General features: G+C 41.5%; 3 protein-coding genes and 1 long non-coding RNA gene across 4 annotated transcripts; 3 read left to right on the top strand and 1 right to left on the bottom strand.

Moving 5' to 3' along the window:
- Positions 1–21,984: 21,984 nt before the first annotated feature.
- LOC122189353 (protein ITPRID1-like) lies at positions 21,985–62,478 on the top strand. Its single transcript, XM_042888491.1, has 8 exons — positions 21,985–22,077; positions 26,340–26,424; positions 35,761–35,812; positions 36,588–36,674; positions 37,244–37,446; positions 43,820–44,412; positions 46,556–46,610; positions 62,343–62,478. The coding sequence occupies exons 3-8, from the start codon at positions 35,781–35,783 to the stop codon at positions 62,447–62,449; spliced, it is 1,077 nt and encodes a 358-aa protein (XP_042744425.1). The 5' UTR covers positions 21,985–22,077; positions 26,340–26,424; positions 35,761–35,780; the 3' UTR covers positions 62,450–62,478.
- A 204-nt stretch (positions 62,479–62,682) lies between these two features.
- LOC122189354 lies at positions 62,683–70,697 on the top strand. Its single transcript, XM_042888492.1, has 6 exons — positions 62,683–62,745; positions 62,866–64,326; positions 67,798–67,922; positions 68,568–68,679; positions 68,989–69,333; positions 70,214–70,697. The coding sequence occupies exons 1-6, from the start codon at positions 62,683–62,685 to the stop codon at positions 70,268–70,270; spliced, it is 2,163 nt and encodes a 720-aa protein (XP_042744426.1). The 3' UTR covers positions 70,271–70,697.
- A 15,304-nt stretch (positions 70,698–86,001) lies between these two features.
- On the bottom strand, positions 86,002–99,278 carry LOC122189486. The gene is made up of 3 exons (XR_006181830.1): positions 99,211–99,278; positions 98,947–99,023; positions 86,002–86,286 (listed from the first exon to the last, which is right to left on the bottom strand). It is a non-coding gene; the product is annotated as an uncharacterized LOC122189486 (long non-coding RNA).
- Positions 96,448–117,422, top strand: PPP1R17 (protein phosphatase 1 regulatory subunit 17). The gene is made up of 5 exons (XM_042888706.1): positions 96,448–96,765; positions 103,211–103,320; positions 105,019–105,171; positions 106,372–106,533; positions 113,668–117,422. The coding sequence occupies exons 2-5, from the start codon at positions 103,239–103,241 to the stop codon at positions 113,745–113,747; spliced, it is 477 nt and encodes a 158-aa protein (XP_042744640.1). The 5' UTR covers positions 96,448–96,765; positions 103,211–103,238; the 3' UTR covers positions 113,748–117,422.
- Positions 117,423–121,896: the final 4,474 nt, after the last annotated feature.

Below are 121,896 nucleotides of genomic sequence, written 5' to 3' on the forward strand. Positions count from 1 at the left end.
AAACAGGTGTGTTAGTCACAGATAAGCTCATAGTTTGCTTATTCGGATTGTTTTGTCCAAGTGGTTCTTGCTTCACCTTTACAACACAGATTAAAATGTTTCCAGTGGAGCAGTGTGCATTTAAGTCTGGGCTGAAGACACTGGAGAGTTAGTCCACACTATCTTATACTCCTAGTTTTAGAAAAGTTGAAGGAGAGAATTCCTTTTGGCTTCAGTAGAGCTTAGAGTTAGGATTAACTGAAATATCTTTGTCTAGAACTGAGTTATCAGGACTGAGGGTTCCACTGAACAGCCTGACCTTTGCAAACCTTACCCCTCACCTCTAATGGCACTTTATTGGTCCGCCTCTCCCATTCCAGGGAATAACAATACCTTGTGAACAACAATACATAGCAAATATTAATTTTGAGTGACAAGTGATAGGTAAAAATATTAAATTATTTTGTTAAATGCATTGTATTATTTGTTCTTTACCTGTGGCTTTGACTTGCAACCTACCTGGATCTGCAACTCCTCACTGCCCATTCTCAATCCACTTATGATGGGAAGACAGTGAGATAAAAATGTAAAGACTTTTGTTCCTATTATTTTGGAACAACTGCTCTCCAGTTTTCTGCTGTTTTCTTTTCATGGACCATTAGCAGCTTCCAAAGGCAATATCCTTTCTCTGTCACACTATGCCATGGGGTGCCATTTCAACAACTTCAGACGAGGGCATTAAGTACAATTCTGGATGAGAGTCAGAGCATAACCAAATAAAAATAATAAAGAAGAGCTTGTAAGAGCAATTTGGAATGCTGTCCTGTGCTGAATTCATTTGCAGCTTAGCGGAGAGCCACCAATCACTTGTGATCAGTGCAATACTCCACAGCACCTTATTTAATTGTGAAGTATTTCATACCCTAAGAAACATCAATGTTCATTTGCTTTTCCTTTTTCGGTGATCATCTTAGCTGAATGCTGAGCAGTGAATCAGTGGGAGGGGAAGAAAATTCATGTTTCTAATTCAAGGAGGATAAAAATGGACTTCTTGTTGCTCCTTTCTCTTCTCCCTTGCAATTAATCTGGAATTATGCATTTCTTAGGATAATTTAAACAAAGACCTGGAGGAAGGGAAAAACCTCCATAACCCTTCAGTAAACCTTATTGCGTAAAAAACCAAATTCTGGCAGATGTTGCATATGTGTACAAGCCAAAGCATCCTCCTGGCCAGCAGCAGGACTGGGGCAGAAGCAATTTCCTTTAAGTTACCTCCCAAGGAGATGGAGAAAGGATTACTGTACAGGTCCTTGAAACACCGCATGCTTTGTGGAGGACTCAGCCGACCTGGGTTCATTGAAATAGCCCTTAACGTGGCACTGACTAATTCAGCACTGTTTTCTGCATTTGGTAATTAAACAAATTACTCATTCTTGGTGGGGAAAAACCATAAGGTGTGATGATGGAAGGGCTGCTTGGAGCTAGAATCCAGGCAGACACTGACTCTTCATGCCGCATTCCCTCTCTGAACCTCTTTGTCGGTGATAGATATGCCATTTAGCAGGCAGTGGATGGAAGTGTGATGCAGAGATCTGTGTTGAGCTTGTCAGTTGGAGAGCAGATCAGTCAAGAGACTTAAGCATAGTGCTTGGAGGTAGATGCAGTGGTTGGTGTTTTGGCTGATAGATAACTTTGGGCTAGGTGCTTAACATCTGCGTGTTCTGCTTTCTCCTTCTGCAGAAGAAGGGTAATCTCAATGTTCATGTATTTCAGAGTTCTGTCTGCTGCCAGTCCGTGTAATACCTCAGTACCAGCAAGGAAGTTCTTGGGAAACTGCTAATTTTTGTGAAGTAGAATGAACTAAACAAGGCCAGTTCCCTCAACCTTTCTTCAAAGGAGAAGTGTTCCAGCCCTCTGATCATCTTAGCGGCCCTCCTCTGGACCCATTCCAACAGGTCTTGTACTATGGGTCCCAGGCCTGGACATTCCAGGATAGTACAAATGTGAAGAAAAATTTTTCTCTGCTTGTATCTGTCTCCTTTTTGAATTTATGCTGACTTGCTGCATCTGCAGTATCCATCAATACAGAGATCCATAGCATAACCACATCTTGCATGTTGAGGTATTTATTCCAGTTAATTTTGAACTGGCCATTGCTAGTTGCATCATATGCCCCCTGCTTCTTACACTGGAAGACATGGCAGATAATCACTCCTGATATCACAACAGCATTCATGGCTGTATATTAGGTACACATGCCATCATCCCATGCCACGCTGGAAAAGTCCTAGTCTATTTAGACATTGCTCTTACCAAAAAAAGTCATACAAAATCTACGTCCTCTATTTGTCTATGCTTACCACCACTCCTTTTAACTTTTTAGTTCCTCTGCATTCTTTTAAAGGACGGTGGGACAGGGGCTGTCTAAGACCAGCAAATTCTGGATTTACCAAATGTTATACTTGTGTCTTTGTTTTGTTTCCTGTGACAATTCTGTCACCTGTGGGCTTGCAATGCAAATATTTCAGGTGTGGAAATAATGTTGTTTCTCTGAGGGGGAACATGCGAATCAGTGATATCCTGATGATGTGTGATAGGACAGTCACTTATTGCTGCCGTGATTCTGAGCATAAGCAGAAGGAGCTATTCAGATGAGCACTGTTTCCTCTCCATTCTGCCTTGTTTGTCTCTTTGCCTGCTTTACGATGCCCCACATTTTATTCGTCACCTTTGATTGTTTTCTTCTTATTGTATGTTTGCTAGAAAAGCAAAAAGCCTCTCTAAAACTGCTGGACTGAAAATGAAATATAGGATGGCTGCAGGCTATGTGTTTCTTTGCTGAGAAGCACTGCCATGATAATTGTTTCTACAAAAAGAAACTACTACTCTGGCAAAAAAAAAAAAAAAAAAAAAAAACCAAAGACCTAAACACCCTCTGTTTGCTTGAACCTACCATAAACTATTGTTAGTAATTATAGAAGGCAACCGCACAACAGCTTAATTTGACTTAATTGGCAATTTTTTAAAGCTGCAATACAACAAAAAATAGAAAACGAACTCAGTGCACAGGTTCTGGAGATGTTAAATTTCACTTGAGGAAAAATCTTTAAACCTTTGAGCCGTGTGTTGGTTTGAAATTTACTTCAGTTTGTAGCAAATTTTTCTTCTTTTCTCTTCTTGTGTTGTGATATGGAAGTGTGTAAATATGCAGAAGTGTCTGAAAGAAGCCTAATTTTTGCCATTTGCTCTCAGTGGTCGTTTCCATTCTGTAAGAAATGTTTCACAGTGAAAGATTGTGGAGGGAGATAGCGATCATCTGCCAGTATTGTTGCTTCATTAATAGCCACAGGGTTGGCTCTTAATTTTTTCATTTGCTTTTCTTGTATTTCTCTTTTTTTTTTCTCCAAACTGATTTTAAGAAAATGGTGGTCTACTGGAGGCACCAGTTTGTGTTTTTTTTTTTCTGAGCTATAGATTTATCCATTGTGGATTTAACTTTGAATAGATTAGTAGTCCCTTTTAAGTCAATTGAGCTTTAGTGAGTATTGCAGAAAATTAAGCCATCTGCACACTACCAGTGAGATGATTTAATTACCCAATGTTCTGATATGGTAAGAGAACAATTTATATTAAGGCAATGTTTATTTATTTGAATGTGAGCTGAGGATTGTATATTATACTATATAGATATTACAGAAGTTGATGTGGTGACAGAATGAATTGATTTATACCCTAAGTACCTAAAGGCTGAAAGTTTATATATACAGCTCAAATATCAAGTAAGAAACTGCAAAATTTAAGAATTCAGATTTTGCATCCATCACCACATTTCCCACCTTTCCTCTCCCGTATGAAGCATCTAGTCCCAGTGTCTGGGGATTTGTGCTGGCTGTGGGAGTCCCTCAGAGCTCACCTAAGTCCTTCTCCAGGGAAGGTATTGTAGATGGAGTGGGAGTGACTTGGGGCAGCTAGCGACTGGTTCCTAGTAGAAGTTTTCCAATAAATACGGCTTGCTGCAGCTGTAGACAGACATGAAAACAAAGAAGAGAAAAACATCTCACACAATACAGCAACTCAATGCTCTGGAGAATCCACTCCAAACCTTGTCTGTTGGCTCTGCACTTCATTAAAGAAGTTCAGGAAGGATAGGCATGATTTTAAGCCATACTTGAACTTCCTTAGTCATAGAATTGGTGCACAATGAAGGCTTGCTTTGTTTGTCCCATTTTGTCACCATGAGGTAATACTGCTCTCCCAATTTCTGTGATTGTTGCTGGCAGAATCATTGGTTCTCCAGTGTGGCTTTGTCACAATGATGGTTTGACTTGGTGCTTAAAAGTGATTCAGAAGTTGTCAATAGAAACACAGGAATCATCCAATTTAATGAAGAAAAATGAGCCCTATCTACAATATAGCACGTACAAGCTGTCCATAGTGCACATTTCCAATGAAAAATGAGTGTACATGATGCAGCACTCAGGCAACCCTGAAAATAAATTGTCTGTTTCACATGACAATCCTTAAAGACAGAATGTAATTATCTGTCAAAGACACTATCTTAAATACTGCTGTCTTGGTGGTCATCTCACTGTCCTTCCTACCCTGGTCTCAGCATTACAAACAGTGCAAATAGATGATGCTGTCCACAGGGGAAAATAAAATAGCTTAAGTGTAGATCCTTTGGTTTTATTCCTGCAGTAAACTTCCTTTTAACCACAGAGCACATACTTATTGAAAGTATAGCTTGTTTTTTTGTCTTTCCTGTGAACTGTTTGAGCAATTACTAATGACAGAGAGCTGAAAAACTGAAACCCAAATTGTTAAAGAAAGTTGGTACTCTTTGAAGAACTCAGTCTAGATTTAATGATGGTGTTTGGAAAGCCCTGAAAGAATTGTCTGTTGTGTTGACTGTTGCCTGTTGTGTCTGTTATGGGAAGTTCTGACATTGTGTTGAGAGAAGCATTTATCATTATTACTATTATTTCTTGCAAGTCACTTTTACGAATGGAGAAAGGAACCATTAAAATGTGGAACTAACGCTCTCATACTGTCCAGACAGTATTTGTAACATATGGTCCAGAACCTCCACATCATCATGGCTATAAACTTTTCAGTGTTAGCAGTAGCATACTGCATAGCTTTTGCATTGGTTGGAAAAGGGAGGGTTGATATTATGGTGCAGTATGAAGCAACAGGAAAGTTCCAGGAGGGAGAAAAAAAAAAAAAAAACATGACAGGAGCTTCCACACAGTTTAGCTTTTTAGAGTCAATTTTGGCTTCCTATCATTGGGGAGGATTTGCTAGCAACAGAAACAGGACTAGATCTTTTAATTTATTAACACTCCTAACCTGCCTATTTATTACCTGCCAACTGGCAGCAACAAACTGATTTATCTGATGTGCTTACTGAGTGATGGAGAACTATGCAGCCTGATTCATGAGATATAACAACATATCCCCCTTTTAAGTTTACCTAACTACTGAAATTCACTGACAGAGGGGGAGAAATTCATACGATCTTAGCTCAAGCACTGTGAATGGAGAAGGTCCCACTTCATGGGAACGTTTTACAATATTCCTGAAGCAGATGTAGATTTTTTTGTTGTTGTTGTTCAAATGAAAAATGGTTAAAGGCATCCAAGAATAGTGTATGTGTTCCAGAAATTAGATGATAAGGAATTAGATTTGTTGAGATCATGAGGATACTCAGTCAGCCACTGGAAACTGTACTCTACTAAGCACATTCCAACCATACAGTTGGGTCTTTGACCATGGCTTAAAACTGGTCAAGTTTAAGCCACTATATTGGCTTAGAACTGTGAGGAAAAGATTAAACACCTCGGTGAAAATTTCTTTGAGATAGTCCAAACTTTGAGCATTTACCTCAATCCGTGTTAACAGAATTCTAGCTAGTATCCTGAGCTCTTTGGTTTTGTCTAACTGGATGCTTCACAGTGACGAAATGAAGTCATTAATATTTCCACTTCATTCTCACATGCATACAGAAAATTAAAGGATTTTGTGAACTTTTTTCAAGGCTCATGAAAGGCTACATATAGATTTTCTTGAAAGTTATTGTCAGTTATTATGTATGACCTGAGCTGGTTTGATATCAGTAGTTTGATTCCAGTTACCACACAAACAAAACACTGTAAACATAGATCCAGAATTGCCTCATTGTTTCTGAAGATTAATTTACATGCTATTTTGCATAGTTTTATCCTTTTCTTCCCTATTATACCTCGTTTTGAAAAAATTTCTTACTGTCTGTGTCTCCCCTAACCTAAATATTCATTTCTTTTCCCTGTACATTGACATTGCCTCTGGCTAAGACACAAATGCATGAAACAAATGACTGTGTAGGCTGGAGAGAAGAATCTTTTGGCTTTCTTGTTTGGAGATTTTTTTTTTCCCCCAGCCATTTTTTTTATTTAATATGGGAGTTGCAAGCGCATGCTAAGAGAAAAGCAAGACCCCAACTGTAGCAAATATTCAGCTCTCTAATTTCTTACCATGTTTCACTTATGCCTGCTCAGAAAACTGGACAAATTGACCCAGAGTCACATCTGGACTAAATCATTGTTGCTCTGCTATCTTCAGGGGAACTATAGCAATTATAATTGTTGCTCTCTTTGGTAGAACTGACTTACCATAGCTGAGGATGTGACCCCACTTTTTTATGGACAAATTAATTCAAGATGTTCAGAACTGTAGCCTGCCAGTGAGTCAGCACAGTGGGAAGCATCTTGGGCATAGTGTATCTGTGTCTTTTCATTTGTGTTATTGAAACATCTTTTGTTCTCCTCGAGTGACTCTCTCTCTCGAGAGTGATTGTGCATGATATAGAACGTACAACTGTAATCGAGCAAGGCATTATATAGGCAGGAATGCAGTGCAGATAGTGTATATTTTTGACACATCAGTGTGTGATTTTATTCTCATTTCCTGCTACATCACTCTTGTTTAACTACTTCAAGGTACTTCGGGGTATTACTTCAGCCCTTGACTCCAGAAGTTGAAGATTCAAATGCTTCGTTTTGATTTTGACCCTCAAGTTTTGGATTTCTGACTGTACTCTCTGAACTCTTCTGTGTTTTCTTCTTTTCTTTTCTTCAACATAATACCTAGAAATACTAAGCACCCATCTAAATTCTTTTAGACTTAAGAAAAAGTCAATGAATTTATTATGCCTGTTTACTTTTTCCTAACTTCTTTGGCACTGCATAAAGCTTGGCATGATGTGCTTAAAACAATACATCAGAAAGAACTATTAAAATAACAACTTACTAGTGAGTTATGGATCATTATTTGTTATTACCTCACTCAGCATCCTCTAGAAAGTGAACTGCAAGTTATTGTGTGTTATTATACCTCTAAGCCACTGTGAGGAGTTCAGTTCTTAATCAGTTCTTAAAAAAAAAAAAAGCAGGGAGGTAGTCCACTGATAAAAGATTGTGTTCAGTCCAAATACATGCGTGCCACAGATATGCCCACAGTCAGGAAAGCTCTGTAGTTTTCACGTTTCTTTCTGTACCATAGGTTTTATGCCTGGATATCTTACATCTCACAGTAAATTTAAATGTGGTCAATATAAGACAATGAGCATATCTTCAAAAATTTCTTCACATCCAGGTGGGATTTGGAGCTTATTCTTTGAGTTTATTTCACAGCGGGTGCCATCACGACCCAATTGCTTCTGTTTATGTTCCTCCCATATACAGCCTTTCTTCCTCAAAAATTCAGTGCCTTATTTTCATGACTGTGGTCCTGACGTGTTGAGTTCCTTCATGTTAATGTTGGATGGCTACTAATTGTTTTTGTCTGCTGCAGTTATGGAAGATATAGCTCTAGCACTCTAGAATGAACAGGAAATTAACACTCTGACCCTTAATGACAATCCATTTTCAAGAATCCCATATAAATTTTTTTAATGGAATCACTTGAGATGGCTCCAAACAAAAACCTAATAATTTAAAACTCTGCAACACTGAAACAGTTTGTCTAACAAGCCTTCCATTTCTCTTCCACCTATTCCAGTAACACATAGCTTGTAAAAATGCGAGGCCAACTGCATATATTTTTTTTTTCTGATCATTATATTTTTAATTGAGGTTTTCTGAATTTTTTTTTTTTTGCATGAATTTTAGGATATTTGTCCTATACTCAGCAAAAACCCTCTTGTGATTTCATCTCATGGGAGACATGTCAGTATTCTACACTTTGTAGGATCTTCAGAGAGCTCCCAAAGGTTGAGAAAGAATTTTCCAGATGTAAGAATCAACATTGAATATGCAAGTGAGAAAGAAGGGATGTTTTTAGGGAGGTACCAATCAATCTGCAAGGGTGTAACACATATCATTGTTCTCTGAGGGAAGAAATATTATTATTTTCCCCAACTACGAGCATTAGATGCACAACATTTAAGCTGGTGAATACTAACAAGCTGTGATATACATTAAACCCTGGAAGTAGTGCTTTGATGATAGCTTTAACACATGCATTATTTGAGTACTGGCAAGGTGATGACATGATGATGTCGGTCACAGTAAAGGGAGGGTACGTGGTCTTCTCCTCCAGGAAAGGAGGACATTCTAGAAGAGCTTGATTTAAATTCTGGCTCAATCAGAGTCTTTATATGACCATAAGCAGTGCATTTTATGTGGCAGTTACTTCATTTTATTTCCTTTTGTCCATGGTATCTCCTGTTTCACTTGTATTCACTTGTACTATGAACTCTGTAAGAAGGAAGTGCCTTTCTCTACACTGCACGAAGAAGAAACTTTGCAAGCAATCATGTGACGCAACACAGTTTCACCATTTTTAACAGGCTGACTCAATTCAGTGAGTAGCATGATGAACTCTGAAGGGTATGTACTTGTGAAGCTGTGTGTGGTCTGAAATCTTATGCAGAGACAGATTGAAATCCTGATATTTTAATGAAGCTTTAGGTATGAGGAATAATACACTGTCATATTAAATGTCAGTAGTGAGTTATTTTGCCAATTTGCAAGTTCTCATAACACTGTAAACAAAAATTAAAAAGCCCTACCCTTAGAAGACTTTGAAAAAGAATCAAATCACACAGAAAATCCTTGTATTTGAGAATAGTCTAAATAGAAGAGTTGCAATATTATCACAATAATTTCAAAGCAAAAGGATAAAGCTAGGAAGCCAAGTATTTCATAATGAATGCAGCATATAGCTTTTAAACAGGGCTAACATATGGACCACTAATGTGAATGTGAATGCAAATTAGATACTTTTGATTGCTTGAAATAAAGTCAGCAGAATCCAAGCTTCAAAAAGCAAATTGTGTGGATTTAACTACCTGAGTGCCACAGGAAGAATACCGTTCCTACAATATTTCCATATGAAACAAGGTAATGAAGCTAATTAAGCTAATTCTAAGGCAAGCTGCCCTAGATAACTTGAAGATGAATCGTATGTATTCTGGGTTGGTTTTTTTTTTGTTGGTGTTGGTGTTTTGTTTTGTTTGTTTGTTTTTTATTTACCTGAATTTCTTAACCTTGGTTTCTTTAACCTTTTGAACCTACTGTCTGCTAGTTTTGCCACCCAGAAGTACAAGTAGGTTGCTTTTGAGGAAAAGCAGCAAAACTGATGCTGACTGGAACAATTTGTCATTGGGAACTTCTCAGCTCACAAACTAGGAGGCAAATTCAGCATATAGTATGATAGGGCTTCTAATATATTAGAAATATTAGGTAGATGAAGACAAAATCAGAATCATTTGTGGTGAATGACTGTGGGGCTACAGAGCCTGGAGGGTAAGGAGAGAAACTCTGGGCTACAGAGCCTGGAGGGTAAGGAGAGAAACTCTGGCCAGTGGAAGCTCCAGAGGTAACACAGCTTAATGTTCTGCTTGCCAGTGCTGAGCCTATTTTATGGCAAAATCTTGGCCTATACCAGAATAGAGTCAAGAGATGGCCACATTCACTGTACATCCTGATCCCACAGGCTTCTGTCATGCCACCTCTCTCTCCTCCACCGTATGTAGCTAAATTCCAAACTGCTGTTTCCTGCAGTGAAACCAACTGTAAACATCCCTCATAATTCTGGTTGCTTCACACCATGAGACAGCTCATCTACCAGCCCTGGCTTGAGTGTACTAAACACAGCCACTCACTGCTGATACTTCTGCAGCTGTTGGGCACCCATCACATCTGGACATCATCTTGGTCCATCTTTCTCATACTTGGCCTGGCACATGGGCATACTATCTCAAATCTGACTGCACCTACCAGCTTTGGGGCAGTTGCGTGATCCCTCATTGTTGTAACTTGGGGAAAGGTACCATGATCTCAAGCTGAAGTTTAGAGTAAGAGGAAAATGACTAAATGAGCTCATTTACATGTTTGCCAATCACTTGCCAATTTGCAAATATGTGAATTAGCGCATTCTGAAATTTGCATAAATTCACACATGGAGCAGTGCAAGACTTGGCAGTGATGAAACAAAAAAAAAAAAAAAAAAAAAAAAAAAGAAAAAAAATGTATTAATGGCTATGCAAAAAGGAAAGAAAACTGGTTCCAGAATATAAATGTCTTTATGGCTACATGAAGAACAGGAAAATGGCTTTTGTACCTAAGATTGCCTATCAGATTCGGATCGGGTAAAAACAGATGCAGCTTTCTTAATATCAGTGGTACCCTTTCATGTAAGGCCAGAAACTGGACTTCACAATTCAAAAGATTGGCTTGGACTCCTTTTTTATTTGGTGAGCCATAATTAACAGTTGCAAAGACTAGGAGGAAAAATGCTTACCAAAAAAATGTGATGCATGAGGCTGTAGCTAGTGTGTGTGAAGAATGTCCTGCATGTTTCACACCAGATTGCTCCCCCTGTCTGCATGCTTGCACTCTGGAAATGATTTTGATGTTGACTTTTGATAAGTTTAGCCTGAAGCTTCCTGGACTACTGTTGTAACATTCATGATGCTGCATGGGGCTTAGCTAGTAAGCTGCCGGGCTCAGGCTGCAGTGCAGCCTGCAGTTTTGCTCTGGAGGGCTCCGTGAGAGCCAGCAGTGTGTGCCATTTGCAGCTAGAGCTTGCTGTGGCTGCTGACTGTGGCCATTTCTGTCCTGTTTTCAGAAGTTTGTAGGCAGCTTGAATGGAAGGTATATCCTGCCTCTCAGCACAGTGCTTACTGTGAAGCACTTGTTCACATTGACTTACTCAGGTATGTTTTTTCAGGGAAGGCCAAGTAAAGCATAGCACTACTCAATTGTTTGTGCTTTCCCAAGCATTTCTATCTCAAATGAGGCATCTCAGTAGGCGAAATTGGCTGATAATCAGAGAGTACCCATGACTTGGGCAGTGTCAGTCTACACAGTATGTTTTAATTAGCAGAGGTGTAAGCACCAAGGATAGGCAGGGCAAGGAGAGATTTAGGGCATGTGTAACACTTCAAGGGACAGTATCATATTCACACAGTATCACAGAAAAACCAAGGTTGGAAGAGACCTACAAGATCATTCAGTCCAACCATCCACCCATCACCAATAGCTTTCACTAAACCACATCCCTCAATACAAAATCCAGATGATCTTTGAACACCTCAAGGGTCAGTGACTCCACCACCCTCCTGGGCAGCCCATTCCACTGCCTGACCACCCTTTCAGAGAAGTAGTATTTCCTAACGTCCAGCCTGAATCTGAATAATTCCAACAGCACTGGGCTTTTGTCAGTAAATTCCTCTTTACCTGCAAGGGTTGGAATAAACAGTACTGTAAAAGGACCCTGGTAGTGTCAAAAATGAGAGGTGTTCTGATAGTTCCAAGTTCTGTTATTACACAAGTTGCTTCATAAATGGGTCTAACCTCTGTCAATTGTCACCCCCAAAATCTTTTACAAACTCAAAATGCAAGTCTATGTTTGGCAATACATTATCAGTGTGAGAAGACTCAAAAATACCATTTTATAACCAACTTCTTTTTGACTGGAATGAAGGCGGAAAGTTTGGCTGCGGTTTTCTGAACTCATAAAAGCTAGACAGAAAAAGAAGGAAATTCAGTCTTCCTGTTATTTCAAAAATCTGAGTTTAAATTTGGTTTCTTTTTGAAGTTATTTTACTGGAGATTTTTTCTTTTTTCTTTTTCTTTTTCTTTTTTTTTTGCATAAAAAATTACAAATACCTTTTAAGGAAACTGAGGAAAGCAGTCCTTTTAGATGTTGTACACTGAGTGTTAAAAATGCAGCTACGCTGAAATTCAACTTCTTTCTGACATGCTTTGATAGCATAGTTTTCAGAAACCTTGCTGAGGTTTTATTTGGACTACTAGATGCACAATTTTCAAATATTTGTTTCTTTATTTATAGAGGCTACCCTGCTTGGTCTTGTTCATTGAGCTCTACAATGCTATGTACCCATAAAGGACTATTTGTTAGAAATAATACGAGGATATACAGGGAGAAAGGTAATATAAAAATCAGTGCTTTGTAGCACTTCTAAAATATCTGGAGACTCTTGCAGCCTGCGAAGTTTTCCCCGTTCTTCCCTCCTTGATTTAAATGCCATACTTCATGCTGAATACATCCAGACGCAATGGTCACTGAACACCTTATAGACTACAATAATTAATCCACTGATGCTCCCTTTAGCATGGATGACACATTTGGAAATCTGTCCAGGTAGAGACAATTATGTGGAGAGAGAGAAGCATAATCCTTTTGTCCCTGAAGTGGCACAGTATTTGTTTGCCACTGTTCCTGTGTTTCTTCTTATGAGAGTGAACAAGTGTTTCAATTTCTCTCATTTTATTTACTTTCAAGTCATGATTAGATTAGAGAATTCCATTGTTGCCTCCCTCCCTTAAAATCCAGGAAACCAGAGCTGAGCAGATTCGTTTTTTAAAGATCATTTAATTGCCTTAATGAGTTTGCTTGATTTTTCAAATCTCTAGTGAAGTCATAGGCAGAAGTTGAAATGGTTTTATTTGCCTTGGAGACAATATATCTACTTTGCACTAAACAAATGGTTTACATGTGTAAAGCAAAAGCGTGCACATCCTCAGGTGCCTACAGCAATGATGAGGATGCTCCTGTACTGCCAGTAGCACCTGGTGATGTGCAACAAGGGGTGCAGTATCCTGCCAGAGCGACAAAAATATTCATGCAAATATTCATGTTTGGGATGGTCAATTCAGAGCAATTAACCCCTACATAGGTTTTATTTCTGTCCCTTTGAGAAGAGATCCTCCATTCTCTGGAAAGAAAAAGAAGATGAAGGGCCTGGAAAGAACAGCGTGCAAAGTTTTGCCCTGCTCTGGATTCACCTTTTATTTTCTCTGAATCTCTGTTGTGAAACTGATCAGGGAAAATACAGTGCATAAAAATAAAGCTATTAGAGGCTGTGGGATGCTCAGAAACTGTTATAATGGAGGTCATGTGTATAAAATTACCATAGAAATAAGTGCAACTGGCCAAGCGTTATGCAGAGTCTCCATACCCTTCAAATAACTAGGTTAATTTTGGATAATGACTGCTTGTCCAATTTCTGAAGCAAATGGGTACCAATAGGACTTTCTAGACATGCAGATTTCAATACTTCACTGCCTCATTAGGCTTTCTGATTTAAAATAGAGGAGTTTTTTTTTCATTTAGGACTAGGCAATATTCTATCTGCTAGTGATACACATAGCAGACACATAGGAGCTGCTGTGCAATCACTTAAAATGCCAGTCTATAACAATATTGAAAATCCCATATGTAAAATTATCTGTGAGACACAGTGCAGGATTGTTCTTCTGAGATGCAAGATTTCCTCCGTGTAGATATTTCCCTAGCTGAAGTGGGTTACTGGAAAACCAAGCTGGAGATCAACTCAGAGGATCTAAATAAACATCTTCCCAACAAATATTTGGGGGCAGTTATCAAATGCCATTCAGTGCTCAGGCTCCCAGCTGAAGCTGTTCTGTAAAAGATAAAAAGGGCATGAGTGATTAACCAGTCATTTGTTTCTCCAACAGAAACAAATGGCAATGGCTGAGCAGTGTCAGAGGAGTCTTAAAGATGTGTGAGGCCATGCAAGAGTGTCGGACCCCGAGGGCAAAAGCTGACCCAAGGCTGGACATCCTGGAGAGTGTTTTTAGTAGACTCCTGTGGTTGGCTGAGGGTGACGTTTCTATGAGCCCAGTAACATAACAATCAATTATTCAGAAAGCAAAGGAGAAAAGAAAGAGTCGAGTGCTGCGATAGCTGCTTTGTCTTTTTACCTCCCTCCCAGTCTGCTGAATTATTTGGGAGCAGAAAGCAGGAGTGCTGAGGTGACTACCATGCCAGTTTACTGCACACAGGATCACCAGCTGCTAGGTCTGGTGCTAAGGTCTGCCAAACCCCCTTACTGTACGGCTTCTTTAGCACCAGATGTGCAATGCAGGATTTGGAACAATTTCTCTATTTCTTTATTCTGTTTCATCTTGTCTGAGAAATAAAAGGCTGCATTTCAAGCACAATAAACCACTTAAGTATTATTTACAGTAGCTTTATATCTTGGATAAAGGTATTTCACTGTTTTTGATGCTTTAGCCTGCCGTAGTCAGAACACTTTTTAAATAGTGTTTTCTTTTGTATTTCAGCACTGGCCCTTCCTGTCTTGATCACAATTAGAGCAAACAAGGGTAAGAAATAGAAAGAAAGCAATCACACGCAATCTTTTACACTTCCCAAAAGGTCTGTAATCAGAGTTGTTTCAAGTTCTAATGAAAGCTTGAATCATTTCTTATTTAACAGCATTGTTTTCCCTTCCCTGAATTAATTTATCCTAGAGGCAGAATTGTCTTTGTATCTTTCTTGATTGCTTTTTAACCTGCTCACAGAACGTACAGTGCTCTGGTGATGTGCTGTCTTATTGAACAGTTGCCTGTAGTTCAGAGGTCTGCTGAGTTTAACCTCTTTAGTCTCTGGCACAAGTCAGTGCTCACACTCCGCTTGATCTCTGCATGTCCAGGTTGAACTAAGGAATGACAATGGTCCTGATACAAAAAGGCATTCATTTTGGTATTTAAATTCCACATCCAATCATGCAGTGAAGTACTGAACTGAAGCAGGTCACAGAGGAAGCTAGCCAAACTGTTGGAAATGCATTTTGTAACAGAAATGAGCCTAGGAAGTTTTCTGCACAGAAATGCTTGAAAGTTTTACACTTCTGCTTGCAGCACAAACTGCTGTGAGGTTGTGAAGTCATATGGAATGTCTGTGACAAAGGCAAATTTAAACAGGACAAACTGGGGCAAAGCAAGGTAGCTCTATGAATGTTGTTAAATCAGAGGGAATACATAGGAATGTTACAGTGGTGGTTGCTGACAAACATGGTACAATATTGGAGGAAGGTGACCTCTCATTTGTAGTATCATCAGTTTCTTTCTTCCTTGATCTATTCTCCCCAAGTGTTCAGAAACAAGCCTCAGAAGAGCACCATGGAAAAGAATAGCAAATAACTGTGACTTGGCATGTTTTTCAATTGTCCTTAGACGGCTGGATTTTGGCTCTTTTTTTTGGCATGAGGACTACAAACAATTTCAATTCTTAACAAAAGATTAAAGATCCACATGACCCTGGTAGCTGGAGCTTTAGGAAGGACATCATGATATATATTTTATATATTCATATTTGTCGTGTATTCATGGGAGCTGGCAGCTGTGAAATGGATCTGGAGCTGAAAGCATAAGTGAGCCTTCTCTTCCTTTGGACACTTTAGGCTAAAGGAGCTGTAGCTTCCTCCCCCAGGTACCCCACTGGGACAGGGATGCTGTATAGCCTCCTGGCCAGTCGTGCACTACCACAGATTCAGCTCTTTGTGGGATTTTTTTTCCTGAAATGTCCTCCAGCTCTTGTTTTAGAGGGTCAGATTTCTTGACTGTACAGTCAGAAAGAGCAGGGCTTCCTTTGTAATGTGAATTCAAGCAGCCCAGGAAAGATGGAAGCAACGCTTCCATTAAGAAGTGATCTCCGAGCAGTGGAGGGACTTGAAGTCATAATTTCTTGTGTGCCTTGGTGAACATTTACATTTTACAAAAAAACTCACCCTACAGAATTAATTTTCAGCATTGGGAAAATATGGGCAGATTTTTATAGTTCGATAATAATTTATCAGCCTCTCTCCTGCAGTCCTTTGCTGGCTGGCTGCTCTAAAAGCACACAATTAACAAGAGAGCAGTGAACAGAAATATTTTCAAGAGCAGATGGGGTGTACCTTCAAAAACCAGGATTGTCCCACTGAAACTGGGACATCTGGCAAACCTAAAAAAAGCCAAACTAGATGAAATAAAAATTATGAGATGGAGGAGCAGAAAAATATGTCTTTGCATTGATTAGCAAGCAAAGTAATTAATCTCCTTCAACTCCCCTTTCGGTCCTTGGTATAAAACAAGGAGAAAAAGGGATATTATTGCTTTGCCAAGCGTTAATTCCTATATACTGGTTGCTGAGCAAGAAGGGATATTTTACATCCTTTCCTCCCCATTTCTGGATGCCCCAAACATCTCAGCAACAGTCTTCCTACCATTTATAAACAAAGCCTTTTCCTTAAAATCTTTGCCACTGAGTCTAATTCAAGGTTTTCCCATTGTTTTTAAAGGTGCCTTGGATCACACTCAATCTCATTTTGCTGAGTGTGTTACCGTGCAAGTTACCAGGCTATCCACAATCCATCTTGGAACTGATTTTCTACCCTGGGACTGTTTTATAACAAGTTGACATATACTGGCCTTCTCAAAACACTAGATAGATAGAGCAGTTTCATCTTCACTGTTCTCCTCACACATTTCTACTTGCTGTCTGAACTGTGTTGGTCTCAGCGTTCATTTTGGACAACTGCATATTTTAATCAAAGTTTCCTTTCTTCCTATTTTTAATATATTGCAATACAACAGTTTAATGCCTTCTTGGGTTCATATCATAACTGTATCTTACAGAGTTTTATCAATTTTTAACATTTTTTTAAAATATAAATCCAAATATCTAAATATGAACTCTTAACTTCCCTGAAGCTAAAGATGTAAATTGTGCTACCCTTCCTAAAATTCAGATATCAGTATGTATTAGCCCAAAGCCTGAAATTAGTCTGAATGGCACACGTGTTTCTGCTCAGGTATGTACAGCTGGTTTGTCAGAGATACTCCTCAGTTCCAGTCAAGCCAGTGGGCGAATGCATGCAAGGGTGGGATTTGGCCTTCTGGAAAAGGAGCCACGGATGACACTGGTAGACATGAGGAAAAAATGGGAGAAAGCAGATGGCTCCCATTTATCCACTGCATTTTTGCTGAGACTTGAAAGAAGTTTTGCTGTTGCATAGGCAAGTTTTTTCCCAGATAAATACAATTTCTCAGGGAAAGTATTCGGCCATCAGGGTTATCTAAACTGACCAATCCCATATGCACAAGAAATGTGAAATCTGGGGCTTTGTCGATATTTCACAGCACAGACTGAATTTGCTTTCTCAGATTAAGATTGGTTTCTTAAGCTTTCTAATATTCCTTGCACTCCATTTCAGATTATTTGCTTTCACGAGGAACACCTGGGACTATTTTTTTAAAAGATGTTCCCTTGGATAGAAGTACAGCTATTGAGAGCTCTTTTGACTCACTCTAAGGTGAAAATGACCTCTGCTGGTAGAAATCTGCACATCTGTTCAATTAACCAAGTATCATTCAGGCCTTTTCATAAATATGTGTGTTCAAATGCTCTTGCCCTGCTTTTTCAGTCTATTTTATTGCAGTGCTCTTCTAAGAGGAACTGGAATATTTCAGAGATGCTGTGAGTGATCAGATTGTTAGTTGTCTTCAGTGCTAAGAAGATATAGGCCCAGTAAATGTTAGAGCAGATATCAGAAATGCTGAGTTACTAAAGAAAAGACAGAGGGAACCAAAAATATGTACTCCTATATAGAGTATTCTGACCATGTCACCAACCTTGTAGCATTGTCTCCTTTAAGATTATGAATGGATTTATTGTAATGATAAAATTAATTCAAGTAAGTGACAGTAGAATCATTTTACTCTTTTCTGTACAGAAGATGGGTTTGGTTTGATCATCATTCTGCACTTATTAAGACCCTGTCTTTCTAGTCTTTCTATAGGAACCAAAAAACGTGTCACTTCAGTTATATTTGTAAAACATCATTTTTCTACCCACTTGGGATTGTAAAAGGGACTCGTTGAATGAAAAACAATCAGTTTTGCATAGGAAGTGGTATTATTCCATACTCCAGCATGGAGAAAAAGGAAAAAATGACCAAATAGATTTCCTGAATAATGTTAGTTTTGAAAATGTTGCCTAAGGTCATAGTACCATTTTCCAGTCACCAGCTTACCATTCTGCATACCAGTGCTGTCTCAATTGGTTTCATGTATAAGTTTTATTGTTTTATTTTTTAAAACTCCATTCTTTTCTGGTTGCTGAGCAAAGTTTCTAAGTTGGAATACAGTGCCAGAGTGGGAAAATGGGTTGTGAAAGCAATGAAATGTCTTTCTAAGTGTACTTGTTTAAAGACAATCTAGAAAAACAAAAGAAAACAACAACAAAACAAACAACCTTTATATTGAAATTAAAAAGTAAGTAAATGAAAGTTTCACTCTCGTACGAATCTCAGTTCCAACATATTTCACTGGGGAAAAAAGTTCTTCAGATATTTTCCTATCATCTGTCTCCAGGGAATGCGTTGTTCATATGCTCTTTCCCAAAAGATTTCCCAAATTGTCTTCAGTACTCTGACTTGGAGTATCTCATGTGAGAAAAAGGGTTCAAAAAATAAAGGGCAAAAGCCCAGAATGAGCCTTTTGTGTTGTAGACTGCAGGAGAGCTGATATTAGTTCTTTCCCCATCCAGATTTGTTCTTTGTCATATTCCTGGCTAACTTCACAGAGAAGAGTGGAAAAATATACTTTGAGCCCTTCTGCTGTACAAGCTCATAGATGCATAGACACATACATATCTTACATATCTCTCCTTATTCATGACTGCTCTTTTGAAAAATGTTGGGTTTGGTTTTTTTTTTTGCCTTCTGTTCTAGGAATAGCTCCGAGAGAAATAGTTTCACTTCAGTGTCTAAGGTCATCAACCAAACTCTTAGATTTTATTTGTACAGAATGACTGTGGTTTTAGATTTTAGATCTCTGTTGAAGGATCTGAGTTATTTGATGTCTTTAGAAGAGACGAGGAAGGAAAACTATACACAATATTAAAGAAAAGTTGACAGGAAATCTGTGGCTGAAGGAGTCCAGCCTCAAGATAATATTTCAGTTTGTGCTTAAATTCAAGTGCAAGTCTGTCTGTATCAGCAAAACCGATGAATCCTAGAATTAAGGATGCCATCCTTAATTCTAAATACACACTTTGCTGCTTCATATCCTGAACTTTGAAATCAGTTGAAGGAGTACAGGAGTAGTACTGACATGAAAAGGAAAGTTCAGCCATGAGTGTGTTTGCACAAATCCGCTCATTCTACAGAGCACATAACCTCAGATTTGTTGGTGCAATCCCATGTCCTTTGCAGTGGGAGAGATTGAATCCCCTTTGCAATGAATGAATAACTAACTAAGAACCGGCCTTTGGAATAATCCTCTCTTCTGGCTCATATGAAGCTAATGCCATCCATTTGTCCTGGATGGAGTGTCACAACCAAGTACACCTCCCTTCAAGCCCCAGCCAAGGCTTTCTTTGTAAGAAGTGAAAGAATATATATGGAGAAACAAATGTGAACGTGGTGTTGTTTCCCACGGGAAGCAGAACATTTGTTTGAAAATCCAAACAGAAGTTTACTGCTGCTTGGCAAAAATCCTGATTTCACTATCAGAATTTTTTTTACCACTTTTTGCTGACAGAAAGAAGTGTCTTTTGTCAGGACATGACTGTCCTCAAAGTAGTCTGAGATAAAGCAGGAAGAAGGCAAAGGAATTAGACATAGAGCTGGTTAGAACATTTTTTTAATGTTTTCCTCATTAAAAATGTTGGTCTGCCAAAACAAGAACATTTTATAGAAATAGTTCATCTTGATCAACTTGACACGAAGCCCTTTAAGACAGCCTTTCTTCTGGACTAATATAAGATGTCCAATTTGGGCATATTTGGGCATATTATCATGATGTTTTTGTCTTTTTGGTTTCTACAGAGAAAATTGACAAATGCCATTTGACTCATCGGGGTACATACAGAAGATTGTCTTTGAAAACCAGTTTCTGAGTCCTTTGAAAAACCATCACAGAAGGAATTTTTAGTATATTCACTAAATTATTCTCATGGTAATGATAAAATGCTACATCTTCTCTGTGGCAAAAACATTAGGATACAGTGTATGACTTAATTAAAAAGCTCTGGAGGAAAAAAAGTAACACTGGCTTATTGCTATCAGCCTCTTTAATTTGTTCTCTGTTTTGTACAGCGGTGCATGGAATATTCAGAAAATAAAGGTAAAATAGGTGCAGATAAATTACTAATCCAGACTGGCAATAATTTTCCTCTTAAAAAGACTGGGATTTCACTAAGAAGAGTATAATTATTTTGTGAGGGTAAGATTTCTTCCATTTTTGCACTGAATTAATTATACTGTAGCCTCCAAGGTGCTATTTATTTGCATTCCTGCATGGTTTCTAACTCCTCTCCAGGAGCTCTTGCAGAGCGCCAGGTTGGATTATTAGATTTTCCTTTGGTCTTGTTTTTTCTAGTCTTAGTATTGGTTTGATTAACCTACTTGACTGTACTGTCATGATCTGTGTGTTTCATAGATCCCAATCAATATGAACGTTGAACTTCCGCCCTATGTGGAAGGAGAAATTATGAAGACTTTTCTGGTCAAGATTTCTGATTGAACGGCTGTTTGATGGCACCTTTTGACTCACAAGTGCTGCCTTCTGAGTTTGCCGCATGAGTTTACTGACATGTTTCAGCCCTGTTGAGGACTGACTGAAGATAACTCTAGAGAATATACAATATTAATGAATAAAGTGGTATGCGTGCCTCAATACATTGGTATATACGTGTCAGGTTAATAGAATCCTTATTTTACAGGGCCTGCAGTGTAGAGACAAAGTCAGATTATGCTTTCCAAGTATTTAGTGGAAGTCATTGGCTGAGGAAATAAGACCTGCCCATATGGTGGTATGCTCAGTATTCACATCTCTGATGTTCTGGCAGCATGCAAAGTGGCCTTGCACTTTCAAATCTGTCCCAGCTGAAATGGCATAGCCTATAGCAGTTGCATGTTTGGTCACACTGTGCTGCTGAAAGTGGCTTTTCAAGGTTGGATTTGTGGGTCGTCATGCTGTTTGTTTACTTTTATTCAAGTCTGATGAGAGCAGCTTTGTAAGCTTTGGCCGTGTTGTTATTTTCATTAGTTTTCAAGTGCTGAGTTTGTTTTTGCTAGCTTGCCTGTTTGTTTTAAAAGTCTTGTTTGTTCTTGGGATTGATGTTCGAGAGCACCCTGCCATTTCCAAGAGTCGTGATGGCACCAGGAATTTTTATTGCTCTGATGAACCCTATGGCTGCCACCATCCCCTGGCAATTGACTGACAATTCCACAGGGCAGGCTGGCTTCCAGGGATACCAGCACCTTAATGGGAGATGCTGTAGTCTAGCCACACTACAGCAGCTCCACTTTAGATGCTTCAGGGACCTCCTCCCAGGGTATGTCAACCCCACACCGAAAGATTTCCCAGAGGTTTTATGTTTGCATACAGCCCTGTGTGCAGCCATGTTTGCCTGTGGCATTGGCTGGGCAGCAGTGCACACAGCACATCTCTTTGGCCCTAAAATCTGTGCCGTGTCAATGTCCTGCATCATAGCTTTAAGAAAAAAAGCAGCGATGCAAATTTTCCTGAGCATGTCTATTCTTGAAAACACTTATGTGGCACGGAGTAAAGTGTATTTTGAAAAACAGGTTTCTTTTTGGTGTGAGTGGGTGGGGATTATGAAAATATCAGCTCAGGTTACGCAAATGTTTGCCCTCTCTCTATTAGCAATAAGGAAGACTGCAATGGATTGTCAGAGCGGTTGACCTGATATGGGAGAGCTTGCTGCAGAGCCTCACCTAACTGTTTTCTGGCTTCCGAGTGGGTGTTAGAGCGTGCAGTATCCATACTGGCACAGGTAAGCCCTGTTTACTTTCCTTCATTCTTTTTTAAAGCGGTGTTTGTAATGAAAGCTTCCACCAGTTAAGCTCTGCTGGCAAAAGGGTGATGCCAATGGAAGCATTTTTGGAAGACAAAATTCGTTTTCTGTTATTCAACTGTGTGCAAATGCATCTAATAGAGAGGGAGGCATAATTTTGTCTTGCAGTGGACTAGCCCACCTTTGTGGGATGCTGCCATTGCCAGTAGCTGAAGATTGAAGCTTGTGTCATTAAGTAATTAAATATACAACGTTTAATTATATTGGTATCCAAGATATTGAGCCATATAGTTTTACTGGTCTGTATAAAGTCAGAATAAGTTATGGACTTATTGACTACACAGTTTGTTTTCTCAAACATTGAGGTAGGATTAGCAATTGTTTAAATGCCATGCCTGTTTGCATAAAGGACAACAAATCTGGCCTACAACAGCTTACATATATTTAACAGTCCCATGCCTGCCTGTCCATGGCATACTTTTATCAACGCAGGAAAGCAAACACTGGCCCTCAATGTGTCCTGTGTCAGGTCACAGATAGGGAATATCAATGTTCCTAATGGCTAGCAGCATCTGCTGTGAACAAAACCCAAATCAAGTTCTCAGTGTGCAGGTTGGTGGGTTTTTTTTGTTTGTTTGTTTTAGCAGGCTCACATGTGAACCCAAAGTAGCTCTTAGATAAATTAGGAGTAATTTTGAGCAAAGCATGTCCACTTGCATACGAAAGTAAAACCAGTTGAAACTTGTCCTGAAGAGAAAGAGAATATGCTTAAACGTTCATCAGAGCAATTTCTGTGAACATGTGGTGTCTCTAGCCTGAGATGTCCTGCTTGCATCCAAGTGAAGAGATTGGCCTCATCTGATTTCTTTTCTCCTCTGCTGGTGTGTACAAAGTTCTGGCTTCCCACTGAGATCAGGGAGGCAGCTGGTGGACTAACCCAATGCTATCCAAAGCTGTCTCAATATCAAGTGTGGCAGAATTGGGTATGAGTAGCTGCAACCAAGCAGAATCAGTGTCTGTCATGGTAGAATGCTACTAAGACTCTAGTGAAATACATACTCATCGTATCATCAGTACAGGCTTTTTGAACAGTGTTAATCAAATAAGTAAATCTGAGCTCATGTGTAAGAGTGGAGGAAAGATACAAAAAGCTGGTGAGAACCAGATCCTGGCTTGAACTGTATTGTTTTAAATACCAGTGAATGCAAAATGAGTTTGCACTGATGCTGTTTTTTGAAAAGAGCCTAGTAAGAATGACACTGCAATGGCCAGTGCAGTTAGCTAGTGGTATATCCTTTATGGCTTAAAGATCCTAGTTTTATCAAGAAAAAATAAAATAAAATAATAATAAAAGAGAGAAAGAAAGAACACTGTTCTAAATTCAACTCCTACAAATTTAGCCTTGTCCTTAAGAGTCAAGTTATTTCTGGCTATAACAGTGCTGAAAAAAAAAATAGCAGGTCATTTAACTCTTCTGGGATATTTGTCTGCAACTCCCTTGAAACCAGTGAAAATAGAAAGATATCTACAATTTATATATTCCCCATTTCTACATAGAATTTGCAGTCATGCTGATGTGAGGAGGAAGGGAGCATCACTCTTCCCATCCCACCAACATGTGGTGGTTATGCAAGATTAGTGGAATTAAAACAACAACATGGGTTTGTTTTTTCATAAAATAAACTAGGTGAACTGCACACACAGAGAATTATCTATTGATCAGGGGGCTGAGCCCAAACGTATTTTCAGACATTAAAGAAAACAGTGCTTTACAGGCTTACTCACTCTGAGTGCTTATGTCATTCAAGAGATTTGCCATCCAGCCTGCCTTGCAGCATTTTTTGCTAGCCAGTGCATCCAAGCCAAGAAAATTGTTTCATAATCCTTTTTGTTGCAGAGGAAGGAAAGGAGCCTGGAGGGCAAGAAGTTGGGACTAAAAGCAAATGAAATATGACATTTTCAATGAGGCCTACATATGGTCAGGGCTTGCACGTGTTTTATTCCGATGTGACAAGTTGTGCCATGGTTTTCCACATCTTCCCTCTTGCTGGTGCAGGGTGCCTCTGGAAGAGTACTGAGACCAGCCCATGGGGCAGGGCAGTGTGTTCTCCCAGCTCTGCACCAGGTTAGGGAGAGGTTGAGGAGTGGGCAGCATTGGTGAGCTGCAGAATGAGCTGCCACTCCAGGTACTTGCTGCTATTTGAAATCCCACCCTCTTTCCTCTCCCTCCTTGACCTACTTCATGGTCTGGTGCAGAGGGAGGAGGGTTCGGACTTTAATTCCTTGTGGTGTGGTCTGAAAGGTTGAGAAAAAACTGAAGCACATGCATATCAAATCTAATGGTGCTCACAGAGGCACCGTAGGAATGAGGAATTATTTCTGCATTTAAAATTAGCCTCCCCAGCAGCACATTCCCCAGAGGGCAGACTGTGCCTTTGTGGTTAAGGTAGCATTAGGGCTTCTAGGAATGCCTGAAATAATTCTCAGGGTAGGTGAAGATGGTCTGGCAGTGCTTCTGTGTGCCCCTGGAAGCATTCTCAGGGATGCACATTGCTGAGCTATTGTGGTACCTGAGTTTCAGCAGCATGCTGAGGTGTGGCAGCGGAACACCAGGCAGGAGCACCAAAAGCAGGAGCTAATTGTATTGGTGCAAAGCTGTTGTTTAGTGGACCCACTGGTGAACAACTAAAGGCTTGGTGGCCCTAATTAGTCCCCAGCACCCATGCAGAATGATGGCATAAGGCCAGACAGAGATCTGTCCGTACCTTCCATGTCACAGGAAAGCTGCTTGCGTGCTGCTGGTGGCCGTTGGCCACTCTCTGAAGCTGGGGAGTCCAGAAGATTATCCTGAGATGATATAGCTGCCCACGTCTCATCAGAGATATGCTTGGATGTCCTTTCCAGTGCTAACGGAGGAAACAGTGTTTTTGCCAAGCATCTGATCTACTGTTCCAGTTAATCCATGTTAAGATCCTTTGGAGAGAAAACCCTCAATTCATGGATGTGGGCTCATTATTTGGGATCCAGTTGTGTTTTCTTTTACATAGACCAGTGGCAATTTGGCCATTTCTATCCATAAAAACAGGGTCATACTGTTTGTATTCCATGTCAGTTGAAATAAAAATGATGTGTGACTATATATCTGCCAGAGCTTAAAGCAATAAAAAAGAATTACTGACGATCTAGCAATCTAATAGACAAACAATCATCTGCAATTTGTTTTAGGGAAATGAGACAATTTCCCTTTCTGCTATTAACTGTGCTGCACTGGTTCCCACTAGGTCTGTTCAGGGGACTGTTCATCTTGCTCATGTAACTGGATTTTGTATAAAATTAAGGTACTTCATGTAGTACTTCTGCAGAATGAAGAGGACTCTCAGTTAGATCAAAATTGTTGTATAAAAGCCCAGCAGTTGGGTGACCTAACCAGTTTCTATTTCATTCCAGTATTTGCGAAAATCACTTAGTGATTCATCTCTCATTTCCCGTGGGAAAAAGCTGGAAAGCCAACTGATTGCCACACCTATCTGTTAGCTATTTCATGCTAGGTAGCACAAGAAACACCATTCATTCTGTAGGTGTGTGTGATTCTGCTTCATCCTGATCTGAAAAGCAGCATCCCCTACCCTTGTTTTCATGGCATCAAGCACAGGCCCAAAGCTGTGGTTGTTTTCCTTGTGATCACTCACGTGGAAGAACCAGAGACATTCTGTGGTCAGAATATCAAATTCGGTGTCCTTCATCATGCCTGGTTGTTTGCAATGCAAATGGAAGGCTTTGTCTCACATAGTACCATATCCATGGTAACCAAATGAAGACAAGTTTGCATTACTTCCTTAGTAAAGTGCAATCCTTCCCTTGGCACACGTGCCAATGAGGCATAGAGAGTTAAAGGGACAGCAATATATTTCTTGGAAATGGAAGCAATCAAAACAACTTCTGGCTTTTTTTTTTTCCCCTTTATTTCAGTTATCACTGTCCTTGCTCTTCTACCCTTGCTTTCCCATCCTGTCATTTTCTAGAATTCCTGTTGCTAAAAAACTAGACTAGTCCTGATTTCTGCTTTCCCTTTGCCCAGAGGCTAAGCAAACAGTCATCTATCCAAACTGTCAACTTAAACACCGCTTTCTTGGCAATCAGCCTCCCTTTGCCCTTCCTAGTATCTTAAAATAAATAAATAAGTACATAAAGGAGGTGGAAAGCCAAGCCAAGAGCACCAATTTGTGTCCTCGGTTTTTCAGACCTTGGGTTCGTGGCAGAGCAGAGACACAGAAGCACCAGCCTGCAACTATTCCATAATACTAACAGCTGGATCAAGCCATACAGGTTGGAGCTTATCAGTTTTTTTGTTGTTGTTATACCCGTTAAAAAATTTAAAGTCTCTTTTTCCCCTCTTCTGATCTGTCAGATATGTGGGAGAAATACATTTATATTTTATTTGCTGGTTTAAATTCCAGTTAAAAGAGCTTGATGTAAAGGGCTTTGATATTTTCAAAGCCTCACAGACTGTCTCTTTTGACCAGCCAGGAAACATTTTTAGCAAAGGGACCAGATTCAAGCTGAGTGTACTGCAAAATTGTTGCTATTGTTACTGCTTTCACTGTTATTGTTGTTTTGCTGCCTTGCCTGTGACAACCTGTGCACTGATTTTATGTACTTTCCCTTATGTAGCTGGGAGGCTCAAAATACAGCTCGCTCCCTCTTCAGTTCTACATTGTTTTAAGCAGAAATAATTCTGGCTATTGTTATTTAGCATTATCTGTTGTTTTTTGTCTCAATCAAGAGTGAGCTTACATTGTGATTAAAATGCAACATGATGATAAAATCGACATCCAGTGCAGGTATTCACGATGAGCAACACTGATAGTCTCAAACCAGCACCAGCACTTCTACTTTGAAAGGAGCAGAGCAAGTTTAAGTTGTGGCCTCTGAGCAGGAATTTTATCAAAAGCTTCACAGAGACAGAAATGTACCCAAATTTGTATTTACCAACATAGGAGGGGGCTTGAAGTGTTATTACAGCTTTCCCTAGCTGGTGCACTTTCAAAAAAGATTAATTCTCTGGAGTCAATTCATTTAAGGGTATTTTACCTATGAGTTCTCACATGGGTGTTCCAGGGGTACTTTGAATACCAGTGTGTCCTTCCTTGCTTTCAATGCAAATGACAGGCATGTTGAAGAGATAAAACAAATGACTGTCTTCCTGCACCAACTAGGATTTTGCTGCAGTTAATAGCTCACGGGTTAATGGGCAGAGAAAAGGGGACCTCAACTTCATTTAGCTGCCCAAGGTCAGGGCTCAAGTATGACACTGAAAATACTTTTGTCATCTTCATTTATTTCTGAGTAAAACATAGGGAAGACGAGAGCCTTCAGTCTTCAAGCAGTGATTTGTCCCCAAAAATGGCAACTGAAAGTAGTAATACTACAGATCAGAAGTTATCCTGTTCCTGCCTGAGAGCACTGCAACAACCTCATCTCTCTTCTTGTTTACTGAAGCAAAGATGGGCAGATAGATAACATAAGCTTTATTTTTCTTCTTGGTAGAGCTGCCATAAAAAGTATAGCTGAGCCTGATTGCCAAACACATCTATATCATATAAAAGATTGGGACAGTAGTAAAAATGCTCTGTTGTTTGCCTTGCCTTGCCTTGACTTGCCTTGCCCAGCATTGTCTTGCCCTGCCTTGCCTTGAAAGGAAACTGTAAATATTAATTCATATAATCAATAATACACTATTATTGACATCATAATAATAAGACAATAATAAGACACTTCACATCCTAGATGTGGAAAAAACCTTCTTTATTTTTCTGTTCATTTTCAAAAGCTTACTTACTGTTAAGCTGTCAAGCCCAAAAAGCTTGTAAGTATGCTCGAATAATTTTCTGAACAGACATGGAATGTCTTGGACACTTAAAGACATTCTTAACTAAAGTATTTGAGATTTTCTGCTTCCTCTCAATTCATGTCCCTGTAACTACATGTTTAGTTGCCTATTTGTCAATATTAAAGTTAACCATTGGCTCTCTACTCAAGAATTGATGCACCTGCATATGGATCTGTTTGCATTCATAACCATCTAAGAAAGTGGATAAATATTAAAATAGTATGAGTAGTCACTCAGCAAGTGGAAAAGGAAAAAGAAATATTAATAGCACTATCCAGTACATGTCATACAGTGTGAGGAATATGGTGTGAAGCTGATGAAGTTCAAGATCCTGTTTCAGTGAAACAAACACACTTTACCATGGCTGGTGGCAAGGAGAATGGTTCTGTTAAATTCTGGCAACCGAAGTGAGACAAATCTGTCTGGGAACCTGCCATAAACTGTTTATGTGTTTTTCAATTTTTAGAAGCTTTTTATTTCATAGTTCTGTGGTTAAGAGCTGATATAAATTGCTCGCTGATGCAGATTCCTCAGTTTCTACCTTGAAATCTCCTTGTAGAGGAGGGGAAAAAGGGGGGGAAAAAAAAGATTTCCAAGATGTTCTCAGTGTGTTATCAAATGAACAAAACACACAGGACATGGAAACCAGCCAGTCATTCATTCCATCGACAGATTTGCAGAGCTAAATTTGCTTCTGGAGAGCAGTTAGAAATTAAAACACACAGATGATGAGTGGTACTGGCACCCAAACTGTGATCAAGAGGACACTCTTGTCTGAAAAGATGTACCCTATCAGATTAATCATTATGTGTTAATTAATTTGAAATCAAAAGGATGTCTTCTTCTGTCTATGCACAGGAAATTAATGGTGATAACACTAATTAAATGTAATGGAAGTTACCTCTGTACTTCCCACATCTGGGGCCAAACTCTTTATTGTCTCTCATGTTGTGTCATTTACAGTTGAATCCCATTGTAGCATCTTACTCTCGTTGTGTCCTGCTGTAAATGGCTGTGCAAGTCATCAGGCAATGGAGAATCAGGCCAATGGATTACTCAGCTGGGAAATGAACTAATTTCAATTAAACTAGCTCTAAACTTTGACTTCTAGCCCTGGGAAGGTGTGTTGCTGCATCTCCTCTTCTGTGAGGCATACTAACATAAATAAATGGTTCTTCTGCTTCATTATTTCCCCTTTAGTCTACAAAAGCAGTACTGTCTTTTCTGTGCAATCCTTCTGCTGTCCTGGCATTTCCCTGGCAGCCTCTCTGGCAGGTGGGAAGCTCCATTTCCTGTGGAGGAGCCTGAGGTGCCCAAAAGATATTGAGGGAATTTCATTTTTTCCTTCTGCAGGTACTGATTTGGTACGGGGGTACAGGGTATATGATGACTTCTCTGAACCATTTCCTGAGGCAGGGCAAGGCTTCCTCTTAACATAGTTGACTTGGGTGATGGAGAGGCTTGTCTGCATAAGGCTTGTCTGATCCAGGAGAAATAAAAAAATCTTCCTTTGCTCAATTTGAATATTTTTACCTATTTACCTTTGCTCTGAATAACAGCAGCTGTCTCTCTCTGGGGGGAATGATTTGTTATCTTTGACCAAAGATACAGAACAGGACCAGCTGTCATCAGCTGTCAGGGTACAAGATTTCCTGCTCTGTTCTCCCTGTTCTCCTTCCTGAAGCTCAGTTTTTCCTCACTGGTTTAGCTGCAATGCACCAACGGAAAGGAATCTGGGACACTATGAGTGGGATGGACTCTAGACTTTCTCTGCCACAGGGCCAAAGGACTGCTGAGCACAGCTGATGCTGTATATCCCATCCTCTGTTAACCTTCTTTCAATGCTTTATTAAGACTTTTTATTAGTCTTCATTAGCCTCCAGGTCTCCTGAAAAATAACAACAAAAAAATAAATCAGTGATTGTATCAACTCTGTTATGCAATGGCAACTTGCTAATTGCAACTCAGAATCTGTTTCAAAGACTTAAAAGCATCAGGTATACTTAAATTGATTCTTGGTATGATACTAGAGGTTGTGGTTTGCCTTGTTTCTCTTCACTAGAACAAATTGGTGTATTTTGCAAAATTTGATTTATCTCCCCCAGCATTTCATGTTTGTTCTACTGTCCTTACTTGTATTTGGGTTAACGTGCAGCTTGTTAAAGTACATCACACCAGGGATTGTCTCACTAGCTAACTCAAAGCCCTGTGTTTAGACTAGGGCCAGGCTGCTGCTTTGGTCCATGAAGAAAAGCACCTCCAAAGAGCAGCTGCAGTAGGAGGATTGCTGTACAAGTGTCCTACTCTTTGCATTGACTATAAAGGGAACATAAAATATAGGTTTTATAGGTAGAAAACATACTGGTTTACTGGAGATTTTGGACTTCAGTGCACCAGAAATGAGCTTTCAGTGTCACAGCTAGGCAAAGATTGGCAATCTTAAAATAACACTCTTGCTTTGTAGTGTTAACAACAGCAACAAAAACAACAGAGACCCTGCAAACCCATGTAGTCTTTATTCTAAATGTCAAAACTAAATCTCTGAAGACTTGAGTCCAAAGGCCTGATGGATGCTGCAGCCTTTCTGTGTCTTTTGACTGCAAATCAGAATAGCACCACTGAATCCAGGTAGCAATAGTGTGACAAGAATGCCTCCTGGTTTGTCTTTTGTGTGCATGAGCCCTGCTGCTGATCAGCAATTGCCCCTTCCTGTTCTGCCTCTGAGAGCTGGTGATCTCCGTGGCTTCGGTTGAACCTGAAGGGAAAGAAGCCTGTTTGTAGTATTTTCAGAGCAGAGCTGAATACTTCTGAGCCATCTTTACTTACCTTTGGGTTGAAAAACTGAACTGAGCAGCAGGACGCTTGGGACCCATTGCTTGCTCTGCTGCTTCCTGCGTGGCCTTGGGCAAATAAGGTGAATTGCTTGTGCTGCAGTCCCCTGTTCGGTAAAAGGGAGGCAGCGATCCTCCCTCAGCACAAGAGCAGGCTCTCTGCCCCTTTCAAGCTATGGCAGGAACTGCCTCAGGATGCATTCATGCAGAATCAGAATAGCTAGTTTTTCATTTGCAGTGGGACTGGTAGATGTTTCCAAATTATGGATGGCTGGCAGATAATAAAGTCAAGTGAATGATTCCAGATTTTTCTTTGCTTTCCGAATTGGATTGAAAAAAAAATGAAAATTACCAAATGAAATCACTAACCCCTTCTCCCAATATTTTTGATATATTCTGGAGTTACCAAAAAGTTATGCAACTCAGTGAGGTGATTTATTGCTATAAGCTGATCCCGTAATGCTTCATTTGAGTGCTCTCCTTCCATTTTTACACTTAGAAGACTCTACAGAAGAAAATACTCATCTTCAGTTGAATTCTTGTTCTTTGTAATTTTTGCTTGTGCTACTCCTTAATTATTTGCTGCCTCAATTCTCCAATGGGAAATATGATGTCTCCAATATTGACACTTCCTTTAGGAAAGTTGTGACTCCCTGAAAATTCAGAACAAAATATTTTGCTTTGTCTGATTTCAACGAAAGAAAGAGCTTTCTATTTTGTTGAGCTACATCAATACACAAATATTCAGTATTAACTGACATGCCTTGCTTATGATCCACTGTCTCATGAGAACAGTGCCAGGGATAACATTTTCCATCATGTGTCTGGATAGCTTTCTGATTAAACTATCTGGTACATCATGGGAATTTCATGATGCCGCATCCTCTAGTGAGATGTAGCCTACCACACAAGCACAATTTATGGCAGAAACCATGGTTATACACACCTGAGGCAATGAGCTATCACAGAGAGATGCAGTTTAATCTTGAACATAGTCAAACATGCATGTACTTTGTTTCCAAAATTTTGCTATTTCAACTTTTTGTCCCTGAAGGACCAGTATTCTCCATGAACTCTTCAGTGTGATGCCATGCATTCACCGCCAATGCAGCTCAAGTCTGTTTGTTTGGTGGTGAGGAGAAGCTTAAAAAAAAGAATTGTTTGGAGGTGTGGTGAGGTTTGGATTGCAGGATAGGTATTGTAATTAATGATGACCAAGTCACCGTGCAGACAGGGATCAGCTAGGAGGTATAATACAGCTATATTTTATTTGGTGCACTGAAAAGCCTTCTGCGTCCATTCCTCTCACTCCTGCTCCTGGATAAGTTGATTTAATTAGATTCTTAATAAAATTTATGTTCAGAAGTGACAGACTTGACTCATGGAGAATGCTAGAATTTCATGGGGTTTGCCTTAAGCACAAATGCAAGATTTGAATCTCAGCAGAGGCCAACGTCTGTATGTTAGGGAGAAGGTAAGTGGTGTTCAAATAAGTGGTGTTCAGAAGCAGCAGAAAACATGGGCCTATGGCTCTGTTTCTCCCACCAGCCATCCTCATTCAGTTACGTGTGCTCCAAGTGCCCTGTGCAATGCTTACCCATCACACTGCCTCCCAGACCTCATCAGTTCTCAGGAGAGCAGCCATACTTCAGGGGAACTATTTATTTGTTCATTTATTTATTATCTTTTTAAATCATTTTTATCTTAGAGTCTAGCTACAAGTGGAGATAAGCTACAAGACCAAGAGCAGGCAGGTTATGTAAATAACGTCTTTTGTAATTTCTGTCACATATGTCTTAACTACAAGATATCAAACACCACAGGTTTCTGCTTGGAGAAGCTGATTTTCATGGATAAGCTGTCCCTTTTTTCCTTTTTGCACTTGTAATGAGAAGGTTCTCAAATGAGATTTTCAGCAGAAAAGTCTCAGTTTTGCCTTCTCTTCTGGCATGATTTGATTTCCTTCTGCTGGGGGAGTGGAAGTTTCTAGGACAGATTTGCACAGATTTCTGGAAGTTATGACAAGATGCATTCAGGCTTGCCTGACCTGAACTCAGAACTTCTCACTTGTTCTCACCTACTTTCTAGATCTGCTGAATGTAGTGAATTCAGAGCATCTTTTTTTAGGAAAGAGGACATAAGAAAAAATCATCTGATATATTCAAGATGTATTTCTAAAAAATTCCACATTTGTAGTGCATTTTGGAGCCCCAAATATTTTCAGTGCTTCCATATTTGCACTTCTTGTTTATCAGGCTCACAAGTAAGAAATGCAGTTGGATGATATATGGTTTAATCTTTTCTCCTGTTACAATGTTTTATCTTCCCTCAAGTGTCAGAGGCTACATTTAGCTTAGCAAAATATATTATTCATAAGCAAAGATATACTTAGATGTGCAGTAAACAGAGTGCCAATTAGCACCACAGTTGGTTTACAAAGCATTTTCTTGTTTGTTTGTTTGTTTTCATAAGGTTTTCTGACAGATTTCTAAAGGGCATTATTTCCCCCAACGTATCTTCCACTTTAGTAATGAGATTCAGTGTTTCTTGTGACAGGAACAAAATAGTTGCACAGATCAGGAAACGTAAATACCGTTTCCTCTCCATTACTATTGCCATGATCTCTTATACATAGAAAAAACAATCTCTAATATTTAAAAACGTCAAGCTCTCCAATAGGGAACTTGTCATGAGAGTCTTCTCATCAGAGACTCTAATCATGAGCGAGACAACCCATGAAAGTGCAGAGTGGCTAATGGGTTCATGAGCCATTTACTGTCACTTAAGAGGTTGGATGGCTTAGCCTGTCCAACTCCCTATTTGTACATTCTTGACCCACTGCACAAGAGTGTTGTTTAGCTTATTTTAGCCTACAAAATAAATTTATTTCAGGTGCCCCAACCAGTGACTGACTCGTGTAAGAGTTTAACCACAAACAGCTTCTCTGTTACCTGGCATGTGGTAACCTAACAAATTCTTTCCGTATGATCACAACTCTCAACCTTTGTTGTTTCTTTTTTGGTGACCTGTTATTTCTTATGCCTCCTTCATACATCATATTTCTCATCATCACATTATTTACTTAACACCCTGGCCAGTGTTTCACATTGCTAGATTTTCAGTTTGGCAGCACTTGTGTTCATTCATTCCCAAACTACACAAGATATTAAGGAAATCAAAACTGCAGTGAGTTTGTAGTTGTGGGATATAATGTTCTGTTACAGAGAAGTGTGCCTACATGCCACTAGGGAAAAATGTAAGAACACACACTTCTGGATGGTATTTTTGACATTCTTAAGCATTTTAAAGTGAATCTACTGCTTCTTCTGGCACATAAGTTACAAATGGTACGCAACAAGTAGCTGATTCTTCAAACTAAGCTAAACTTACTGCTAGATAGTCTGGTTTATGTTGCCACAGCAAATTACAGGATGTCAGTAACCCTTATGTTCCCATCCTCATGCTGAGTAAGCCAGAAGGAATTTGTGTTAGAATTTACAAGCGGAAAAATAATCCAGTAGAGAATGTGAGAGGATGTTTTCTCTTCTTTATTGACAGAATTTTGTTAAATAGAAAACACAACTTTAAAAACTGGATAAAAATCTTCATCTCGTGCTGTGCAGGAGGACATCGACTGCTGCTCCTAGGCAAATGCTGCTCTAGCTTGAAAAGGATCAAAAAGTTTATTGGTTCAGCACTGAGAGAGAAAAGGATGACTTACAAACACTGTGTGTGTGCATCCTACTTACTTATTCCCAATATAAGTCAGTGAAATGATGAAATGTGCCCTTTGTGGCTCGTAAGTGTAGTGCATGTGGAATCCAGTAGGTGATGTTAAAAGTTTGAAAAATATTTGCCAGAAACTGTTGTAAGTGCCCTGCAGTCATCTTGCTTCTTCCAAACACATTTAGGAACATGATGCAAAATCCATTGAAATCCACAGTACAATAGTCACCAGTTTAAGTTAATTACACCTTAAAAACTGTTATGCACAAAATAATGGAATCAGCATTTGCCGAAATGAAAACGATGTAACTGCTTTTTTTCTATTTTCTGTCCCTCAAAAATCAGGATTGGAAAATATTTTCATTATATTTTCTTTATATGTATCCCCAGTGGAAAGACTTGAGAGTGTCTACCTGTAAAGAACAAGGGCTTAATGTGCCGATAATGGTTAACAAAATGTAAAGGTATCTATTTTCCTCCTATGGATTTTTGTTACATTTATGTATTACTAACTTGTCCTGCGAGTTCAGCTTCCCACACAGGTATTGTTCTGCAACTTTGCAGCTTGTGCTGTTTCCTTATATGAAGGATGCTTTGATAATGATGCCTCCTATTTCATTATGTTGGCCCATGATGCCAGAGGTGGGCAGTGGTAAGGCAGTAGAGGTTGAACCTTTCCAACAGTGTTCTGTTACGTGTTGTTGCCATCTGACAGATGGCAGCAGAGGGGCAGTCTGGCAGAATGGCATCTGACGTGGAAGTGCATGAAAAACTGTCACCCATTTACAATCACTGATGCTTGCTGAATGTGTATGGAGACCAAACAGTCTCCATACCGGATGGGAGAACAGTGAGATGGTGGATGGTGCATTTCAGAAGGGGCAACAGTGATACTGGGTCACCTCTGCTGGTGCAGATGTTTACAAGCATGGCACGCAGGCTCTTGTTCATGGCTGGAGAAAATGCACAGTTAATTGGTGGTGACTATGTTGAAAAAGAGTGTTTTGTAACTCAGAGTTTGCTCTGTAAAATGATATTATGGTGCTCTTTGTATCTGTTGTAGCATCCATGGAAATAAATAGGAGGCTTTTCTGTTGGGGCAACATAGATACAGTACAGCTAGTCTTCTCGTCTTGAATCTAGTTTGACACATTTCTGTTTTGACAGACAGAAATGGTAAGAGAATTAAATATTTTTATGTTTTCTTATTTGCAGTTTCTTTGTCAGTACCAGAAATGGTACAATTGACTGTGCAAAGCTACAGAAGGTAGGTGTCAGACAGTGTAGATATCTAAGGGTTTTTTTCCCCCCTTACTTTCCATTTTGATAAAAGGAGAAATTTTAGTTAAGGTTGTTTTGTTCTTCATTTTTCCCCTCTCAAATTGATAGCAACAGCATTAGTTCAGAAACCTACATATTGCTTGTGGCCTGTTTAAGACTTGAGCTGAGGGTCAACTTGCAATGAGAAAAATGAACATTTGTTACTTATCCTAATAGATACATGTAGGTAAAATTAAGCTTGAGTCTAGCAAAAGTGTGTTATCGTTCCTATTAAGAAAGATTGTTATGCCTTTGCAGTGAGCAGGCTCTAAAAAACAGATATTTCTCTGCAGACTACTGGCTACAAACACAATGAGAAGCTAAGTAAAGCATTGTTCTCAGATGCCACTCCTACTGCTGCAGCTCATTGTCTCTCCAAAACTTTGTTCAGAGCAATTACATCTTTTTAAAGTAGGTGGCTAAAGAAACCGTGCTCCTGAAAGGTTCCCGAAAGATTCACCATCTGTCAAAAGTGAGCCATTCTGCCACCTTTATAATTAGCATTTACTGGTACCTCACACCTACATTCTCACACCTACTGTAACATACTGTTCTTGAGAACAAGCGTATTGCCACGCTCTCATGACGACTCTAAGGCACTGCTATTATGTATCATTATAAACGAAGACAAAATGCAAATGTTTACTCTAGGAAAAAATCATAATGATATCCCAGAGGAGCACACGAGTGAATGCATTTCCTTATTGTTTTTTTCCAACCAGATCCCTGCAAGAATTTTCTGAAAGCCCAGTTATGTCAAGATGCAACAGCCTCAGATGCTCCCGCTCTCACACTGGTGGACCACAGAGGTTAGTCACTTCCATGTGTTTCCGGCTGGGAATGCATGGAATTCACCCATTTAGGGATCAACAAATAGGGTTACAATTTTTTGGAACATGCAGTTCCAAGTTCTAGTTCATTGAAATCATCTTATTTACTTTAAAGTGGTCAAAGTGCCCTCTTTAATAACTGGTGTCTGCTCTCAAATGCATTTACAGTAGAAAAACAAATAAACACAAAAACCTGCCTCAAAGTTCATTGTTCTTTGAATTCCTTGCTTGATAAAAGACTTCAAGATCTTATGGCAGCTGCAGCATCTTACCTGTATCATGTCTTGAACAAAGTGAGCCTGCCATAAACATACAGCTTTTATTAATGTTTCTCTTGCTAAGCTCTCTAGATACTAGAGCACTAGATATCTCTGGAGGAAGAAACCATTGCTAATCTCTTAGCATTGTGTCTGACAATAACCACTTTGTTTAAGTCTCTGCAAGAGTAGAGAACAGAAGAGAATTACTTAACAAAAAAAAAATAAGTATTGCAAGAGAAAAGTGGTACCAAGATAATGGTGTAAATTATCCTGATGTTTCCCCCACAGCATCACTGAATGGCTGTCACTGTGTGAAAAGGATCCAGTGGAGATTCTCCTTGATTTGGGGTTTGGTACAGAGGAACCTGATGTCTGCACTAAAATCCCTCCGAGGTTCCTCAGTGGTTCTTCTGTGGCAAAAGGTATTGACATCCGAGTCTTTTTGGAAGCTCAAAAGCAGCGGATGGACATTGAGCTGCCAAACCTGTATGGTAAGTGGAGAAGGAATTTTAGCCAGGAATTTATTTTACTTCTTTAGAAGAAGTAAAATAAATAGCATGGGGACTGAGCGGGTGGAGAAGAGGCTTATTAGAGAAAGTATAGAAAAAGGGACATGTATTTAGTTGATATCAAGAATTCTCATTCCCTTTTCCCTTTTGTGGGAGCAGGACCCCTTTCACAGGGAAATGTGCAGAGCAGCTGACAAGATCCCAGCCTCCCATCACTAGGGCTGCTAGGGCTCATGCATCAAACCCGCAAATCTCTAGCTATAACCTAACAGTTTGGTTGTTCAAATATGCCCTAATATGGATGAGAATCTTATTTTAAGCGCAATAAGATTGCACCATTTAAAGCAGACAGGCTTGATTTTTATTTGCTGTAGATGGTCCTAGTTCCATTTTGTGTGTTTAGCAGTTAAGAAATGAATACAAGGTCCTCACCCTGAAGTTCTATCAGCATTAAAATAGCATTGTTAATTCTCTGCTATATCGCCCATCTGAAAAGTCCAATTTTGACATCATTTCCCCTCATGTTTGCTGCACAGGATAACCAGATGGCTCTTGAAATCTTCTGTTTATTTAAGATGCTCAAGGAAGCAGGATCTCTCGTGTAGTCCATGCATTCCTGTTTAGAATTACGCTGAAGAAGTGGTATGGATGGAATAAGAATTGAAAAAGAAATGTCAGAGCATCATGGAAAATGTGTTTTTCCCTCTTTCTCTCTCTTTTTATAGCAAGGCCTGTGCACACATTTCAATATTTACAGCAAACTGACACATCAAACAGGTTTCTCAGCTCTCACTCTTTCTCTCTGTAACTCCTGAGAGGGAAAAACAGAGGAAAGAGAGAGAATCTGTGTGAGTAGATGGAGGATAGAGACCTCAAGGAAGAATCATAGAATGGCTTAGATCGGAAAGGACCTTAAAGATCATTTTAGTTCCAGCAGCCTTATCATGGGCAGGCTTGCCACCCACCATCTGAGATTGCCCAGGATCCCATCCAGCCTGGCCTTGAACACCTCTAGGGATGGGGCACCCACAGCCTCTCTGTGCAGCATGTCCTAGGACCTCACCACCCTGTGAGTAAAAAATTTCTTTCTAACATCTAACCCAAATCTCCCCTCTTTTAGTTTAATGCCATTCCCCCTTGTCCTATCACTATCAGACTGTGTTAAAGGTCAGTCTTGCTCCTGTTTATACGCTCCCTTCCAAGTACTGAAAGACCATGATGAAGTCTCCCCAGAGCCTTCTCTCCTCCAAGCTAAACAAGCCCAACTGTAGTACTGCAGATGAGGCCTCACAAGGGCACAATTAGCTCCCTCTCCCTGCTGACCACCTCTCTTTTGATGCAGCCCACGATACATTTGGCCTTCCAGGCTGCAAGTACACACTGCTGCCATCAGGACTCACAAGTCCTCTGTAAGGCAACTCTCCATGAGTTCTTGTCTCAGTCTATACTTGTATCTGGGTTTGCCTTGACTCAGGTGTGACACCTTGCGCTTGGCCTTGTTAAACCTCACTATGTTTTTGTGTGCCCACTTTCTGAGCATGTCTGGGTCCCTCTGGATGGCATCCCTTCCTTCTATTGTGCCAAGAAGGTAGAGAGCTCAGAGTGAATGAGAGGAAGGAGCTTCTAGGGAAGGAGTTTGCACAGCTAATGTAAGCAGTGATAAGCCAAGGTGCGAATTAAGGACCAGACTTTGCAGTAGTCCTTGATGGGAGCACTCTTAGAACAGGTTAATGGCTGCACTGTATGGGAGAGCTGCTGTCAAGTTAGCTAAGGTCTCAATTTCTATTTTGATGGGTGTGATGTCCATCAAAACATATTTTCTTGCTTTTGACAGGTTGGGAGGGGATTTTCACACCATCTGTGTAGGCTTCCTAAGTATGTGCCTGGGCATTTAAGCAAGTGAGGTGACATCCATCCTTCAGAGATTCATACTTCTCTCTTCACGGACTCTACGTGTTTCATTACATGTGGTGATTAACCTCATAACCTCTGCACCAAGTTATAGGCATTTAGCTGAAGCACCATCTCAAGGATCGTAATCACAACAGAGTCTATTTTCATAGTGAATGGAGAGTCAGGCACCTCCCATGGGTCATAATTGAGCCGCAGTTTCAAACACCTATCAGAAGTCAGGCGGTCTATGGGACCACATAGGCAATCTAGCACATGCACCTTCCTATAACTGAGATTCCAAGAGAATATTTACTGCTAAAAGGATGAATCAGTTTTAGTGTGCAAAATTATGAGGGATATCATCAAACAGGCTTTCAAGACATTTGCTTGCAAACTCTGTTTTCTAATCTTGCCATCCTTTCCTTGCCTAAAAATTTTGTAGTGAAGTACAGCAAGAAGGAGAAATGGAAAACTCATGTTTAACAGATTTGGAAAATTGATTACTTCTAGAATCTAGTCTATCTGCCTTCAGCAGTAAGACTGCACCTAAATTTGCAAGCATTTAGTGATCCAGCTCTTCTTTTGGAAGAAAGCTTCCTGAAGATGATAGAGAAAAAGATTCTTCCCTGTAAATTAAGTAGATAGTTCAGGTCTAGAGATGCTCCATGGTGTTTACCTTTCCATGAACCTTGTAGGGTACCCCAGCTGCTTTACTGTCACAGGACCATTTCATATTGAGATAAAAGTACCAAAATGATGCAGACTGCATGCTGCCTTTAGAGACTTCAAGCCCATATTAAGCCACTGTTCGTAAAGACATATAAGATGTGCTGGATGAATTCAGATATTGTCACCTAGTTTGGTTTGTTGTCACTAAATTGCTCTCGTTTGTCTCTATACACCAAAAAAGAAAAGTGTTTAATCTGAATTAGTGAATGACTGAGAAATGCTGTCAGTTTACTTACTCCTGAAATAGCAGAGAAAATTAATTGATTTAGTATGACGTGTTAGTCCAAGAAAGTGGAAGATGAGGAAAAGGATTGTAGGAACTGTATGAGTGAAGGAGGGAAAAAAAAGGAGAGTGAGGTAAGAAAAACCAGTAAACTTCCATACCAGAGTGATCTTTCTCCATTTCCCTATTTCCTTCATTTCCTAATGCAATCCTCTTCTTTCTGTTTGGTTCTTCCCTTACTGTGATGCAGATAGTTTTCTAGAGCTGCTCCATTGCTGATTTGGCTTTTTAAAATACATGTGTGTTGTTACAGAATTGTTTGTTAATTGTCTCCTTGCTTGGTGCTGATGCTTAAGCACTGTCAAGGAGTTTTTAAATGGTCCAGTTCATAAGAATAAGCTGCATTTTCAACAGTGTCATTCATCAGTAGGTTATCTCAGGTCTGAAAGAACTTATCCCCACCATTCACTGATGGTGAAAATTTTACTGTCGTCATTAGAAGAGACATTTTATTACCTAACTGGTGAAATAAAGTCAATTGAGAATCAAGTTAAGTTAAAAAAAAAAAAAAAGAAAAAGATATTTTTGAGTATATTGATCCAGAAACTCTTTGAAAAGCTTTCAAGCTACGGCAGGGGAGATTCAGGCTGGACATGAGGAAGTATTATTTTTCAGAAAGGGTGGTCAGGCACTGGAATGGACTGCACAGGGAGGTGGTGGAATCACCGAGCCTGGGGGTGTTCAAGGAAAGGCTGGATGTTGTGTTGAGGGACATGGTTTAGTGGGAGCTATTGGGAATAGGTGAACGGTTGGACTGGGTGATCTTTTAGGTCTTTTCCAACCTTGGTGATTCTATGATTCTATGAAAACTTCAGGTCTGTGGGCATTCTAGTTCAAAAATGTTTACGTGTTTCAATCTGACAACTAAAATAAAGTAAACCCCACTCATTTTAGTGTAACTTTTCCTTACTGCTGTATCTAAATTTACTCAGGGTTTTCTGTCTTGTTTCTAGGGATTTTTCACCCATTTCATTGAATCTCAGAATGTTTTGGGAGGGACCTTAAAGACCATCCTCTGCCTGATGAAGGCAGAGATGCCACCCACTAGCTCAGACTTTCCAGGGTTCCATCCAACCTGGCCTTGATGGGACGGGGCACCACAGCTTCCCTAGCCAGGGCCTCACCACCATTATAGTGAAGTTAAGCTGGTAAGGAGAGGTGCACATCACAGGTGATAGGTATTAGCCAGTAAAAGCATCCCTAGAGAAGAAATGTAATACAAATTGCTAAATACATTCTCTGAGCTACTGCTTCAGTTCTAGCAACGACAGTATTGCCAAGGCTCAAGAAGAAGCAGCCTAAAGTAGGAAAACACTTTAACATGTGACAAAATGGAAAATGCAGAGATTTCCGTTTATTTTTTTCATGAGAAGAACATCAGTTTCAGGTAAATCTTTTTTTTTTTTTCTTTTTCTGAACATTTTGATTTTTCCAAATTCTGCATTTGCTATGGAAAAAAAAAAAAACAAAAAAAAAAACTGACTGAAAGTTCTCAATGACTATGGAAACATCTGTGTTCCTTCATTCCTCTTTGAGCCTGTTGAAGACTTTGCGGGTCGTTTGTGCAGATAACCATGTTGGCCTGTGTAGTACCAGATTTAGGGAAGGAGTAACAAAACTGTGGATGTTTCCTCCTGAATTCTAAACTGGTAAATCATAGTAAAGTCATCAGAATTTCTATGAAAAGTATAGATTCTGTTGAAGATTCATTGATCTTATTTACAGCAGGGCCATTTGCTGATGCATCTGAACTTTCTAGTGAAAATGATTCTGCAGTTATGTCCTTCAGGATCTCACCTGTGGTACAGATTTAGACTATTTTGAAGCAGGCTTCAGAGACCAGGGAGTTTGTATCAGATTCTTGCCTATTTGAGACAGGCTCCTTGGGGAGCATCCCTAGAAACCAAAGCAACAGCTTCCCTGGAAAGAAAAAGTCCAGAAAACAAGGCTGTCCTTGACATAATTTCTTCATGACATTGCACATGAACAAGATGACTTTTTTGTACCTGTGTCATTTCTTGGTCGTTTGATTTGTAACTTCAGATTTCACAAACTCTTTGATACAGTTCACCAAAGTTAAGCAGTATGTAAAAATGTGAAAACTATTTCAAACTGCAGCAGTTTTGGTTCTGGTTCAAATCAGAATGTCTGGACTGCTCTGCCTCTGTCAGTCAAAGGAAATTAGCAGTTGTAATTTTTAGGGCCTCCTGATGTAGTGGGAGCCAGATAAAATACTGAGGCTGAAACAGCTTTACATGGAGAGCATGTCATAGCACAGTGGATGCACAAAATGATTTACCCCGATGTCCCAAACTTAGGCACGTGGAAAATACCCAACACGTTATCCAACACTCCGTGCTCATAGGTCAAATAACAGCTTTAAGCAAAACCTTTCAACCATGTCTTAAAAAGTGGCAGCAATGGCAACATCTTCCTCTGGATTTAAAAACCAGGTGGTATCTGGGGAATTTTCAAACAGGCTATTCTAAGGAATTGCAGACTGTGATATTGATCCTTGATGCAAAAGGCTGACTCAGATCCGTGGTAAGTACCCCCTTGTTTAATTATTGGTGAAGCAGCATTACCAACAGCCTGCATGCAGTAAATCTGGCTGCTCTCTAACAGAAATGGCAGCCAAGTATGTGAGCGTTTTGCCATCTACTGTCCTCAATGAATCTCTCAAGGAAGGAGAAGTCCTGGTGACATATTCATTGCCTCGGGATGGAGGCAGACACAATACTCAAACAAATGTGTTGAATTTCCTTGTATAAATAACTTGATAGTGTTGCAGAGAAGGAATTCTCCAGGGTCTCTTAGGGAAGACACAGTTCATTTCTTTTTTTATGTTACTCTGTGGAAAAAAATGGCAAAAATTACAAAAGCTTGATGCAATTGTTATTTTTTTTTTTAAAGGTAACCTATATACAATGTCAGCTGTGAGTTTCTGGGAGATAAGTATGTTGTGATGCTCTGAAAATGAGGGCATAGCATGTATGGTCGATTTTTATCGATACGTATTTATCAGTACGTATGCATTTTGCAGCTATCCTGGACAACAGCCAGCAGAAAATGTTTATGATCAGATTTTATAATAACCTGATTCTCATGAATTTTAATTAGTCTTCAGATATGGCATCCAAGTCTGGTCCAGCCAGCTGGAGAACTTCAGGCTGGATTCTGTAACTTTTATTCATGCAGAGCAGCATTCAGATGTACTTGTCCCAGTGAACTCAACACTGTGTGTTTGGCTGACACAAAGAACTGTGCAGCAGTTCTCTTTAGTTCAGACCTATATGTCTGAACAGAAGCAGATTGAAAAATTCAGCCAATTTTTAATCAGATACTTAGTATGTTTCTTAGCAGTGACAAGTTTGAATAATCACTGGTGCCAATTATTTGTTTTGTTTTTGTTTTTATAACCGTGTTGCCCTTCATTATGACAAACTTAAGGACGTTTTCGACAACTGGAAGTACTTGACCACATCACCAGTGCCCTCTCATCTTTGCTGACTGATGTGAACACCCAGCAGACCAAAGCACAGGAAGCTGGTGGGAATGTGACCAGTCATTTGAATGCTGTGAAGAGCAGATCTGTGGTCACACAAGCGAAGAGGAGAAGAATAGGTCAGCTCCTGAGAAGGGCTTCTCAGCAGACAACACTGCTGAACTTGGGCTCGCTGGCACCTGAGGAAGTCAGCATGCCAGGCACAGAAGAACAGCCTCACCTTTGTGTGGATATTGCTGAGAAGGAACCAATCCAGGCAGGATTTTCTGCACATGTTACCTTGCGCTGCCTGTCCCAGGAGCAAACCTGTAGAGACAAAGGTTCCTCAGCTTATCCCCTATCCCAGTGCCCGCCAGCTCTGCCAAGGAAAACCTGTGCTTCATCGTGTTTAGTGACAAAACAGCTCCACCTTTCTTCTCCACGTGAGGCACCTGCCAAAGACGGGCCAAGAAAAGAGCCCCATTTGCTTTTGGCCCAGATGCTCAAAAAATTGGCAGGTCTAAACTGCAGGCCTCCAGATTCATTTGAAATGGAAGAGGTGAGGTGGATTTTTGTATATTGCTTGCTGGCACTTTCTCCCTACCTGTATTTATTATATAGGTTTGGATTGTCTTTTTCAGGATGGAAGCTAGAGTAAATGACTTCAAACACCATGCTGCAGCATTATGGGGAAAAACAGTGGGATTTACTCTTCTCATTGGGGTTTTGATTATTTTGAATTGTCATTGTGTTGGGAGACTGTCAAGGAAGTTGGCACTGAAGTTACTAAGGTAGGATTCATTCAACCAGTATGATAGTGTAAGATGCCAATATGTTTTATGCAGTGCCAGGTTGCTGGAGTTTTTTTTTTTACAGAAGGAAGTTGCAGGAACACTAATACAGATGGTAAGGGTTATTTTTACAGATCCAATCATTAACCAGTTCGTTGGATTGGTGGTTTTTCTTTTTTATTTCTTTCCCCTGTGCTCATGTTCTGGTGTGCTTTTTCGGAAAGTTTCATCACAAAATTATCCTTGGTTTTATAGCAGTGTTTGAAATATTTTATCACTCTGTAAGCTGAGCATCCTAAAAACAGAATAAATCAGAACAGCAGCTTGTTCTCATATCTGCTGTCAGCAAAGTCCATGGTACTCAGCTATCTATGTGTTTTAGCAACAGTGGGTTGTCAGCAGGGTTCAACATGAAGTAGCAGAGACCAGGACACTTGCCAGTCCCCTAATTACATCTAGATTTGTGTCAGCAGCAGTTTTTCTCTCCACACTACTGCAGAAAAAGGACTACAGTGTGATTACCTCCAATCACACAGAGTGGGTCTGACAGGAACGCTCTTGCCATTCTCTCCAGCCATCTTTCATGACTGAGGAGAAGGAAGGAGTCTTACAGTTCTTTTGTAGGAAACATAGAAAGTAGGAGAAACGAGGTAGCTGACAACCCTCTGAAAACATAGGGAACTTGGGAGTGAGGAAGGGAGGGAGGGGAGGAAGGAGCAGAAAATCACTGGAGAAGGTGGCCCAGAAGTTTTTCCAGTTTCAAAAACGTTGGAACAGATGAAGTTAAGGTAGTGGCATTCTTCTTGAAGAAAGAATGTTTATCTTTTCAAATCTTCACAAAGATATTTTTCCATGAAAGGTTTGGTGCAGCCTTTGTATGGGCAGAGCTGACTCAAGAGTCGGTATTTGGGCCTGACTTTCAACCTCAGTGGGAGAGACAGTGTCTTTCAAAGATCTCTGGCACAGCAAATTTATAGTCGCAAAGCAGCCCGTATGTCTTTGCAAAGCACTCAGCATGCTGGACTTGCAGCTCTGTGACTAGAGGTTTACATAGAAAGGAAGATATTGACAGAGTAGTGAATGCACGTAACAGCAAACTCCTCAGTTTGATGTCCTAAGACTATTGTACCATGTTCAATTAGGTGGTGTGTACACTGTTTAACTTCTGGATATTCTCTACCACATCATTACATTAAGGCTGTAAGAGCAGTGCACTGGCTGAAAGGATTAGACACTGTTAGTCTGACAGTGGCCATTAGCATATGTCTGGAAGAGAGAAAAAGAAACAGTTGTGTAGAGAGTGATCCTTCTCTCCCTGGCCTTTGACAAGGAGGGACTTAGAGATCTCTGAAGCTGCAGACTGCATCTAGGATACACCTAGCCTGTATGTGTATGCATTACTTGCATGGAATGGATCCCTCTTCTAGTAAGACTTTCCTTGAAGGAAGATTACGCAGTATCATGTTAAAGTGTTCCTACTGATGCCATGAAAAAGACAAACAGGTTTTCATTCTTAAGAGGAAAAAAATATTCTGACCTTACATCCACTATTTGGCAGGAATTTGCCTCCATATGGCTGTATGTCTTTGGGCTTCTACTAAGTCACAGGTTTTTTTTCAGGGATGTTTCTCTGAGGCTGTTCAAACAAGATTGTTAATGCACTTCCAGGTTGGAATCATTTATCTATTGATAACCTGAGGAACTCTTGGAAGGCTTCACAGACTACTTTATGTCAAGAACAAATGTTTTTAAAAAATAAACAACCCAACAATGAACCAAGCTGAAAGATCTAATGTTTTCACTTTGAAACATCTAGTTTTTGGGGTTTTTTTTTGTTTTGTTTTCCAGCTCCTTTCCTCCCATCCCCACTAATCATTACTATCAATATGAATTTTTCCTCTTCCTTTGCAGATTCAGAGCTTTGAGGATGAAATTCCATGTGGAAATACTCCTGACACCACCTCAAGTGAGTGTTAAGATACTGACATTTTGCCAGATTTTTTTTTAAAGCAGTGTTCCCACGTAGTTTCTTCTAAAGCTTCTCCTAATATGTTTTCCCTCTCTGCTGCCATCACTCCTGGCACTGGATGTGTTATTCTAGATGTAAGTCTAGCATGGCCAAACTAGACTTGATAAATCACAGGCATGTAAAATAGATTCACCTTGTCAGGGAGACACAGCGAGTGCACCCGAAGAAAGTTCCTCACATGCAAAGCCTCGAGGGTCTGGGGCATCCATATACTTTAATCAGACCTCTCTGCACTTACAGGTGACACAAAAGCTTCACTCCAACTCAGGGATTCATTTGTCAGGTCCAAATGACCCCTTACCTGCCAATTCCCAGATCTAGGATCAAACATGAAGTTGGAGGTTGGAGCAGCTCTGCAACCGCTCTATATGCAACTCAACCAGGACTACACAACCGTGACATTCTGGTGGCAGCATGGCCTCTGCTTCATCATCAGTCCCCTACACCACATGCACTGTCATCACGTGAGCAGACAAAGCACTGAATTGTGTTAGAAAATAATTGTTTGAGGAGTGTGTGAAAGGATTAAACACGAAGCTGTTACACCAGATGTTACGCTGCCATTGGAGGCTATCTGAGCTTGGGTCCTGGGAAGCATTTGCTGGCAGGGGTGGTGGTACTGGGGAAGGTGGCTGTTCAGTCTCCAGAATATGGAGTGTTTGGCCTTGTTCTCTAGAAAACTTTGCTAAATTGATGCTCAGAGTAGGACTGACAGGTATTTTTTTCTTTTTTTCTTTTTTTAAAGGGACAGAAATTTTGTATGAAAGAACTATAAGTAGTGTGAATGAAGCAGCAAAGGAAAAAAAGGTGAAAGTTTGATGAGTCCTTGACTTTTGAGGACTAAATTATATCAATTTTGGGGAGCTGGCACACATAATTAAGCCACTCAAATGCATAAATACATATCTTAAAAAAAAACAACTCAGCTATCTATTGGTGCCAATCATTTAATTATGTCACTGATGGGAGCAACAGTTGGATGTACAGGAGTGAAGTCATGAGCCTTTTGAAGGCAGTGGTCAAAGTCCCACTGACTTCAGTTAAGCCAGTGATTTCATCAGTGCGTGTAAGAGTTTTCTTGGTCAATGCAGGAGCTGAATAACTGTAATTGAATACATCACGAATCCTTTGGATCTCGAGGGTTTCTTTTTGTTTTCAAGTTTTGTTTTGGGGGTGGGTTTTTGTGTTTTTTCCTTCTCTGTGTGTGTTTGTATGTATTTTGTAATAGATGCTGTACCTATGGCAGCCAATTCCTCTTGCCACATCTTCTGGTAAGGTTGTATTTTTTCATTCTGTAACTGCTTGTCTCCAATGATATCTGTGGCCTCATGTCATCCTTGAGGCTGTGCAGGCTGTGTAATTTGTCACCTGACTTACATTAAGTCGCTTTGATTTTGCTTTCTGCTGAATGTCTTGATCTTTACAAACAAAGATGAGCCCCATACCAATAGTCTTGCTTGTAGCAGTATTTGTACAAAGAATAGCAATTCCCCAGGACTTGTGCAGTCAAAACCACCATTTGGACAAACGTTCAGTGAGAAATGAACAAAAGAGAATGTGGACATAGCTTGCTGAGAAGATATTTAAAAAGTGATATCGTACTCCAGAAAGTTTTTTTCCTTTCTTTGCCCAGCTATAAATTGTGGCTACACTATTTAATGATAGAGGCATTAGTTAAAGGCGTTTGAAAATTATAGAAGTATACTGATCATGATGTAAGAAAAAAAATCAACTGTATACCCTGAATAATCTTTTAAGACAGGAATAAGCATGTATGAGGGCTGGTCCAGAAATAATGCCTCTTATTTTACTGTATTGGCACATGACACCCATAGTGGATGTTGCTGGAATGGCAGCAGGGGGTGAAACTTCCAACACAATCCCATTACATGTTGTTGCCATGTGACAGATGGCAGCAGAGGGGCAGTATGGCAGAATGGTGCCTGACATGGAAGTGTGGATGAGGCAAAGGTGTGTCATTGAACTCCTCCATTGCAAAAAATTGTCACTCACTGACAGTCATTAATGCTTGCTGAACGTTTACGGGGACCAAACAGTAGATGTGAGCTCAGTGAGGCAGCGTTTCAGCAGTAGTGACAGTGACCATGGGTAATCCTGGCTGATGTACATTGTTACAAGCACAGCATGCAGGCTGTTCATGGCTGAAGGAAATATATATAGTATATAGCTAATGGTGGGGACTGTATTGAAAAAGAACATTCTGTAGCTGAGAATGTGCTCTATCAAATGGTGTTATTGTGCTCTTTGTTATGGCGTCCACGGAAATAAATAGAGGCATTACTTTTGGAGCAACCTGAGCATTTGGTAAAAATTTCATAACAGAGAAAGAGGAAAGTCATCATTTCTTTTTAGTTCTGATATGACTCCTATCCAATTAAGTGATCAGTTTATAATACAATTGAACCGCACTTAAGATTTCTGCCTTCTCAGCAACATGTTTTAGAGTTTAGAGGAGAGGAATCTTTCCTTCTTCCTTTCTCTGCTGTTTTAGAGTTGTTGATGCTTGGCCTAAATTTAAAGTCTCTTTTATGGGCTTTATTCATGTTCTCTGCCTTTTTCCCACTGCTTCTAAATGACGTGCCCCTCCATACCCATGGGATTCTTGTTACTACTTCAATTTGCTTTGTATCATGGAAGCAGTCGAAACTCAGCGATTATGAATGCACTGTCGTTAGCAGTGAATAACACTAGCTCTTACAAGGATTCCTGCTCAATTGGCAGAATTTGTCTCAGACCCATAAGCAGGGACCCTCGAAATAGGAGCTAGTGGGAAACGTGCTCCAGGTTCCATCAGGAGCCTACGCAGGGAAAACCTCATCTCCCAGGGGAACACGCCTGAAATTAGATTTAGACTGCAAATCGTTTGGGATACAGGCTGCCTGTTTTTCAAGGCAGTTCCAGTGCAGTGCCTGATGGCGTTGAGGACCCACTCTCATTTGTTTGCGGGCTCTGTGAGAAGGGGTATGAGAGCAATGATGAATGTGCTGGAGCCTGGCATGACCCTGCTGAAATGGGATCTTACCTGAGCGGAGAAGCATGAGGTGCCCACCGTGAGAAGAAATAGAGATAGATAGGAACAGACTGCTTTGCCTAGATGGAGCATATTAGAGACGGGTGACTTATGGAAGTGCTTGTCCCTGTGGTATTGTCCCTTGGCTCTGTAGCCTGGCCTCAATTTTAGTCCAATTGCTTAATTTTCTACACTCCCCATGAAAGCCAATTCCCTGGCTGCTGTGTGTCTTCTTTATATTTCCCCATAATGTAGATTCTGGCTGTTTAACTGCAGTAGGCTTTATGATAAGGCTTTTTTTCCCTCTCTCTTGGCAGAACGCTGAGACTTAATTTTAAAAGACGCTGAAACCCCCAAACATCCCCAAATGACTTACAGGGAAAGCAGAGTGTTTTCTAGCTCTGTTTTAAAAAATATTACAATCTTTTTTATTAGGCAATTTTATCATTGTTATAAATAAGTAATTGTACTGGGGAGAAGGGATAATCCTTATTTAATTAAATTCATCTATACTCCCAGGTTGGCAGCAACCAGACATATGTGAGACTAATACCCACAGCCTGCCTGTATGCATGTGCAATTAAAAATTCACTCTACAGTAGCACTGGCAGTTTAGTGTTGCTTTTGGCATTTACAAATTCTTTTATTTTGTGACTTTTTTTTTACCATACACATATGCTGGAGCAGATGTTGCTTATTTGTTGTTTATTCAAATCTGTAGGCTCTGGCAGCTAACTCCATTGTTCTGTAATGAAGCTTTATTCACTGTCCTGTATTAGGACCCAGCAAATGCATGACAGGCAGAGTTAGCTCTCAGCAGGAACTACAGTTATTGTCCTTACTTATTGGCTGTTTATATTCTAAAGCTCACAGTTGAGAAAGCTGGCTGGGCAGGGTAAGGGGCTGGGGGTGCTGTGTGCAGAGGAAAATTACTTGACTCCACTCACTGTATCTTTGCCCTGATGAGGTGCAGACTTGCATGTAAACTCATCTGTTGCAGGGATTTCATATTCAGCACTTGAAAAATAGAGCTGTTCTCCCCCTCTGCCCCCTCTTCTGCCTTGTTCCACCCCCACCCCTGCTGCTCCTTCCTTTTTCAATTAGCCTTTGTAAAAGCACTGGGTTTAACTAAAGGATGTTCCAGCGTTGTTCATCCCCTTAACTCAGCACGTGCCTGAAAATTCATTAGCAGCCACATCTATTAGGGAGTCAGTGTTACTTGGGTGCACCTTGTAGACTCCCTTTCTCTCTCTTGCTTCTTCTTTGCTTCCCTCTACCTCAGCGGGGCAGAGACGTACCCGAGAAGCAGGAATTCCTGCATGGCGCTGACCCGGGCATCGAGTGCCAGCAGAAAGGAATTAGCCTGCTGGAAAAGCCCGTGGTAGCCCAGGAGGCAATCAATCAGGAAAGTAACCACCTCCATCTGGCTCCCTGTGACACGGTAGCTCACTACCGAAGCATTTGTGATTCATCTTGTCCCAATGAGTGGTGCCAGGGATCCCGTACACCCATTTTTTGCAGCAGCTGGGAACGTTCTAGCTTCCTTGCATGCTGAGCTAAAGCGTTAGCTCCTGTGACTTATCAAGTGGCAATTCTTTCAATTATCACACCTTCACTCCTCCCACTCACAGGCTTCTCTTATGGTTTGGCACCATGGGAATATTCACAGAATGCAATTGGCATTTCTTTTAATTGACTGAGTGCCAAGAATGTGAATCCTCTTTGTTATCTATTATCCATTGTAATGTCTGCCTGCGACTGAAGTAGCAACCTCTTCAAAAGGGCAGGAGGAAAAGGCACAAATATTTCCTATGCTTCCGAGCGTATAGGATTTTTCTAGGTGCCTTTATTTTCAGTGTAAGGAAGACTTATTTAGTGTTTCTTATTTACTGCACTACCTGCATCACAGTGTTTTCCTTTGCTGACTACACAGGGATTTTTACTTTTAAAAACAGAATGAATAAAAGGGAAATACAAAGATACAGCCAAAGAGGACACTTGCTAAAGTGGCAATCAAAATCTGGAACTCAAAAACGTCCTATAATTACTCTTCTGTTGGTACTGCCTGATATTTATGTTAAGCTTTGCAATTGGTTAATGATCACATACGGTCTCCTGTTATGAGGTCTCCCTTCAGAAAACATGATGAGTAATAGATCCTTAATAAACATCTATATGTTCTTGAGGCAGTTCATTTGAGTTAGCGTTGTGCAAATATCTTCACAGTAAAAAAATCTCCACTCCTTCCAAAAAAAAAAATAAAAATCCAGGAAGACACTAAAAAGAACACTCATGGAGTTCCACTTTCTCTGCAAAAAAAGACAAGTTTTGCTATGTTATGAGTGGAAGTTGCTCTTGGGTGCTTTTCTTTTTGGTCTCATGGCTTGGTAGGATGTGACCCTTTGCACAGCACTGGCATTTCACATATAGAGCAAACAGCACATCTTTGTTGGGGTGTGGGGAGAAGCCTCACTTTGCAAAGCAGCGGTTTTATCTTCTGCAGGTGACCTGGCACAGAGGAGTCATCTGCTATCTCTAGCTGTTTTGTTTTGCTTCCGTTTGTTTTATGATGCTGCAGACTACATTTTCCCCATGTTCTGCCCACAAGCCATTTGAAGGCCTTTTCATTCTTCTTACTTCTCTACATAAGACACCTATAAGTGAAACTGAGAGGAAGCTGTGTCATTTTCATGCAATTTTTAGCCTGAAGAAGCCTTGAGGAAAGTGCCATGGTCCCAGCAATAAGCAAAGACTGCTAGAAAGCAGAGACTGAGAGAAAAAGAACAACACTGAAAAGCAAAGTTGTGAAATGATGGAGACCCAGGAGGTGGTGATGCCACAGCCACCAGGGCACAAAATAGGCGGCAAATAGAGGAAATCTGGCACACTTCTGAGCTGGTCTCTGGAAGGCTGAGCCACCTGCCAGTGGTGTCAAGAGGCTCTGGCTGCAGTCCTCAGGTAGAGACAGCCATCTCAGGGCGTCTGGGGCTTGTTTGATTTTCAGTGAGTACATTCCTAAAAGTCATTGCACATTCGTAACATTTTGCTGTGCGTATGTGTCATATTTTAGGTCCTGCAGACTGATTCATCCTAGTGGGAAAGGATGTGCATACACTGCTTGCTTGAGGCAGATGGCCCAATGAAAGTTACAAAAACCTGTTGCTGGTTTAAATCCTAGGAAATACAGGGAAATACAAAATACCTTAGGTATTCGTGAGGACAGCTACACAGTTTGAGTGGTCAGTTTAGATTTACAGCCATAGCCTTTTAAATAAGAAAACTTCTGAAATGAAATCTAGCTGTGCAAAAGTTGTGTTGAGGTCTTGAAATGAGACCTTTTCTAATATTTTTTCCTCTGCCGTTCCTACCTACACCCTCAACAGAGCACAGCAGGACCAGAGCCTTGCCTGACCATCCATGATGCCGTGCTAATGGCACCTGTTGAAAGACTGGCCATTTGAACCTTAAACCTCGTTCCAAAATTTATCCAACTTCACATCCTAATTCAGTGATTTGTGAGATTTGTGAGAACACATATACCTTCTTCTGATGCTCCCATATTGCTTTGCCATGGCTGTTAAGGGAGAGGGCTGGTTCCTGCCATTGTCAGTGACCCCTTTGAGAAGGGGGCTTTGCTGTTTATCCTGGTCATATTTTATACTGTAGAAAGCTCAGATTTCTTTCCAGATGAAATCTGTGATTCTTATTCCATGGATCTTCTACATACTTGTTGTCTGCTTACCCGTACAGAGAATTTCTCCTTGGAAAATATCACTGACTAAAAGAGGCAGTCTCACTAAGCTTGACATTCTTAGGCCTCCCGAACACAGTTCAGTGGCTATCACCATGGAAATAGAGCTGCTATAATTGATCTCTACAAAGCAACCACCAAAAGCTAGACACGTATTCTGACCTCCTGATTGCTTTGTCTGCTGCTGACCAGGCAGAATTTGCAGGACCCTTGCAAGACCAACGAGGCTTTCCACTCATTTTTCTCAAAGGTTTTAAGTTTTGCCAGAAGCCGTTCTTCCTTTTGTGAAGCCTTTCGGTTGCACAGAGCCCTACGAGGCTCACTGCAATCACTTATTTTTTATTCATTATCTTTGTGCAGCTGCTACTGGGAGAAGTTGTGATGTAACATGATCTACAGTGTAGGCTGATGACATTCAGCTCTAGCTCTCATTTTCATCAGAAGCAGACACAACCATCACCCGTCTCTCCCGACATTTGGCAGCGGCATGAATCTGAATTAATGACAGTTGGCTGAAGCTCAGCTGAAATAAGATGGAAGTGATACTGACTCTCAAGGAAAAGTAGGAGGAGGACCTGGCAAAGTTTGAAGCTGTTTCATCAGCTGAAGGAAGATAAAAGACCATTGTCAAAGTGACTGCAATTTTGGGTTTTGACTAGATTCATCGCTACGCCTAACCTCCCAGTCTGCAGAAACATCATCTTTCACAGATAACTGCCTACAGTGTTCTCTCTTTTCCCGTCAAATTCAGCTCTTAGATTACTCATTTGTAGTTTTCTGTTGGTTTTTTTTTCCATTTGTAGGGCAGTGTGTTCTTGTGTAGGACAAGCAGGAAGCGATCAGAAGCTGTGAGTGGAAGGCAAGGCAGACGCCTTGCTCCAAGCATGGCAGCTTGCAGGGCTGTGCCTGCTGCTCTCAGTGACAACGTGTGAGATTCATGGTGCCATGCTGTATTACCAGACCTGATGGGACCTTTGACCCATCTACTTTAAATACTTTTAAAGGGGTTTCCATGGACCAAATTGTCTGGGCAAAGTTGGAGGTTTCAGAACCGCTGCCACCAAAGCACACACACATCAGTTCTGAGCTCCTCTGGAGAGGCAGAGGATGTTCCACTAATTCAAGGAAGGAAGGTATATCCTTTTCAGTGAGCAGAAGGTAGGGAACGCACTACTTCCCTTGTCTGTGTTCATCTACAATTTAGGCAGGAAGGAAGGGAAATGAACATTAAAAAAAAAAAGTTTTATTTTTCTTTAATGAGCAGCCTAGTAGAATATTATAATCTAATTCAGTTCTTCTACAAAGCTTCTTTCTATAGAACCTGCAACGTGAGAGAGTGGAAAAGGGAGCCAGCCATCCCACCCACCAGCCCCAGGCGCTTCATGATGGAGAATATTCATACCTGCTGTCACAGTGCTGACCGTAGGGCACAGCAGATGTACTGAAGCTAGTTTTAAATCAGTAAATATGTCCACTGGCATTAAAGCCTGCTAGCATGCAGGCCGGATATCAAGGGTCGTCTAGCCACAGCATCAGGGAGCCAAGTTTGCCCTCTCACCGAACTTTACCAGCATGTTTTGCAGCCTGGGCAGAGCTCCATGCTGCTGTGCTCTGCCTGCTGGCTGTGCTGTGCCACGAGCCTGATAGACACAACCATCTATACACTGAATCTTAAGCCAAAAACTTGGCTGAACCTGGTGCAAAACTGCTTTTTCTTCAGGTGTTTTGGGGGAGAGGGATTGAAAATGAATGCACTAATGGTAGATGCTGTGTTGCTGTGTAGCTGTTTATGCCATGGCAGTTTGTACCTTTAATGCTTCCTGACCTCATTCCCTCAGGTGCTCGTGGTTGATATTTGGAGAACATATAGGCCAATATCCTCCCAGGGGAGCTGGGGACCCTGGGCAAGGAACTGGAGCCTGCACAGGAGGATGTGAAGCACCATGTGTGCACTGGGTCACAAGGTGCGAGAGCTCCCCTGGGGCTATGCACATGCCTCCTGCTAATGACGGCCCTGATGTACAGACCCAATGGTTAACAGCATACAGAACTGAAGGCTGCACGTGGAGATGAGGCAAAATATCAGTGGCTTTCACTTGCCAAGTGAGCCCTCTGCTTTACATCTCCCTTGAAGAAGTCCAAGCACCTTGGGCGTAGCGTCATGCATTCCTGTCCCACGTGAGTTCCTTGCAGACAATGGGGGCCACAGGACTTTCCCCTATACCTAAATATATCAGTGTTACCCAAAATGATGGGGAGAATAATACTGCAGATGGGTTGAGAAATGAGGTATCAGGGTTTTGACAAGCATAAGTCAGTTCCTCAGAGAAGTCAGATTCTGTTGACCTTGTAGGCTCCACTGGACACAGACCCATCATTTGTGCTGTCTGTGCAATACTTATGGTTATGGCATGGCACAGGTAATAACATCCAGGGCTCTTTTTATATTTTCACTTTGTCACACTGTCTTGGATCTTTGGCATGGAAACCCCCTTCAATTCATAGGGAGCAAGGGATAGACACATTTCTGAGCTTTGTTTGTTTTTCAATAAAAATAGATGCTTTTGCTGCATCGAATGCATTTTGGGGTGCATTATTTGCTTTCATATAACATGATTATTCTAATAAGATGATTTATCTAGTTACTGGTATAATGTTGCTGAAAAACAAAATCTGCAAAAAGACGTCGCTGAAAGCTCTGTATTTTTGTTGGCCTTTGGAAACAGAATTTGTGGTTTATGTGCTGCTGCCATCTAGTGATTATTCTCCTGAATCAGATCTTAACTCAGTTCACTTGCTCATCCATTCTGCAGTGTGGAAAGTGAATGAGTGTTACAGAAGTTGCACAGGAGTACTGAAAAGGGGACTAACATTTCAGCAGCACTCAGTAAAATGCTTGTTTTCATAGTCAACAGTCAATAATCAGTGCAGTTGCCTATGAGGGAGGCACTTCCAAGAGTAGGGAAAGACAGCATGGTTTTATTGCATACACAGGAACTGGTATGAATAGCAACATTTATTTAACTAAAATGCTGAAAAATGTACAAAATGATTTCTTGTGGTGCAGCAAGGTCCAGTGAGCTTCAGAAAATCTGCTTTGCTGGAAAACGTTAGCAAAAAGAGTTCTTTGGGCCTTTTGAGAAATTCATATTTTCAGTGGAGTTTTATCAGACCTCAGCAGCCATATAATGGAGCATAATACTTAAAATCAGTGGTGCCTCTCCTGTCTGGGTAGCAGGAGAGGGGAGTAAGCTACCGCTGTTCTGTCACAGCAAGACCAGACCATGTGCAACTGTGCCTTGCAGCTGGCATTTCCTCTAGCACACAGTCAGCTCTTACTACAGTGTCCTTTTCTGAGATGCAATAGGGCAGTGCAGGAGGGATATTGTGTCTAAATGGGAAGGATACTACTAGTTACCCAAAACAACCTCATTTCTATTTTGGAAGCACGTTGATGTATCTTCAAAAATACACTTTTGAAACTCTTTTGTGTGTGTGTGTGTTGCAAAGTTCTGGAGAGTCAGAACCATCATATCTCTCATTTGCTCACACTAGAGCTGTAATGCTGAGCAGCTTTGTTGAACAGCTTTAGTATTTGATGTCTGTGTTTGAGAAGCAAAACACAGAACAGCTAGGATGTAAGAAAAGGTCTATTCAGTTCTAGCACTTCTGTGGACACAGTGCAACCTTCATTCAACCTATTTCTTACTGCACTGGTTCTTCCATTCACGCTGTTGTTGATTTCAACTATTGCTGAATCCAAATGTTTTTCAAGCCCCAACCAGTGAGGTATTTATGTGTGCACTAAACTTTGGGCATGGGAACATTACACATAGTCTTAAGCCTGAATCTAGTTTTCTTGCTGAATTTAGCATGAGCATTTAAGCTGTAATAATGCCAGTGCCTTGAGAGTTCTGCGTGAGATTTCAAAGTGCCTTTGCTTATAGTGAAAAAGTCTGACTAAGCCCTTGAGACTTCTTTTTCCTTCACAAAATACCTGACTACCCTGTAGCTCTTCTGTGTTCTTTAGTCCCACGTACAAATAGCTCTAGACGTGCTTAAACACACCAAGGTCCAGCAATATTTAAATGACTACAGGAACTTGAACAGCATGGCTAGGCTGCAGTTGGTCATCCTGCTTTTTCCTATGACAGGAGAAGCCCAAATTTTAATATGTGAATTTAAAATTCAAATTAGTGCAAATGCTCTTTCATTCAAAGTTATTGTGCCTGTAATTCCCTAAGTAATCAAATGAGGTAGAAGACAAATACAGGAGGGCGCCGACCAACATCAATTTGATTCAGTAGACATGCAAAACATATGGATTATTTACAGTCAGTGCAGAAGTTCTCATGGCATCTTTTCACATTGTGAGTATTCTCCTGGATGGAAGCTAAAAAGAGGTTGTGTTGTTTGTAGCCAAGTCCACAGAAAACCAGCTGCAGAGTATTCAGAGGAACCCAGAACTGCACTTCAGCACTTATTTTTTACTAATTAGGGAATATTCTTTTATTAGTGGTAAACCTAGGAGCCCAGGAGCTTCAGAAAGTTCCTGTACTGAAAGCTGCTGAAAATGGAAGCCACTGTATCCGCATGCAAATAAGGAGAGAGAGAGTCTCTTAATGAATTTGGATTGATCAAGTAAAGGGCTGGAAAGCTGTGGGACCTTTGGGATCTGGAAGGGTATATACTTTCTTATGCGATACAAAATGAAGCAGAGACCTGATTAGTAAATTCCTCCAACCTATTTTTATTTAAAATTCAGGCAGAATAGAAATGGGATGCAGGAGCTGAACTATCCCAGTTCAATTAGCACAAAAAGGCGAGGAGCCAAGGTTTTCCTCACCAAGGTCTTTAGGGGCGATTCTCAGGTTTCCGCTTTCCAGCATAGCCAGATGTATTCTCCGCACAAGGCCCAGAGTTGTAATTTTTAGCTCATAGTTGAATACTGGTCTGCGTCTCTACTTCTTCTCCAAACATACTTTATCTTTCCTTTGTGTGATTCGCTGCATGTATTTGCAGAATCTCTGCAGATTTGGGTGTCTCCACACGCTAGGAGAACTGCGTGGAGCTCCATGAATAATGAATATTTTGGTTCAGTGGATGAGCCAAATGATTGAGGAAAAATGTGATTTGGGTAGACTGGAAATGAAAACATGTTTTGCTTAACGTTCAGGTAATTTAACCCATTTTTTTTCTTCTCCCATCAGTTAAAAAATGACGGATTTGTTTCAGAAAAACGAAACAAAAAACCACATTTGAATGTGAAAGCAACATTTATGTAAATTTTGCTGACCCTTCCCTCTTTCTTTTTGGCCAACTTGTATCCTTCCTAAAAGATGCTTTTCCAGTTGCTGGAAGTTCATTTAAAAATAAAGAATTGCTGCTGTGAAATGGTGCTGACAGTGCTTTAGATACTAGCAACAACATACAATCTGGACGTGTTCAGAAGAACTGGTAGTGAGAAGAATTGGTCCTGGGAGATCTAGACCTAGCAGAAGTTCAAGCTGTGGCTATCCTCACCATGCACTACAGCCTGCCAAGAAAACTGTACTGTTACCATTGGCAAACTAGAAGCATTCATGAAGAGGGAAACTCCATTCCTCCACAGGATGGCATTAGGCACGCTCTGAATTTCAGTCTCACTCCCTGTTTGGGACACTGGGTGGAAATGATGTGAGAGATTGGCCAAGCCTTCACCCAGAGTTTCCCCAGTATACAAATGCTGTCTTCCATTATGTAAACATTACTTGAACCTGGTATACAGGCATTAAACCAAGCTGTGTTTAAACAGATCGTAACTGAGCTGCCTCAATTTGTAAAGGACTTTGACTTTGATCTAGTTCTGACCCAGCCCACAGTACTGCTCTGCATTTCTCCTAGGAGTGTGTTGTTCAGCTTGAAGTCCTCATGGGAGTACTTGGACGATTTCTTCCAAGCTTTTCACCTCACCTTACATTGGAGGGCCATATTTTTTCTTACTAAGTCTTGGTTTTAATTCAGACTTCCATGGAAATCACAGAAATTTTGTCTGGCTATCAATAAAGTGTTTCGTCTCAACTGTTAAAAACTCCTTATGTTAATCTGAGTAGCTTTGATATAGCCTAGCACATTGGGTAGGCTCTCACAAGTCAGTGTGGGATGCAATGATTAAATTAGGCATCTGAATGTACTTGGAATAGATCCGCAGCACAGAACCTCAGAGACCTCACTTCAGATGGAAAAAATGGAGAATTTAAGCCTTTACTCTGGGAGTATTCGTTTATTACACATCTATCATGTAGGTAGGTGCAAATCAGGTGCCTAACTCAGATGAATATGAAATCACCTTCATTGATGTGAGTGAACTGTTCTTAAAATGGTTCTCTGTCTACTGTAAATTACTTTCTATTTTGCTTACACAAGAACTGTAGAAACTGGATTAACGCTCAGAAGGGTCATAAGATCCTATAATATAACCACTTTTAAATACACATACAGACTTTCAGAGTAGTATGAACCTTGATGTTTTTTCAATGAGAACTGTAACAGCCAAACACACACGATACATACTTCCAGGGGAAGTCAAAAGAGACACATGGAGATGTTCCTAGTCTAGCTGTAGTGCTGCAAACTTGATCTGCAGACATTTCTTCCAGCCTTATTTTTGTTTTCCATGAAAAATCAGCCCCAAAATCACATACTTTGGTTAGTTCTCTAGCTAGTGCAGGAAACTATAAACGTAGATGTATGATATTGAGTGTATGTTGTTTGCAATATACGAACACAACTGACTGTCCTGCTGAAGCAGATGCTTTGTAGTTATTGTAATGAGTGGGCCAAACCTGGCAGGAGCCACCTGATTTTGACCAGGTCAGATGGTGAATTCTAAAAGCACTACTCTTCCATTTGAGGTTGTTGCTTTTTTTCCTACAAGGAGCATTCCAGCTACCTTCATAACCTGTGTGTCTTGGCATTAAAACAGGTACCTTTAAACACTAAATAAGCAGACAGCATGGTCTTCTGAGTTTGCAGATTTAAAGCTTGAAGGTCACTCATATCCCCTCATGGAGGGTCCTTCCCTCATGAGACATTATTTTGAGCCTCACAGTGGTTGACACTATAGCAGCAAAAGCATTTCTACTTTCAAAATTTTACTAAGCCTTTATTTCTTCATCTTTATGTATGGAAAACTACAGGCCAGACTGACACACTGGAAGCAACAGCTGGCAAAGATGCAAAGGGTAATTGAAACAGCTTTTAAAAAAGTTTAGAGAATACGTAGAGCATTCTCCCTGGAGAATAAGCTGAACCATGATACTGCTCGTGGGAAACTACAAGGATGAGTTTTAAGAACGCCCACAGAAGAGGCATTTTTCAGCAGCTTCATTGCAAATTTTGTAATGTGTGAGAAAGGAACCATGTATTTCTCATCTGAAACAGGAAAAGTGACTGACGTGGGTGATGATGCCAAATGACAATGCAACTAATTCTTTTTAAAAAAGGTAATATGTGGTTTTGGTTTTGCAGTTGCTGTCTACAAATAGATTGCATGATTTTCATCAATTTATGCCCAAGGTATATCTACTTAAGTCCATCGTTTCTTAATGTGTGAAAACATTATTTATAGACATGTTTTTGGGTTTTTCCAATTCACACAGAGGAGAATTAATAACTCATGGCTCAGAACTGCTTGGTGAACTGTCACATTTTCATGGATAAGACCAGAAAACAGAATGTGTTAAGACTCTGTAGCAGTTATCGCAGAATCACAGAATGGCCAGGGTTGGAAGGGACCTCAAGGATCATGAATCTCCAAGCCCCCTGTCAGATGCAGGGCCACCAACCTGCACACTTAATACTAGACCAGGCTGCCCAGAGTCCCATCCAACCTGGCCTTGAACACCTCCAGGGACGGCGCATCCACAACCTCTCTGGGCAGCTGTTCCAGCACCAGTTATGTATGCATGGAAGAAGAGAGGACATGTATGCAGAGTGTCTGCCTCCATCCCACTCTTTTCCTAGCACAATCCCTTAGCTTGCTTCCCATACTCAGGTTCTCTTTTTGTGCCAGGTATCTGAGAATGTGAAGGCACTATGAGCATAAAGGTTATCTGAAAACGTGCATTATCCAAGGGCTGGGAGTTAATCAGGATGTACTGGATAACTCTGGGCTTACTCTCTAGCATTTGCACTTTTGAAGAGGATTGGCTCATACTGATGATACTGGATAGCTAACAGTGTATAATCTAGTTGCAAATGTTGAAGTAAAAACTAATTTAGCCAGATGACATTGGTGCTAGATTACAAATCTTCTCTGGAGCAGATCTAGAATATCTTCCTTCTGCTTTTATGTCTTACCATGCAATCATACATCATTTCTACTTGTTACTATTCTACTTGCTGAATTCCAACCAAAATCAACCACGGTTCCTCAAAGTAAGGATAAACTGATCTGGCGAGACTCAAGGGCAGCACCCTCTTCCTGCAGAATTCACCTGGTTGAAGCCACTCAAATTACACAGGGCTGCATGAAACTTGGCAGGAGCCAGTTCTAACAACCAACTGTCAAAAGACAACATGCTTAGTGAAGGAAAACAAATGGCTGGATTATTTATAGATTACTTACATTGCATATGTTGTGCAAATATATCAAAAATGAAATCTGCAGCTGATGATTAAACTGGAGGATAAGTGAGCATCATCAGCTGTAGCTATCCTGAGCACATGTTGTTATTTGTTCTGGCCATAGTGATATTACAGCTTTCTGGGGAACAGCACCAGGGTCAAGAATGTTTCTAGAAGTGGAAAATACACTTGAAGTGCCCTTGGTTAGCTCTGTGTCTATTTTGGCCAAGTGCTGCTATTTGCTTTCTTTGTAATTTTTCTCATCTTTTGTTTTCCCCAGCAGAGATGATGGTGACAAGAACAAGCAGCTGCCAGTCAGACAGCAGTGGGTTCATGGAGGAGCTGCCAGAATCTTTAGTACTGCAAGTAAGAAATCAACAATATTAGTCAGTGGGTCTATGAAAACTCTGTAACCTTAGCACAAATAACAAAATGTAATAATTAAAAATAAAAATCATGGAGTCGTGAAAGCTTCATGAACACAAATTCATCCTCCTAGAGAACCTCAGAAGGCAAGAAGTATTCTCAGAGTTTTATCCAACTCTTCTACCACACTAATGCATGGTTAGATAAGAAATGAGACAATAGCTTTTGATTATGTGGTTTGCTGGTATTTAAAGATGTGTTTAAAGAGGCTTTACGTGCGGAGATGTCCAGGACAAAATGATGATGGGCAAATGCTTGTGATAGCAAAATTCCAATATTTCAATTCCTCTTTTATATATTTTTTTCTTCTGTATATTTTTCTGCTGTTTTTCTTTTTTTTTCTTTTTTCTTTTTTTTTTTCTTTTTTTCCCCTTCAGAATGTACCTTTGTCAGGAAAGAGGAATATTTTTTCTGATCTCTATAACCAACGAACAGCTCTGTCACACACGACAGAGTTTCCTCTGTTAAATCAAGATTTCCATCAAAATCAAGATGATCGTGTTGGTGAAGTCTTCATCAGAGCTTGTGAAAGCATCGAGACGGTATCTAGACCAACAAAAGCATGCAGAGACCAGGGAGAAGAGATTTCCCTTCTGCTGACTGCGGAAAATGGCAAGCATCAGTCCTGTAATGCTGAGCTGCAGAGTTCTGTCCAAGACAGAGTATGTGGCATGGAAGAGTATAAAACTGAAAGACAGCATCTTGAAAAAGAGGAGTGCACAGAAGAGAATACTCCTTTCGAGGGTGATACTCAAGATGAAGGAGATCTGGTCTCATCAAAATTTCATTGTCAGCTTAATTTCAGTACAGGACATAAAAATATGAATGCAGCCCTCACTGAACTGAGTGATACAAACCCTGAGAGCAAGCTCGGAGGTGATGATGAAAGTGAGAGAGGCCTGATGGAAAACGGCAGTGAAGTCACATGTCACAGAAATGCCCACACCGACTGTACAGAATGTGGTGAAGAACTGTGGTGGGCTGTGGAAGAGTTCGTCAGAAATGGTGCCATGCTTGCAGCAAATGAGGTTACAAACAGGCAGAAGTTTTGTAAAATGGGTGCTGATGTGAAAAAAATAAGATGCTTCTCTAGAAGGGGAGTCCCAGAAACTCTGTGTAAGGGCTGTGCCGCTCCAAGCTGCTCTTCACAAGTGTCTCACAGGCCTCCTCTGTGCCGAGCAGGAGCACCAGGGTTAAGTTCACCCAACGAGCAAGAGATAGGGGGCACAAGGGAAATGTTAGGCACTAACAAACCAGAACTAGGGGACTCTGTCCAAAACTGTGAAATGACTCGTACTCCTCTGACATCTGTTACTGTTCAGATGCCTTCAGGCCTGGAACTTACTTCAAGGGTGAAGTGCACTAGGCAAAATGTTCCTTGCACTGAAAGCCTTGCTAGGGATGACCATGTGGACTCGTCTAAGGTGTCAGCACACTGCTCTGAGGGTGCTAGTCCCATATGGTCAGACCCAGGGGCTTCAGAGGACGGTGTGAAGCAGACCACTGACACCCCCAGCCAAACTGGAGAAAAGAGGAAGACCAGGCAGCTGCCTGTGCTTTGCCCACCCCATCGCCACCTGACAAAATCAGCCTCCCTTGACACCGTGCTCTCTGGAAAATACAAATACAGGCCACACCACTGCAGTGAAACCTGCAGCAGTCCCTGCTGCCACTACTGCTGCTGCCATGGTTGTTGCTGCTGCTGCTTACGGACGTGTCCTGTGGCTGTTTCTCTCCATAGCCCCATGGGTTGCTGCTCAAACCAGGCTGCCAACAAGCTGAAGCTCCTGAGGACACTGACGTTTCTGCAGGAAAACGCAATGCAAAATCTTCCTCTGGTGAGTAGATTTCTTCAAATAATTGTGCACAACGACAGCTGACACGCTCATGTGCCATGAGCACAAGTTGCCTTTCCCTTTCCTCGCCTCTCATGCTTGTTTTTTTAGTGAGACAAATACTGGGAATATAACCTGAGTCAAGGAAGGAAGCATTTCTTTCTAAACAAAAGTGGCAAACACCTGCAGTTTTGTGGGACTGCTTATTTTTGTAATGTTCAGTTCAGTCTCAAAATGGTTGCTGTAAACTGAATGATAATTTACAGTTTAAATGAAGAGCTGAGATAAGATCTGGTTTACAGCATGGGGCTCAGTGAGTTTGAATGATTTCCAGTGAATCAGCTGAGTTACAGTAGCTGAGTAGCTTTCTGGACTGCAGAAAATACAAAGTGAAATCCCCTTTTACTGGGAGCTACCTTAAGTTCTATTGCATAGTGTTTGCTAAATACAAACCGTGCGTACCCAGATACATCCATCAGCCAGACTGTTTTAAATCAAAGTGAATGGCAACTTCTCAGGGCTTCAAGGCATTTCATCATGGGAGAGTAGGAAGCTTCCATGAAATCTAGAATTGTGTTAAGACAACCTTCTGCAATAAAAAATGCAGATTTTTATTTCTTTGGTCCAAATTCCTGTGAGTTCCCAAAAACTGTGAAAGGCTCAGGGTGTGTTGAGGAAGAAGGGAACTGGGAAAGGCTTATGTCCTGAGAAAAATGTGGAAAGGAGCAGCGCACATCCCTGCTAATTTGCAGGAGTTTCTATTTTCACTCTTTTTTTTTACACGTCATAAGGTTATGAGACTTGAACTGTTGTACAAATTGAGGAAGAAAATGTTTACATAAAAGTCTGAAAAAGTGAAACTTTTTTTTTTTTCCTGCAATATCACTGAATGTATACATCTGCAGTGTCCTGTCTTTGAACAGTATAGGGAAAAGCATGCATTTTGTTAGCTACCTTGCTGTTGCCACACGATGGCAGTGAGTCAGTACCTTATGGTGGATGGGGAAGACCTCTCATTGACTACTGTTCTGTCACTCTCCTAGTGGGGGCTAGTGGTGTTTTTTCTTACGTAGTCTAAGTAGTTTAGGGAATGTGGAAAGAACAAACTTGCCCAACATCCATTCTTAGGGATATGGTTCCACATCCCAGTCACCATGCAATAAGCGAGTGAATTTACTGAATATTAGTCACAACACAGATCGCACTTGTGCACGCTTTGTGCTTTGCATTTAAGGTCTTTTACAGGAACAAGCTCTCAGGTTATGTCCCATTTACCATGCAGTCAACACGGAGCAACTGTTAGATAGCAAATTCACACTATTTAAACACAATTTACCCTAACTAGGGTCCAGGTCCAGGAAAAAGTAGTCGCTGCTGTATCCTCGCTGAGCCTGAGGTGTGAATAAATCTGTGTGAGCATGTGCTCTGCAATATACTTCCAGGGTCAGGTCCTGGAAGGCTGTCCATACCTCATCCATAACATTTTACCAAATGTACCCTCATGTACTTCTTGGATCTTTTGCATGGTAATTTGTAGATTTCTGTTAGCCTCAAGGAACCATCTAGAAATTTATCTGTAGCTCACTGACTTCTGCATAGAGAAGTGCAGGACTGAAGCTCTTCCAGGTCATTAGTGTACACTTTTCTGGCGGACAAAAGTCTTTACTCTGCTCAGACTTGAAGAGGAATTTTTGGTTACCATGTGGGCACTGCTTACTCGCACCCCACACACTCCCATCTAGAAAGAGCCAGGTTTTCTGAGGTTAAAATTAAAGATTATGGAGGAGTCTTGAGGATAAGATGAACAGTCATCCAATGCTGAACTTGAAGGTCTTCATGACACATTGACTGCCTCAATGGAGCTTGAGACTGTTGCCCAAACCCGTAGCAGTAAGAGAACCAGCTGCAGTCCACGTGGAGCAGATACTTAGCAGAGCTCACCTTTGCTGCAGCCACAGGGCCAGTCCTGTCAAACCACTGCCAGTCTCTGATTAGCTCTTTCCAGTGCTATCCCACAGCTTTTAAGGCGAGATATTTCATTTACTACTGTGGGAGGTTTTATGCCTGGGTCACACACATCAAGAGCCTGCCTGCCACAGGAGCTGCATTAAAATGGAGACTGAGTTTTCTCAAATGCTCGGAGAGCATCTTTTGACCTCTAACTGAAGCTGGACCCCAGCAGGGATAACTTCCTCATAATTCAGGCCTTTTGGGGACTGGGAGATACATTCAATCTAACAAACGTAAAAAGATCATCAAAAGGTGATTGCATGGATCTCAAGAGATCAAGCATTGCCAAACTTTGCAAACGTGCCTCTTGCTCTCTATCAGTTACAGTGGTCAACACTGGAGAGCAGGTTCCCACACTGTCTTCCTATGGATTACAAGAGACTAAAATCTGCTAAAATGGGAACACCTCACTTCTGCTTACACTCTGACCAGCTTCAGAGTAATAGGGGAGCACATCTTTAGAAGGCAGATGGTACTGTCTCCAAAATAACTTGGATGCTGCTGTCTGCTTTGCTTTTTCGAAAAGGAATAAAAAGCCAAGTAAAGGTCTTTAATGGGGCTAGAAACCTAGATCAATGGATACTGGTAATAGGATTTCTTTTGATATTACTAGTGGGTTGTCCCTATATTACTTCTGTGCTCCAAGGCAGTAATGAGAAAGTCTTTCAGTAGAATTTTTTATATACTATTGTTGTTCATTGTTCTCACCTGCTTTGAGACATTCCTGGTGTTTACATCAGAGATGATTAGTCATAATAAATTCCTTCTCTCAGTCAAGGGAAATGGTCACATATATGGCATTGATTCTCTAACTTATCATGGATGTTTGTTTTTGAATCAGAACAATTGCTCTTTTACCTTATTTGAATGTACACATGTTGCAGTAAATGTCTGCTCTTGGTTAGATAAACCCAGTTCTAGCGTTCTAAGAGGAAACTGGTGAGCAATTATTGGTGTAATGCTTACAATCTGTCAGGAAGACATCTGTCCCTCTTATAGTTCTTATGTATCTTTCCTGTCAGTTTTCTTCTCACTTCCCCTATTTCTCCTTTTTCAAAACTGTTTCTAAATTCCAGTGGACATTAACTTAACCTATCACTTATCCATAGCAACTCATACTGCTGAAAGATAATATATGACAATATAATACCAGAACTGAGCACTGTGTCAGATTTTGATCAAAGTCCATTTCCCCTTCAGTGGCAAAAATGAAATTCCCATTGACTTGAGTAGTACCAAGACTTCTTCCTACAGGATTTAGGAAAGAAGTAGTAACCAGGATGCAGATGGTGCACCCAGAGCAAAGTCTGGGCTTTTGCAGCAGTTGCTCGTAGTCCTTGTTGTGCAGGTATGAAGAGGACACATGCCCTGTGGGCTGTCAGCTTCAAACACACTCAACACCGAGGCGCTCAAAGAAGAGTCATAGAAAAGTCAAGTAAAGTGTCTTCTTGCTTTTCTCCACAGTGTACTGACGAAATAGAGTTGATGAAGATCTCCTGCCAGCACTTCCATGAGAAGCTGGATGAGATTGAACGGCACATGACCGAACAGCAGGCACTGTTTTCCAATTATATGCCAGAAGAAGGAAGGTAAAGGCAGTCCCACACATTTAAACCCAAAGCCAACATCAGCAGCAGTGTGTGTGATGTGTCTGGGCACTTGTGTTACTGTAGATTTGCTGATCAGTGGGGTGCAGCTGTGGGCATCATGCAAGTGGAAGAGAAAATTGCTGTGGTTTTTGCTCAGAAGAAAGTCTAACTTTTTTTCTGCATTGTTCAAGCAGTGCATTTTGAAGAAGATTGTTCCATAGATTTAGGCTGGATATATTTTAACAATAGGAATGCAGGAACTGACTTAATTCAGCTCATATTCAAAGTGATTATTGAGAAGTCATAGAATATCCCAGTGCTCAAGTATTCACAGAGTTAGTAGGGGCTTCCAGTCTTGAGCTGCCTCAAAGTGCAACACTTATGCAGGTCTTTATGCTGGTAATAAATCTTAAGAGATGAAATTGCCTAAACTGAGGCTCTGTAACTGCTCTGTGACTGCAACACATTTAACTTGCAAATGGGATAACTGAAGAATGGAGGGCTGATATTGATTGCTTTGCAAATTATTCTGTGATCATAGGTAGAAACAAAATGGCAACAAAGGGGGATATAGGTGTACTGGTGGAGCTAAGGAAGAAAGTGTGCACCGCTCACTGAAGCGTGCTCTCATTGCTGTCTCTACAGGGAGGAAAGCAGAAACCTGCAACGCCTACATCAAGCCATTCGTCAGGAGATGGCAGAGCTGGAACTCTGTCTGAATGATAGAGCTTACCAAGTTGGGGAGGGCATCCTGATGGTATGCTGCACAAGCTCTGGGTCATGTGGGAGAGCTTCCCTGACAAGCCTGGGTTAAAGGGTCAGAAAACAACAGCCACTGTCAGAGGTCCTTTTGCAGATTTTATAGTGTATTTATCTGTAGGAATAAAATGCCCTCTAGGCCTTTCTCCTCCTTTTTCTGGCAGTATCTCACTTGCCAAATACTGCATGTCTTCTTCGAATCAAGCATCAGAGCAGGCATGCTTCATATACTCTTGTGTATCCTGCTTGATTCCTTTTATTATATTTTTATTACTGCAATATGCTTTTCCTTCTATTTTCTCTGCAGCAGCTGGACCAATTACTGGTAGAACAATCCCATCTGTTTTCTGAGCTCGGACTTTCTGATTGGAAGGGAGAAAGAAATGCCCAGAATAAACAAGCACTTCCAGATGCTGCTGGTGCTAGAAGTGGGTGCTCAGAAGGGGTGCCCCAAAGAGCTGCTAGCAAAAACACCACAGCAGCAGGCCTTGTCTCGGCCCTGAAGCCAGAGGCACCCTTAATGCTGCTTCCTACCAGGACAGTGCCTGAGCCAAATTCATCCACACAGGATCTGCAGGAGCCCTCCATCAGTAAAAAAGAAATGAAAGGACCTCCTCAAGCAAAAACCGAATTTAAGGCCTTTATACACAATGTAAGGAGCTGTTTTAGACTTACCCTCAAGGTTGTAAGTGGAAGGGATCACTGAGCCACAATGCAGATTCCCTACGTGGTGCTTCAGTGCCACAGCTTAGATCATGGTCCTTTCCTGCTCAGCACTGCGTTCATCCCAAGGGCTGGAGTCTGTGCTTTGGGGCACTGCCACCCTGCACAGGCTGAGACCATACCTGCCTTGTTATTTCTCTCTAAGCTGTGGCAAACGCTCCAGAGGGAAGAATATATAAATATGTACATGCAGTATGCCTGGCTTGCTTGAACTCTGAGTGCAGCTGTTTGACTAATTAGTATATTCAACCCTCACCCACCATGTGAAATTAGTTATTTATGGCTTCAATTTGCAGAGCCGATTACCTGGCTTTACAAGGGCAGTAAAGGCAGTGAAATGGAAGGCTTGTTGTTTCTCCGGAGAAATTCCAAGTCAGCATTTCTAAATGATCTGATTACAATCAAAAAAGTTGTTTGCTTGCCTTTCTGTGTATAAAATATTTCTAGATAATCTCTTAGCTGCCTTATACTTTAATAGTCTCTTCCAACTAAGTATGTGGTGCAGTTTTTAAGGGACTCATCATTCTCTTAACTGAAAACTTAGGGTCTAATTCTGCATAACACCATCAGAGCTTTGCATTACAATCTTATACTGTTCTGCTGATTTATGTTGGTATTACTACTGGCAATAACAAGCAGAATCAGATTCCTCCGCAAAAAATTCAAAGAATGGGAACCACAGGCAATAAGGTGCAAGGAGCTGAAGTATCTCATGTCATGTTTTGTCATCTTTTGTACCCATTTCCTTTTTACAGTAATCTTGGTCATTTTCTCAACATAACACTTTTTTCATTTTTTTTTTTCTCCAGTTGAAGAAATCTTTCCAAAATCCTTTAGGTAACGATTCAGCAGAAGGGAAAGACTGACGGATGACAGAGTGATGGATTTTGTTTCTAGTAACTGTGGCCTTTCTCCTTCAATGCGTGATGCATCTCAGAAACAAATGAGCAAAACATTGCTTTGTCGAGAGTTCTGATCACAGTAATTTCATTTGCAATGAGATGATTGGCCAGAAACATAGGCACCTTTATGGAATGTCTCAAAGAGAGGTACTGTGTGTTGTGCTATTCTGTGATTGCAGAACTTACTACATTCCCCTCAGCCATCATCTGGAGTAGGGCAGTTCTTTGCAAAGGAGAGAGAGCTTATTTTTAGAAGAAACTTGTGAAGGTCTCCTCACAGCCAATTACTTTAATAAAATCACTGCCAATCTCCAAGTCCAAACTACCTTGCATATAGTCACAGAATCACAGAATCACAGAATCACAGAATTGTAGGGGTTGGAAGGGACCTCCTGAGATCATCGAGTCCAACCCCCCTGCCAAAGCAGGTTCCCTACACCAGGTAGCACAGGTAGGCATCCAGGCAGGTCTTGAACATCTCCAGAGAAGGAGACTCCCCCACCTCCCTGGGCAGCCTGTTCCAGTGCTCCGTCACCCTCACTGTAAAGAAGTTCTTGCTCATGTTTGTGCGGAACTTCCTATGCTCCAGTTTCTGGCCATTTCCCCTTGTCCTGTCTCCACTCACCACTGAAAAGAGTCCGGCCTCGCCATTCTGCCCCCCACACCTTAGATATTTATAGACCTGGATCAGGTCCCCTCTCAGTCTCCTTTTCTCAAGGCTGAACAGACCCAGTTCACTCAGCCTTTCTTCATAGGGGAGATGCTCCAGGCCCTTCACCATCTTCATGGCCCTCCGCTGGACTCTTTCCAAGAGATCCCTGTCTTTTTTGTACTGGGGAGCCCAGAACTGGACGCAGTGCTCCAGATGAGGTCTTACCAGGGCAGAGTAGAGGGGGAGGATCACCTCCTTTGACCTGCTGGCCACGCTCTTTTTAATGCACCCCAGGATGCCATTGGCCCTCTTGGCCACAAGGGCACACTGCTGGCTCATGGCCAACCTGTCGTCCACCAGGACACCCAGGTCCCTCTCCGCAGAGCTCCCCTCCAGCAGCTCATCCCCCAACCTGTACTGGTGCATGCAATTATTCCTCCCCAGATGCAAGACTCTACACTTGCTTTTGTTAAACCTCATCCGTTTTTTTTTTGCCCAGCTCTCAGCCTGTCCAGGTCTTGCTGAATGGCAACACAGCCTTCAGGCTGTCAGCCAATCCTCCCAACTTCGTATCATCGGCAAACTTGCTGAGGGTGGCCATTATCCCCTCATCAAGGTCATTGATGAAGATGTTGAACAAGACCATAGTCATAGCCCCTTTCTAGCTTTTAACTAGCTATTAAAGTCTAATTTGCCTCTGACTAATTTGATGAGTTTTGTATCTATTCTCAGTACCAAATCAGAAGCATACCTACAGTGTACAAGACCTTAAACACTCATGCTGTCAAAACATTACTGTGGATCATACACTGACTGTCCTGTTCATTTTCATATTTATTTCACATAAATCTAATTAAATAAAATGAGATTAGAAACACAGGATTTACTACACTATAAAACTTGAATCACAATCCTAGTTTAGTTTTCTGGAGAGTGAGCAAAGCCTGGATTCATTTAGGAAAAAAAAAGAAAGAAAAAAGAAAAAAGGAAAAAGAAAATAAAAAGACCTCTCTGATTTGGAGTACAGAAAAGAAATCCAACTAGTTCATTTTCAAAGCAGTTTGTGCTCCTGCTTTCAGTTTAGCGCTTCCCAGACTGTGAGACGCCCTACTGGCTTGTTTATTTAATGCTCTGGAGGGATCTTAGGTGTCATTTAGGCTTTGGTGTTGCAAATCACAGCTCTGCGAAGGTGCAAATAGAAGGAGCATTTGCACATGTTCAAGGAGAAAATTGAGTCAAACATGCTGAGCAGCCTGGAGGCTTCCTGCACCTCCACGTTTCCACAGATGTTCAAGGTAATAAAATGATTGGGGGAGAGAAGTTCATAACACATGAACCAACAAGATCCTCCACAGCCTGCTGGGCCATGAATTTTACTGGTTGAAATCTGCCCCTTTCTTGAAACCCCACATGGGATTTGTACATCGCTTCCATGCTATCAAATGTTTAGGAGTTTTATATGGCAAGATTTGCCACTAATTCCTTTGAAGCTGCTGGGATTTATCCAGATAGGACCAAAATAACCTTCATCTCCACTTATGAACTGTACTTGTAGACGTCGTACTTCAGTTTGTAAAGAAGGGCACGTAAAGAGCACAGAGAAGGATATACAATCATGCCTGTGCCAAAAGGCTCCTGGAAGAAAGGGCAAAGAAGTTTCCTTTCTTCACCAGCACTGGGGCTTTGATTCCTCCCATGAAGCAAGACTTTTTTTGTGTGTTTCGAGGCAGCATGCTAAGTTAAAGCTGTATATGGATGTAATGCTACAGCCACTGCGTGCCTATCTTACAGACATAAGGTATCCATACCACATTATGTGAATAGGTGCTGGTATTGGTAGGTGACAGCTATTCTTCATCACAGGTCCTCTGATGCCATGTGAAATTCACCATCTGTGTTCACAATCAGGACTGAACGTGACTCCTGTTAGCAGAACTTTCCTGTTTGAATAGTTTCTAGATGACTGGCACGTGCAGTCCAGTTCCTCATGTCAATTTAGTTGTAAAACATGCAAGCTGTGGGGGAATAGGGTTCCCCCAAACGCAACACTTTGACATCCATAAATACATTATTTCCTTGGTCAGGCTTGGATTTAAAGGTAGAGAAGCCTTTAAGCATATGTGTTTTTAATAGTTAAGCTGTAATCTCACAGCAATAAAAAATATGCTAAGCAATGGAAAGGGGAAAAGTCTTTTGACTTATCTTAGAGTATAACTTCAAAACCCCTTTGAGCATGTTACAGGGACATCTGGATTGAATTTCTTAATGCTGCTGTTGAAGATGTGGGAAAGAAGAAAACAATAATTTTGGGATCGGGAGAGTATGGAGTATCCTTGGTGAGCAAAACAACCCAGATGCATGCCTGCTTTTCCTTACAGTCACAGTGCTACCAGCCTTTTAAATTCTCCTCTTTCCCCTTAGGGCAGTCATAAGTAAATATGATGGGAATCTTAAAAATAATTCCACAGAATTAATGAAATATTAAAATATCTGATTCAGTAACATTATTGTGCTCACTCGTGAGAACCATAGCTTGCAGGCTTACAAGGCAGCAGGTTTTATCTTGGTGGGGGCTACGCTGCTTGTGAAAAGCATCAGTGCTGAGCAGTTTGCATCTGAAATCTGAAGAAAACTGACCCTGTGACACTGCAGGACTTCTGGGTTAAAAAATAATAATAAAAAATAGTTGGAGAAATTGCAGTAGTAGCAGTATTTGAGCTAAAGACTGCTTTCGTCCCAGTTCTGGTACTCACAACTGCAATGGCTGAACCATTGGCCCTGTTTCAGGGAACTGCTAAGGCTCCACGGTTGTCCAGGCTTCAACGTGCTATGGAAATGGCAAGATGGATAGGGGTGGACACTGCTGTGTTACAGAGGTGCTGCTTCTCCCAGTTCTCCAGCCCTCTTTCAGCATCCCTAGATCGCTGAGATCCTAAAACTGTCATCTCAAATCCTTTTCATTCCATTAAGAGCTTAATGCCTCCTTCACTCTGTTAACAGTTTCTGGAATGCAAGGGCCACATATTGCCTCACCAAAGCACATTATAGGGAAGGGGGAGATTAAAAAAAAATAGTAATAAAGATTCCCTAACAAAGGTAGAAAATCACCCACCCTAGTTCAGTAACAATTCATGTGACTTGAATTTTGCTTCTTATGTCATTGTCTTTTGCCTTCATTGGTTTTCCCTGATGCCCCATAAATCTTCAAACCCTGAAGCTAAAAAAGACTGCACTGTGCACCAGCTTTAATACTGATTTTGCTAGAGAGTATAAAATCTAGAGAGATAATGAGGAAATTCATCTGAGGTGCCCTGCCAAGGGCTCCCATTAGTCGCTTTACCAGGCATCAATTCAATAAACCCTTGAGAGCGACACATGAATAAACATTAGAGCCTCCCTGGTATGTTAATGCATCAGTTGCCTGATTGTCACTGCTGCCAACAGACTCCAGGAAAAGAAGCATCTTGGGAGCTCAGCCCCTTCCAACTTCAAGTTCAAAGTAGGTTTGACACCACCTTAGGAGAAGACAAGGCTCAGGAGAGCAGTGTGATGGCCCAATAAGACGGCACAGCTGCTTTCAGGAGCAGTGACCTCACTTGGATGCAACGTCCAGACCTGTCCAGCCTGGGTCTGCTATCCAATACTGTGTCTGCTGTGTCAGATCCATGCTCGTTCCCATGCAGGAATGGAGTTCGTGTTTGAACAGAAAGTCTCAAATACTGACCCAGCAATAGGAACTGAGCTGCTTAATGCGAATGACTTTCTCTTGCAAGGCTACTAGATAGTCCTCGTCTTATTCCTGGCTATACCATGTGCTCTGTGTGACCAAGGCCTTTTTCTTTACCCAGTGGGGGTCTTTATTCTCTTCTTTCTGTCTCATCTAACAAGGTTTTAAATTTCTCAAGGAGAAGTTATTCCTTCATAACCTGTCCACAAAGAGCTGGGCATAGTGGGGACAAAGTATCAGTTGGGACCTCTGCTTGCTGCTGCAGTAGCTGTATGAGGCTGCCTTTCATTAAGATCCATTGGTATTTAAGAAGCAGCTGTGGTGTCACTTCATAGAACTGTTGACCGTTTTAACTTCCTCTTCTCCAGAAGCAAGGTTTTGATCTTCCTTGTAGAAATGGACACAGACAAAAGCCTGAACAAACTGGCAATTTTCTTATGAAATGGGAAAGCTCAGAATCTGAGATCTCCAGAAATCAAAAGAACATGAAACAACAGTATTCTCACTTCACCAGAGAGGTGCATTTGAATTCATCTGTCTTCATTTCATTCTTCTCCATTGTCTTTTCTTGGGCGCATCATTCACTCAATTAGCACAGATCACAGCCAGTAAGGGACACAGGTGTGTCCCACTGAGGCAACTCAACCTTAATATGGAAAACATTTATTACCATGACAAATAATGCAGAACATTGGCACCATTTCCCTGAAATTATAATTTTCCCATTAAAAAATAAATAAATAAATAAAGCCTGTTAAGAGAGAAGTGCTTGCAGTGGGGAGGTAAGAAGGACAAGAGACAGTCTGGAGCTAAGGAGATGTTTATCTTTTTCCTCCACTTTTTATCCCAAGGGAGCATGAGGGCTCCCTGGGGTCCCACCTTAAGATGCTGACACACTTTTATCCCTTGCCTGCTGCTGGCAAGCTCTGATCCTGTCACCTGCAAAAAGATTTTATAAATGCATACAGGGGTGAAATATTCTCCTCCTTCTGTGCTCTCTGCTTGGCCAGCTGCCTCCAGGAATGACTGTAAGCATTCAGTAGGGATACTTCAATAGAAGCATCTGCTGAGGGCAGCAGCCTGCCTGGGGTCCCAAAATGGAGGAGGGTGAGAGACCTCTTCCAGAGGGATGGTGAAGAAAACTGTGGTGCTCGTCTCGAGATTCCCATACCTCATCCCATTTTGATTTCAATGTACAATTGTTTTGGGAAATCCTTTTATGTCAATTCCCACTCTACAAAAAGAAATAGTAACATACAGCTCTTACAACAAGGAGAGCTTCAATTCCAGTAGACAGCTCAAGTCAAGCTATTGCAGCTGTGAAACAAGGTGTGGGGAAAAAATGTCTGCAGTTAAGTAGTATTGCTGATTCAAGCTTTTAAAGGCTGCCTGGATTTCCCACACGTTCTTCTTGGGTTACTGACACAAAGAAAAAATATGGGGAGAAAGGAATACTTAGAATCACTTAAGAAGGAAAAAAAAAAAAAGAAGAAAAAGAAAAACACTAATTATTTGAAAACTAGGATCTAACAGTGACACTTCTGTAATGTCTTGCATAATGGCTCCAATGCCCTTGATTTTTTTTATCTACTATGAATAGCAATAACAAGGAAATGTTACTCATGGCACCAGGAGAGCTGCTCTAGATCTAGCATTACTCTAATGAGAGCAGAACACATTGAAAGCAGGATAGCTTGGACTCGTCCTATACTTGTCCCATTTAGTAAGTAGAGAAGTGGAAGCAAGGACACTTGAGTCACCCCAAACTAGACCAGGCATGTGCAAGAGATGCTTTTCTCAAGCCTGGTTTTCCTGGCAAGCTAACCTATAGAAGCATGAGTATGTGGAAGTATGTGTGGCTGTGGGGGGAGGGGAGTTTGAGTAAGATGGAGTGAGAAATTTGAAGAAGCCAGTGCCAAAGACATTTCATTCTAGGAAATGATGCAGTAGCCTTGTGGGGTCAGCCAGTTGTATCCAGCTGCTTCCTAACAAGTCCATCTTCAGAGACAGGCACCGCAGAGCAATTGGAACCACAGCTTACGTGCCGCAGCAGGGCTGAGTGCCACCCGGACAAGAGGCAGCTAAGAGGTGCATGTGAGAGTGCAAGGAAATGTAGCTGTGGCTAGGGCAGGGGAATCTGAAAACAAGGGGCAGGCACACAGAGACATGGAGAGTGACAGACAACCAAGTGGAAATAAATGAGAGACCTGAAACGAGACACAGAAGAGTAACATGCTTAAGGGTCTCCAAAACCTTGATGCAGCACCCAGTGGTTAAAAACATAAGAAATGGGCAACAAGACTACTAGACCATCTGCAACAGGAAGCTAATTTTGACAGGGAAAATAGGATTATTTTTTTTTTGTGGGGGGGGGGGGGGGGAAGTGGGGGAGCCTGACTACTTTTTTGCAGCCTGCTCTCCTCTCCTGGCCCCAGCAGCCAGAAATGTTGGATACTGGACATCAGTATATATGTTTCTGCCTATCTCCACTACTATGTTATTGTTATGGAATCACAGGAACGCTTTGAAAAAGATCTCATGACCTCACCTCATCCAACACCCCACTCAAAGGATTATCCTGCCTTTTTCTACATAAATGTCTCATCCTTTTTTCACCTTCCTATCATGAGCTTCCACTGCTTTGTATGAAAGCAAATTCCAAAAATTCACTACTTTTGCTGTGCAAAGTATTTTGTTGTATCTGTTTTGAACTGGTCTTTTACATTTGTTCATTGCCCACTAATGCTGGAGCTGTGGGACTTGGTGCATAAAAAGTCTGCATTCATCTTCTCCACCACTCTCCTGATCCTGTAAACCCTAAGGAGCGTAGCATTTTCCAAATGAAGAGTTCCAGTCTTTTGTCTGCAGGCAGTTCCTCCATCCTCTTAATCATTTCTACCCAAGTCTAGCTGGATTCCAAAAGCAAGGTTTCCAAATTTTCAACTGTGAATGTTTCTTTCCAAAGTTGTTTGAAATCCCAAAGATTGTCTCTTCTGGTTCAATTTACAAAATCAACTTCATTATAACTGCTCATTTTACTCCCACTCTCTGACAGGAAAGAGGTGAGTCTAAAGCTGTTCCCTCTTCTGTCAGAAATATCCTGGGAGAGCCAAGAGTCCTTTTGAATTTTGAGCAGAATTATCATAGACATCTCAAGCCCTTTTCCTTATTCCGAGTCTTTTCTCAAGGTCCAACGCTTGCCAAATCCATGTCTTTATCAATTATAAATATTTCTGTAGTGCCACTGGAATTGTTATGGACAATCTACCTCACTCTTCCTCCTATCTTCATTATAGTCCTGTATCTGTTGTCAACACTATTTATCCATGGATTATTTTTACTTGGATGAAGAGAAAGGTACAGTGAGAAACAGAGAGGATTGGGAAGAAGAGCAGCAAGAGGAATGAAGTCAGTCAGATGAGTGGCTGAAAACAGATCATTGAATCTTAGAATCATAGAATGGCCTGGGTTGAAAAGGACCACAGTGCTCATCCAGTTCCAATCCCTGCTGTGTGCAGGGTTGCGAACCAGCAGCCCAGGCTGCCCAGAGCCACATCCAGCCTGACCTTGAATGCCTGCAGGGATGGGGCATCCACAGCCTCCTTGGGCAACCTGTGCCAGTGCCTCACCACCCTCTGGGTGAAAAACTTCCTCCTCATATCCAACCCAAACCTCCCCTGTCTCAGTTTAAAACCATTCCCCTTGTCCTATCCCCACCCACCCTCACAAACAGCCGTTCCCCCTCCTGTTTATCCGCTCCCTCCAAGCACTGAAGGCCACCATGAGGTCTCCCCGCAGCCTTCTCTTCTCCAAGCTGAACAAGCCCAGTTCCCTCAACCTTTCCTCACACAGAGCTGCTCCAGCCCTCTGCTCATCTCAGTGCCTCCTCTGGCCCCGCTCCCAGAGCTCCACGTCCTTCCTGTGCTGGGGGCCCCAGGCCTGGACGCAGCGCTGCAGATGGGGCCTCACAAGAGCCGAGCAGAGGGGGACGATCACCTCCCTCTCCTGCTGGCCGCCCCTTTTTCATGCAGCCCAGAACACAGCTGGCCTTCCGGGCTGCAGGCGCACACTGCTGCCTCATGGCCAGATTCTCATCCACCAGGACCCCAAGTCCTTCTGCGCAGGGCTGCTCTCAAGCAGATCTTCCCCCAGTCGGTATCAATACCTGGGATTGCCCCAGCCCAACTGCAGCACCCGGTGCTTGGCCTTGTTGAACCTCATTATGCTCTCATGGGCCCACTTCTCCAGCCTGTCCAGGTCCCTCTGGATGGCTTCCCTTCCTTCCAATGTGTCAACTGCACCGCTCAGCTATGTGCTAGGGGCTGTGCTTATGAGCCAAACCAACCATCAGGAGAGTGGTTCAGTCTTTCCTGGGAGTGGGTCCACAAGGAAGACAGATATTTACAGGCAACACTTGCCCTGTGCTGCTACAGGAATGCAGACACATCCATACTGAAGAAATCCCAGGGGTAGATAACAGCAAAGCATCTGGTCAGAGTAAGTTTTCAGATCCTGGCGAAGAGCAGGGGATGGATAAATGATTTTCCCCATGTGCTGTGTGACTATGCAGACACTTTTCTGTTACTATTTTCCCCTTGGTTTATAGTTTTTTTCTTTCTTTATTTTATTCTTCTGCTATGGGACTTCCATTGATTTTATATCATACTGTCATTTAGTCTGCCTTTTTTGTGCTTTGTATTGTAGCCAACCTGACAGGTAAAGCTTTAGAGCTCACAAAGAGAACCCCAGAGAATCTCCATGGCAATATTTAAGGAAGCTAGGAATAGGAAGCTAGCAGTGTGAGATCTCAGCAAAGTCAGTACAAGAGGGATGATGTTAACACAGTTAAGCATGAATTTAGACATGTCACTGCTAATCCCTGGATTAACAGGAGGGAAAGAAATGTGTCAAAATAATAAAGTACCTATTAAAAAGGCTGTAGAGACAGACACTGATCCATCGTTAGCACCAATAGATGACAGAACATCGTCAGCGAAGCGTGAGCCATCATCTGGCAATGTTCTGTTCTGCAGAAACCAGCCGAGTTAGGGACTTCTGTCAGACTCACTGGGGATTTCCAGACATTGTAAAAAAAAGTAAGCAAGGAAAATTTGAAAAGAAAAAAAAAAACAACAACATCCCTACCTTAATTTAAGGTCTTTGGGCGTTTGTTTTTTGCGTGAAATTTCTACACTCTGTCCACAAGGGGAAGTGATAAAACAGCAGTCCACACCTATTAACTGCATAAAATTGCTGTCCCAGTCACTAAAGCCCTTCGGTAGAATACATTAATTACTATCTTCAGATTGCATAAGGAAAGAGGATAAGGCACTCAGGAGGAGACAGGTACCAGCTCTAAGAGTCTAAGTAAGAGAGATTCAGAGGCCATATGAAAGCACGGGGCTTCTCTGCACTAATCCCATGCTTTTGATTTAGCTTATCAATTAATAGCAAATACATGATACTCTGGATAACGTTGCTTCTTAATGTTTGTTGGCAATTATGCTTTCCAGGGGAGGGTCTATAGCTGCTTTTTTAAAATACTCTGGGATGAGCCTGCCAGCCCCTGTAAGAGAGCCATGCTGCAGCACAGCCCAGTAGAAAGCAGAGGGTGGCAAGCCACCTTGGCTCTGCCTGGCGTCCAGTTGGCTTGCCTGGCACCAAGAAGAGCTCAGAAATCATTAAATGAAAAGTAAGATTTAAGGCACTAATTTATTTTTATTGCTTTGTTGGTTTTGAGTCTTGTTATGAGGTCTAGGAACTTAGCTGGATATGCTCTTCTCCTCCTTACTAAGAGAGTAAGCAATGTATAGTATTATTTGTGCTTGGGCATAGAGTACATAATAAAATGAACAAGGATCTTATTCATCCCTCTTTGGTTTGGCTGGTGAAAAATCTGGATATGCTCTGCAGCTGTCTCTTCCCAGCATTTAGTGATAGAGTATCCCTTCTAAGAGGAAAAAAAAAGGTTTTTTCCAACAATCTCCAATGAAGGGTTCTAAAAGTCGTATTTCTTCTCTTTCCACAGCTATCTTTAAATCTTCCCATATAGTTTAAAGGAAGGTTCACACGTCTGCTGGTGTTTTAATGTATAAACTTGCTATCTGATTATTTTTAAAGTGTAGACTCTTAATTATACCATTCCAAGAAAAACATTACAAAGATAAAGATTAATTGCTTATAACGTTTCTTCATATTCGTTACGCTGTAGATAATTTTTATTTTAAGTAAGTGGAAACAGGTGTGTAACAATTGATTAAATTAAATTAAACAAGCAAGTAGGGAATGAAACGCACATGGCTATTTTCAAGGAGAGATATTGTAAACACCAATTAAGCAGCTGGAAATCAATAACCACACAGAACTATTCCCTCTTCCCAATTTTATGACATGGAGGAAGCTCTGATGTTCTCAATCATTGCATTGTTATTTATATCTTGATAGAGTATAAATAAAAGTTGCCCATAACTAGGCCAGGCATGACACGGAAGCAGCAGTTGGCTTTTCTCATCTAGGTCCTTTTGTAAAATGTGGAAGCATGATTTAACACCACTTTCACAGTGCCTGTGGACTGCCAAAAGGGAGAGCAAGTTGTCTGAAGTGAATAATTTTCAGAACGAATTAGCAAAAAATAATCCTGCACTTCTGGCTAAAATTAAATATTTTTACATCGAATAACACCGCAGCACTATGCAAGACTGTTGTAACGTCTGTGTGGATACGAACAAAAAAGGCTCAGGAGAGGGAGGAATAAACTCATGACCTTTCAAACCAAAAGCAGTTTGACTGCTTTTTACTATGACTGCTAGCAGGATTCAGTGCAATTAAGTAAGAAGCTATTTTCCCATCTGTTGTGTGCAGTCCTGTGCATAGCTACGTATATATACAGATCTCCTAGCACCAACATGGGTGCCGGCCCACAGAGCCAACAACAGTCCAAAGATCACACAGGATTCACAGGAGATTCACAGCAGATACCCTGTCTGATAAAGACGACTTCCCAAATTTCTCCATAGGTTAGGAACAGGTTTCAGAAATGCTTCTGTACCCAATAGAGAAATGCCTGTCTGGCTAAGGAGAGGAAATTGGCTCCTCAGAAACTGCAGGCCAGCCCTGCAAAATCTTGCTTTCCCACCACAAGTATGGGAACATCTGTGAAAGGAGAAATAGAAGATAGGCACTCCATTGCTACTCTCCCACTTCATGGAGTCTTTCTTGAGGCTGGAAACTCATGGCGTTTGGTTAAAACGTGCTTCATGTATTTGGTGGATATGAGCTTATGTAATGAAAAAGGTTTGGTTTGTCCTCAAAGCCTGTTTGCTGAAAGATCTGAACAGCCTTTACATCATGTTTTGTACAAATAATTTCCTCTCTATGCTGAACAAAAAGAAGCCCTCTGTGGTGGACTATTGTAAGAGAAACAGCTTTCACCCGCCTATGCCAATTTCCTGATACTAGCAGTTATTGTTCTGGTGTTTCACCACTGATAACCCACCAAAGAATGAGCATTTAATTAAACTACAGGCAAAGGGCCATTTGATAGTTGGGCACTCCATGAATTGGTCTTTATTAACATAATTGAAATACATAACCTTTGAATACTGAGTACACAAACACCCGCGTATATGAAATCAATCCAGTGTTGTTCTTTTCACATAAAACAAGTGTGTTCTCTTCACTATGATTATTACTTTAAAAAAGACATTCTCCAGTGCTTTATATGCCTAAATGTAGGTGAATGTGATTGCCCTCAAAGAAAGAATGATTACCCAGATTGTTCTCATGAGGTCAGAACTCTGCATACGTAATGGAAATCAGCTGATAAAACTGAAAACTTTTTCTGCCTATTGCAGCAGTGCTTCTTATTCTAGCAGCAAGGTACAGCATTTGCCTCTCTGAGATAACAGAGTTTCGTCTCCTGAGATCCAGGCCCCATTGAAGTCACTCTTCTGGTTTCTACATTGTATTGGAAAATTAACTTTATGCCATCTTGGTCCCATTAAGCCAGTGGGAGTTTTTCCTTAGACTACAGCAGAATTAGGATTTTGTGCACTCTGTAATAACTGAACTGGAAATTATAGGAGCACAGTCTTTCTTTTGCCCTGTTAATGAGTTTAGCAACTTGCTTGGAGCAAGCTTCTGTGGATAAGGAATCTGTACAAGTTTTTACACAAATCCTACGTGAAGCAACAAATATGGCTCTAATGAATGAAATGTAATGCACCTATGCTGGGCTCAGTGTTCAGCAGCTTGCTGCCAAACCTTCAGCTGGGTTTATCTCTGTTGATATTATAAGAATGGATAAAATATTAATGACTAACACACCTTTTTGATATTAGAATTACAAATTTGAAATGGAGGCACTGAAACTAAGGGATGATTTAGACTTGGTTTCAGGGGAAGCAGAGCTGCTTCTACAAATACCATCCAGCGTGAGGATTTGGTTCATTTTCTCCTTTTTTAATGTTTCATCCAGTCTCCATTGTATCATCACTATAATGAAAAAGACCATCCCAGACAGCAGACACCATCCTACTCTGACTAGCAGGCAATATTTTGCTTAGCAACAGAAACCAAGCAAGGACTATTATGACTCCTCCACTTTGTTTTGCTTTGTGGGCTGAACTGAGAATCTGAAAGTTGAGAGACAGGGGATGAAGAAAATGTTGTACACCTCATATGTCTGCTGTCACTAGTCACTGTTTGATTGCAGTAGCTGTACCAGAAACATACCCATTATGCTACCAGAAATAGCATTCAACTGCCATGCTACCACTCTGCAACTCCTCTCTAATACTTGCCCTAGATCACTGATTTCTCAGGATCCTCCATGAGCTGCAACATTCCCTTGTTTCCCCTTGTTAGCACTGCTAACACTCTTCAAGAGCTAGGGCCACAAGAAAGACAGCTGTCAGTCAGATGCAAACAAATCCTGGTGCTTAAAGAGAACAGAGTGCTCCTGCTCTGACACCTTCCCTCAGCAACCCAGTACTGAACTGTTTTGTGGGTTCCTTTAAGTAAAGGAAAACTGCTAAGAACAGAGGCAGTCAAATAAGTGCCTGTACATTAATTAGAAGATGTGTTTATGTTCATCAATGGTCAACACAGTATGAGGCTCTTTCTTTAATATCTTTTTTAAGCCTACTTAATTGAGAGTAACTGTTTTCTAAAAAAATTCTCAGAACTAAAAATAATATTCAAAACACATAATATATATGGACTATAGATATATATTCCATAGAAATTAAAAAAAAAAAAAAAAAAGAAAGAAATACAACTGAAAAAATGAACAAGTTACTTTCTTCAAAAGCATACCATGATGAGAAGAAAAGAGAAATTCTAAGCCATCAGGGCTCAGACTAAGCCAGTCAGATGACCAGGTAAGGACTTACATTAGACACTGTTCAAAGATGACATTCAGAATGAATCAGCAAAGAAAAGACATGTAGGAGACTACTTCACTGGACTATCATCATCTGTCTTCTGTAGCCAGAGCTGATGTTAGAATATTAGAAGGACAAATGTCCAATGAAGGGCTACAAAGATGGAAGAGGATCTAGAGGGGAAAACAGTGACTGAGGTCCCTTGGTCTTTTCAGGCTGCAGCAGGGGAGCCTGACGGGGAGTCCACACGGCTTCCCAGGGCAGGCTGAAGGAACTCAGGATATTCTATGATTCTATGGTTATGCTTCCCTTGCTACCTAAGGAGTGTTTTGCTTTGTCCCCTCATCACTACTGTCAGGCACTGGGGTGACTGCACTTGCAGTTAGTCAGGCAGCTGGGTTTTAGTGGAGACCATCTGACCCCTCAGGACACTCTTGACACCATCTTGGTGAGGAGACCCCAAACATGGGATGAAAGGGGGCTGAAAGCTGCACAGGTCTCTGTGCCAGTCCAGATATTCTATCCAGAAAGCAAAAAGGCATAAGTGAGCCATTCCCTGAAAAAGGGTCCTCAAGCACCCTCCACTCTTACTGGCACACCAGTCACAGAGCAACTAACGGGGAGGAAATCTGAAGAGCAGGCAAGGTGAATCCACCTCCAGATAAAAAACAACACATGGAAATGAATCCACGTCCATCAGGGCTGAGGAGACATAACACCATCAACATGCCTGCTAAAAGACAACACCCAACAATACAGTGCCTTGTGTCATATGAGACAACCCACAACCGTAGAGCTGGCAAGGAGTCTCAGGAAATACTGAGGGAAATGCCTTCTGTCAAAGTTAAGAAAATGAAAGAAGAGGAGAGATTTGAGTATTGACTACTGTTGCCTACTGGAAGCATGGAATAAAATGAGGACTGGCTTTTCTCTCATCGGTGTTCAGTGGTGGAAGGATCGGAGATGCCAGGCTCACACTAGAGCAGCAGAAATGCCACCTCCTTAAGGCTACGGGGCAAGAGTGAAGGTCAACAAAAGAAAACTCACATCACCCTGGAAATTCAGCAGCTCTTTATTGACTGCATGTCCTTAGGCTGACTGTGGGTGCAAGCATCCTTTGTCTCCTCCTCGCTACGGCTGGGCAACAGGCTGCCTCCACTTGCAGGAAGCCAGCTGCTGCCAGGAACACTGGCACTCCTGGTGTAACCCTGCCACTCATCAGTACAAATGGATTGGAGGCATGGGATGAAGAAAGGGCTGGAATCTCCACGGGGCGTTTGGCCCAAGTGCCACAAATTCTCTCTGGCAAGCACAATGCAACAGATGAGCCCTTCCCAGGACAGAGTCCTTCAGTTCTCCAGGTCCTTCCTTCTCCTTCAAAACTGGGGCAACTCTCAGGCCATAGGCCCCAACTCCAAAAACTCTCATTTTTGGGTTGCCATGGAACTCTGCTGATGTCACTGCCTTGTGTTCCGAGCCCTCCAACTGCCAAACCAACAGCAAGAGGCAGAGAAGCACCTCTTAAAAATGGATCCTCCTCCCCTTAAAAAGAAGAAGCTCATGGGGAGGAGGTGGAGAGTGGAGCCCATGGAGGTGGATCCATCTCCAGAGGAACAGGAGCCCATGAAGGTGGATCCACCTCCACGTGGGCTCAAGAGACAGTGCCCAGGACTGGACAGCAAGCAAAAATGGTGAGCAATAGCTTGAAAAGGGGTGCCAAACTGGGTTAAGCAATACATTACTTCATTTTGCATTCTGAAGAAAGCTTAGGCAATTTGTTTCTTCACAGAAAGGGAAATGAAATCCCAACAAACTGACTTGCTAGACTCAGCCAGCAGATTGATGGCAGAGGGGAGAATTCAGCTTGCGTTTTTCACTCATCCTCTCTCCCATCAATTATAACAGTTACCCATATCCTCACCCAAATTCTTCCAAGGAATCCCAACTGTCTACTTGCATTAGCACAGCCCCTGCAAAGCACATTGTTTCTACAGCACAAATGGCTCTGCTGTGGATAATGATCATCTCCTTACCAAACAAAACTGCTGCCATTTCAGTACGTAGTAACGATGCCAACTCCTGTACCTGCTACCACTACACCTGTCTTCAAAAGGAGGTCATGGACTGCTTGTGTCACATCGGCAGCATGCATTAGGTTGTGTTTGCTGTAGCCAACCTCCAGAGCTTCCACAAAGGACACCAGGGCAGAAATGGGGAGCTAAGAAAAGAAGCACACAATTAAAAATCAAAGAATCACCTGTGATAGCTAGCATTTGGAGGAGAGGCTCCAAAGAGCAGTCTGTACTGATTGCACTTCCCAAATAAATACCATCTGTAAACACCTTCAACAAGTACTCAAGAGAGAGAGTGAATCAAGCTCACTTCCTCACAATGGCTTTCCCACCCCTCATTACATGATGGATGAAGCACACATGCACTTAAACATACGCAAGTCAGTCCACTGTGAAATGCTGCCCGCAAAACACAAGCAGTGCCACAAGGAACAGAGCGTAGCTGGTGTGCTGTTCCTGGAGGAATATTTCTATTCAGGACACACACGTCTGTCTCATCCTCTCACAACAATCTAGTATACATCACTACTTTACTACTCGTATTCTAGAGGTTTGTAAGGAAATGCCTCATATAGAAAGTCTGAGATACTCTCTGATGAGGAGTACTGTTTATCATACTTTTGGCTTTTACTGCCAAAGCCAGACTTCCCACACTATCAGTTTGCCATGCTTGTTTTTGGCTCCCAGAGTACAACTGTATGCACAACATAAAACCACACTTGGGGCATTTCTAGGGAGCATGCTATGTAGGTGGTGGCAGCTGTACATATATGCTACAAGCAGCAGGGATTCTTCAGTGCTTGGCACAACCTGCTGTACCCTAAACCTCTCTAGTTCTGACGTTAAAGTTGCACAGCTGTTTCCCTCTGGAGTGTGGGACAATGCAGTTCTAATCTGTTCTCATCTTCAACCATTTCTCAGCAGGCGTGACAAGTCCATAAAGAAGTGCAGGAGTCGAAGAAAGTAGGAGTCCTGCCACAGTAAGTGTCAGCAGAGAAAGGGAACATGGAATCTTTGGGTGGGGAGAATGGGAAACATCTCAGGGCAATGCTGCAGTGACCCAAATGTCACTCTGTTCAAAGCTGGAGTACAAGATACACAGAATTTGTATCCTGAAACCTGCAGCTGGCCAAGTTCTCATCTTTTGCTTGCATGCTTGATATTCCTAAGAATCTCAAGAGAATGACACTGTTATTCCCACAGGGTTTCATTCGTAGGATTGGAACCCCACAATTAATGTCCTGCTTTAATGACATTTGGTTCTGGTTGCTGCAGAAAGATTCTCTTCCCCCTTTAGGGGGAACGACAATGACTGCAAAGTCTTCACATATACCTTCAATTACTGCTGAAATCATCACTGAATGGAACAAAGCAGAATAAGAATGAAGTGCAAGCTGAAGTCTTGTAACTACTGAACTTGAAACTACTGATCAGATCACAGCATGTGGGAAGTTCAGAGAAAATGAATTTCAGTGCTTGATTTCCACCAGTATAATTTGGTGCAAACACACCAAAAGACCACTTGTCTATGTTCTGCAAGAATGAATAGAAAAGAATGTGAATCTGATCATCCATTTTACCATCACAGTTCGATTTCTATCACTTTACATCTACAAATGGAGGATGAGAGAGTATAGATTTTATTCACAAAATTCTCCATTTCACTTCACCAGAACAGTGTCTAATTGACACATATGTAGGGTATGACTGACATTTAAGAAGTCACTGTTCAGAAAGCTTCTGCAGCTTGCTTATTCAAGTCACAGTGATTCAGCAATTGGACCAGCAAAATCCTGGTTTGCCTTTGTACCTGAAACACTGGGATGGGCACTAGCATGCTGGCCCATGGTTGTACTTTCATCACCTGCTGCACAGTGAACCAGCATAATAAATATCTTGAGCTACCTTGCTTGACCCAAAGAGATTCTAGTTCCTTCTGATTAGTGCAGCTTCCATTGCCCAAAGACAGTATGACACTCTTTTTTTAATTGCATTTTTAATTATCTGTAATGTTTTTTGTTTTTTTTTTTTAATGAATTGGCTGGGGCATTTAGAAAATTACAGAGCGGGACAAAGTCATAGTAATGCTACATCCAATGCTAACAGTGGTATGAAAAATGACCTTTACTACATGAAATAAATATCTAACTGCAATTGAGAGTTACAGTTAGCTGTAAATGCTATACTAACGCTGCAGGGTGCTCAGTCGAGAAACAGAAAACTTCAATTCCTAGCTCATAAAGCTAAATTGTAACGTATTAAATCTCTTGCAGAAGGCAGAATTCCATCTCAACTCCTATGCATGGCAGCGCAAGCTGACAGCACTCACTATCTAACAACATAATGCACCTTGATCTCCAACGAGGATGCTCCCCAAACACCATGAACCTTTCACTCCTACACGTAGGAACAAAGAGTGAAGGTGCAGAAGGAATTATAGCTAGAAGAACGATATGCAGATCAACTTCACAGCTTCATCTGACACAAGACCAACTCTAAGTCTCTTCTGTCTGCCAGCCAAGAATCCTGATGTGCTTCTTTCAGGGACAAATCCAAAGGACTGTCCCTAAACCACATAGTGAAAATTGACATCAGTAAATTTCCCCCCGTTTTCATTTTGTCTCAGTTAAGGAAGTACAATTTAACTCTTGCATGTACATAACATTTATATAACAACACAATGTATATAATAATAACATAATTTACTTCTATAATTTAAATTTGTAGTTTATATTTAATTTCATATTTTTATATAATGCATACTTATTAATAAGATCGAATACTTTTGGTTCCTATGAAGTTGAAAATAATGTCTCAACTATACTTGAAATAAAATGTACTGTAAAGCAATCTTATCTTGTAGAAGATTTGTGCTTCATTTCCTTTTTCTTGTAGCAATGTGCAGCACTATCTGCTGCAATCTCTTGCAGCAGATAAAAGTTAACAAATTGCAAAACTGCACAGTACACCCAACTTGTTCTTTTGCAGTGAATAGTGGTTAGCCACGTAGATGCAAAGTTTCACAGCAGTTATTTAGATTTCTCTCAGCCACTTCACTGCCTTCTGTTCTGGGCCCCAAACATATAAGGCACCCTGCAGCTGATAAACCAGTTGCAGAGCAGCAAAAGACAGTGGCAGAATCTACAGGAGAGGTGGACCTACCTAGGAAGGACAATGGATCCTCCCCTGCTAAACAAGCCAGAGTTGATGGGAAGGAGATTTGATGAGGAGTCAATGAAAGTGGATGAGGAGAACGTAGAGCCTGGGGAAGTGAATCCACTTCCAGATGAAGAACAAGTGGTGGAAAAGGATCCACCTTCACCAGGGCTCAGGAGGCACAACACCGTTCAGCCTGACTGCAATGATCTGAAAGATTCCCAATGAAGTTAAAATGAGGCAGTTTTCAGCTTCCCAGAATTCATCTTTGAATACCCTCCTATGTGAAATTCTTTTTGCTTCTAGGTTTTATGTGTTGAAAACCTTGTAGTCTTGTTTCAATGAAGCCTAGTTTATTTCTCTTCTAATGCAGTGTTTACTGGGTAACGCAAACCTAAATACTGTCAGGAGTGTTCGCCAGTATCAGCTTAGATTACTTCCTCTCTTTGCCACCACACTGCAAGGCACAGAAACAGCCTGTTTTCACATAGTTCAGTGTTCAGGAAGAAGCTGATTCAGAATTTCACTTACTAGAGCAAGACTTTGGAGATGAAGGTGAAGAATGACAGTTCCAGCATAAGGAACAGTATAACAACTCTAACGCCTCAGAAAAGAAAGGAGACAAACATTTCCCAGAGACAAAGGGCACCTCTCACTCGGCCCTAGTTCTCACCTTCATCCCATGCTATGTAAGACTTGTTCATTTAAGTAAAAATGAACGGCCAGAAGTCATCCACTGCTGCTTTGTTCTACATCTGCCTGGAATATATTTTCCATGCCATCTGCCATTTACTGGATTGTGACATCTGCTTTTCACAGAATCACAGAATCACAGAATTGTAGGGGTTGGAAGGGACCTCCTGAGATCATCGAGTCCAACCCCCTGCCAAAGCAGGTTCCCTACAGCAGGTCGCACAGGTAGGCATCCAGGCAGGTCTTGAACATCTCCAGAGAAGGAGACTCCACCACCTCCCTGGGCAGCCTGTTCCAGTGCTCCGTCACCTCACTGTAAAGAAGTTCTTGCGCATGTTTGTGCGGAACTTCCTATGCTCCAGTTTCTGGCCATTTCCCCTTGTCCTGTCTCCACTCACCACTGAAAAGAGTCCGGCCTCGCCATTCTGCCCCCCACACCTTAGATATTTATAGACCTGCATCAGGTCCCCTCTCAGTCTCCTTTTCTCAAGGCTGAACAGACCCAGTTCACTCAGCCTTTCCTCATAGGGGAGATGCTCCAGGCCCTTCACCATCTTCGTGGCCCTCCGCTGGACTCTTTCCAAGAGATCCCTGTCTGTTTTGTACTGGGGAGCCCAGAACTGGACGCAGTACTCCAGATGAGGTCTTACCAGGGCAGAGCAGAGGGGGAGGATCACCTCCTTTGACCTGCTGGCCACGCTCTTTTTAATGCACCCCAGTAAGCCATTGGCCTTTTTGGCCACAAGGGCACACTGCTGGCTCATGGCCAACCTGTCATCCACCAGGACACCCAGGTCCCTTTCCGCAGAGCTCCCCTCCAGCAGCTCATCCCCCAACCTGTACTGGTGCATGGAATTATTCCTCCCCAGATGCAAGACTCTACACTTGCTTTTGTTAAACCTCATCCGGTTTTTTTCTGCCCAGCTCTCCAGCCTATCCAGGTCTCGCTGAATGGCAACACAGCCTTTTCCCTAAAACTAATCCCTCCTCAAAGCCTCCTTACATAAGGATTGATGAAAACATGTAACAGAGTCTTTAGGAGAGACAAGTCTGAAAAAATGTATTCATCATGTCCTTTTCACCCTTATTTGCTCCTGGTTTCCTCTGCCTGGAGTAGGAAGGATGAATCAATCACAGGCACGTGCCAACAGAAAATGCTAAGGTACCTATCTAAATGTAGAATCTGCACCCTCTACACTCATTAACTTGACATCTGAAAGTGACTCTTCTTTTCCCCAGTGCTGCACCCTGGCAGCCACTGACCCTTGACATAGGAATTTCTTTTGCCACTCTAAGTGGGATTATCATCTTCCAGCGTTTTGAAACAATCCCCCCAGCCTTTGCAGGGGCAGCAAGGATGATGTTCACATTGGCCATCTGTCACAGTAGATACAAATCCCAGACTCTTCTGGGCCGTAGAGACTATAACAGCCTGAAAGGTTTCACTCAGCAGTGCAACAAACACAGATGGTTTCCCTCTTGGACCCGAGACAAATGTTCTGTCTTGGACAAAGCAATGATATTCCTGAAGTGAACCTTCTGTTTAAAACACTTGAGCTATCTAGATGGCAGAGTCCACAATAAGCACAGTGTACCCCTCAAAACAATATGCTTGTGTGAATATTCTTCTTCAACAGGCATGTCCAGCCTGCGGCCTGAGCCCTGCTACAGTAAAATATCAGGGATCAAGAAAATTCATGTGCAAAAGCTTTAAAAATGGATAATTTCATACAAATCTTCATCAAGGCAGTGAATTTCATGAAGTCCAAGGCACTGAATCATCTCCAATTCATGGAGTTCATTAGAAGTATGAATGCAAGTTACAGGGTCATCATTTGCTTTTCTGAAGGAAGGTGGCTAAGACAGGGTAAAACACTAAAAAGTTTATGATTTGCAAAGCGAAATCAAGTTCTTTATGGAATCTAAAGGAAAATTTGTGCCAGAACGTGAAGATTAAAAATGGCTCACAGATCTAGCCTTTTTGGTGGATTTGACAGCTCATTTAAATGAGTCAAACATGCATCTTCAGGGTGAAAATCACCTTTTCTGTGCTATGTTTCAGACAATACCAGCATTTGAAATGAAACTTAAACTATGGCAAGCTCAAATTATGGCAGACAATTTCATGTATTTTGACACAGTGGCTAAACACAGTCCTGGGAACAGTGAAAAATATGCAGCCACACTTTCCATTTTGACGAACGAATTTGAGGATAGGTTTCAAGACTACCAAAAAAATCATCATTTTATTGTATATTTGCAACTCTATTTTCATGCAACATAAACACACTACTTGCAAATTTTCACATGGAAATAGAGTACAGAGATACAATCAGACATCTAACTCAAAACAATTTTGTCACATCTCTTCACCAGACTTTCACAATCCTTCTTTTACCAGAGAAAAACATCCCTCACTTCACAGTCACACCTTATTCATGTCGTCACTTTTCGGTAGTACATACATTTGTGAGCAATTATTGTCAAGGATAAAGCATATTTCATCAAAAGTCTCTGATAAACACCTTGAGAACTCACCAAGAATGGCAACCAGTGCCACTGAAACAGCCTGATGGATTAATTTCAACAAAACAAGGTCAAACATCCCACTGATTTTATGTTTTTGTTTCTCTCTGTTTTTTATGTTTTAATAATAAATAAATAAGCTTTGTTACTTAAATACATTACATTTATTACATACTTTATATGCAGTCCAATTCCTGCTCACTCACTGAGGCCCAGGTAAGCCAACAGTTTGGACAACCATGTTCTAGTTAAAAGGAAATTGTGTTTCTAATCACTTGTCTGAAAAGCTAGGCATATTGAGGGCAGGTGTCAATCTATTGCACTTTTAACCTTCCCATCTGAAAAGGGAAACCACCAAAGGCAAATGCTGTCTGTACAACAAGCAATTTGCTTGACGAAAAAACCAACACTTGGCATTGATCTATTGATCGACCTACTTTGGCAGCAAAGTAGCTTATTTAATCCATGGATGACAACACTGACAAAGTGACCGACTAATTGAATGAGTTCTTACAAGTTACAGTTCCTCAGTTCTCCAAATATAAACTTATTTGGGCATGTATGTACACGCAGGTGAGTTAGCATAGGGTTTCTTTATAGTGCGATACGCTTTCACACAAAAATAAGCAGCAAAGGCTGACGGTGGGCTTGAGCACATCAGGCCAGCGTGAGGTCTGAACTTGCTTATATGGACAGATTACAGCTTGGCTGTAATCACGTGCTAAAACCACGTCCAGCTCGCAGCCCAGCCCACCCTATGGCCACCCTCAGCAACAATCAAACCAGTGGAGCAAAACAATCCCTCTTTTCTCAGTGAAGCCCAAGCAAGCAAAAAAGTTTTACAGTTATGACCTAATGAAACTGTTCTTCATTTCCACCTTCCCTTATCAGCACTTCTTATTTTTACCTGAAAACAGTGCCAGCCAAACCTGAACAGACCTTAACATAAGCAGATGACTATTAACCTCACATGGCCACAACGAAACCTCTCTGTTTATAACTTTGATTACACTCTAGTTTATAATGCCTTTCATGGCCTTCAACAGTAGATGTTGAATATTCTGAGGTGACAGATATGGCCTATTCTGGAAGTGGACAGCCTCATACCAATGCTTCTTCTGCTTACTCTCTCCTCTTTTGAAAGCTAATTTTGCATGAAGCCTTGCATTAGGTTTTGCACTAAGCAGCCTCCTTTGTGCATCTGGCCTTTTTTCCTGACCATATCATTTATTAAAAAAACAGTATATTTTAAAGAGGACTAGTACAGAAATCTTTCATGGGATAACTATTTTAATGATGGTATAGAGACAAGAACAGAAAATGAAAAAACACAGACCTCAGCATGTTAAAGGCCTTACGGAGTACCAGGTTTGTTGGCTTCAGCTTTCCTTTGGCAAAGCTGAGGGATCTACTTGGAGAAATTCCCCTTCCACCTCCACAGTGGGATTTTTGTTTTATGTAATACTTCTAAACAAACAAACCAAAAAATACCCATGCATTATGAATCAAGGTATAAACACAGTCTCGCTCAGCCAGGATTTCCTCAGAAAACAGCCCTCAAAACCTCTCTCAATGTATGTTTCACATATTCCATACGGTCTGGCCCAAGCAGCAGGCTCACTGATGCTGGAATGAGCATCACACACATAAGGAACAGAGCATTGTCTGGTTTCCCATTCTATAACTTCAGTGTTTTAACTGGATCATACTGGACCGGCACGACTGTTTTGGTTTCAGCTGGGACATATTCAAAGTGAGTTAGCTGTGGGCAAAATTACTGATGGGAAAAATCTTGTCTAGCTACCACAGTACTGAAAAACCAGCTGTGCTTGCACTGCAAAACTAACTGAAAACCAACTATGTAACAACAAACATAACATAAAGGAGCACCGTGCATCTTGCAAAGGAACATTCACTTTCTCATGCAGTGCTAAAAGCTTCACTAAACCAACTTCTCCGTATAGAAAAGAAAGATTTTAACTGGAAAAAGTATCCCAGAAAGCTAACTTCTTACTGCTCTTTGGACACTCAGAACTTGGGCCCCTGAACTGTAAAACAAGCCAAAAACAAACAGAAAAGTAACTTCCATAGGTAGGTAATACGTGTATATACGAGCATGCATGTGTTTATATGGCTTCTATTCAACTGTCCCCTCCTTTCTCATCTGTCAAACCTACACTGCCTGTCTTCTAAAGCAGTAGCCTGGAAACTTGTAGACACACTTATCTTTAATTACAAGATGAGTTCCCCAAGTGCTGATGGGAATATTCAAATAGAAGGGAAGGAGGTTAAAGTGCAGACTTGTTACAGGCTCAGACTATTTTCCAGGCTGTGCTTGTGAAATAACTGAGCAGGAAGGATTAAGAGAACTGGATGGGGTCCCAGCCTTCTTACAAGCAGGACAACAACTGTAAACATTTAAAAGATCAGATCTGGGTGTAAATCCTCCATCACACCATTACAGACTGGGATAAATCCTCTGCTATAGTAATACGCTTTGTGGCGTCACATGGAACCTGACAAATGTGTGAGGCAAAAAGGGTTGGAGGTGTGATCCTGCTGAGTGCGATAGGTCTCTTTCCTTGCACTTAAAGCTTTCCTCTAACATTCCCGAAGCAACCTTGGGATCTGGGGACAAGGACAGGAAACGTTTTTCTCATCCTCAGGGAATTTTTGCAGAGCTGTCAATGACTGACTGACTGTTTCAGACAGGAAAAACAAAATGCAAAAGGCATGTTCGAGCTGAGCTTCAAATCACACTGCAGATTTGAGGGATTTTCCTTTGTGTTTCATGAGCCCATTTTTCAGTAGTCTCCTAATTTTGAGGAATTCATGCAAAAATACAGAAATAACTTATATGCCTAAGTAAAAGGCATTTCAATGTGAAAATAAAGAGTTATTTATATAAAACTGACTGCAAGAGGCTAGTCTTTACAATGTTGAAAGCAAAATCAAAGTTAATGGAAAAAACAGTTTTTTAGTTTTGCGTTTCTGTGGTTTGGAAATTGCTTGGGTTCTTTTTTTTTCTTTTTAGTTAGACATTTCAATCTTGCAAAAAATTTCCGACTGTACTTGAACCCATACTTCATTTATCAGAAATGATTTAAGCCTTTATGAGCCTGCTTTTAAAAATGAATCTCTGAGCCACCTAACACACAAATTATACCCTGCAAGGTAACAAATGTGCTCGTCTCTCCCAGACATCAGCAGAAAAAGCGTGCAGTGCTTTCACGTGATGCTTTGAGAGTCTGGTCTGTGCCATATGTCTGAAGCATACAGGACCTGAGGGTGCTGCACAATTTCAGATATGGGAATTAGCACTTTGCCCCTTTGGGCCATCTGTACAATATATTATTTATGAAAGAAACCCCAACTCATTCAAAGCATGCAGTGCATGTTCTGGCAGCTGAACTGCAGTTACTGACTGGGGGAAAAAGTGTGAAGATAACGGGTCTGTGAGCAATCATGGTGCTAAAGGATATTTTAATGAAAGGGGATAGAAAAAGGCATTTTTGTTGCAAATGCATACCAGGAGTGGAGCGGTTCACAATCCCACCACTGAGTGTTTCTCCCAGAGCTTTTCTAACGTCAAGGATGTTTGTATATTTTTCCCTCAGTTGGAATAACAGCTTCATCCAATGCAGTGGGCTAAACAGGGGAGAGTAGTCTCCACTGGCAAACAGCTGGCAGCCGCAGAAGAATCCCTGCCTGGCCCCATAAATGCCCTGCTTGTATAACTAGTTGTGGCCAGATGCACACACAAACACTGCAGTCACCGCTGAACCTCAGTGTGCCCGTCACTTTCCGTGCTCCTGGTTCTGTTCCCAGACACGTGCCCTGCCTGCTTGCTCCACTTTTATCCTCGGCTCTCCCCTGGGTCCCAAACGGCAGCAGCCTCGTTCCCTCCCCTTGCCATTCCCCTTGCGCCTCTCCACACAGTGGCTGCGGCTCGCCTTTTGGCTCCCTTCACTGCACTCTGAATCCTCCACATCCCTCCCCGTGCCCTGAGCGTCTGACCAGAGAGATGCCTTCTCCTTGAGGCGCTGCCGGCACCCCCCACCAAAACCCACCAGGTGCAGAGGAGCGGGGATGCCGAGTCCCAGCCTCCCAGAGGACTCCTGATCCCGACATTGCCATAGCAACCGCTCCCACTGCTCCCTCGATAAGTAGCAGTGCTCGCAGAACCCAGCTCGGGACGTTGGAAGTCCAGACAACCCAACGCTGAATCGCAATCTATCTGCCACCGCTCCGTGAGTACTGCAGCCTCCCTCCTGTCTCTGTCACCTCTTGCTTTGCTCTGTTCTTTTTTTCTTCTCTCTCCTCCAGCAGGGCAAATCTCGTGTCACCCATCCCCATCCCATGGGAAGCTGGCTGGGGATGCTCCCATACAGGGTGATGCCATATTGGGGTTGAAACGTAGGGGATGGATTCTTGGGAAGGGAAAACATGAGAGAAAACAGCTTCAATTAACTTCTATACTGGGGTGGACACTTTGCAAGGAGCTGGTACTGTGACTCCCTATGCCACTGTAAAGCATTGGCATGTGTGAGGGCTGGTTTACACCACAAGGAAATAATTAAGGAAGGTTTTTCATTATTTACTTTCTCAAAAGAGAAAAACTTTGCAGCAAGAACTTATGCAAAAGTAGCTTGTATGTTTTTCAAAGTTTAACCGTTGGGATTGGTTTTCTGCAAGTTTATGGGAGGCAGTGGGAGTCAGTCTTCAGGTTGATTTTGAACTAGCCCCTAGAAGTGCACAAAAACCTGCTTCCAGACAGTATAAGGGATCTCTGCATTCGTGCAATTATTAATAGCAAAGGTTTCAGTAGAAGGATACTCCAGCATCAGGCTTTCAAGCAACAAATTTTTCCTAAGAAGTTTTAAGCATGTTTCAGAAAACAAACATCAAACTAATCTAACAAGAACGTCTGGAGAGAGCAGCCTAGCACTCAAATAACTGAAGGAGAAGTAGCATGAAGCTGTTCTCCGTGCCCAGGAAGACATCGCCTCAATAGGGTAATGTTAAAAATACAGCAAAACTTGTAACAGAAAGTTTGGAGCTCGAGGCAAGAACACCCAGACTTTCTATTTTTAGGGCATCTATTTTCTTTTCCAACAGCAGTAGATGAGTTGCCTTGTCTTGTTTACAAGATGTGCCTGGGAAGTAGTTCTAGAGGACCAGAGAATGGGTGCAGATAGAGAAGCCTGCAGAGAAGCCAAGGCTTTCTGCTGAGCACCAGCTGGAGGAGCCCAACACACACAGGCACAGCGCTGTTCCCTGTGCCCCTTGAGCTGCTTCAAATGAGCTCTGTGACTGGAAAGTGGGTGCAAGATGCCTAGACCCAGATAAGGGTATCTCAGTCTCTCTTTACATACTTGTCAATGATAAGGTGCCTACTGTAGGAGCCTGCAGAGTACACGCAACAGAAGCACAGACAAGTCTTTTTTTCCCTCCTACTTAGGTTTACTGAAAGAACTGGCGAGGGTGTTGGGAGCTTGACCATCCCTCCTTGCTCATGGGTACACTGAAACCAGACTGAGAGGGGCAAAGGAATGAAAAAAAAAAGATTCAAAACCTGCCTGGAGAGCATAAGGGCGTGCAGGAAGGGAAAAGATACTCTGGACTCAGAGGGAAACTCCAATGCCTGAGCAGCTGTTTGGGCAGCATAGCAAAGAACAGATCTCAGAGCATTAATTGCTGCAGTCCAGCTTCTGGCTCGTACCTCACACTGTGAAATAGTCCCACTTGTTCCCATTTCCAACTGTTGGGTGCTAGCAAGGCCAGGCCCATGCAGGGTTGCAGACAAGCATGCATGCTTGCCATCTCACCCCAGGGCCCCCACTGTCTATACTTTTGCTGCTGAGCAGCTTCTTCTAGTAGCACTCTGGCCTCTGAAGCCAACTCAAGCAAGGGCACGGCAAGGGGCTAATTCACCCCAGGCAGCCCAGGAACTCTGTTTCGGCTTTTCACTTCTCTCACAACAAATGCCATTAGAAGAAAAACAAGGAATGAACCACTACTTCCCTCATCCTTCTGACAGGAGTACACAGCCTCACATTTTGGCTCACATTTGGCATACAGGTCTGGCTGCCCCAAGACCTGTACCATGTTGCTCATGGCAGAAATGTGCTCTGGGTCCCGGAAGAGATAGGTACCTCGTGTCATACAGGCTTAGGAACATTATCATCCACATATCAAAACAAATACCAATTAAATTCAGATTAGATTGCCAACTGCCAACTAACAAAAGAATGCCCTTAAGAGTACTTTCATTTAGGTAGTATCCAAGTCAACATGACAAGGGTGTCTTTAATGATGAGGCGTGGCCTGCAAACTAGTGCATGCTTTTTCTTGGAGGTTTTTGCCAGTTGTGGAAACAAACCACTCTTCTGACCAAATAATAAATGAATATTAAAAATCTGCATACTTACAGACAGCAGTAGATGGTCTACTGAAGTCCTCAGAAGCAGAGTTTGTGGAGACTTTACGAAGGGCCAGTTCACAAATTCTAAGGAAAATAATAAAAGGTAATTACTTGTATGCATAGCAAGTGATGTCCTTGATGGTGAAGAGTCCTGATATCTATGGCCAGTGAGCCCCTGTAAACTTAGGTAAGAGCTGCAGGTCAGAAAATTCTCCATTTTATGGGTGATTACAGTCATCTACCGATGATTTCTTTGAGAACAGTATTGTACCTTGAGTTTAGATCCAAATCAACATGTTTATAATTTCCATGCAGCCTGGCATGCACTTCAGGTAACTAGGAGCAGGCAAGCAATGCAGAACAACTTTAGTCTAAGTAAAGCCACTTCTGTACCAAGGTCAGGATCAAATGAGAAAAGTCCAGCTCTTCAGATTTATTCTCACAGCTTTTGTTTACTGTCTTATAAGGGAGACTTTTCTCATGAGATTTCATTTCAAGATGGCTTGAATATCACGTGATCAAAGGACCTCAAGAGATTTAAATTGTTCTGGTAGAACTCTGTTAGTCTGTCTTTGCTGAGTTCTCATTAAGCTCCAGCCTGATCACTTGAGATAAGTTGTTCATACATCAAACCAACTAAACACCAAAATAGTAAAAAAAAAACCAACAACCCTGGTCTCTTTGTCCATCTCTAGGCAAAATATTTATATTTAATGGAATCCTAGAATTAAATGCATTGGTGGACTGTTTGATGAAGCCCCATAATTTAGGGAAAGAAAGGAATCCTATAATTTGCATGTATGTGTGTGTACATATGCTTTAAAACTATGCTAGTGAGTAATAGGAGCTCCTTTGTGTATCCATACCAGGCCACTCTACAAAGACTTCTGAAAGAGCATACTAATTAATAAATTCAGAGTGTTTGCTGTAAGCTACTTAATAACAAAGGTGCAATTTAGGAAGAGAAAATTTCAGACATTTTCCATGTGAATCTTCATCACTTACAAGAGTGCACGTTGGAGTCCTGTTATATGACAGTGACCAGCACGACAAATAATCCACACAAAGCTGAAACAGCTTTCAGTCATATCAACACTTTTCAGCTCGCCTTGTTATTCCTTGCTCTTTTCTCTGTCTGTAAGTTGAGCCCACCCTGTTTATCGCCAAATGCTTTTACAAGGAAAAAAGTTACACAGGAAAAACACAGCACTCTTTCTCAGTCTTTTCAGAAGCATTTAAGGCATCTCTGCCCAGTCGTTTCCCAAAAGTAAGAGGCTAGAGGTGACTCCTTTGAGAGCACAATGCTCTGCAGGGTGGTGTTATAGCCTGGCTGTGCTGTACAGAAGGTAGTCTCATGCTAAGTGACTATTGAATTCTAACTCATATGGAAAAATCTATATCCATTTTAGACAGTGTCTCCTGCTGAGTGTGATTTAGAGCTTCACTGCAAGCATTAAAGCTGCACCAAGGACGAATGTGGCTCATTATGTTGAGACATACAACCGAGTGCAAGAAAAAAAATCACAGTGCTCCATGCAAATGGCAGGCATTACCTACAAAGGTGACTGACTGGAGCACTGTTAGCATGAAGGCTGGTAGGAAAGGAGTTGCACTTAACACACTAAGATCCGAGAATGTGCTTCCATTTGTAAAGGCATACTAATGACTTCATGCAGTCACATGAAACATTACAGGGGAATCTGTTTCTTCAGTGTCTGGAATTGATTTTAGTGGTTTGGGAAAGCACCATTACAATCCTCACATACATCACCTCCTTTTTTTGAATGAAAGGCCTTTGTGTAATGCACAGCAGCAGGAAATGGCATCACCCGACAATTCACACACTGTATGCAACATATATAGACCCAAGACACCAAATCTCACCATGCATTCTGATCCTTCTTTTTGTGTTCTTTTTTAACAATGTGCAGTGTGGAAGCATATTTGTGAGCAAGGCAAAGTTTTCTGTGGGGCAAACTTCAAAACAAAAGGGGTCAGAAGTTGTAAGGCATGTAAAGGCATGTTTTAAAGCACTACAGTTGCTGTAGGCTTGTCATCTGTGAAAATACAAAGACAGATCTAAAAGATTTATTTAAAAACATTATTTTTCTAACTATTAAATTAAGAAAATATTAACAAGGAAGTCTTATACTTACATGTAACAATCCCAGACGAAGTCTCTTTACAAACTTGATTTTCCTGAGGTGAAACAATGAAACAACTTAGAGAAATCAAATCAAAGTTAATTAGATTTTATAAGGTATGGCTAGCCAGTGTAAGTTATTACTAATCTTACAAGTAGATTTTACTATGTATCTCCACATTTTTTCACCCAAGACCTGTTATAAAAAGTCCACAATCTGAAATGTTATCTTTAATTTTACTGAAAACTTTCTAAATAGGACAACCTTCTGGAAAGAACATTACCAGCACAGTCATAATATTTAGCTAACAGCCAGCATAACTTAATCAAATCCCATAACATCAAATGGCACTGAAGAAATAAAGTTTCTCCATCAAATCACAAAGTGCAGTGTGAACTTTCCTATGGCCAGATAATACGTGTTTATGTTTTAAATGAAACGTTGTCTGTTATGTCTTAAGCCTTAGCTACAGATTATTTTTACAGTCAACAAACAGAGCAACCATACCATGCTAAGATGCATTCAAAGATTTCTTTATGAAGTGTCTTCCTAAGTGAAAGCTGTTATTTATTTTTGTTAAAGGCCAACAAAGTTTCCAGGTGGTACAACCCCACAGTACAGACCTGATACAGGACTGGATCAGATCTTCTGTGGTCAAACCCCTCGTCCAGGCTTTATTCAGTGGGGTATTTACGAATGCATCGAATTTTACAAATTTCTGTGAATTTTAAACACTGATGGGTATGGTAGTTAATTCCCTAAGTACATTATGAGTCAATGTTGCTGACATTTATTACTGTAATTTAATATTGCTGCATTTACTTTGAAGTCACTGCAGTTTAGGACATGTTTTTCCATTCCCTGAAGGACTAGCTCATTGCATGGTATGATTGTGACCTTCCATATTTTGTTTGGCAAATATTTATGTTACTAGATTTTGCTTGAGGTTTAATTGTTCTTAATATAGATGGAAGTTTTAGTCATAGAAATGAGGTTAACTGACCTAATGTTCATTTCTTGCTAACAAACAGCTGCAATTTTCAGAGAAGTATTATAGGTAATTTCTGGCCTGCAGCAAGATCAAAATATACTCACACAGTACAGTCTCCTGTTCTCTCATCCTGTCCTCCTCCTTCCTGTTTTTCTTGACTGCATTTTCTTTCACCTTTCGCTGTTATTTATCTTTTCTTCTTCACCTCCATCTACTTTCCTCTGTTTTTTTTCCCCACTTCTTCTACTGTTGACGCAGTCTCCTGCTGATTCTCTGCCTTCACTGTTTTCCTGTTCCCTACAAGGAGGCCAGTGTGATCTTATTCCCCCAAAACAGAGAACAGAGGTTGTGATCAGGAAACTACCACATCTGGTAGCTTCAAAGCATCAAAGCTTCAAACCTTTGGGGAATGCTGGGGATTCTCAGGTAGGAAGTTGGACACCAGGGCCATCTACACTTATACATAAGAGGGGATAAAAAGCCTTGAAGAACAAAATAGCAATCCAAAGAGTTCTACAGACCACGGGCACTTAAGCAACCTTATGACATGGGTCCCCAGTGCTCCTACCAAGGCCACGCGGATGCATTCCTCATGCTGGCTCCACAGCCTGTGGACACTGGCCGTCTTCCAGAGTCAGCTCTCACATCTGGGTCTTTGGGGGTATCTATAACTGGAATTATAAGAATTATCTCTTCAGCATTCATAATTTAAGTTAGATTTCATAGTAAACACCAATTATGACAATTAGTTTACAGTTGAGAACATGACGTAGAACAAAATCAGAAAATATTCTATTTCCTAGCATTTATTTCCTGCATGTGATAGCAGTTTCTGGATGATTAAGGTCAATATTCTTCTGCAGAGCCAACATATTTTCTGTGCTTCTGTGGGTCGCATAACCAATGTAGGTGGAAAAATGGGATATCACACATGTAACAAAGACTGTGAACATAAGCATCTCTTAGCACGCTTGGGCAAAATCAGGTCAGCAGACTGTATGACAGAAAGCAGCTGGAAGACAAGAGCTTCCCTCAGTCTGGCTTGCAAGTGGATACATAACACCAACATGTCTGTTTTATGTCATGCTGCTGCTTTTCTTTCTCCCTTTTTTTTTTTTTTTTTTTTGGTGCTGTAGTTTCAAGGGGGAGAAAAAACCCATTTCAATGATGTCAACAGAATGTGTTCAGCCACTTGATATCCCAGAAGACAGACTGGACAAGCGAGATTCACACTGCAACCATTTAGGTAAGTGTTATTAGATGATGTCACTGCAGAAATTGGAGAGGTGTTTCTACACATCATTAGGCCCTGTCCAGTTGCTGTTTTTCCCCTCCAGCAGTACAACCGAGCCCTCGTGAAACCCGATAGATTACACCTTCTGCTGACATTTCTGATGCCAGATGGAAAGGCAAAGAGTGGTTTTCTTTCTTGCATATAAATATTAGCTGAAGCTCTAGAACAAAGTTAATTAATGAGGAAAAATGAAAAAGCCATTGTTCTTTTCTGTGGTAGAAAAAAATTGAGCACTTTATTCATTTGTACAACAATAAACTGAAGCCATATAACTGGATCTTTCCTGAATGGGCATTCTACATGCTATTTAAGTAACAGATTCTAAATACCTGCCTTTTCTCTAACGGAGTGGGCTAAGTACTTTTTTCTTCTTCATTTTCAATTGTTTCCTCTCTGAACCTATTTTGTATGTTAACTTTTGCACTGACAGTACCAGAGATTTTTTTGCTCCACCATACATCTATGTAGCAGACTTCACACTTGATAGATGTGCATTTTGTATATTCATGATCTTTGCCTCAGTTTCAAGTGCTATTACTTCACTGTAGCCTGGTAAAATCATCACGAAGATTCAGAAGCTCAGAAACCAAAAAACATTTGCTCACTTTTTAGCTTTGCAATAACAATAAGAAAACAATACAATTTCAGGTGTTTGACCAAAAAAAAGTGTTAGGTCAGCAAATTTTATAAACTTTCTTGTTCTGCCCTGCATGGAAGGTATCCTTGTCCTGTCTCTCTGCCACAACACTTCTAGCCAAAGGCACCACTTCTGCAGTTGCTGGCATACTCAACATAATTGCTCCACAACATTTTTTATTTAAGTAAATACAGAACTAGTTCCTGTCTACAGATGGGAAACAAAGGCAGGAGGAGGTTAAATGAGTTCATTAATACCATTCAGTAAGCCTCAGAGGGCTGAAAAAAATGGTCTGTGTCTTCCAGGATGGTTAATCAGGAGATTGTCCACAGGGCTGGGAGAGCTGAAGCCAAGCAAGAAACATCTGAGAAATCAAAGCTTTGGTTTGCATGATGATGCTAATGACAGGCTAGACTTAACTTTTTCAGCTTGCACGAGCACCCAGGAATGCAGATCCTTGCAGAAAAATCACGCCTACTATCTGAGTCACTTAAGACAAGCCTCATTTTAAGAGAAAACCAAAAACCCAGTGTAATGTTATGTAAATCAAAAGTGAATACCGACAGCCCCGTGGCTCCGGAAACAAAGCCAGCTCCTGAAGGAAACAATATGCCGGTTTTGTTCGCTAGTACCTCCGACTGACCTCACACAGGTAAAGCTCTCCCTCACAAAAGCGCCCTCGTCACTGTGGAAGAAACAGCCCCACACTGCGGGCTGAGCGGGAAAACGACGGTGCTGCTTTCCTCAGCCACGCAGCGCGCCGCGGCCCACAGCTTCACCCCCTGCTTTATGCCGGCCACCTACGAGGCAGAAGGCCCGCCAGTCACTCAGTGGTATGTACACGTAGTACGGCACAGAGGCCTCTTGTCTGACTTCCTATTTAGGATTTCTTTCTCCACAGTCATTTCAGTCTTCTTGGATGAAAGCTGTATTATTCAAGCTTTTCTTTTCACCATCTGTTTTATTATTTCCCCTCTGCTTCACTCTTTTTTTTCTTTTTTTTTTTTCTGCAGAAGATCTTTCAGAACAGCTGATTAAGAGCTGTGATCTCAAGAAGAAACCAAGAAAAGGTAAAACTATCCAGCCTTCCCAAAACACTGAACAGGAGCAAAAAAAGCCAAGGAGAAAAGACACACCAGCTATACACACCCCACCACCCCTAACAGGTAAGCGGTACATCTCTTTGAAATCTCACTATGCAAGAGTGGACTGAAGCTGGGCAAAGCTCCACAGACGTACTTACATCGCTGTGGAAGCAGACGGGAACACAGCTTCACGCCACGTGCTCCCAGTAAGGCAGTGAAATGGGGAGGATCCAGCTTGTGCCCTGAAGCTCCTCCTGCCCAGGGAGGACCTGTGGGAGGAAGCTGGAGAGGCACGCGGCCTGCTCTTCCTGGAAAGCACGGAGCGGCTGTGCGTGCAGGGATTCTGGTAAAGGCTCGGTGTTTAGAAAAGCCAGAAACCACCGCAGTGTCAGAGGAACTCCTTGTGTGATGCCCTGTGCTGCTGTACATTGACATACCTCTGCAGGTCAAGAGCTGAATGCCACCAGCCTGGGGAAAGGAAGAGTGTGGAGCAGAGTGGCCCTGAAACCAGGTGGTTTTTCAAGATCAGCAGGGGGAATGAATGATTATCTCATTCCTCTGCTAACAAACACTCCTTGTATGCTCCCTGGGGACTGAGTTGTGCTCTTGTATCAAGTGCACTGACTTCTTCTCATGCTACATACATAGGAGTTAGCCACTAACCATCTGTGTGGTCTCCTGTGTGCCTCCAACAGTTCACACTTACGGAGTGAAAAGCAAGCATTGGGGTGTTTTGGTATTTGTAACTCCTTGCCCCTGGCTCTTCAGCTTTCATGTGTATCTGCCTTTCAGTAATTCTCTCTTACGAAATGGCTCAGATCTGGGAAGCTGCATTTTGTACACCAAGTAGTCACTGTATGAATAATTATAGCATTTCACTAGCTTAAATAGGCAATTTCTGAGTAGCCATATAGCCCATGAGAAGAAGATTAAACATCCATACGATTAAACCGCTTCGATAATACATCTGAGTTTCTGGAAATAGAAGATCCCACTCATCTTCACCACGATTATTGATGGGCTACAGTTTGGCCCATGGCATAGAGCCAGAAACCAGCTAGCCTCAGATCACTGCTGTATATACTCTATAGGATGTAATTGACTTGAGGGAAATGTGCACTGTTGCAAAGCCAGAAAAGAATGTACACGATGCTGAGCAGATTATACACTCATTGGGAAAGTGCATAGTAGTATTAGTAGTCATTGGGAAAGCCATACAGGTGCAGATTTCTTCAGTGTAAACAAATCTGAAGTGACATTTTCTTTAATTCTTGCCTGCAGGCATACTTTCAGACTTTTCTGATAATCTGCTGAAAAGGTATGGTATCTCAGAGAAGCCACAGAGAGAGAGAGTGAGTCAGGGCTCTCAGATCACCGAACTGGAGCAGAAAAAGCCCAGGAGAAAAGATACACCTGCAATACACATCCCACCTTTGATAATAGGTAAGAAACTTAGCTGAAGTTGCTTCTAGGCTGGATGGAAGTTGTTCTGCCCAGTGTATTCAGCAGTGTTGGCTGAACTGGACCTATATGGTCAAAATATCCAATATTTTGTGTGGTGGTTCATTGAAAGACTTTTCTGTACCCACTACTCATGCTAGATAGACCTGAAGGGGGAGTGAGAGGAGACCTGATATCACTTAAGTATCTCATGTAAAGGCTATCTTGTTTTTTGTGAAAATCCAACCACTGCCCTCCTTTTCAAAGTAGAGCACACACAAATTTTTAGGTCATGTTACTCACATTGCCTCAGATATCCTGGAGCAAAGCTGTTCTGATGAACTCCCTGTTAATTTGAATCTACACTCAGGAAACCAAGCTGTGAACATGTAGTTAACTGCACCTTAAAGACAGTTTTGTGCTTCTGGCACAATACGCAGTGCAGCAGCTAATTTGTTCAATGAGCATATGGATTCAGCCATCCATGTTTTGGCCCGAAGACCCTTTGTTTGTTGAGTTTCCCATGTTTTTCTATCACAGAGAAGCCTCAGTGCATCAATGTTTCTGAAGGTCTCTCAATATGTAAAGCACTTTGGAAGCGTTAATTACTGCTACTAACCATGGGTGCAAGAAACATGCACGTTTGTATGCTATGCACCAGTTGTTTCTTAACCACAGGATGGAGCAAAAGAATGAATGAATGAACAAATGAAGAAAAAAAGCAAACAAACTAGCCTCAGTTTCAAAACAAGTGCTAAAACTTGAAAACTTTGGTTCCCTCAGGAAACTCTTGTATGAAACAAGGTCTGCTGTGGGTTGGCACTACTGCAACAGTGAGATATACTAGCTAGCTGAAGAGATGCTGAGACAGCTATTTTGGCCCTGAGTGACTAAGCAACAGCTGAGTACATCAAGCACCTGAGTTTTAGGTACTCATGGAATTTTATGCACAGATAAAAAATACAAGGTGTGTAAATGGCTTCAACAGTCACAGTAAGTGCCTTCGTTTGTAGACATCTGCTTTCCTTGTAAATCTAGAATCACAGAGTCATAGCATCATAGAATCATGAAATGGCCTGGGTTGCAAAGGACCACAATGATCATCCAGTTCCAACCCCCTGCTGTGTGCAGGTCGCCAACCAGCAGCCCAGGCTGCCCAGAGCCACATCCAGCCTGGCCTTGAATGCCTGCAGGGATGGGGCATCCACAGCCTCCTTGGGCAACCTGTGCCAGTGCCTCACCAGCCTCTGGGTGAAAAACTTCCTCCTAATATCCAACCTAAAACTCCCCTATCTCAGTAAAACCATTCCCCCTTGTCCTATCACCATCCACCCTCATAAATAGCCGTTCCCCCTCCTGTTTCTACGCTCCCTTCAAGTACTGGAAGGCCACAAGTTTCCCCACGGTCTTCCCTGAGTCTTCTCTCTTCTAAGTTAAACCAGCCCAGTTCCCTCAGCCCTTCTTCATAGGAGAGATCTGATCCTTCACAACTGATTCAAACATGCAATAATTTTTTTTCCATTTAACCATCTTACATTAATCATTATGGGGCTCCTTAGAACAAAGGAATATGACTAAGTTTGCAGGATCATGATCATGGCAGCAAGCATGGCAAATACTAGCTCCTGGCTCATTGAATTCAAGCACTTGAGTGGCTTGCATCATTAAAGCAGCATGCTGCAAGTGAGTCAGTGGTCCAGTCATTTACTGGGAGAAGTTGCAAAAAATCTGTCATAAAACTTCTGAGCCCAACTGTAAATGCTCCACTTTGACATATTTAATATAGAGCACTGATAATTAACTACTTATATAATTGCTCAAAGAAATTATCAAGCAAATTACCTGAAATTTCACAGGACAAATAATTAGGAAAAAAAAAATCAGTCTTTAAGAGAGCAATTCAGAAACAGAACTGGAGGCGAAGTTTATCAAATAATTTGTAATAAATGTCTCACGCTTTATACATGAGGCCTGCTCTTTCTGTGGACTTTGGAAGAGTGTTGAGGGATTATTTTGGTCAGTTCAAAACAAATCGCCTTCAGCCATTTTAGCACCTTCCAAGATGCTGTGTGTCCTTTGGACTTCAGGATCTATGCAGTGGAGAATCTAAAAGTGAAAAATGTTTGATAGAAACAAAAAGTGAAATGTTTTTACTGGGATAATGCTGAAATGATTGATTCTTGTTTTGGTTTGAAAGTAATTGCTAGCTAAGGGGATGCAGCAAGGATAAATTGCTTCCTTGACACATCTCAACAATACTATGGTTAGCATCTAGTCACTTATTATTTCTTATTTGTAGCCTAGCAGTAATTAACTCAAGCAGGCATTTAAGGGAGAAGTAAGAATCATTTTAACCATCTTCCCCTCTTGCCTCCTATGAAGACTTCCTCTTTAAAAATTTTTGTAGAAAGAGAAGTCAGTACATTTTCATTGCCAAAATGCAAAAGGGAAGAACACAATAAAAAGAGGAAAAATGCAGTAGCTTTCAAAAAGTGTGGCAAATTTCAAAGTGTGTTCGTTTGCCACAGGGGAATGACAAAAAATAATTCATTTTTTAAGGTTTTCAATGACACTTCCAATTTCACCTCCTTGTCTACTGGTGAATACACTATCCAATATACTGTCCAGCACTCAGCATGAATTCAAAGCAGCCTTCCAGATGGTTCCCTTCTCTGCAGACTTTTCCTTCCAGATCCTGCTCTATATGTCTGTTTCCTAATGGTTGACTCCCTCTGGCAAACTTCTGCTCCTCTCCAGGGAGAAACAGCCTGTGTGAATTTGATTCTGTCTTTGCTCTTAGGATGTACATTTTTTTCTTCAAGGTAAACCAACATACACAGTTCTGCTGGTTGAAAGTCGCTGGTGGCAACTTCATGTCTTGTTGTGAATAAATGACTCATTGTGGCTGAGGGCTGGTCCAGTATTTACTGCTTGTTTACTTTCAGGGTTATCCCATCAGGTAGCAGACAGAGAATAAACAAGCTGAGCTTTTGTGGAATGGCGGTGCAAAATAGCATCTGAATTATAGACTTGGAGACCTGAGAAGCCCTAGCATAGCTACGTGTGCTAAATAAATATAGAAGGACCTTTCTGTCCTTCTGTCCCCATTCTCCTGGTCCTGCCATTGCAGCACTGAGCAGCACACTCTGTGCCACACGTATCCTTTGTGAACCGTGACTGAGTTGTTCCAGTTTCTTACATCTCCCATTTTTGTCCCTCCCAAGCATCCCTCTTTCAGTTGTATCATAAGCAACATGAAAAACTCCACTCAGTCCTTTGTTGTAACAGTAACATTAATTATCTTTTTAAGCGGCTGTCCACACAAATAGCTTTGTCATGAACGTGCATTGAAAGGGCAGCTGTTTTCCCTCTTGGCTTTGGCCAATTGGTGACAAGTGCTCTAGTACTTTCTTTTTCTCTCTTGGGTGACCACAGACCCTTGCAAATAAAGCAAGCCAAACTGGACATAGGGAGTGACAAAAATAATGTATCTGCTGGATAACATGATCCACATGTGAAGTAGAACTGGTTTTACACCTTGCAAACATCAATTAGGAAATGGAGTTATAGAAAGGTGACTGCTGAATGAGGATGTCTGCATTGTTGTCTGAAGAAACCCATATCTCCCTATTGTCTGTAGTAGTGAATCAGTGCCTGAGACAACCTAAATGTCTAAGCCCAGGCATCAAAGAATCCTCCCCTTCTTCTAAACATACTTTGGCTTCAACCTCCTTGTGAAGTGGCAGAAATTATGTTGTGACCTGCATGTACTGCTGAGCCTGGAACAGAGATCTTCATTGGCTCCCCTTCAACCAGTCAACGCCTTGGCTTTCTGAAGTGATCAGACAACAAGATTAAACACAACCACTGTTCTAATGGCTTTCTTTCCTCAAACACAACAGTAAGAGATTTAAATCCCATCCAAGGCCAGCTCTCCACTCTGGAGCGTTCTTTATTGCCATCCTCATCTGCCAGTGTATTCATTTAACTGAAGCATTTGTGAGATTATCAGGCCCGTGTGTTTCAGCAAATATAGGAGTGTGGTTCCTGAAATGTGGCTGCCTGATGTTTCTTAATCAGATCAGAGATAACTAGTAAAACAAGTTTCAAACTCTTTGTTCTATCCTATCCTCTACAAAACTGGTTAAGGTGTCTTTAGGATATTAACTCACCTGCTCAGTGAAAATCTCAGCATACTGCAGAAGCAGAACAGCCCCTTTTCTGTGCAGTGGATATGGCTGGAGCACTCCAGTAAATCCTCCAGCCCAGCTAAAGGAGTGGTCTGTAGGCAGGCAGGCAAGTGGAACTGATATCATCTTGGTGGTTTACATCCCAGGAAGAGATCTGAGGTGGTACATGGCAAATGGTTGGTGTAAGCCAACATTTTTTGCCTATGTCTGAGCTTCCTAATAGAAGTTCTCATGTCTCTGTGAGTCTTTCTGTTCCTAGATAAAAATTGCAGGTAGTTGCAAGTTATCTCAGGCAAACATGACTGCACTTAATTTCTGTGCTACTTTATTTTATCAAGTCTCTTGGCAGATATTAACAGAACAACCTACCAATCCTCAAAACTGATATGTGGGATGAGCTGCATTTCATAATTTGCACAGCTTGGAAAACAAAGACTGGGAGGCAAAATGATTTACTTTAATGGTAAACACAGAAAGACTGATTTACAAATGTTCCCAAATTCCCACATTTTACTTCCACTTTCAAACTTGGAAGTTGCAAACTGTGTTCTGTTAAGCACACTCTCTCCACAAGTGATAAACAGCATTGTGTCAAACCCCTCAAAGTCCTTTTCCAGTGTTAGAGAAATAATTTCATTTAAGACATCCCACTCCACTGGTTCATGTTACAAGTCTGATTCTAAGTGCATGTAGTTTTTCTTGAAAAAATGGCTGGTGATCCATGTTCTAGAAAGTTAACAACCTGCAACTCAAGGCTACGTACTCATCTAGTTTTTGAGTCCTGAGCGTTCCTGGAACCTTTGGAGTTCATCAGTCAGCAGCATTACACACTGATAATGATGACTCATCTTGCTATTGATCATGGTAACTATCTGGCATGCTGTTGCTGCAGGTCCAGCTGAGAGCTGAGGGCTTCTGGTTGGCTGCTATCTCCCAGATGTCTCTAGCATCTGCTCTAGAAAGATGTAATCACGCCATTAGAATTCAACACACTTTGTAATTCACAGAATCACAGAATTTTAGGGGAAGGAAGGGGTTGGGAAGGACGCCTGGCATTTATCTAGTCCAACCCCCCTACTAAAGCAGGTTCCCTGGAGGTATTCAAATAAGAGTGAGAGTGTATGTGATCATCAAGTACATGGCAGCTTCATTTATCCTACATTCCTGATCTCTTATTCCTGAGTTTACCCTAAAGATAGGTTAATTCTCATCAAATGATCCATTCCGACCTCATATTTTAAGAGCACTTGTGCTTTCACAGTTCAAATACTTTAAGAAGAAAAAAAATAAGAAAGAAAATAGAAAAAAAAAGTTTGCATTTGTCTGAATTGTCTATAATGAATAGCAGTCCAGGTGGGAAACATTTACATCCATCTCTGTAACATAGCATAATTATTTGCTATAACAGTGGTTGCTGCTTTAAAAAATGAAGTCCATCGTGTTTCAAAATAATATCCATGCTTACCTTTCAGTCTGTCTCATGGTGCTGGTAAAACCATCTGGTTCACAAGAAACAAGTAACTTAAAATGAAGAGCAGTATAGGCTAATATTTTCATTAATTCGTCCCCTCTGGAAAGAGCTCCAAAGTTGAAGAAAATCTTCCTGTGTGGTATTGCTCTATTTTCAGACCTCATGAAGGCTGAAAGCCTTCTCTGTTCAGAACGCTTTCAATGCAGAAAGAAGCAAAACCAGTTGGTTTGACCAAACAGCTCAGTTGGTTAGTGCAGACTAAAAGCAAACACCAGGAGTCTGAATTATGGAGAGATTTTGTTGGTTTCTACTCAATGGTTACCCTCATCCTGTTTTTAGACTGTGTTGACCTCTACACCAAGGAAGGTGGCCATAAACTATATCTTACTTCTTGCTTTTTACTGGAAACAGGCAAAAACAACACAAAGTGTTAAAATAGAGATCAAGAATATTTCCTAATGCATTCTCCTTCTCTCCTCTTTGCTTTATTAATTTAATCTCTAATAACAAGAATGGCTACAGTAACTGGGACGTCACTGTATCACATAAAAGCCTTGAGGTCTTACCATGTCAAGTATGAGAGAAAGAAAGTAAGGAGATATGTGAGAGATTTGTGGAAGGTGATCCATAACCTGCCTATAAAATCAAGAAAAGCTTAGGAGGAAAGAAATCCATGTGGAAGGATACACAGCATATGTATTTTCGATGAATCTGGTTTATAGAATCCCCATGTTGTGCTCTTAACTGTGAAATCAAACTGTCCTTCAGTTTTATGTTATATTTTTCATCAGTGCCTTCACAATAGTGATGAAGCCTTACTTCTGTCCTTATATTGCAGGGTGAATTGGCTTCAAAGCATATCCAAATCTCTGACCTCAGTAATGTAAACATTGGCACTAAGTCCTCAGTAACATACCTGATTTTAACATCAATCTTAATTCTGCTGCTTCTGTAATTGATTGATACCCTGTAGCTTCAGTGGGGATGGTGCTTGACGTGGGTATTGTCTTTGTCTCTTACAGCATCTGTATTTGCCAAAACTAGTACTGTTATATACATAGAGAAAGCAAGCATGCATACACATTCACACAGACTGACTCGGTGACAAACATTAGTTGATAGTATTTATTTCATCTTGCAAGATCGTTTTTTTTTTCTTTCAGCTTCCCAAGGCCTTTTAAAAAAACAGGTTACCCAATGAATCTTCAGTGTCTCTTCTCACATGTAGCAGAAATATGCTAATTTGAGTGCTTGTTAATTTTAGCTGGAAACGTGGTGGTCCGATTCTAGTTTATGAGTAGAAGGATGTCCCAAAAATAAATGAGGAGCAACTCCCAAGATGTTAGAAAAACTACTTTAGGATTAAAAAAATTAGAGCAGACAGAAAAAATTCTTTGTATCTTGATATATTATGAGGAAATGGCATTTTAAATCCATTACTTCTCTCTCCCTCTCCTCCCCCCCCCTGCTTTTAAGGCACAAAGCTGCTTACAGAAGAAAAGCAAACAGCGATTATGGAAGATGAAGAAAAGGATGGAGACACAGTCCCCAGTTAAGATTACAGTGATATTTTCAGTATTGCAGTGTAAATAATTCTGGGTCATTCAAAGTGGCAGCACATAGAAAAAGAAGTCCTTTCATTTTTATAAATAATTTTTTCAAGCATGCACTTGAATTTAATTTATCTTCAAGTGCTTCTCTGCATCTCATGAAATCCCAGCAAGCATTACAGGAGATGACAGAAAATTCACCTACATGTGGGGCTGGAAGGATTCTCTTGGTTAACCAAAGCAGCTTCCCAGGATTTCTGTCTTCAAGGGATCCACCTGAGACTGTATCTAGTACCTTGTAGTGCGGTAGTAAGAGTTGACCCAAAGGGCCCACCAACCCAGGGAAGCTGGCACTAGATAACAGGGTGTCAGTAAACGCATGATACCACTAGATATCACAGGATAGTCAAATATCAACTAATGATTCAAATTGCATTTTTCTTCTGACATCTCACCTCGTTCATCTAGCTTGCCTTCATTGGAATAATGCTGAGCACAGTAAATATTTCCACACGCAGGACTGATGTGATCCATGTTCCTGAAGTGCAAAGCAAACACGTCTTGGGCCTGTATCTGTTCGTGACTGGTGTTTGAGAGAGAAAAGGGCAGATTTATTGTCGTAGAAAAGCTTACAGCTATGGGCTGTTGGCACTGGCACATCAAACAGAACTGACGACAGAGCTCTCAGAAGAGAAACTTTTGGGAAGAGCAACATTTGCCTATTACAGTGGTGTAGAATGGTGACTTCTTTTTTTTTCTCAAAGGTTTCATTCCTGGATTGCTGAAAGCCAAATTAGTTGAAAAGCTGATCCTTTTACTCATCTTTTTATATATATATATCCATATGAGGTTTTTCAGCTCAGTCCTAGGAGGGGCTGGTAAGGATTAAAAATCACAACAAGATACTGCAGACTAAGCAAAAGAATAGCATTACTCTACGTCATATGCATAATGTAAGATGAAACAGCATCATACTTCTTAAAAATAATTTAATTAAATGATTAAACCAATAAATGTGTTCACGGCCAGCTACACACTTCAACATTTGTACAGAGATGGTACTTGTAGAATATTATACAAAATATGTAGGGCTGGATAGCTTTGTGCTTATCTTCATAGCTCTGTGTGCTAGATGGAGCAGCAACACCAGTGGACCCTTAGGGACCTCAGCACACAAATTAGAGATTACCTAGGCTGGCAGACTGCATCCAGTTATCTGTTTAACACCCATAGGCAGGCAGCTGAGGAGCACACTAGTCTGGACTTCATTTGCCACAGTGACTGACCCAGCATCTTTCATCCCATTCACAGATGTTCAGCTTCAAGATGTAACCAACAAGCTTATAATAAAATATGGTATATTAAAGCATACTAGAGATCAGCTGTATTATTAATGGGATGTCTGATTCCTAGAAGGCATAATTTTTAATCATATTAATCTATCAGCAAGCTAAGACAATATTTAAAATATGATCAATCAATGCTTTATTTGATAATGTTCGCATAAGGTACACAGTAAAGTATGTCACTGCAAGAACGTGGTAAGAATAGAAGTACAATCAGCATGTCACATCTGTGAGCCAATGCACTGCTGGTCTTTAATTTTTGGAACTGTAAGTTAAACTCGATACAACTTCTGTGAGGCACTGATGTGGCCCAAGCTTTATGCCATGCTCCCTGCCAGCACAGTTTCATTTGGATCCCACCCAAGCAGCTCAAGCAAAGTTTTATTATGAAATTCAGGAATACTTAGAAGATGAAAAATGTGAACAAAGGTGCTTTGAGGCCAGCTCAGGAGCATGCTGGGATTTAGGGGTTAGGAATTGAGATGATGAATAAAGGACACGGCCTCCTCCCGGCACAAAATGCAGGAATAGTAACAGACCTTGTGTTGCCCCTGCGAAAGAAGGTCCATGGCATGAGAGACTCCCTGTACCATTCCTGAGCTCCAAGGCACTGCGACAACAAATTGCCTTTATGTAAATGGTACGGTTTCTAAAGTAGAATGAAAAATTCTTTGGTAAAAAATAAATGCCAGGCTTGAGTGAGACAAAGCAGATATTCATGTATTTGCACATAACAGTTCACACCAGCTAAGAACCTGAATGAGCTGGAGAAAAAAAAAAGGAAAAAAAAAACACCCAGCCTCTTTGCAGTTGTCGACAAAAACCCTGAGAATTTTTTCACTCCAGGGAAGTTTAATACAATTTCAGAGAGCCATAAAAGTACCAAGCCTTGTTTTACCCATCCTTAGAGTTCAAGTCCATTGTTGTTCAAAAACAAACAAACGAACAAACACGATTTTTCAATCTACTCTCTCCCAGCAAAACTTATTCGTGTTTGGATTACACTGATGTCAACTGAGCTGTAATTATCAACAGTGTAATTGTAGCTGAGCTACTGAATCCCAACTGAGCTTCTGCACCACTAAAGCAGCTTTTGTCTCCACGTAGAGGCTCCTGCAAAATGTGAAAGGAAATACATGCAGTACTGACCAAACTCCTGTTTGAAGAGAAAAATACATACATGAGATGTAAGCACAGACAGTGGCCATCCCGTAAGCACTCTCCCAAAACAGCATCAACACAAGCAGTGATCGTGGTAGGCCTTTTCAAGACTTTTAACAACATGCTGCTGCTGCAGACCAAAGTCGTCCTCTGAAATAAAGAACCTGTGCATGGCCATGGTGCTCTTGCAAGTCTCGGGAGATGCTCGTGTTGTTTCTTCCAGCCAGCAGCTCCTCATAGCTTTGCCAAGCTCATTGCTCGACCCTTGAGGCAGCGGGGTTTGCTGCTCTCTTTTTAAACACAGAATGGAAAGAGCAGCGCAGTAGCCTGGGAATGTTACAAACTGGAGGTATCTTGAGGACTATGAAGGCTCTGATGTGTCCCCAAGGCATTTTATCACCTTATTAACACGAGCGTCTTGGCTCAGCTTGTCTTCAAATGAAATTTGCAGCGTGATTTGAGTCCAGTTTTACCAGTGTTGCCAGTAACTGCTCACAAAATATAGCAAGAGTGAGGGTGTGGAGTCCTGAAAAGATTCAAATGAACATCATCAGTGCCACAAAAAATGCATTTAGATGTGAAAGCCCTTAAGAATACAAGGCAGGGGCACAAATAGGATGTGACCTCATTGCTCTGAAGAGGATTTGTTTCAAAAGCTGGGGAAAGTTGACACAGCTTAATATGAAAAAAAGAATAACACACTTTAAGCCTACCAAAGCACTGTGTGTTCTTTGCTAAAGAGGAGCTATGGTCCCACTGACATCTGTGATGGCACAGCTGTCTGATTTACCATCCCTGTATAGATCAACTTGAAGCTCAGACATAAAAACGCTGCAGTGTACATCATTCACTGAAGCTCGTTTAAAATTGCGTGTTTATAGTCTGGTAATTTGGCATTTACTATTTCTTACCCAAGAGCTACGTGAGCAACTAAAACGTAATTTTTCATTTGGCCAATTCACTGAATAGGAGGCTTTGTAGTGTTTCTGGGAAGCAGTGCGATGGATCAGTTCTCAAAGTTTTCATCTGCCTCATCGTATTCAATGACAGTGTTAACCTATGGGTGTCAAACCTGTTTGTCTAGCCTGGGCCACACAGTGTAGAGGAATTGTCTTGGGCTGCATATAAAATACAAATATTTTATCCGTAAATATTAAAATTGTTTATTTTGTTTTGTGGTTTTGACTTCTTCATTATTTTGTATTGTTATTTTAAATTCTTGATTGTCCAGTCTTGAACAAAAAGTCCAAGTGAAGCATCTGGGCCGGATCTTCCTGCTGACGTTCAGCCCTTCTTCAAGTCCAAACTGAAGACTGCTTCTCCACAGGAACAGCTGCCTCCGTCGCTTCTCTCCCCCTGGGGAGGGATGAGGGAGTGGGACAGGAAGGATGGGCTCATGGAAGCCTCAGCTGTGAAAAGATGAGTTACCAGGAAATGGAGGCTCCCTGTGAGCCCACAGAGTGGCCCTGAGTTGGGGCCCTCCCTCCCAGCTAATGGTAAACTTACTTGTGCCTCTGTGATGTTCAAGGCCCCCAGTAGTTATGGTCCCTCTGCTGGACTCGTTCCCCTGCCCCAGCGCAGCAGCTCAGAGGATGGCAGTCCCTGCCCTGCTCTCTTCCTCAGGATTCAGTGAAGAAGAGCTGAGAGGACTTGGGAAGGGACAAGGGAGAGGGATGGGAAGGACAGACTAATAGGAGCCTTGGCTGCAAAAAGAAGAACGACCAGGAAATGGAGGCTGTGTGTGAGCCCACAGGGTGCCCCTGAGCTGGGGCTCTCTTGGATGAGGGCAAACTTACGGGGTGGGAGCATCAGCGCCGGCGTCGAGGCGGCCGTTTGGATGGAGGTGGACGGATCCTGGCACCCCGGTGATGCCTGGGGCGCGATCTCTTTCTGATCGGCCTGGCAGTGGTGCCGTGCTGGCTGATCTGCAGCAGCGGAGGTGGATCCACCTCCATCATGTCATCCTCCGGAGGCAGATCCACCTCCATTGGCTCTGTGTCACTGCCAGGCGGGTCCACCTCCATGGGCTCGATGTCGTTGCCCATCGGCCGCCTCTTCTTAAAGGGCGGTTGCTCCATCTCAGATAGGAGAAGCTTTCTGACAGGCAAGCGTCACTCGCTCTCTCCTCTCAGGGGTTCTGAGTGTCCCATGGAAACCAAAACATGGCATTTGGGAGATGGTTGCAAGAATGTGCCAAGAGAGTTGGGGGGTGGGAGGGAGGGGCAGTGCTGGGGGTCCTCAACCACCCTGCAGCTGCCTGGCGCGTACCAAGAAGGTCAGGGCAGGGGATTCTTGAGCACCCTGAAGCTGCCTTCAGGGATGGAGTTGTCCTGGTACCAGGCAGTAGCAGAGAGGGGACAAAGCATACTGACACCTCACAGGCAACCAAGGGAGATGCAGTCATTAAAAACCGTTGAGTTTGAAGGGGTGTACCAGCTGTCCTTTCCCATCCCTCACCAATGCCTCTGAGTGTGAGAAGGTGGCATCTCTTCTAATGTGATCCCAAAGGAGAGAGATAGGGAGAAGAGGGCCTACTGTGCTCTGGGCAGTCACAATGGGACTACAGGCGAGTGCACTGGAAGGGCTGTGAGGTCCTTGAGACCTTCTACCCCGAGGAAAAGAAGAGCAACTAGGGTTTGCTGTCCTCAGCCTGTTCTCTCCTTGTTTAAGGTGAAGTCAGGCCCTCCATGGCAGCACAAAGTACAGCTGGGTATCAGTCACGGCTCTAGATAAGCAGCTTGGATCTCTGCAATCTCTGGAATAGGGGTATTGAAAAGAGAGCTTTGGGGCAGGGATACTGTGTGTCAGTGGCTGTTCCCTATTAGTTGACCCTAGTGTACCTCAAACAGCATGTGTTCAGACCCTACCATCAGGTGAAGAGGAAAGGGCGGTGTTTGTTTCCTCTGCAGTGAATAAATTAACTACTAAGCTGCCCAGTGGGCTGACACTCTCAGTCCCCTCTCAGCTCATTCGTAGCTTTTTTGCCTTTGGCTCGTGGCTTTTTGTGAAGGCCTCTGGTGCAGATGGCACATTTAGAGGACTGATTGTAGGTGCTGCGTGTTTGATTCAGTCCAACTTGGTTGAGGCTGGATAACCTGGGGAGGACACAGACCTCCCTTCCATTGAACCAGACACTGGTGCATTAGTTTCTTAAAAACAAGTCAAATATCCCACTAGTTTTATGATTTTGTTTCTCTCTGCTTTTGTTTTAATAAGAAAATATAAAAAAATAAGTTTTATGATTTACACATGACTTGGACGTTAACTACATTGTGTATTTTATGTGCACACCAAGACAATTTCTCTTCACTCATTGTGGCCCCACGCGGACTACATGGAAGAAGATAGTGAGAAATCAGCCTGAAGGACTCATGCTGCTCAGCAGGAGTGAACAAAAAGCCACAAGTAGGGAGAAGGAAGTGGGGACATGTCCTGTCCAGAACCAAACTTGCCTTGTGAACCCATCTGTTTCATCACCTAAAAAGACCCATGAATGACTCATTCATGATGCTGAGACAAAGCCCCTTGTACCTCCTCTCCCCTTTCTCCTTCAATCTCTTTTTTTGCTGCTCTGATTGCCCTTAAGGACATGGGAGCCAATCTTCTTTCCTATTCTTTACTCTTTTAGATACAGAACTACATAAAACATACGGAATGATGGAGGCCTCCCTGTGCCTCACTCAGCGTTGATCTGAACATTTAGGTTTTCAATTCAGACTTTCTTTTCTAAAACAAACGAACAAACAAAAAGAAAACGATGACTACAAAAACTCCCTCTCAAAAACCAGCACCAAACTTACTTGCATAGCGACCCAGTGATTGGAGCAAAGACTCAATTCACAAATACCCTGAACAGGAAAAGCAAGCAAAGAAACAAACAAAACCAAACACAATAAATTATGCAATTGCAATGAATAATTCATAATAAAATCTAAATGGCATCAGGGGTCACTCTGGACTAAATTCTACATTGCTAACAAGAGGTTATTTCGGAAATCACTGAGATTAAAAAGTAAAAATGAAAATAAAAAGTAGAGCGCATTGCAAAGCTAGTCCTCCCTCAAATAACACAGATTCCCCTTCTTCATAGCTAGAAAATTTCCCTTTGGTGTACGCTAGATGGCAGGGTTGGACTGAGCAGAGGAGCACATCCTCTCAACCATACATTCCGTGCACCGGGCTGGATGCCACTAACACAACAGTTTCCCTTAGGAGTAGTTTTCATGACGTGCCCAACATTTCCAAGGAGCAGTCTGCACAAACATCCTTTCTCCCTCTCTTTAAAGTACTTACTTAGACCTGGAGCAGGAAGCTTTGGAAGAGGGAAGGGACATCGCGAGACATCTTTCCAATGCAAATCACAATCTGCCACAATCTGCCTCCACCTGCCTTAGCTCCAGAAAAAATGAAACATAAAACCCCTTTATGCCAGTCAGGTGAATATACTGACTTTCTAGAGGGGACTCCATTACAGAGCAACACAGCACAGCGTGGGTTCGGTTGAAGAAGAATGTGAGCAAAGAAGAATCTGATCAGAATGGGATTAAGTTTCTAGCAGGCAAGAATAGTGAGACCTCAGGTAAATCAGTTCATTTCCCTTAACTACCCAGCAGTAAAATCAAGATTGTGACTTCTCTCTGCTTCATGACAAAGGAGAGAGTGTGAGTCAGGAGAGTAAGGACAAAATCCAGTCCCATTTAAGATGTTGATGGCACAGGACTGTGTTAGCTGGTAAACTGTCCTGAAGCGAAGGAAACAACACAGACAGAAAATGAGTTTGGAAGAATAGTATAATTTTGAGTTTCAGTACAGCCTGCTTATGTAAAACATTGCGGGTACTTTACAGCAAAATATAATTCTCAGGAAATTCCTAGAGTTATATTCCCATTTCATAAACAGATGGCTTTGAAGCGCATTCCTCTTTGCATTTAGTTCAGGCAGTAATCCAGCCCGGCTGCTAGGGTCATGAGTTCTGATGGTGCTTAAGGTCAACGCCACAAGTATCAAGCAGACAAAAATAAGTGACATGGGGACATCAGAGCGCTTGGTCAGCTGTCTGCTGTGTTTGTGGACATTTCTAGGAAAATGCTGTGCAAAGATGCCACACAGGGCAAGTACACCTAGAATTGCAGTGATCTCTAACAGACAGGAGAGGATGCCCCAGATGTGTTCATGCAACAACCAGCTGTGTTGTACTGTACTGTACTCTCATACAGCAGTGTTACTTGCATACACTGGTGCAGTTCTGATGTTGGACATTCTGATATATATATACCAGAATATGATTTCACAATGAATCGACTTTTAGGAAATGTGAATAATAGAATTAGTCGATGCAGCCATGGATACAACATAGATCAGTGCAGTTTTTACAGGAGAAACCCTGCCTCACACACCTTTTGAGAGTTCTCTGGAGGAAGCCATAGGGATTTCCAGAAGACACATTGAGAAGGTCCTGCTGTCACAGCTACTGGTCTGACACTGGCTGAGAGAAGATCTTAACTTATGAACTTAACATGGATAAATAACTGGTTAACAGTGGGGGTTATGGGGAAGGCATAAAATGGTCAGCCTTCACAGTAGGGGAGAATTAAACTCTCTGCTGTTCACTGTGCTTATCCAGAAGATGTGGTTTGGAAAAGGTGCTG

The sequence above is a fragment of the Lagopus leucura genome, unplaced genomic scaffold (genome assembly GCF_019238085.1).
Source record: "Lagopus leucura isolate 7727_CA_CO unplaced genomic scaffold, USGS_WTPT01 Super-Scaffold_100157, whole genome shotgun sequence".
Taxonomy (NCBI): Eukaryota; Metazoa; Chordata; class Aves; order Galliformes; family Phasianidae; genus Lagopus; species Lagopus leucura.

Excerpts from the sequence above, each read along its gene's own strand:
- PPP1R17 (XM_042888706.1), top strand. The coding sequence starts at position 103,239 with ATGATGTCAACAGAATGTGTTCAGCCACTTGATATCCCAGAAGACAGA. Across the intron at positions 103,321-105,018 it reads TTCACACTGCAACCATTTAG|AAGATCTTTCAGAACAGCTG; the intron begins GTAAGTGTTATT and ends TTTTTTCTGCAG. Across the intron at positions 105,172-106,371 it reads CACCCCACCACCCCTAACAG|GCATACTTTCAGACTTTTCT; the intron begins GTAAGCGGTACA and ends TCTTGCCTGCAG.
- LOC122189354 (XM_042888492.1), top strand. The coding sequence starts at position 62,683 with ATGTGTTTAAAGAGGCTTTACGTGCGGAGATGTCCAGGACAAAATGAT. Across the intron at positions 64,327-67,797 it reads CAATGCAAAATCTTCCTCTG|TGTACTGACGAAATAGAGTT; the intron begins GTGAGTAGATTT and ends TTTTCTCCACAG. Across the intron at positions 69,334-70,213 it reads TTAAGGCCTTTATACACAAT|TTGAAGAAATCTTTCCAAAA; the intron begins GTAAGGAGCTGT and ends TTTTTTCTCCAG.
- LOC122189353 (XM_042888491.1), top strand. The coding sequence starts at position 35,781 with ATGGTACAATTGACTGTGCAAAGCTACAGAAG. Across the intron at positions 35,813-36,587 it reads ACTGTGCAAAGCTACAGAAG|ATCCCTGCAAGAATTTTCTG; the intron begins GTAGGTGTCAGA and ends TTTTCCAACCAG. Across the intron at positions 44,413-46,555 it reads ATTCATTTGAAATGGAAGAG|ATTCAGAGCTTTGAGGATGA; the intron begins GTGAGGTGGATT and ends CTTCCTTTGCAG.